Raw genomic sequence first — 144,179 nt, forward strand, 5'->3', positions numbered from 1 at the left:
TGGTGTACTTGGGCTCACTGGTGACTGCCGAAAATGATACCAGCAGAGAAATTCGGAGACGCATAGTGGCTGGATATCGTACATACTTTGAACTCCGCAAGACGCTCCGATCTAATAGAGTTCGCCGCCGTACCAAACTGACAATCTACAAAACGCTCATCAGACTGGTAGTCCTCTACGGACACGAGACCTGGACGATGCTCGTGGAGGACCAACGCGCACTGGGAGTTTTCGAAAAGAAAGTGCTGCGTACCATATATGGTGGGGTGCATATGGCAGACGGTACGTGGAGGAGGCGAATGAACCACGAGTTGCATCAGCTTTTGTGAGAACCATCCATTGTTCACACCGCGAAAACCGGAAGACTGCGGTGGACCGGGCACGTAGCCAGAATGTCGGACAGCAACCCGGTGAAAATGGTTCTCGACAACGATCTGACGGGCACAAGAAGGCGAGGTGCGCAGCGGGCAAGGTGGATCGATCAGGTGGAAGACGACTTTCGGACCCTTCGTAGACTGCGTGGTTGGCGAAGTGTAGCCATGGACCGAGCCGAATGGAGAAGACTTTTATATACCGCACAGGCCACTTCGGCCTTAGTCTGAATAAATAATAATAATAAATACTTCACCGAGTTAACGAAATCTCCTTTCCGCGGTATTGTGGGGATGCAGAGAAAAGGTTCTCTAGTAGCAATCATAACGCTGTACATTTTTGCAATGCAAATATCAAACGCTACGGTCAAACTCTTGAAATGTAATCAATATGTTAACAAGCAAAAAAGTCGAAATAAAAGAGATCGAAAGAAGTATCAGTCATCATCGATATAATTTTCACTTGTTCTTTATTTGAACTTCATTTATATTCAATCTAGGTACATTAACAAATTAAAAAATACTTTGGCAATACAATATTTATGTAGTACAGTATCTACACTTTCCATAGCACAAGCATACAGTCAAAACGTATGGAACAATTTCTATTATAATTAATCTTTACAAAATAAACATAAGTGTGATCTGTGAATCGGCTTTGATCTGGGAAATTCTGTTAGTGGACATAATTGTTTGCTTTTAAAAATCAATTCTTGCATTCTTCCCTTTTTAAAAATTTAAATTGACCAGTGAAATATTAATAATTCGGTTTGTCTATCTTCGCACTTTGATCGTTCTTCCAAGGTTACAGTTAACATGATTTTTGTATGTTTATAAGTGGATTTGTTACAAAATAATTTGCTATATAATTTGCAAAAGATTGCAAATAACATATGTAAAATTAGTAACAAAGTTTGTAAATGCATTACAGTGCATGAATATATGAACAACAACGCGTATTTCAGACAGATTTACAAACTATGGAATATCTCTAATCAAACGATTCACGCACTGGGAAGTATATGGCCTATCTCGTGCCTTCTGCTGGAGTATTTATCCGAAATTGTTGAAAATTTCGGCGTCCATTAGTAAACCTAAAATAGATTAAGAAAATGTTTAAAAAGCTAAGGGAAAGGATATTTACTTATACCTCCTATACAGGCAGTCATGAAGCATACTATGGACCCAGTGATAAATGCTCGGAAGGCCACCGACGTAATGGCTGATCGTTTGTCGGGAACCATCGCACTCAGGGATCCAATCATGATGCCCATCGAACTCGGATTGGCGAACCCACAGATGGCATACGTTGCTATAGCGGCCGATCGAGACGAGATCGCTTTCGCGTCAATGAACTCACCCAACTTCTGATAGGCCACAAACTCGTTGACAATTGTCTTGATGCCGATCAGCTTACCAACGAAGTAGCTTTCGTCCCACGGGACACCCATAACGAATGCTAACGGCCGGAAGATTGTGCCAAAGATGTTCTCCAGCGAAGCGTCCTGTATGCCAACGAGTTCACCCAACCACCCGAGAACGCCGTTGACGAACGCAATGAACGACACAAATGCGATCAGATTCGCGATGATACCCAAGACGAGTGCCGTGGCGGTATTGGCTCCATTCGCAGCAGCATCCAGGATCGAAGAGTCTGGCCTATGTTTGAGATAATGGGAAAGATACGAGTAATTAAGTGAAGGTTCATTGTATTGTTGATGTGCATAATACTTACGATTCCTCCATTTGGATATTATCCGATCGAGTTTTGCTCTCCTCCGTCTCCGGATATATCAACTTAGTGAAACAAAGTGCTGCCGGTGCTGCCATTACGCTGGCCGTGATCAGATGCGCTGGTTCCGCTCCAAAAGAAATATAAGCTGCCAGAACTGTCCCGGAAACGGTGGCAAAACCGGAGGACATCACCGAATGTATCTCCGAGTGGGTCAAATCCTTAATATAAGGCCTAATCAAAAGCGGCGATTCGCTCATACCGAGGAAGATATTTGCCGCGGCGATCACGCTTTCGCAAACTGTCGTTCCCAGAATCGACTGCAGTATCCATCCCAGCTTCAACACTACCCACTGCATCGCTCCCAAATAGTACAGGATCGAGATGAAGAAGCTAAAGAAGTATATCACAGATAGAACCGCAAAGGCAAAGACGCCCTCTGTGCGGACTATAAAATCCCCATAAACGAAGGCAGCACCTTCAGCCGAGTAGTTCAGGAACGTGGCAACCTTGTCGCCGATGCAGCTGAAAATGTTCCTACCCACCTCCCATCGGATGCAGAACAAGCCCAGCAGAAACTGGAACGTCACTCCAAGTACCACGGGTCGGTAGTTTATCCTTGTCGGATGCTTGGAACAGAGGAATGCTATGGCAAACAGCACCACCATTCCGACCAGTGACATCAACCTTTCCGGTTCACCTTCGGTGTCGAAATAACAGAACAAAGCGAACGCAATCAGGACCACGCCAGCGACTATCAGTTTGGCGTACCTACGGGATTACCGACCGGTCAAAAGATGTTTTAATGATTACACAATAGGGCATTACTTACAGACTTTGGAACACTTGTCGGAAAAATCGACTAAGCGGCTGACTGACGGATTGTTTGAAAGGTTTCCGAAGTAGTGGTTTTAACACGAGGAAGTAAATCAGGCCCAAGTAGATGAAGCCGAGAAGGAGCACCAACATTCCATACCCAGTGCACCATTGCATGCCGCATTCCGTAGTGCAGTTTTGGTCTAAAATTAAGAATAAAATTTTATTTAATTTACTCTAATATCTATAATATAATATTGTTATGGTTTTATTGTATTAGTTTTATTGGTTTTATTGTATATACCTATCTCGGCTGAGTCGGTCCGGCGCCCGTTCCACAATCGACCTATACATCACAAACATGAACGACCACATCTCCCAGCCGGTCGTCTACCAGGAGCTCAGCTCGGATCACTACCCGGTGGTGGCGGAAGTGGGCTCCTCGGTCGATCGGCATCAGCAGTCCCGGCGAAACTACCATCGTGTCGACTGGAGCCGGTTCCAAAGGTGTGTGGACGAAAACATCAACTACCAGCGACATCCGACCACACCGGAGGAAATCGACGACCAGTTCCACTCCATCCAAGAGGCGATCTCCCAGGCCCGTGAACAACATGTGCCAACTGCTCGACTGGTATGCAACACCCTAAACATTGATTTGATCCGACTGAGAAATGTCACTCGCAGGCAGTACCAACGTACTGGGCTGCCTGCGCTTAAGGCCCGGTGCAATCACATGACCAAAATTACCCAGGCCAGAATGGTGGACCTCAGAAATAGTGATTTTTTCCAATAAGATCCGCACTCTCCCAGACTGTGCTAAGCCATTCTGGAAGCTAACAAAAATTCTAAAATCTAAGCCTCGATCCATTCCATCTTTGATCCCATTAGACAGCAATGGCTCTAAGGATCGCGTGATAACTCCTGCAGAGAAGGTTTCTGAAATAGGTCGTCACTTCGTCAGCTCACTCAATCTTGGACAGAACATCGTCATTCTACACGAAGCAGCCATTAATGAGCATGCTGGGAACATCCATCTTATTCCCAACGATCTCTCGGAGGAGTTGAAGATCTCAGCTGGCGAATTAACGGCCTATATCAAGTCATCGAAAAACATGAAGGCCCCAGGCTTCAACAGCATCCTGAATCTCGAACTCAAACATATGAGTGCTCCGTCTTTGAGCATCTTTCGCTGATCTTTAATCAGTGTCTGCGGCTCAGCTACTTTCTATTGTCCTGGAAGTCAGCGAAAGTCATCCCCATCCGTAAGCCTTGGAAGGATCCTTCCTCCCTCAAACATTACCGTCCCATCAGTCTTCTCTCAGAATTATCCAAGCTATCCAAATAAGCTATTCATCACCGGTTACTTGAGTCTGCCGAAAATCTCAACATCTTGCTCGAGGAACAGTTTGGTTTCCGACGCGGTCGATCAACCGTTCACCAACTGACCCGAGTTACCAACGTCCTCAGACGGAACAAGTTTGTCTCAAAAACCTCCGCCATGGCCTTACTCGATGTCGAGAAGGCGTTTGACAATGTATGGCATGATGGCCTGGTGTACAAACTACAACGCTACAATCTTCCCAGCCACCTGGTGAAAATCATCAACAATTATCTGTCGACAAGGACATTCCGGGTCTCAATCAGCGGAGCGAGCTCCAATGCGCACAACATCGTCGCAATCTGTTCACCTCCGACATGCCAGAACCTCCACACTGAAAATATTATACACGCTCATACTACTGGTTCCACACGTGAATCTTCACTAGTTGAGTTTCATACTAAATTAACGTGTAATTCCAGTTTCAAATGTCAAAATTCAAAACGATTGATTCATTTGAACCTGAGACGAGACCTGCAAAGAGGAAAAAATGTAACTTCAGCTGCTGCCAGTCAACTGCTGTCACGAACTGTCAGGTGCAACCAGCAGCTTTTTGAGTGAAAGTATTGGTATCCCAAATAAAATATTCCACATCATTTTTGTTTTACCAAGACTTTTTTACTTTAACGAGTATTCCAAGCTTTCCGTTTAGCTTGTTAATAATCAGTAATAAACCTGTGTTTTGTTCCCGGTATAAAAATCCTTATGAAAATGAATTTACTATTTCGTGAATTGGATACACTTTTATTGTGCTCAGAAGGGTCCACCTGGGGCTTAGGTGAAACAGTCAAGTAAACAGTTGAAACTCGATGGTCAACTGTGATGAAAAGAAGAACAAGTGTCAAAACAAGAGAAAAGAAGCAGCGTCTTTGCAGGTCTCGTCTCAGCCTGAGACGAGACCTGCAGCATGATCCAGAGACGTTGTTTATAGATAGAGACCCGCGAAGAGTGAAGCCAAGAGAACCAAACGAACCGTCAAACGCAGTACCAAAAGAGGAAGGTAAACAAACATTACCAATCGGTATTGAATGCAGGATAGGTATTGTAATCAACATTATAGAAATTATGAAAAAGTTTGAAAAGTTAAGTGAATGAAGGTGTTTTCAGAGTTCTCATAGCAAATTCATATATTGTATTTGATCATATTTATTGTTCAATATATGGCAATGGTCCAAAAAAGATAAAATTCATAGTTGGAGCAAACGAAATAACTGCTCACACTGAGAGTCACTTCAAATTTTTATATTGCCAATCGCCCAGGATTGGCAATGAGCCAGTGAAGCCAGAATTTCTTTTATTCTCTCCGCGTGTCTCTATATAATACCATCGTCTCTGCCTCTATCTTGGGGTGGCATCCCGAGTAGCACACATGTTCCAAGAAAGTTGACGCAACTTATATGCGACCAGATTCGGTCACAATCAAGTTGCAGCAACCAAGTTTGCATGAAATGTGTTAATTGGGATTGCGCACCTCGACGAGCAAACCATGCAAACTGTCATACGAAAGAACTGTCGAAAGGAGATGCGCAATGAGGCCCCTGCAACGATGTCGTTGGAGCACCTCGCCGACGCTCTAAGGTCAGATCGACACGTGCACTGGAACCGTCTGGATATAATCCGAAAAATGTACTCATTGTAAATAAACTAGATCACCAGATAACGCAAAGGTGCAACTGAGTTGTCGCCAAAAATGGGTAGTTTATTAAATTTCCGTCCGATGCAAAGAACTTTCTAAATTCTGTTTTATTCAGAGTATTTTGAATATCGTTGGAGTATATAATATTTTATAATAATTTTCTTGAAATTTACCTAAATTTAGTTTTTGAATCTTAAGTTAATTCAACTTTGATGAGCTTTTAGCTTAGACATTTTCTGCCGCTCAGTTCTGATCGGCTTCCATTTATTTTTTGCCTTTCTCGTATACTAAGTATACGTAAAGGCTATAATTTCACTCCAAAACCAAACTTTTGATAGAAGGCTCGGAGACCCATAGTGTTATATACCAATCGACTCAGCTCGACGAATTGAGGTGATGTCTGTTTGTGTGTATGTATGTATGTGTGTGTGTGTGTGTGTATGTGTGTATGTGTACAAATTTTGTAGACACACTTTTTGGAACTTAGCATTACCCGATTTACTCGCAACAAGTCGCATTCAACAAGTCGCATTCCCATTGTTTGCTATTGAAAATTGGCCTGATCGGACATTGCATTTCGGAATTGTTGAAAAATCATTGTTTTTTCCCAAAAGTCCCCCCTTGGAAAAAAAATTTCAAAATCGAAAAAAAATTTTTTTTTTTCAAGAATGGTGGGAATGCATGGTAATTAATGCAAAACCATGAAAAATTATAGAAAATATGCGATCTATCCCCCTAAAGTGCTTTTTTGACCTTTCCTATGTGATTTTTTCAGTACATTTTACGATGCACGAGAAAGGCATCATCGCCGCTAGGTGGATTAACTTGGGTTTTAATTACTCTTTGTGCCTTAGCTTCTACTTAGAGGTGTGCGCCGGTTCGATATTCAGCGGTGGCGGCGTTTGTTAGAATTTTGGTCGGCGGCAGCGGCGTTTTCGGCGTCACGCCGATAATCATTTTAGCCGGGGCACAGTGGGACCAATCCCAAAAAAGACGGTCATAAATGTTAGAAGTGAATAAAATGGTCTAGCATGTCACATATTGTGATTTTTAATTGAATAGATGGTTCCTATTCTCGGCATCAACGATCCGTAAGCTAAAGTACAACTATCGCCGCGAGAGGTGGGGTATCAGTCGTCGCAAGCACGCTATAGTTCTCTAAGACAACGTGCTTGCACCAAGAGGTGTCCATCAAATATCAATGGCTGGCGCCGCCAATGTAGAGGTCTCTTTCTATGAGCCTTTCCACAGGTATTTAATTACCGATTTCAGCCGCCTCACCCCAGTGCCAAGGAAAAAAATATTTTATTGTTGGAAATTGTAAACATATGGAATAGGTTTTGTTTCGTCCCTAACCGAAGTAAAGCTGTTGAGGTGCAAGTTGTTACTTGATATTACGATTCATGTGAAAAACTCATGATATTTGTACAGAGTAAGTTTGGAAAATTAGAAGTAAGGGATAAAATAAAATCCTCTTCCGAAATTATCCATTGCGACTAGACATAACATGACTTGATAGTTTGTCCTACTTTCATTATCAATATCTCAGAGCGCAGAAGCCTGTAAGAACTAGTGATCACGTGGGATTTCCTTAACAACCGTATGCATGAGACAAGAACAAATTGTGCTAGGGGGCGTACACATATTACGTAAGCCCTTTAATTGGGGAGGGTGGCTTCTGACGTTTTCTTACGCAACATGTAAATAAAAAAAAATGTTTGAAAGAAATCTTACATGAGGGGAGTCGAAAACCCCAGAAAAAAAAATGTTCACGTAATAAGTGTACGACCCTTAGACAATTTTAAGCTGATGTCACCCCATTGCATTGGGGCAAATGAGAAGTAGAAAGAGAAGTAAAAACAAATCGTGCGTTGCTGCGCTTATCAAAATTGATTGGCAAGACCGAAAGGACCACCTTCAGTAAAACCGAAATAACTGAGCGGGCGGAGGGTGGTGGAACCTAATTTCTTCAGGATTGGATTCCTGACAAAAAAATGAAGCTTCAGTGTGAATTTCATTGATGGATACAGATGGGTACCCTTTTACAATGAATTTTACAATGAAGACAGCAAGAAGATAATACAATAATAATTTTATACATTATAAAGACCGAGTACTTTCTACACGATCAAAAATAATTTACGAACGTTTGAGCGTTGCTTTATTAGTTTTAGGGATACACTTTGTAATTGTGCCAAATATAATAGGTTTGGGCGATGTATACGTTGTGGCCAACATAATGAACAGTAAGATAAATGTTACAAGATTTAACAGAATTAAAAATCGACAACATGCTCAAGTTGTATTGACTGTAAAGGTAAGATCCACCCGAATAAAATGACTCAAAACTATGTTTAGATCATCGTCAAGTATTCTACTTACAACCCGTGACTCAAGTTATCAATTTGGAACATTTTGAAAAAATGGTTTTTGACCGTCTTTTTGAAGAGTGGTCCTTCTGTGCGGCGGCGGCGTGAATCGACTTGGCGATGTTTTTTATTACGTTTATTTGAGATTATTTTTCGGGATATTTTCAGGACATGGACGGAAGAATCTTTCGAATATCGCTTGAAAAATCTGATGAACTTCTCCAGAAAATTCTTTAAGTTTTTCCAAAATGTTCATTTAGAAATTATTTTTAGATTTTCCACTCAAACTACTAAGTTTCTAGAATTCTTTGGAATTACCTATAAAAGCTCTTTGGAATTCCCAGAGAAAAGCAGGAATAATGTTGGAACTTACATGAGAAAGTGTTCAGAATTTCACGAAAGCATACACACAGAATATTCTTCTTAAGGTGATTATAGAATGAAGCCAGAAATCGGCCATTTTGTAAACCACGTGCTTTTCCAATATTTTTTTCAAGAGCACGAGATGAAAGAACCATAACGCGTATGGGGCTGAAATAATGGAAGATCGTTTGCTTAGTTATGCTGAGCAATCATGATTTGAATTTCGGCACTGTACGAAAACTATTACGCCAGATTTGGGCTTTTGGAAATGAATGTAGATAAACGTATGGTGAATTTGAAATTCACCACGGGCTCCATTCTATAATCACCTTAATTGTAGAAGAATGCGGCTTGTAGAATAACTGTTTAAACGTTAGCTATCTCAGTCTAGAATAATAAGGACGACTAGTTAAGCATGGCCAACTTTAAAACAGGAAATTCTTCGGAATATTCGCGGGAGACTCCAAGGAATTTTCAAGGGAAATTCACAAGAAATTCCGGGAATTTCAACCAAAAGTTCTTAAGAATTTCTGCGGAAGATTGTTCAAAATGTAGATTTTAATAAAAAAAATCCATTGGATTGCAACACAAAATTGCTCGGATTTTTTAAAGAATTTCTTAGAATTTCTACGAGAAGTTATTTGAACAGTAGACGTTCGATAACTGCAAGTAATATAACAGGAAAAAAAGTCATATACAGTCAACTCTCCTCATCTCGATGTTCTATATCTCGATATCTCTCCTTATGTCGATGGTTTCCTCAGTCCCTTCAATCTACATACATTTGGGCTTTTTACATCTCGATAACCTCCCTATCTCGATATCTCTCTATCTCGATGGGTTCTGATCATATTTTGTTCTGGATTCACTCTCCTTATGTCGATATGGTCAGATTTTTGGGCTACTAGACCATCTTTGGACAATAACAAACACATCAACAACAGGAAACGACATTTGTTTTGTTGTCGTTTTTCATAGCAACGAGCTTTTTTGGATCTAGTACCCATTTCAATTTTCCTTCCGTTCCTCGATCTCTCCCTATCTCGATGGTCCCTTCAATATCGAGATGTGGAGAGGCGACTGCCACGGAGAAAAATATGTGGTAGAATCAACCTGATTCTGCTTCAAATCAACAATATTTTTGCATTGATTTATGAATAACAATATTTTTGGTTGATACAACCACAAATAGGGTTGAATCAACCCTACGCGATAGTTGATTCAACTATCGGATATATTTGTTTCAACCATGCTTTTCAGCTGTCACTGTCAAATGTTACATCAGAAGACAACTATTTTTATGGTTGTTTTCACTTTCGAGAATGCTACGAAACTACTTTATCGACACTACGATAACATCAACAAAATAGGAAAATGTGACAGAAGCAGAATCGAACTAGTTACAAGGGGAGTAAGAGTCATCTACCTTACATCTGCTCCATACTTACTTCTTGTAGACAGAATGATTTATGTTGATCAGTTTCTACAGGTTTTTCATATTACGAAATAGTTGCCAGAACAACGATATTACTATTGTTTCAATCATGCGATGCAGGATTGAAACAACAATAATGTTCAATTGAAAGAAGCAATGAATCATCGTTAAAACAACAATGTTGAAGATTGAAACAACAATATGCACGTAGTTTGGTGCAACAATCAAAATAGTTGTTTCAATCTTGCAAGATTCTTCTGCGTGTGTAACTGCAATCTGTTTAACACAGTTTTGCTGAATTTAAAAACGATGTTAAAGTCGATTATAGCTGCATTACGCTGTACAATTTTTCACACTTCTGTTGCTACTGCCGTCGACTCAAAACCGTTTGATGTTTAGAATGCGTTGCAGTTATCGAACGACATTCGCTAACTGAAACGTAAACATTTTGCAGTTATCTAACGACTAGTATTTATATTGTCCATAAGAAATTCTTTGGAAATCCCATTGGCTGATAGCAAAATACGGCCGAATTAGAAATGTGGCCGAAAAAGTCGTTTTGCCTAACAGGTCGTATGACCGAAATCGTCGTTTGGCCGAAAAGGTATTCAGTCCGAAAATGCCGTTTGGCCGAAATGGTCGTTTGACAGAATTGGCCATTTGCCCGAAAATGTCGTTTGGCCCAAATGTCAATTACTGAACGGATACTATGGTTAAAAATGTCCATCCGCAAATGACAAATGGTCAAACGACTTTTTTGGCTGAACGGCATTTTCAGTCAAACGACCTGTTAGGGAAAACAACTGTTTCGGTCAAATTACCAATTCGACCGAATGTTCCTTTCGGCTGTATGTCGCTTTCGGCCAAACTACATTTTCGGTCAAACCATTTTCGACCTGATAATAGTTTCAGATAAACATTCAGTTTGGCTCGGCTTAATGGAGTTTGGTGAGATGAATTTTGATTTAAAGGCCAGTATCAGCTTAAAAAGTAGAGAGGTTACGAAATTCTGTTCAATGGCCTTTTGACAAAAAGGCCATATCGCCAAACGAATGGCCAGTTTTGACCATATTATCCGGACTAAAATCAAAACTCCCTCTGATTTTTTATAAATCTTCCATAAAAATAGGAAACTGCCAATGAAGATAAGCAATAAATAAATACAAATTTTTCCTAACAAATGCAAAATTTCCATAAACTATTGAGAATTTTCCACAAAACAAAATTAAATTAGCACTTCTTTAAAAGCGTTTAATGTTTATTGAAAATTTTATCAATTTTATTGCTTTTTTGTTTTTTTTAATGGAAGTTTTCTTATTTTTTATTGTTCTTTATTGATTTTTTCGTGGAAAGTTTTTATTTTTATGGAAAAAATATTTATTTTGTGGAAATTGATATATTGATAATATTGATTTATTTGAAATTTTGTGTTTTCTCAATGGCGCATTTTGATCTCTTTGTGGGAAATTTTTTGCAATTTTTGCTTTGAAAAGTGCTAATTTATTTGTGTATTGTGGAAAATAATTAAATTTTGCATTGTTTATGGAAATTTTATTTTGCTGATTATCATCCGTTCAGTAATTGACATTTGGCCTTATGGCAAATGAAATTTTAGGCCAAACGGCATTTTCGGTCTAATGACTTCTTCGGACAAACGATCGTGTCGGCCAGACAACCTGTTAGGGCAAATGGCTTTTTCGGTCGTCTGTCGCTCTCGGCCAATGGAATTTCCCAAGAACTTCTTATGGAAAAAACAAAGAATTTTCTGTAGAAATCCAAGAAAATTCCTCTAAAATCGTAAGCGTTTCCCGATGAAAACAAATCTTATCTTTTCTGTGTGCGCGTAAAAGACAGTTGATCAAACGTTAGCAAGCCTTATTAACTGACAAAAGTTGGAATGAAGTACCCTGCGATGTTTTGCGTTGGTGCGTTTGAAACCATATTAAACGTCCATATTAAACCATATCGAACGTAAAACAAGACCGAAAATATTGACGAAGCATTTTCCATCTGCTTTTAAATTTCAAACAATGTTCTTTTTGATTTTAAAGTAGAAAAAACCTGACGCGTTTTAGATGGTTAGCTTCATCGTTTTCTGAAAGGATATCGAATATCCTTTCTTCATCTCAGGACTCAATGAATTTATATTGAGAAAGTCAAAGTTGAAGCATCCCTTCTACCAGTTACAAGCTCCTTCAATTATGAAGGATTTTCTGTGTAAATTTCGAAGAATGCTCAACAGAAACTTAACAGGAACATATTCCGAATATTTTTCTGTAGAAAAACTTCCCGTTAGCTTTTACGGAGAGTTTTTTTTTTAAATTTTAATGCAATTTTCAAGAAAAATCGATGATTTTTCGAAAAAGTTCCATACAATTCAAAACATTCTCTGGAGTTGCAACGTGATGTTGTAGGGATCAATCAGAAATTTCTACGGAAATTCCAATGAATTTTTGAAATTTCCACTGAAAATTCTGCGGACTTCTTTGAATCGGCGTGGAAAAATGTGCAAAAATGTCGGCGGCGGCGGCGGCGTGCCAAAAACTGTCGGCGGCGGCGGGGTGGCGTGGCGGCGCACACCTCTACTTCTACTTAGTTTATCCTGATTGTGTGTCAATTTGTTTAGTTTGGATACGGGCTTGGTGGCCATATGGCTACCGCTTCTACCTCCTACTTTGTATCTTTTCATATATTTCTTATGTTCTTGCAATCGCTAGAGCTGGAAATGGGCTTTCATACCGTTTCCATCTTATATCTCTATACCTACAACCGGACTAGTTTTAGCAGGTAACTGTTAGAATACGAAATGAGCAAAAAAAAAGCTCGTTTCGGCATCCAATTAGAATATAAAGCACTCTTTCATTACTATCGCATTGGCAAACCGTTAACCAAGATGAATCTCTGCTATAAAACCTAACCCCCAGATTCCAATAAAATTCCGCAGGAGCTCGTGGCGAGTGCAGAGGTGCTCTCGGCTTGCAGTGGGCGAGTGACTGCATCATCAATTCCTTCCCATCCCTGATGACCTGAGGACGTGGCCAGCGCTGTTATCGACCATCCAAAATACTCTCGAACTGTGCACATTGAAGTTGTAGAGTAAATCCCATGCCATCATGCTCATGCTCATTGTGTGTGTCAATTTTTTCAGTTTGGATTCTGTCGATAATTTTGCGATCGTGTCTCCTTAATTGAGAGGAACGTGTTTTCCGAGCTGGCGGAACTGGTTCCTGGTACCACTCAAATTCTTCGTATATGACCATCTGGGGGTCTCCAGTAGCCTTGCGAGCAAAGGCGTAGGATTGCCAATCCAGAGATGACGAGTTCGATTTTCGGGTGGGAAACATTCTCGACACCCTGGGCATAGTGTATCCATTGTACTTCCCGAGCAGGAGTGACGACCTCGATAACAGAAATTGGTATGATTTAGCCTTGCATAAGAGGTAAAATACCAAAAAATAATACCAAAAACTTATATGCAGAATACTTAAGGGATACCATGCTTAGGTATTTCAATACCAAACGAATAATAATTGGTTATTCATTTGGTATTGAAATTCAATTTAATAACTGAGTTTGTTATGGCCTAAGTATTGTGCATATTAGTTTTTGGTATTATTCCTTTGGTATTTTACCTCTTATACAGGGCTAGTTCATAACAGAATATGGTATCAATAACAAAATTAAGTTTTATTGAGCCATTTTCTCCTGCTCGGGTTGCCACACAAGGTACATACTCATGCAATGGCGGGCATAGAAAAGCTTTCAACTAATAACTGAGGAAATACTAATTGAATACTAAGTTGCAAAGCAGTTGTTCAAAGCAAGTTCCAGTTGGAATGAAGAGCTATTGGATAAGAAGAAGAAGATGACCATCTGATAACAACAACGAACTATGCAAACATGTGAGTAAATATCCTTATTTCAAGTCAAGTAGCAGCCTCTTCACACGAGTTACATTGACGTGACTGGATATCATGTCTATATTCAACTCAAGTAGATACCAATTGGAATTTAATTTACTGTATCACGTTCTGTAGGAGCAAACATTGCTGATCGTTCACTATCAAAAGCGTGATCTTAGAGCGGCACACGTGTTCACCATGTCCTATTAATCCTCGCAACAGGTTGTTGCAAAACAATTTATTACTATCTATCAATGTTCCGTCAATCAATCCAGCTTATCGGATTAATAAATTAATAGAGGAAATTCAATAAAGCTATTTGAAAATACCATTGTTGAACAAATATAGATGTCTATGCAGAACAAATCGGTTTGGTATCTTATCTTTGATTTGATACCGCCTTCTGAATATACCTTTCCATACATTGCTTCCATAGTGGTGACGAAAGCAACCCCACCCCCATATGTCCCACAGACGGTCTCGTTTCATATAGATTTACCTACGGATAGGACTAACCTTTTTCGAAGTAGTAATCGGTAGCAAAGCCAAAAAATATGACCACTGCGGCATTCAGAGCCACCGCCACTGCTATCCGGATGTGAGTCCGGTGCCGCCTCCACCAGTCTTCCAATTTAACGAGGGTGGTCTGTTTTTGGGGTTTTCCATTCAGCATTGGCGCTATCGGCGCCGCCCCCTGCGTATTCGATGGGGTAGTTTGTGGCTGGAGGTGAGTAAGCGCGAAGCTGTCGCCATTCCCATGCTGAAAAAAAAAACGGCGGGAAGTGCAATTAGATGAGGTGTCACTATTTCCTACTAGTCGGTAGTTCACTTTTATTATGGAGTGCACTCGGTCACAACTAATGATGTGCAATTAGCGTCAGATTTGTTAGGATAGCAAGAATAGCTGACAGAATTGCAGAAGATAATGTCTGGTTAGAAGATAACTAATAAAAAAGTAGAAATTATGCGAAAACTCATTCAAATTAAGCCATGCAGGAATCAGTGAAAAATCAACATAGTCGAAGATTTCTGCAAATTTTAGTCTATTTGCAATCAAACATGTTATGTTTTAAAATCAAATATTTTACTTAATTATATGCGTTATTTATTTATTTAATTCAATTTATTCACTTTTGGTTATCTATAAATGCAGTCTTCATGAAAAAAAAAATTTCTATGTCAACAATTCACCATTTTGATGAATTACATTTATTTTCGAATTTCATGGAATGATTTCTATCTGATTATGAAGCATGTAGAAAGTGACCCACGATTAAATAGTCATTCAGAGCGTTTAACGCATAAGAGTGCGGTCTTTCGTACCTCGGCTGGGTTTACGATTGAGCTTCGCTTACGATGTGATAGCCCGGTGCTGGTCTATTAGGAAAGATAAAGTAAACGAGTGGAATTAGCAACGATAAGATTAGAATTCGGAGTATTTTGGAATGGAGCATGTTTTGTAATACAACGTTATTGGACGATAGATAGGTAAGAGTGGGATGAGTGAGTCGGAAAACGATGAGCATGGGAGTAACATCGATGAATGATGATGGGTGGCTGGTGTTTATGTTTATGTTCACCTTTTGGTACTACCGTACCGGCTTACCGTATCGTGATCGTAGGCTTCATTCTGAATTCCGCTCATTTTGCGTGGGTTAAATTTACCAAATACAAGGGATGGCTGGTTAGGTCAAGCAACGCTGTTATTTGCTAACTGGTCGCACTCATTTCATATCTGGAATAAAATTAAAGAATGGCGAAATATTCAAAATAATGCAACAATTGTATTTGGGAGAAAGCTCCCACTCCTAATAGCCCTTTCCATTATAAAAATAAGACACAAGTACACACGAATTACCATTCAGCTTCAATCGTTCATTGTTTCCCTGAAATTCATAGATCTCGTTGCGGAATGGTGAGAATAAAAACCGAGTGCTTAGCGCATCGCGCGCTAAGTCGCTAGAACCCACAAGCAGAAGCTGTACTTCTAATATTTTTCCTGTGATTTTAGTGGAGACGCATGGTATTCGGATGAGTCTATACCATTTAGTCAGGACATGTACTGCCGTTCTACGCATAAATGTCCCGTGTATATAGGAAATCCCAAATATGTGTAGTCGAACCAAGTTTCGTCGAATGACATTAATGGGCCAAACATAATTGATACGTTTGCGTGCGTCAATTGTGTTTGACCCATTAGTCAAAAGGACATTACGTTGAAGGGACATTTCTGCTGCCGCAAGCATAGCTGTCCCATGTAGATATGTAAACATCAATATCAATATGGTACAATAATGCTTGCGACGCCCGATTTTCACGAATGGACATTTAATTTTTGGATAACAAATAACGTGGAACATTTCATTTAATAAGCCTTAATGTGTTATTATTTGTCCACTCCACCACCCACTTGCAAGTTGCACATAGCATCGATTCATGCATCAAAGTTTTGCGAATTATCATCGGAAAAAGGGGGGACGTCAGTTGTCATACACATATAGTGATCGAGGTACTAACTTCCTGAGGGCTAGCAAGAAGATGAAAGCAGCCATCAAGATTCCGATCAGGAACGGCTCAAGGTCGAGTCTACCGGGTAACATGGTGATTACGAAGAAGGATATCGGTTTTACTGCGTTGAAGTTGAATAATGGTTATAACCGGTCCAGCGATGGGCCCTAAGTACCCCGATTCATCGAGAAAAATACAGTAATGGGCAATCTGATCTGCTTTTAGGCAACTAGCTCCTCTCTTCGGTACGTAGATAATTAACCAAATGGATATCAAACTCATGAGCTACTCTAAACTAATCTGACTCGACTGATCGAACGTGTGTTCAAATGTTTGTACAAAAGCGTCGGTTCTGTCATCCAGCGGCTGAATAAGAAATACTATTCTTCAGAAGATGGCAGATGGCAGCTCCATTCCGGTGGATAGGTACCTCAGGCCAACAACCGACTGTTCCGAAACTTATCAAACCGTTCCACAGTGGCTAATAAATAAGAAAGCGGTAGATGAATGTAAATTCTGCATAGAATTATTTGGCCTACATCAGAACAGGGTTTGCTTAAACGTTCCTTTGATTTCAAATGAAAGTTTAGGCCAATTTGACGTTCTTAAAAGGCTACATTTTCAAAATCCTTCTTTAGGAATTCGTTTTTGGAAAATGATGAGAACAAAATTAACAGCTGCAGATAATCGCCTGATTATTTACAGTGTTGATGATCGCTCTTACAATCTCATGAAAAAATGAATTTTAAACTGAACTACGGGTTCCAAAAATTGGATTGCAAACCATACGTGCAGAAAAATTCATTAAAACTTTCAATAAAAATTGATTTTTATCTTTAAGTTTCTCTTAGACGGAAACTTTTTGTCTCTTTTGGACCAAACCATCGGTTCGTAAACGTATTTATTGAAATACATATGCAGAACATCTGCTATAAATGAGAATGCATCTACTCCAAAAGAAGACGCATTTTTAGATTTGGTCTCTCGTCTGGGGACCTTTCTCTCCCTCTACGGGTTTTCATCAGCAACCAACAACCCCCCTGTAGTATATAAGATCAGGTCTATAAAATATCGAAAAAAGTGATCCACTTCACTGCCTTGTGATATTAGCAATCAGTAAATTTCTTATTATAGTATACTCTTTTGTTGTGTATTTATTTTTAATGTGTAGCGAGCTACCTTGGTTTTAAGACATATTGATTCAATCTACCACAAAATCATTTCGGAATGCTCGTGTCAAAAAAACGAAGTGCGAATCAGTTTGCTGAGTATTGTTGTGACGAACGGACGAGTCTAGAAACCTCATCTGGGTCACGACAATGACGTACACAGAAAGAAATAAAATTGTACCTTTAAAAATTGTGCACTTTTAATCCAAAAAGTTGCAAATTTCCGTAAAAATAAAAGTGAAATAACATAAAAAGAAAGTTATGCATTTCATTCAAAAGTGTTTTTTATCTTTCCTGAGTGTAATTTTAAAAGTTCATCTTTTCAATTTCAAAAACTGTTAAACTATCAAAAACTGTTCATCTGTCAACAAAAGTTCTGAACAAAACAGAGAAGAAGAAGAAGATGGTTTCGAAAGGGCACTATGGTACATCGTGTGGAAAAAAAGTAAAAAATGAAATCAATTGTGTTCTTTATGAATTTCAAAGTCATATTCATTAAAATGAATACATGTACGATATTTGAAAATAAAATTTACATAGTATAATACAATTAGATAATGTAGTACGATGTCACGAATGAATTTGCTGCAGAACCTAATTATACTTTATACACACAAAAAACAAATATGGTGCCATAGAAAGTTTTGCACTTTCCGCTTAAAAAGTGCTTCGTTCCTTTAAAAATAAAAATGAAATTGGTTTTTGTTCAAGTATTTTCTTCATTTAAAAGTTCATTTTCTCTTGTTCTCATTATAAATTTAAAAGTTCTTCCTTTCCCACTAAAAATTGTAGAACTGTCAAGTCTATTAACGATAAACCTTTTGGTAAAAATGAGAGATTTGAAAAATAAATAATTAAGTCCCAAAACGGCATTATGGGCTATCAAGTGGTAAAAAATTACTATATATGTATTTGGGTTATCAAACAAATTATTGAGTTATTTTTATAATTCTTACGTTAGAATAAACACATATAAAAAATAAGTCGAAAATAATAACAAAGCTTATTTTACTTGCATGTATATTTAAAAATATATATATTTTTATCAACATGCTTTGTCCATCATGTTTAGAAAAATTCTCATAGTGTTTTCCGTGGTTGTTTTTTTTCCCACGCATCGCGTAAAACAACAACAAACCAGATTTTTTTTTGCAGCTGCAGGTCTGGTGCTGTGCTTATTTAATTCGTCTTCGTTAAGTGAAAATTCTAATAAATTGTCTCGAAAGTGAGAACTGCAAGGAAGACATATTATTTGGCTTATTCGGTTATTTGAGGTTCTTAGAAATATCCCTGAAACGCCGCCAGTATCCAAAGATGCTCCCATTTACTGCATTGATCATCAGGCAAGGACGACGCTATAATACAGAACGCCGAAAAAACGACCGGGCTCGCGACCGAGCGGGACATGGAATCATGGAATCGGAAGGTAAGTCATACTTCAAAAGTAAGGATAAAAAAGTGTCTATAGATGGAATTAGAACCCCTGTGTACTAATTCCAGCCATCAAAAACAGTGCCCAACTCCGGTGCTTCGAAGACCGCGACCGAAGTTAGGCGCTGCTTTTGCTGTTCGATATCAGAGCATTTATGGAAGGTTTTTGCTTTTTTTTTTACAGATAATATGTAGTTCCGGTACCCATTTGTGTCCGACGAAAACATCATCGTGCATTGTATAAAGAACTACTCTGCGAACCCCGACGAATGCATGGATTTTTCCAGCCGCCTTGGCGAATGAGAGCTTGCACTATTTAATAAAGAAATAATTAAAATAATAAAATTCATAAACTTCATACCGACTTAATTTAATTTCAGAGGAAAAGTTGAAAAAGGTAGGGTGTGGGAAGTTCCTTTTTGGGTAAATCATTATTGAAAATATCCCAGTATATTTTCCACAGGGAAACCTTTTAAATTTGACAGTTGTACAATTTTGTTTTGAGATGTTTAAACTTTTAATTTTAGAATGGTATGCAGCTTTTATGATATGGTTATTTCAAAAGTATGCGTACTTTTATTTTGAGCATAAGCAACTCTCTACGAAAAAGAACCAATGCAACTTTTTATTTTAACCCATGGTTTTTTTAATTCTACTTATGGTTTTTCTTTCTGTGTAGCTGGTAGATTTTGAACCGTTTTTTTGTTGACGGTTGTTTGTTTTTTGTAACGGTAAGCAAAAAAAGGAAAATACAAGAAAACAAAACAAAAACAAAAATGTAAAACAAAAAGCGAAAAAAAAAAATAAATGGAAAATGTCCTAGATAGGCTTCCTGACGGAAGGGCAGAGGAGTAGGCCGGGTGACAAAGAAAAAGAGCAAAAAGAATGAAAATGATTAAAGCTAGCGTCTCCGGTAGGCTCCCTGACGGAAGGGCAGAGGAGTAGGCCGGGTGACAAAAAAAGTGCAAAAGAGATAGCACAAAGAAACAATAACCGAAAAATGCTAGCTTCCCCGATAGGCTCCCTGACGGAAGGGCAGAGGAGTAGGCCGGGTGACAATTAAAAGTGCTAAAAGAGATCGTGCTAAAAAAAAAAAACAAAGAAAAAAATATGGAAAGTTTATAAAAATGCGTCTCCGCTAGGCCACTCGACGGAAAAGCAAAAAAAACAAAGCGAAGACAAGTTGAAAAAAGAATTATATAAAATAGGTGAGGTTTGAATTGAATACGGAAATGAAACATGTTTGATTGAAGCAAAAACAAAACTTTGAATAGATATTTTAAGATTCGATAAAAATAACGGTTTTGGAATTAGGTTTCAAATATTTTGTTTACTGAACTTTCAATTGAAAAAATGTTTCTAGATTTGAAGATGTGTTTCAGAGACCGTATAACCGTTTGGAAAACTGGAAGCAAACTCGAAGGTAACAGGAGATTGGAATTGATTTATTTTTAAATTTGAAGAATGAATATGGGAATCGCAATAAGAATTGGCATTTGGAGATTGGAATGGATTCGTATTGAATTTGGATTGGATTTGGATTAAATTTTGATTGGATTTGGATTTCTATTGGATAAAGTTTGGATAGAGTTTAGATTGGATTGAAATGGCTTCGGATTTGGATTCGATGGTGATAAGGTTTATGTTAAATTTGATAGAATTTTGATGAATTTGGTTTGTTTTGAAATTAGATTGGTTTTGAATTGGGTATGAATTGGGTGAACGTTGAATTTGGATTGGATTTTATTTAATTTGAATTGGATTTGGAATGGATTTGGATTGGACTTCAATTTGGGTTGGATTTGTATTAAACTTGGATTGGATTTGTATTGTATTTGGATTTCAATGGGATTTGGATTGGATTCGTATTGGATTTAGATTGGATTTAGATTGAATTTCAATTGTATTTGGGTAGGATTTGGATTGGATTTGGATTGGATTTCTATTAGATTTGGATTGGATTTGGATTGGATTTGGATTGAATTTGGATTGAATTTGGATTGTATTTGGATTGGATTTGGATTGGGTTTGGATTGAATTTTTATTGGATTGGATTTGGATTAGATTGGATTTGGATTGGATTCCCGCATAATAAAAAACAACATGTTATATGGTCAGAATCATTATTGCGATGTAAGATATAGCTTCACAGTTTTCGTTGCAGTTATCGAATACTTTTCGATCGATTCAACTATAACTGCTCGACATCATCACTAAATGTCAACATATAACATGTTGTCTCAAAAATGTTTTTTATTTCCTGCATTATATGTCAACATTTTATCATACTGTTGAGCGAAAATTTTGCACGCGAAAACAGACGATTTTTTATGGTGACATAACTTAACAACCCATTCAACATATTGTTATTTGCCAAATAACCGTACCACAAACTGTTAAAACTTTATATGAGATTGTTCATTTACAGTTGTCAACAGTAAACGATACTGTTGTCGACCGCACGGGAAAATATCCATTTACAGTTTGTAATTATGCGGGTTGGGATTGGATTGTATTTGGATTTGGATTGGAGTTGGATGGTTTTGGATTGGATTCAAATTGGATTTGGATTGCTCTTGGATTAGATTCGGATTGGATTTTGATTGTATTTGAATTAGATTTAGGTTGAATTTGAATGGGATTTGAATTATATTTGGATTGGATTTTGATTGTATTTAAAATTTGATTTGTATTGGTTGAAATATGGATAAGTTTTGGATTGTATTTGCTTTAGAATTGGATTTGGTGTGGATTGGATTTGGATAGGAATTATATTGGATTTGGATAGAAATTAGATTGGATTAGGATTGAATTTGTCTTGGATTTGGGTTGGATTTGGAATGAATTTGGATTCGATTTGAATTGGATTGGATTGTAATTGAATTAAGGTTAATTTTGGCTTGGATTTGGATTGTGTTTGCATAGGAATTGGATTTCATTTGATTTGTATTGGATTTGCATTAGATATTGATTGAATTTGTTTTGTTTTAAATTGAATGTAAATTGGATTTGTATTGAATTGAATTTGTTTTATTATCTTATTTTCTTTTTCCCTTTTTCCTTATTCCTCTACTCACTCCCCTAACACCCTTCAGGTAAATGATGACATAGGCTGTATGAAAGCGAGGCACAAATCTCCCATCTGTAGGGGAACGTGCCGCTTGAGCCGACTTTCTGATACCAGTTCAGCCAGTTTTGACCAGGGGGGGAGTAAGCCTGTCATCCACGAACAAATCAAGCCTACCTAAGATGCAGAGTGTATGTAATTAAGAGTGGCGACACTGTCAGAATTGGAACAAAACTCATCTGTCATTCCCATACAAAATCGCGTTCCAAACGAGCAGGAGACCTGTCAAATGCGGCACATGTCGCCACTCTTAATTACATACACTCTGCTAAGATGTATTATCCGGGCCTCGCCGCTTGGGAAAGGCGGGCCACCCTGGGCCACCCCGCTTGGCAAGTGTAACATTTTTCGAACTGGAATCTTGTAGGATATTGGTTAACCTACACTACTGCTGACTAACGAAAAAAATGTGGGATTGTTTATTTACATTTGCTTCATACTACATGCAGAGGAGGCGCGATGCACCGCATATTACCCCCCTGGTTTTGACCAGCAAACTGAAGAACAGCTTATCTGCTACTGATTTCCGATGACAGTTATCTAAATTATCATTTAATTGTACAGAAATTTGATTTTTTTAAAGCAGCCGCACACTAATTATTTATATGGAACGTAAGAAAATGACAGACCCCCCTCCCTCCATAAGTGCTTACGTAATTAGTGTACGACCCCTTTGTACGGGTCTGAGACGAGACCTGCAAAGAGGAAAAAATGTAACTTCAGCTGCTGCCAGTCAACTGCTGTCACGAACTGTCAGGTGCAACCAGCAGCTTTTTGAGTGAAAGTATTGGTATCCCAAATAAAATATTCCACATCATTTTTGTTTTACCAAGACTTTTTTACTTTAACGAGTATTCCAAGCTTTCCGTTTAGCTTGTTAATAATCAGTAATAAACCTGTGTTTTGTTCCCGGTATAAAAATCCTTATGAAAATGAATTTACTATTTCGTGAATTGGATACACTTTTATTGTGCTCAGAAGGGTCCACCTGGGGCTTAGGTGAAACAGTCAAGTAAACAGTTGAAACTCGATGGTCAACTGTGATGAAAAGAAGAACAAGTGTCAAAACAAGAGAAAAGAAGCAGCGTCTTTGCAGGTCTCGTCTCAGGTACGGGCAATAGATTGGACCAGGAGTTGTTTTGGGGACGAGGAGCTCAGGACCTGACACGAGACCTGCAAAGACGCTGCTTCTTTTCTCTTGTTTTGACACTTGTTCTTCTTTTCATCACAGTTGACCATCGAGTTTCAACTGTTTACTTCACGCTCGTTCGGCTGAACTCAATTTTGAGTCGCTTTAACTCAAAATAATAAGTTCTTCAGAGACGTCAAACGCTGAGTAACTGAGAATTATTATTTTGAGTTAGTTTGACTCATTCTTTATAAATCGAAGCAGAACTGGAAAATGAGTTCAGAGTGAAAATTTCAAGAAGTCCAACGGTCGCTGATAGAACTTCATGTAAGTTTTAATAACCTATAAAGTCTCAACTAAATTTAATATTATTTTGGCTCTTTTTCGTAGCAGAACTAAAATCAGTAAGCGACAATCCAGAGCTGGATCCAAAGAAACTGAAGTATGTATAACTATTTAGACAAGGTAACCCGCATTTCTTGTTTCCATATGAATAAATTTATTAAGTATTTTGAAGATTGTAGTTTCGGAACTTTGGTGACGCCCTCATACACTACGTCAGTTATCAGCATCAGTGATCGCAATTACGACACCCAGATGCTGTTCAATGCAGATATGAAGGTATAAAGGAGGTTTGGGCAGAGGTCCACGGTTAGAACGATATTTCAGCAGCGCGCAGCAGCCATTTAAGGAACGGTTTTATTATTGTATGTGTATATAATGTTTATGTATTTGAATATATTGTATATTCTAATTTATATTGGATAATAAATGTATCGCTCTGTTTCTGAATTATTTCTTTTTTTGACTGAGCAAGATTGTTTTTCTCGATTTGACAAACTCAAAATCCTATATATATTAGTTTTTGTGAATTTGAGTTGAAGCAACTCAAAATAAAATATCTTCTTCCGTTACTCAAAATTGAGTTCGATGGCCCTAACTCAATTTTGTCTTGAGCCAGTTTTTACGATTTTAAGTTAAACTGACCCAAATTTGAGTTCAGCCGGACGAGCGTGTTGACTGTTTCACCTAAGCCCCAGGTGGACCCTTCTGAGCACAATAAAAGTGTATCCAATTCACGAAATAGTTAATTCATTTTCATAAGGATTTTTATACCGGGAACAAAACACAGGTTTATTACTGATTATTAACAAACTAAACGGAAGGTTTGGAATACTCGTTAAAGTAAAAAAGTCTTGGTAAAACAAAAATGATGTGGAATATTTTATTTGGGATACCAATACTTTCACTCAAAAAGCTGCTGGTTGCACCTGACAGTTCGTGACAGCAGTTGACTGGCAGCAGCTGAAGTTACATATTTTCCTCTTTGCAGGTCTCGTCTCAGCTCAGGACGACTGGCGCAGTGTTAGGAAGACCGAATAGATGAGCGAAGCTTGCATATCAAGAAGGAGTGTTGGTATATGCATCAGGTAGTGTGCGATGGGGCCCTCCTTAGCCGTGCGGTAAGACGCGCGGCTACAAAGCAAGACCATGCTGAGGGTGGCTGGGTTCGATTCCCGGTGCCGGTCTAGGCAATTTTCGGTTTGGAAATTGTCTCGACTTCCCTGGGCATAAAAGTATCATCGTGCTAGCTTCATGATATACGAATGCAAAAATGGTAACCTGGCTTAGAAACCTCGCAGTTAATAACTGTGGAAGTGCTTAATGAACACTAAGCTGCGAGGCGGCTCTGTCCCAGTGTGGGGATGTAATGCCAATAAGAAGAAGAAGTGTGCGACACCTCGCGATAGATGGGAGATGAGCAGGAAGTTGGTAGCTGCTCTTTTGCATATTATGGAATGTTGTTGACGATGTGTTATGCAACGTACACACCAGAAAACGCTTCGGTTGCTGCTTTGTTTGAACATGTGTGAAGTTGTTCGAACAACTATTTGACAGTTGGCGGCTCGGTTGGAAAAAATTAAAACGGTTTGATTTTGGTTTGAGCTACACGGAAGAAATAAACTACCCAATAGTGAGTTTAATTCACCCAACCTCGAACATCCGTACGGGAAGCCAAAATTGAGTAAGTACACACAAAAAAAAATCGTTGGTAAAAATCAAAGAAACGTTGGTAAAATTAAGAAAATTAGTTGGTGATTTTCAGTAGAAAGTTTAGGACTGTTAAATCTACAATTGCAAAAATGTGACTTCGCTAGGAACTTTGACAAGTGCCGACTTTTCAAAATAACATTTTCCTCTCAAAACAAAATGTGTATTTTACTATTCAAAATAACATTTTCCTCTTAAAACTAAATGTGTATAAAACTTCTCAAAATAACATTATCTTCTTAAAGCTAAATGCGTGTAAAATCCATTAGAATTGACAGTCATGCTTTCAAAACAACAAACAATACCTAATTTCCACATGTTTATTTATTTTTCTAAATTATTTTTGTTACATCTTTGTATCTTTACCGATGGCGTGAACGCTCCGTTCGGCAGCGGTCGCATCTGCAGATCCTTCACCAGTGGTGGTGGTGGTACTAGCCGCGCTGATATGGTACTGGATCGGAGCCGCCGCCTTGACCTGTGTTCTCTTTCTCGGTGTCCTAGTGTTCTTGAGCAGCTGGATCAGATTGACTGGGAATACTGTTCGGTCAATTTATTGATCCATATCTCCGTCGGCGGGCTGCGGCTGGAGTTGCTGGGATGCGATTCGTTGTGCATGTTGCCGATATGCATAACATCGCACGGTAGCTTGCGTTTGGCAACATTTTTCCTTTTCTCAGCATCTGGTGTGTTTCGACCAACCGGAAAGTTAAGGGTCCGGACGAAATATTGCCCTCTGCAATACACTGGAGACCTCCTTTTTATCAGTCGGACAACATCGATGCCACATTCCTTTTTTGACCTAAAAACAGTTTTAACTAATTATATACTTATAAATTACGAAATATATTTAAATTACTTACAATGGTGATCTTAAGATTTTCCTTTATCAATTCATTTTGCAACTATCACTGACAGATAGCCGTGGGCTGCCAGATACATTGTTTCTTCTTGTCAGTGCTGCCAAAAATGTGAAATTTTGAAGTTCGTTTGATAATTTTTCAAATTTTATTCTAAAAGTTTTGACTGTGAAAATGAGAATTTTAAATTGAAAAAAAACTTTCGAATCAATCAATTTAGCATTCGATTCAAAAGTTTTAACTTTCAAAAATACCAAATTTTCCATATTGTTGAAATAAAATTAGAAAATGTTAGAAACACAACTTTTTTTCGCTCTGTGTAGGGTCGAAGTAGTTTGCCTTTACTCCCATGTTAAAAAAGTACCCAACGGAAAATTTATTTACCCAAATGTAAGTTTAATTCACTCAATTTCGACCTCAGGTAATAAAACTCAACATTGGCTTCCCGTATTGAACTGGCGTCGTTGGATTGTTTGGCTCTTTTGTTTTTGACAACAAAAGAAAGAGTGGATGAAAGAGAAGAGAAGAAATAACTCAAAAGTAAGTTTAAAAATACTCATTTTTGGGTACTTTTTTTCTTCCGTGTAGGATAGGATGTGATAATTGAATTGCGACTGCCTTGTTGTTTCCTCAGTCGGTTGCTTCGACGAGGTGGTTGGCCAGTGCTTCCGAAATTTTTTTGGTAAAATCCGCCAAATAATGTATGTAAAAAAATGATGTTTTCTCGTTCATTTCTTCCATTATTCGTAATAAAAGATGTTACGTACTATCAAAAAAATGTTTTAACATGGAATAAGATGAGTTTTACAGTGAAATGGGTAAAAAGATGGTTAAAAATGCTTCTAATCGAGTGTTTTAAATAAGCATAACCCTTGAGAATAATGCATACATCATTTGCAGTCTAGCATGAATTCATTTCACCCAAAAAATTAAAATACAAACATTTGAATTTTGTCATAAAATTGAATTTAATTACCCAGCAACACGGCCAAGCTAACAACAAACTGCCCTTTTGAAAATGTGATACCGCCGATCGAAGTAAGTGATTGTCATTTTTACCCAATCAGCAACCGGCACGATTTTGACAGAAAATCGGTACGATTTTTAATGGCTAATTGGCACATCCTATCCTAGGGTTTGAGTAGTCGGGGGCGGAGTCGAGGTTCGCCGAACATGTTTGAGCATTTGTAGTGAAGTTGCACAAACCCTCATATATTTTTTGATGGTTCGCTTCGGTCGTTCGTGTGTGATATTGTTGGTCGAATAAATTGATTGTTCGTGCCGCTGTTGGTAAAACTTGATGGATGTTTGAATAAACAAGAGGTGGATTCAATGTTGGTCAAACTGCTTGACCGTTTGTACGTTCCATTATGGAAAGTGTATTGAATGATAGAAAACGAGAATAAAGCCCCAAACGCAATACAACGGAACGGCGACGGAAACGGAAAATTTGACAGTTAGCCCATATATTTTCTGTCAAATTTGCCGTTTCCGTCGCCGTTCCGTTATATTGCGTTTGGGGCTTAAGAAACATATGTTTCATATCCACGCTCATATGTTCATGTTAACTGCAACTACGGGCCCTGAGTGCGGCTAGCTATCCAGGCGGCAATAGGCCTAATGATCTTCGGGATTTCAAAAATAATATCCCGGATATCGGAAAATCCCGAATTTTCCTAGATCCCGGGATTTCTTGTCCCGGGGTGGAAACTCTAACTGAATACTTTCAAAATCAAAACACAATCTTGACATGAGGCAAATTGTGGCAGACCATACGCACAACAAAGTACAAGTTGTAAGCCAATGTAAAGTGTGTTTAATCAAAAACTAACGAGCCTGGATTAATAACAAAGAGCGCAGTGTCAAAATTGGAACAGCGCGTTTGCCCTCAAATCCTTTGTTCCAATCGGTTCTTAAAGGTAGGAGTATTGCGCCACTTGTATAATGCAGGCACTTTAGTGGTTCCTATGCAGAATAACTATTTTAACCTTTATTTCTGCATTTCTGCTTTCTTCTTGGGAAGGGGCTTCTGAATGTTTTTACCCCGTAACCATAATTTCGTCAGTTTTCAACCGATTTTGGCGATTCCGTTTGCTATGCATGGGCGTAGTGTTGCGCGTCGCGTCACGCTGGGCGTTGAAGTCAGCGTTTTGTACTAAAACGCAACGCAAATGAACGTGACGCATACACTCCCACAATGCAACGTTCGCGTTGTGCGTTTATTTACCAACAATAATGGTTTTAAAATGCATGATTTATTGCTCGTAAGATATTTTCAAATAAAGTGAGAAAATTATTAACGAACTTAGGCTGCCAACCATTCCACCGATTCCTTTAACTTTTAGTTAAAATTTGACAGTTCTATGGTTATTTTCCCATCGTGGTTAAAATTTTACTCCGAAGCCGAAGCTCCGAAGCTTGTGCATGCTAAGAGTTGATCATTTTGACGGGAAAAATTGGAAAATTGTCAAAATGCAACGATTTTCTGAGTTCTGAAGAAAGGCATCAAGCTCGAACTGAAATCGATCTAGAGTGCGACGCTGCAATCAACTAAATGATTGACAGATCGAAAATGACACCCGAGCAAGATAGGACAGGTTCACCTAGTTTATTACAAAATCCTCCAGCAACTTCTTCGGTAATGTCTTCAGAAATTTCACCATTATATCACAAGAAATCCTCCACGAACTCCTTTACAAGTTCTGCAGAGAATTATTCAGATAATTTCGTGTTGTTTCTCATACAAATTTCTGAAAAAGTTGCACTGTGGAATTCCTAAGAATATTAAGTGGAAATTTCGACGAATTGCCAGTAATCATTCCTGAGAATTTCCTGAAAGAACTCCGGTGGAAACTTTAAGATTTCCGCTGATCTCCCATCTCCCCATTTTCGCCGAAAATTCCTCCGGGAATTCTTCCAGGAATTCCACCGGCAGTTCCTCCAAGAGTTCCTCCAGGAGTTCCTCCTAGAATAATTCCGGTAGCTCTATCGGCAGTTCCTATTTCTCCAGAATTGGAATTCATTTAGGCTTCTTCAGGAATTTATGTAGAAATTTCACCAGAAGCTCCTCCGAGAGTTTCTCTGGGTGCTCTTCAGTGAATTCTCCGGGAGGTCCTCTGATGATGATGATGGTCCAGCCACATCCCGAGTAGCACACTTGTCACACATCAGTCAATGTGACTCATATGCGACCAAATTAAGTCACATTGGAGTTGCTGCAACCAAATCGTACTGAACTGTGCTACTAGGGATACCCCTACAAATGTTTCAGCTAGACAAGATTTGTCTATAAGATGAATTCTCCAAGATTTTTTCCGCGAATTCTTCTGGTAGTTTCACTGCCAGTTTCTCAAGAGGGTTCCTTTGAAAATTCTACCGGGAATCTCTTCAGAAATTCTTCCGGAAGTTTCCCCGGGAATTTCTCCGGGAGTTCCAGGAAATCATTCAGGCTTTTTTCATGAAATCATTTAGGCTTTCTTCAGAAATTTGTCTGAAAATTCCTCCCGAAGTTCTTCCGATAGTTTGTCTGGGAGTTCCTCCGGGAGGTCCTTCTTCTAGGAGTTCTTCCTGAAATTCCTCCGGGAGTTCTTACGGGAGCCCCTCCGGCAGTTCCTTCAGGGATTCCTCCGGGAGATCTACCAGCAGTTTCTACGAGAATTCTTCCGGGAGTTTCACCGGCAGAACCTTCGGGTGTTCCTCTGAGGAGGAACTCCCAGAGTAATTTCCGGAGGAACTCCCGGGAGAATTTCTGGAGGAATTCCCGGAGAATCATCAGACGAAATCTCGGGGGAACTGCCGGTGGAGCATCTGGAGGAATTTCTTGAAGAACTACAGAAAGAGGAATTCCTGGATGAACTTCCAAATGACCTTCCGCAAGAATTTCAAGAGAAACTTCTGGTAGAATTCCGGGAGGAACTCCTGGAAGAATTCTTAGAGGACCTCCAAGAGGAATTCCGGAAGGAACTCCCAGAGAAGTTTTCCTATGTACTTCTGGAGGAATTTGTAGATAAATTGCTAAAGAAAGCCTGAATGAATTCCCGAAGGAACTACTAGTGGAACTCCCGGAGGAATTTTCAGAGGAACATTAGGTGAAATACCCGGAGTTGAATTTCTTGAACTTCCGATATCCCATTTCACGTGAAATTCCTGCCAAATATCCTCCAGGAATTCCCTGTGAAGTTCCTGGAGGGATTCCCGGAAGAACTCTAGGAAAAACTCCTGGAGGAGCTCCCGGAGGAACTCCCACAAGCACTTCCGGAGGAATTCCCACAGTCCTGAAATATATCTTGGAGAAGTTCCTAAAGGAATTTCCGGAGAAATATCTGAAGGAATTCCCGGAAAAATACCAGGAGGAATTAATGCAGAAATTCCCAGATGAAATCTTGAAAGTATTCCCAGATGAATTGCTGAAGAAATTACCGGATGAATTCCCGGGGGTTTGTTCTGAAAAAATCCTGGAAGAACTCTTGGAAGATGTCCTGGAGGAACTCTGAAATTAATAGCCAAATGAAATTCTGTAGTATATTCCGAGTGAATTCCGGAAATAATTCTAGGAGAATTCCGCGGATAAATTCCCGGAGAAATTCCTGCAGGAATTCCTGGAGAAGTATCTGAAGGAATTCCAGGAAAAATACTTGCAAGAATTCTCGGAGAAATACTTGAACGAATTCCGGGAGAAATTCTTAAAGAAATTTCTAGAGGAATTTTTGAAGGATATTCTGAGGTAATTGCGAAAAGAATTCCAGAATGAAATCCTAGAGGATTTCGCTATTGAATTTATGGAGGTATTCCCGGAAAATTTCCTGGAAGTTGGCCCTGGAGGAAAAAAAGGCCCTTGTTGCTATGCATTCAGAAATTCGTCCTCTATCTATTCATGCCACATAGAAACGATTTGGATTACCTGGATACCGGCATTCCGGATTAGCTAGACCATGTCTCAAAAATAGATAAGTTGATGCTGTAGGAACCAAATGATGATTTCTTGTATCCTGAGTTACCAGTTTCGTAGAAAACTCGAGGGTTATGACGTCACAAAGTTTCCCATTAAGGCTATTTGTTGACAGTTTACTAACACAAGCAGACATCGACTTCATCCGCACCTTTATTAGACTCATTGACTTCAGATAGCTGAGATCACTACCACACAGATAACAAGCTACCACTTCAACTCAGCAGAGGCTCTGCCGGCAATGACGTTGGCCGCTTGTATGGGGAAATGCCAGAGCTGCCAGTCTTCTTGATAAAGTGGTCTTCGGTTAAAGCCAAACCGACTTGAAGTACATACCAAAATGTCTAGAAAGTCTTTCATTCGTTTCAATAATAGTAAACGCTCCAGTAAACCAGACTGGCAACCTGAGTATTAAAGAACACAGAATATATGAAATAGAATATACATTTTTAGGTTTCTTATTAAATTCAATTTATTTGATATTATGAAATCACGAAGAATAGCAATGAGAAATACGACACATGTTGATGTTTCCAGTTGTTTTTTTTGGTGCAGGAAGATGTAGCCAAACTGTTCCACGACATTGCTGTTTTGAGAACCGCATTCGCTTGAGGGCTAGTTTTTGACTGGCTGGAGATTAATGATTCTTCTGTATAAAGCTCAAACCAAAAGCCGTCGAATTTGGTCTAAAAGTTGTACAGCACAAAATGGGTTGTAACATTGTAAGTATCAGACCAGGGCTAATACCTTAAATATTTGGGAGCAAGTGCATGCGCTTTTCCTTATTTTTAAAGGGAAAAAATAATTCAAAATAATGGATATTAGACGAAGTGGGAGAAAACTATCAAACTATCTTTTAGATAAGGTCATAAGTAGAACAACAATGATTGTCAAATCACTCTGAAGACTAGATTTCCCACAGATAAGGCCAGATGACAAGGATTGAATCCCAGGATTCAATCACCCCTTGTGATTTATAGAAAATCAATGCTTGCCAGGATTAGGATCAAATGCGGGAGTAAGAGTAGTTTCGATCTCATTTTTTAAATCCCAGCATCTTCTAGAGTGGGATTTTTTGAAGACTGGTACTGCCATAAAAAGAAAAGCTGGTTTAACTATTGGTTGAATCCTTCGTGGGATCAGTTTAAGTTCATCGATATCAAAATTTTCTTTATCGATCTGTTGAATCTGTCTTTTCCAATGTATTGTTGGGTCCACATAAATGGTGATACCTGTTTAAACGTTGGAAGATGAAACCTTAAATTGGTAAATTCCTGTAGATCTATAACCAAATTCAACGCAGCCTTTTTAAAATTATTATTGGAATATTGATTAGAACAAGCGAATGCAACTTCTGTATTGTTGATCTGGCGTTATCAAATGTTATCTAGAGATTAAAGGTTGAGAAGCACTTAGATTGACTGGTACACAAACGCAGAGATTAAATCTCTATGATTAATCCCAGAATCAATCTTGCATGCTGAGCTTTATTAAAATTAAGATTTGTAAAAATCCCAAAAATAAGGATGAACTCAATGCATGCTGTTTAAAATCTGAGAGTAGAATGATGCTCTTGAAATACTGCTGTTCATTAATGTAATTCCTGAAAAATATTGGGTGTGTCTTAAATCGTTGTTGTACCTTTCTTCCTTCCATCGCACATAGGAGTAAATAAGCCAATTCTTGGCCAAAACTATTTTTTGCGGTTATTTGGGCCTGATATTCCTAGGACGAAGTAATAATTGCCAATTATGCAGGAAAATGCAATTTTTTGGCTAAATCTATCCACCTAACAGTGTAAACCAGATAAAAATCTCAAAATACATATGTTTTCACATAAAACCTCGCGTTTTATGTAAAATCTCTTGCTTCCGCTACGTGAACGATTCTAAAATGGCTATATTTCACAAAGTAGCAAGAAACCCGTAGTTAAAGCTCTATCCTTAAATGGATTTTCTAACATTTACATAGGAAAAAAACATCTAACTTATTTTAACCCATGCCCAAGATCCCAAAAGAAAAATGGTTGTATAAATTCGCATGCACAAAAGTAAACACTGTTTTCTGCTCGAACACTCTTTTCTCCTTAACTCCCCTATCAGAGAATAATATCAGTTATGGGCGTTTGAAGCCTTACAACAACCTAGAACGTCCTGAACATAGCAAAGTTCGGAAACAGAAAATATTCAGTACATTAGCAGCGATCTGTATTGTTCCAAAATAAAATTATCATTCAAACGTAGCTATAGAGCTACCGCGGTAAACAGTCCACTTTTTTAATATCCCTTGTACGCCCTAGGGTATCCAAACTATGCTTGAGTTCAGGACCTTAGATGTACAGCTGCTAGGAAGTTGATTTCGTTCAAACTTCCTTTATTCACCTTGAAGGTCAATAGACATCGGGAAAGAGCTGTCTTTCTGTATTTGTTGGTCTTCTGAGAGATGTAATGAGTGTGACAGAAAAGGTTACTCTGGCAGCTGTAGAACTCATGTCCTGAAAACAAGGACAGTTTGGTTGATTCAAAATATCCCATAACTATTTTACAATGATAGTTGGTCTTGGTTCATCCAGGTTGGTTGGTTGGTCCAGGAGATGCTGTGAATATAAATAAAATATATGTAACAAAAAAAGTTCCGCAAGTTCTGAACTCAAGAACAGTTTAGATGACCCAGAATATCCCAAAATTACATCACATTGTTTGTTGATCTACAAGGTGATGTAATGAATATAATAATGTATGATTGAATACATATTCAAATTTTTAGTCAAGAAATAAAGCTAGTGCCGTGGTTGTAAATCGCAAGCTCTGAACTAAGGACATTATGGATGACGTAGGATATCTGAACACTTTTACCATATCTGTTGATCTTCTATAAGATGTAAAGGATAAGACTGAATTCATATTCAAACCTTGATAACAAAATTAGGCTAATGTCGTGGCTGTTGAGTCGAAGCGCACAAAATATCATAGCTAGCCATGACGAAACTATTATAATAAGGCACCGTTCATAAATTATGATACTTCAATGAAAACGGGTTCATCCTAAATCTAGGTTGTAACAGATTTCTCTACTATGTAGAATTTATAGATAAGCGATTTCAATATAATATTTTCAAAAAGTTATCAATGCGCCTCATGGGAGACCCATTATTCTATTTATGTCTTGACAAAATGCATGCTAAATAGCATGCTTTTTACATTTTCTTGCTGGATTCATTACATGTGGTAATTTATGAACATATGTTGAAATTTTGTTTTAAAATGATGAAAAATCGCATTTTATTCAAATAGCTCAGAATCTAATTTGCGGATGTTTGCGGACGGGTTTTAACGTGGAATGCTTAGTCCATATCTTGAAGTTACACCCAAGTGATTTATCTTTGCCGGATCTTGCCGTATAGATTAACTTTTCCTCTGAAGAAAAACATAAAAAATAGAAAAAATAGTGGTTTCTAAGTGGTCATCACCTGAAACATGAAATTTGTAATTTGACCATAAACATGAACTAAATGGAGACATACAACTATAATCTACTCATTGTGTACTAATAATAGCTTGTTGATAACATTTATGTTGTGCATAAATCAGATTTTCCAAATACTCTACAAATAAAGTAGATAAAATCCAATTCAATACCTCATTTTTGAGCCCTAATTATATTTTTTTACAAAGTTTTGGGTCACTTCTGAAACAGCCATAGTATGCAGAATGTTTTAAAGTATCTAAAAAAAATATAAGAATGTATAAACGTTGAAAAAAAATTTTGGGTTTTGTCCACGAATTTGTTCTAGTTACTCTTCTGTGCATCGTCGACCTTCACGCTTGTATTGATGGTTGATGTTGACATAGTAGCGTTTTGAAGGCAATTTTCAAATCAAAAGTATGGATGCAATATACATTCATGACATAAGCTTTTTTTTTCAGAAATTTCACTTTTGCATGGTTAATTTCTTACTATTCTTTTAAATCGACATAAATTTTAACTCTGCTTGCTTGTAAAACTCAGTCAAATTTAATAGAATATCGAATGTCAATTCGTTTGTTAAAATTTCCTAGAATTTTACACGTCGTTGACTTTTTCAAACTTTTTGCGGTGTACGACTCACGTTTCTTAAAATGTTTTGCTGCACAATTTTCGGTTGTGTGTTTCCAATGGATCTTTTTCTATGTTCATCACTGACATCTCCAAGATTAACGGGAAAAAAGTTCAGATAAGAATGTAGAGGAAGGAAGTAGATCGTTCAGAAGCTGTTTTATAATCAAACGATGATTATCCGATTTCTGGTTTCCCATGAATCCAGAGCATAGTTCCTTGAATGCACTGTGTGAAATCCGTATTGAGCACGCACTGTCGCCCAGCACACAACCTGCTCACCCGGCAGTTCGAACACCAAAGAAGATGACTCTTTATCGTTCAAAGCAACGCCTGCTTTGATCAGGGATGCCAGATGATTTTTTTAAATGTCTTCACAGTCGAGTAAAAATGTCTTCAAATGTCTTCAATATTAAAATTATGATTATCAGCGTGAAATTTTAAAATCCAGTAAATTTATAAATTTAATCATCTTTTTTTATAGATGTGGAAAGCTTTTTAACATTCAAATTGTTTGAATTTAAGAAAACATGCTTCCATCGAATTTTTTAACTGAATTTCCACGTGGAATACTTCCGAACTTATTTTATTTACCTTGAAATACTTGAACAAACTTCTAAAGGATTTTTTGATGAAACTTTTGGATAAATTCCTAATGGAACTTTTGGAGGAATTTCTGAAGGACCTTCTGGAAGACTCCTGGAGTATTTTTTTCGGAAGAATTCCAAAGGATTTTCTGTAGTAACATCCGGATAAATTTCTGACGGAACTTACAGAGGAACTTCAGGAAATCCTAGATAAACTTAAGAAGAAATTCCTATCCAAACATCAGGATGAGTTCCGGAGGTATTAACTGGAGAAATTCCTAAAAGATTTTCCTGGTGAAATCCTGTATGATATTCCTAAGTGATTACTGAATGAATTTTCTGTGAAATTTCTGAAAAAAAATCTGAAGAAACTTCCGGAGAAAATCCTGGAGGAAGTTCTTAAGAACTGGATGAATACTTAAGAGCATGGAACTTCCTCAGGTATTGCTGCAGAAACTTCCGAATGAAATGCAGGAGGAAATAACAGAGAAATTCCAGAGTATACTTCAAGAGTCATTCTTGGAGAAACTTTCGGCAATATTCTTGGAGAATCTTCCAAAGAAATTTATTGAGGAACGTTCGGAAGAATTCCTGGAAGAACGTCTGGAGAAATTCGTTAAGGAACTACCAGAGGAATTTCTGGAGGAACTTTTGGCTGAACTTCCGAAGGAATTCTTGGATGAAGTTTCGCAGGAATCTCTGGACGAACTTACGGAGAAGAGCCTGGAGGAAATTCTTAAGGAATTCTTGGATGATTTTTCGAAAAAAAACCTTGAAACTTCCGGACAAATTCCTGGAGGAAATTCAGGAGGTATTTAAAAAAAATCCAGAACGATTTTTTTTAAATTCATAGAGGATTCTGTTTTATTTGGAGAATTAAAATTAAAAGTGACAGTTCGAAAAAAAAAATCACCCGGTTATGAGAATGGCTGGTGCTACCCAACAATTCCAATAGGACATCGATGAATTTTTTTTTAGATTTCTGTCAGAAGCAATATTGCTCTGCTAGCAGGGTTATTCGATAATTATTGAAATGTTAGTTTATGAAGCGGGCTTGGTAGTCATATGGCTACTGCTTCTGCCTCATACGCAGGAGGTCGTGGGTTCAATCCCAGGTCCGTTCCATTCTCCTACTTTGTATCTTTCTCTTTATTTCTCATGTTCTAGCAATCGCTAGAACTGGAAATGGACTTCCATACCGTTTCCATTACTATTCCTATATCTTCAACTTGAGTATTCTATCAGTAATCTGCTAGAATTGGAAATGAACTATAGAGCTCGTTTCCTACATCCAATTAGAAATTCCATCAGTTACCTTCTCCTATCTATCACATTGGCAGCTCGTTAACCAAGACGGACCTCTGCCTCTCCAACCTAACCCAGAAATTCCAACAAATTCCGCATGAACTCGTGGCAAGTGCAGAGGTATATTCGGCTTGCAGTGGGCGAGTGATTGCATCATCATTTCCTCCCCTTTCCCTACATTGACTTGCATTCTGACGTGGCAGGCGCCAGTATGACCTAACAAATGAGATCACCAGTACTTGTACATTGAAGATGTGTGCTAGTCCCAAGCAAACATCTGTTGCACTAAATTAATGATTTCGTGTGTGTTACTTCTACGTGAAGTTAAACGATTTACAATGATATGGAAATGCTAATATCATCTTCCAAACTTGGACGTACATGTTCATGATAGCATTAGAGGCGAAAGTATAGAATTGATAGTTCCGTTAGGATACGGCAGGCATGAAGAATGTTTTTATAGAAGTCGATTTGAAAGCGAGCGGAGGGCAATATTTGTGATGGCACATATCGCACGACCTTCCTTCTGCCAAGCTCCCGTATAAAGGGGAACGAAGAATATCAGTGTGGAAGCTGATATATCTCCACTGGCAAAAGGAAGGTGGTTTGACTTGCTCATATGCCATCGCGTGCGGAAGGATTTGCTATCGACGAGTACTGTCTCCAAATTTCTAATATGACATCAGTATTTAGTCGAATAGGATTTTTATTGCACAGTTCTCCGCTCGCTTTCAAATCGACTTCTATAAAAACATTCTTCATGCCTGCCGTATCCTAACGGAATTCTATACTTTCGCCTCTAATGCTATCATGAACATGTACGTCCAAGTTTGGAAGATGATATTAGCATTTCCATATCATTGTAAATCGTTTAACTTCACGTAGAAGTAACACACACGAAATCATTAATTTAGTGTACTACCCTTGGTATGGTGGGGGCATCCATCAACTCAGCTGTTATTGGTCGACGGTACAGCAGCAGTGCCTTTCTCTGCTTTGTTCTCCCCGAGGCAGCCAAGTTGGTTGCGACGAGACGGACGCAATGAGAAAACAGAACTGTGCAATAAAAATCCTATTCGACTAAATACTGATGTCATATTAGGAATTTGGAGACAGTACTCGTCGATAGCAAATCCTTCCGCACGCGATGGCATATGAGCAAGTCAAACCACCTTCCTTTTGCCAGTGAAGATATATCAGCTTACACACTGATATTCTTCCCTCCCCATTTATACGGGAGTTTGGCAGAAGGAAGGTCGTGCGATATGTGCCATCACAAATATTGCCCTCCGCTCGCTTTCAAATCGACTTCTATAAAAACATTCTTCATGCCTGCCGTATCCTAACGGAACTATCAATTCTATACTTTCGCCTCTAATGCTATCATGAACATGTACGTCCAAGTTTGGAAGATGATATTAGCATTTCCATATCATTGTAAACATCTGTTGGTTCCCTGTGCAAGAACAACTGATCTGGTCATAATGGAGTAGCAACTACGAGCAGTCAATCAAGCTCAAGCTCAAGCTCAATTATTGAAATGTTAGTTTAAGTTTAATATCAGTTTAATTCTTCAAATGAGACAGCCCCTTAGAGAAAATCCTTGAAAGTTTAAAGATATTTCTAGAAGAATTACCATAGAAATCCAAGGAAGAATTTAACTACAGTGTGTAACAAGTTTCCTCTGAATTTTCTACTGAGTCTTTAATTAAAATTCCACCGGATTTTTTGTGGATTTTTTTAAATTTCTTTTAAGAGGATTGTAAAAATTTACCGTGGAAATTCTGAGAAATATTCATTCAAGAACAATTTCAATTCCGACAATTTCGACATTCTTAAGGATTTTCCTTAGAAATTAATTGGAGCACTTTTTTTTGTGAAAATTAAAATTTTGGGAATTCAGAAGATTTTCTCGCATGAACTTAGGAAAAAAACTTGATGAAATTAGGAAGAATCCCCCGGTCAAATTTTGGAGGATTTTCTTTATTTCTCCATACAGAAATTCTTATAAATGTCCACGATTGTACTGAATTTTCAATTTCTATTCTCTTTAGTTAAGTTCCTTAAGTTCTTCATAATTTTCATCATAAATCATCCTCATTTTATACACTGTTCTCACTGAAAATTCTTTTAAAAATGCACAGGAAATCAAAAGAGTTTCACGAAATCTGTTCCCATTCGCTATGGGTCTTCTGCAATGGCTCTACATTCCAACTGGAACTTGGCCAGTCGAGAATGTTTCCAACCCGAAAATATCCTAGACCAGATCGAAAAGCGAACTCGCCATCTCCGGATTGGCAATCCTACGCCTTTGCTCGCAAGGCTACTGGAGACCCCCATTCTCTATGGATATTCAGAGGAATGTCATATGGAAATGTCGAATAGATCACATGAATTCAGAAGAAATCTAAAAAAAAATTGGATCTAGCTCAACCGTTGAATAGATTAAATCAAGTGAAAGAAGAATTCAGTCTATCTTTGCCGCTTGCAATAAATTAGATCGGTCATTGCGTTCCGAAGTAATGATCGAATTACCTTTTTAACGACACGTTAAAAACGCCGCCACCGCTGAACCAATTTCTGCCTTCAAGAGTTTCCTCAATAGCACACTACTCAAAGTTAAGTGCCTGTGACGTTTAAAATGCGTTGCAGTAATCAACCGGCTAGTGTAAATCTGTGTAAATGTATTTTTATGTTTGAGATTTTAATCCCGGGACAAAAACTAGTATAACTTTTGTAACATTTCTATGATTTGCATATCAGAGTCGCAGAATTTATAAGTAAGCAATAACATTGAATTTTATATTCGCTGGCTTATTGATTGTCTTCAAATATCTTCAAATAAGTAGATAAGTCTTCAAATATTATGAAAAGTCTTCAAAATGTCTTCACAAAATAAATGTCTTCACAGAGATTCAAATGTCTTCAAATTGAAGACATGTCTTCAAATCTGGCATCTCTGGCTTTGATGCGCGAAGATCAGGGATGTATCGAGGAGTGCATAATTACTATGCATTACGCATGTACGATAGGTTTATCAAGTAGCCTCTCACATCCCTCTACTTCTCCGGAGAAAGTTAAAAATTAAATAAAACAGAAAAAATATTCAAAATCGGTGAAACAACACCAAATCTCGTCTCAAGACAGTGATCTAAGCTGTCACGTTATGCGGGGTGGGGAAAGTAAAATTGACAGCCAGCTAGTAAGTATGTGTACGGTATTCTCCCCCTCTTTGGTTTCCATGGAATTGCTGGAAATCCTTAATACAATCGTTTATGAGGCGCATGGTTTGCTAGATTTTCGGATCGATCCAGTGAGCAAACTTTCTTCCGGAAACGCCCCCGTGCAAATCAAAAACAGAAGCCCTGGCTCGCTCGGGTTTTTCCAACTGTGAGAAACCAGCACCAGTGGCTCCGTACCTTTTGCCGGATCGAATCGTGCAAATCAAAAACAGTAGCCCTGGCTCGCTCGGGTTTTCTCCAACAATGAGAAACCAGCACAAGTGGCTCCGTACCAAATCAAAAACAGTAGCCCTGGCTCGCTCGGAGTTTCTCCAACTGTGAGAAACCAAAATCAGTGGCGCCGTACCTTTTGCCGGATCGAACCAGTGAGCAATCTTGCTCCCGGAAAACTCCCCCGTGCAAACCAAAACAGTAGCCCTGGGTCGCTCGGGTTTTCTCCAACAATGAGAAACCAGCACAAGTGGCTCCGTACCAAATCAAAAACAGTAGTCCTGGATCGCTCGGGTTTTCTCCAACTGCGAGAAACCAGCACCAGTGGCTCCGTATCATTGCGCATCAGTTTTTGAAAACGTAAACCTACCTGTAGTTTTCCTTTGCCTAGTAACTAATTTAACTGCAACGGCACTTGTGTGTGATGGGCGACAGTAACAGCAATATAGCGAGAACAGAGAAAACTTCTAATTTAAAAACTAAAATGTAGGATCGCCATTTGTGAAATCCGTATTGAGCACGCACTGCCGCCCAGCACACAACCTGCTCACCCGGCAGTTCGAACACCAAATAAGATGACTCTTAGGCTTTGGTCCGATTCGCGAATTAGAATAAAATTAAACTCAAAAGTGACAGTTCGGAAATTATGAAATCCCCCGCTCATAAGAATGGCTGGTGCTACCCAGCAAGACCAACAAAACATCTATCAAAAATGATTCAATATCTGTCAAAAGTAATCTTGCTCTGCGAGCAGGGTTATTTGAAAATTTTCATACTGTCACTTTTAAGTTTAATTCGATTTTAATTCACGAATCGGACCAAAGCCTTAGGGTCTGTCTCATTTGGACAATTAAACTGAAATTAAACTTAAAAGTGACACTTCAATAATTATCGAATAACCCTGCTGGAACAGCAAGATTACTTTTGACAGATATAGAATCATTTTGCATCGATGTCGATGTCAGCCATTCTTATGACCGGGTTATTTGCTAATTTTCGAACTGTCACTTTTAAGTTTAATTCTCCAAATGAGACAGACCCTTAATCGTTCAAAGCAACGCCTGCTTTGATGCGTGAAGATCAGGGATGTACCGAGGAGTGCATAATTATTATGCATTACGCATGTACGATACACGGAAGAAAAAAAGTACCCAAAATTGAGTATTTTTAAACTTACTTTTGAGTTATTTTTTCTCTTCTCTTTCATCCACTCTTTCTTTTGTTGTCAAAAACAAAAGAGCCAAACAATCCAACGACGCCAGTTCAATACGGGAAGCCAATTTTGAGTTTTATTACCTGAGGTAATGAGGTAAATAAATTTTCCGTTGGGTACTTTTTTAACATGGGAGTAAAGGCAAACTACTTCGACCCTACTTACTCAATTTTGGCTTCCCGTACGGATGTTCGAGGTTGGGTGAATTAAACTCACTATTGGGTAGTTTATTTCTTCCGTGTAGGTTTATCAAGCAGCCTCTCACACACTGTTTTCCTCGAATTGGTCGCCCTTCATCAGTTTAGTAAAACACATTTGGGTAATATTTGGAGCATTAGTTACCAAATAACAGCTTACGATTTTCATTTGAAGCAGTATTCGTCGTTGTCGTCTAGATTAGGAAAAATTACCGAACATAAAGTCCATTTCGCTCGAGACTTTTTATGGCTCAAATGAGAGATTGTGCACAAATATTGTTACTTCTGAATACTTGGTGTAATAACCAAAAGTAAGCCAGCCGCTAACCGCTAGTTAGTCCCATCAGTATATTGCTTCCATATATAGATCGGACTGTCTTGCGGTTAACGGCAGTATGGGTGAACGACAATTTTATTCACAGCCTATGAAGTCAATTGACATCTTTTGGCTTTGTTTGGGTTGGTATGGTAGTCACTACGCCAATATCAAAGTGGATGCATCCTAAAAGTTCATAAACTTTTGACACAATAACGGCGATTTTAATTCATGACTCTGCGACCACTTATCATATTCTGAACGTTTTCACATCTATCACGAGCTTCCGATATTTTTCGACTCTGATATTACTATCTCCTATGTTTTACTTTTTTTCTGTGAAATTTGTGTCATTTACCGATAAAAGACAATGAAATCTTAATTGAAAAATTTCCCACGGTAATGAAATGTCCATAGTTAATGACAATTATTCCATCGACACAGCTCGATTACTCGTTTTTAGAAAATGATTTATCGTTGAAAATTTGCGTGCAACCTCTTTTCTGCGTTAGAGTCAGCCATTTCAGCAATTGGTCGACAATCAGTTACAATCCTTATTGTTTACGACCGTACGCACGTGGCTAGCCAAGATGATTAGTGATCAATGAAACTTTGAACAATGTTATCTACCAGTGTGGCTTATCATCATTCGTGACAACCCTACGTCAAACGGCACCTCCCAAAGAGCATCATAAATCATCCTTCGACAATCCCGATTTGATAGGCAACTTACGACTCAACGGAACTCATGTGATGCGGAATTATTTGCCCAATATTCATTTTTTGCGAAGAAGAATTCATGATTTCATGTACCAAGAGTTGCTTGCACTATCTTACTTTTACAAATCCATGACATTAATTAACTCGTTACTTGCATACATCGGATTAACTCATTACGTTAATACATCCTATGTTCTAAGCACCTGTACCTGTTTTTACAATCCGGTTCCAAATTGCGTCGGTAGGTGTAACCTTTTCGGAGGGGTTGAGGTCTTCTAGTAATCACATAGATGTTTCAGCCAGGCACTGATTTTTACGAATTAAAAATATTTTTTGACGTTAACAGCTTATACTTTCAGATTAATTAGATTATAATCTATTCTCTTCTTGGGATGCAATTGTATCGTTCACCAAATCTAAAACCGCACTAGCAATTCTCACTTTAACACAATTGCAGTCAAAACATTGATGATTCACCGAGCGAAAACGATTCCAGTGACTTCAACGGTATCGCGCGGGAAATAACCAATGTGTGGAAGCTACTACAATAGTTTGCTATCGGCCTTCTCCACGGTTATTGGCGACGATGATCGGCAATACTCGAGAAACAACTTTCAGAGCGAATAGGCACTACACGGGCAGGCGAGTTGATCACCGTACACCTTGATGTCGCGGTAATGACTGTCACCTACCTGTGTCTGCCAGTCAAAGTTTGGTCGGGTGAGTTTATTGCCAATATTTGTTGTTGTGGTTTGGCTTATGAATGAGTATGTGATACGGCTCGGGCTGTTCGTAAGGGAGCAACCACGAATGCAGCTGTGTTTCGTAGCCCACATATCATTAATAGGTGCTTTTATTATTCCCCCCCTTGCGTATTTATTGAAGCGACATCCTTCGGCTAAAACGCTTCGACAATCTTGGAAGTAGCATTGTGATACAAACGCAGTTAAACGATAACGCGTCTCCTGAATCACTCGTCAATGATACGGGTAGCGACGCAATGGTCTCATACTAATAGCACCGATTAGAATGGGAAAAGGTGTACATACGATTGATTATAATTGGACGCAAGAACACAATCGGTTTGGGAAATTCCTAAAAAATAAACACTTGAGTAGAACAGATGCATAGAAATGGAGTATTCCCAGTTGATTTTTTAAATTTAAATTGAAGTGCAACGCATTAATTGTTTCTATGCCAATGATTACTTATGCGTTCGTATATCATGTGGCTAGCATGAATGCTTTATAGCCACGGAAGTATTAGATGTTGCAGTAATCTTAGGCAGCTTTGAGATCTATGCTGGATTTTAATACACAGATCGTGAGGAAAAAAAACGTTGTAATGGTATCTCTGTATTGCTTAATTCCTATTGATTGAAAAAAAATCTCAAGTCTCGGAAGTTAGAGATGACCGTCCCAGCGCCCGATTTTGTCTGCCTTCGCCTTTGAGGGCACCATACTCAAATAATGTTCAATCAATAAATGAGTTTCCAAAGCATTAGATGTGTAGAGAAATGCAAAAAACCTAGCACCAGTGTCATGAAGTTTTCTTAAAATCCAACAGGCCATACCCTCTTGACTGATGGCTCCTCCAACAACCAATGGTGATGGTGCGCGATTACGATAAGAAACAGAGCCACACTTCGTCAGTTCTACTGGCGTCCGATAAGATGCCATCAACAATGCGTTGAACTTGTACCTTGGAACATAATCGTATAATGTTAGAACCACTTGGCCACTTTGTGATAATAATTGATTGCTGATTAATCGTTATTTAAGAGGCGATTTGTCAATCCTTAAATGAATGGAAAAACTGGATAGTCTAACCCGCGGTAACGGCGTTTTTCTTGTGCATTATAAATATTAAGCACATTAGAATGCTGAAGCATAGTAGTTTATGGAGATAGGTCGCAAAATGAACGTTAAATTACTTATTTTTTGCTTTAGTTGATATATTATTACCGCTTTTTCAGGAATCCGGAGTCTATGACAAAAGATCGAAAGACAAAAGGTTGACGGGGAATCCTGTCCCCATGTTTGAAAATCGGATGGATCAACAGTTATGGCCAAAATACATTTTTTTATGTGCACGAGATCACGAATCAACACCGCTAAATGGATTAATCAGGGCTTTATTTGCATTTAAACAAAAATTATCTATTTCATAAAATTCCATGTGCTTACAATATTCTTTCATCATATACATCTCGAAATAGAAGGTCAGGACAGTAGTGAAGCATTTTGTCAATCGTCAAAAGTTATTTTTATTTTACATCGGGTACTTCAATTTTGATATTCAAAATCGCATTGTGAATACAAAGGTAACTGATAAAGTGATAAGAGCTCATTCGAGTAATCCCGCTGATTGAAGATTCGGCAATGAATCACCTCACTTAGTAAACATTGTCTGCAAAGAAGAAAAATAATAAATTTTTATCTATCAAATCAAGAAATGGATCCTCATCATTTGTAGTTTTGAGATGTCTTTTTGATCCATGACAGCGGTTCTCAACTTTTTCCTTGAGTGGTACCATAGTTGGTTATTTCTCACACTTCCATGTAGAGCTCAAATGATCGTTATGTGGCGAGTTATTTTTTGGATTGACAACTGTATTAATACCGCAAGATGGTTTGTGGGTTTTTGACCCTGCTAAGTTTTTTTTACTGCCCACGCAAACAACTTCTCCTTGCGAAGACCCAATGCTTTCATTTTTCCACAGCTCAAAACCATTCATTTCATTAATTTAGCTTACATCTAAACAGATAATACTTAATCAACAATTTGACGCCACAATACATGGTTTGAGTCCACATCTCTCCATCCTCGGTTGCACCCCACCCCGAGTCGTTCTGCACCTGGTCAGCCCACCTCGCTCGCTGCGCTCCACGCCTTCTTGTACTTGCCGGGTCGGAAGCGAACACCATATTTGAAGGTTTGCTGTTTGACATTCTTGCAATATGCCCTGCCCAGCTTTATGAACCTTCTCAATACTTGATTCGTCGCAGAGTTAGGCGAGCTCGTGGTTAATTCTTCACCGCCACACACCGTCTTCTTGCACACCGCCAAAGATGGTCCTAAGCACCCGTCTCTCCAAAAATCCGAGTGCTTGCAAGTCCTCCTTGAGCATGGTCCAAGTCGTATGTTCGTAAAGGACTGCCGGTCTTATAAACGTTTGGTACATGACACATTTATTGTGGGTGTGAAGCATTTTTGACTGCAGCTTCCTTTGGAGCCCGTAGTAGGTCCGACTTCCACAGATGTCGCAAGTAACACTCCTTTCAAGAGTCCCGGAAGCCTCCTTTCAAGAGGCCCGGAAGCCTCCTTTCAAGAGGCCCGGAAGCCTCCTTTCAAGAGGCCCGGAAGCCTCCTTTCAAGAGGCCCGGAAGCCTCCTTTCAAGAGGCCCGGAAGCCTCCTTTCAAGAGGCCCGGAAGCCTCCTTTCAAGAGGCCCGGAAGCCTCCTTTCAAGAGGCCCGAAGGCCTCCTTTCAAGAGGCCCGGAAGCCTCCTTTCAAGAGGCCTGGAAGCCTCCTTTCAAGAGGCCCAGAAGCCTCCTTTCAAGAGGCCCAGAAGCCTCCTTTCAAGAGGCCCAGAAGCCCCCTTCAAGAGGCCTGAAGCCTCCTTTCAAGAGGCCCAGAAGCCTCCTTTCAAGAGGCCCAAGCCTCCTTTCAAGAGGCCTGGAAGCCTCCTTTCAAGAGGCCCTGAAGCCTCCTTTCAAGAGGCCCTGAAGCCTCCTTTCAAGAGGCCCAAGCCTCCTTTCAAGAGGCCTGAAGCCTCCTTTCAAGAGGCCCGGAAGCCTCCTTTCAAGAGGCCCGGAAGCCTCCTTTCAAGAGGCCCGGAAGCCTCCTTTCCTAGCATAGCATTAGCATAGCATTAGCATAGCATTAGCATAGCATTAGCATAGCATTAGCATAGCATTAGCATAGCATTAGCATAGCATTAGCATAGCATTAGCATAGCATTAGCATAGCATTACCATAGCATTAGCATAGCATTAGCATAGCATTAGCTTCGCACTAGCATCGCATTATAGCATTAGCATAGCATTATGGCACAGCATTAGCATTAGCATAGCATTAGCATGGCATTGGCATAGCATTGGCATAGCATTAGCATAGCATTAGCATAGCATTGGCATGGCATTAGCATAGCATTGGCATGGCATTGGCATAGCATTAGCATAGCATTAGCATAGCATTAGTGCATGGCATTAGTATAGCATTGGCATAGCATTAGCATAGCATTAGCATGGCATTGGCATAGCGTTAGCATAGCATTGGCATAGCATTAGCACTGGCGTTTAGCATGGCATTAGCATAGCATTAGCATACTGGCATAGCATTAGCATAGCATTAGCATAGCATTGGCATAGCATTAGCATAGCATTAGCATAGCATTAGTTAGCATAGCATTAGCATAGCATTAGCATAGCATTAGCATAGCATTAGCATAGCATTAGCATAGCATTAGCATAGCATTAGCATAGCATTAGCATAGCATTAGCATAGCATTAGCATAGCATTAGCATAGCCCTTGTATAGATTTGATGCTCCCTTGTCAGAGCGTGTGACAGGAGGAGTGGCAGGGTGTGTACTCCCAAGGGAGTTTAGTCGGTATTACTTTCACTGGTCGAGTCGAACACTCCAGTACACTTCCGTGTGGTAGCTTGGCAACTACTAAGCACATGTGTAGGGTCGTGCGTAAATGCAATAAACAAGGGAGAATGTGAAAAAAATGCATTCGTGGCGACCAGTGAAGACCGCCAAGACCGAACGCTGTCTGTTCCATAAATCTGGATATGTCCACTCCCCCAAGCACCTCTGCACGGCTGACCTGAACATGTCCGGATTTGCCTCCGTTCTGGAGGAGGCAGTGCTCCTCTTGTTTTAGCCATTACCCCCCGGTAGGACCAATGGGTTTGCTCTTGCACGGTCTGTCTATGATGGTCTTGTTTAGGGCCAGCCTCGCCGCTTTGAATAGCTCGATGCGTTCCTCGCTAAGTTTCACCTTTGGCAATCGCCGTTGGTATGGAAGCATATCTGAAAATAATAAAAATAAAAAAATCCACAAAATGATCAATAAAGAGCAATAACAAAAATAAGAAAATTTCCATAAAAAATACAAGAAAGCAATAAAGCTGATGAAATTTTACATGAACTTTAAACGCTTTTAAAGAAGGGGTCATCTATGAAAAAAAGCACAGTTTGATTGCTTTTTTATATTTTTTTATGGAAATTTTCATTTTTTTTATTGCTCTTTATTGATCATTTTGTGGAAAATTTTAATGTTTTATGGAAAAAATATATTTATTTTGTGGAAATTTTTGTAATTTTTATTGCTAATATTGATTTATTTATGGAAATTTTGTATTTTTTTCGTGGAACATTTTGATTTTTTTATGGAAATTTCTTCTTTTATAATTGCAATTTTTGCTTTTAAAAGTGCTTATTTATTTTTGTTTTGTGGAAAATTCTTAATTGTTTATGGAAATTTTGTTTTATTTGTGGAAATTTTATATTTGTTTATTGCTCATACCCTGATTTCTTTATTGGCAATTTTCTATTTTTTTATGGGAATTTTCTATTTTTTTAGGGGGAGTATTTATTTTAGTCGTATTTATCTTGGTTTATTTCTATAATAGCAATAATAATTTTAATGAACTATTTCAATTCTGCAATAAAATAAAACAATGTCCAGTAAAAGTTTGACACGTTTCGGTTCGATATATTCAAAGTTATCAAACTTTTTCCCTTTGCAGAATAAAGAATTGAGGAAGCTATAATAATAAAACCTCTCTAAAATATAAATATACATACATAAAGGAACTAATATGAAATGTTACTCAGATTCAATTATCTGTCTACAGGATTTGTTTACACATGTCAGTGGTATAAAGATGTGATTCGTTCTCGGATTCACGTGTGTCCAGTTTCCTTTAATGTGCAAATAATACTAAAAACTTATACGCAATATACTTTAGGCCTAGCTTTAGGCATAACATTCTCAGGTATTTTAATACCAAACGAATAATAATTTACTACGCGTTTATTATTTCAATAACAGAGTATGTTATGCATGAAGTATTTTGCATATTAATGTTTTATGTTTTTACTCTGGTATTGTAACGTTTGAATTATTTAGGCTGTGAAGAAATTCACATTTAGTCGATTGTCGTGAAATGATAGAATAACTAACAGATAAAAAGCAAACAACGCCATTCCACATGATCCATTCCATCTGACTAATCGGCAGCTCTGGTACACACCGACTCGGATAAATACCGACATCGACAAAGCATCGCCAACAATATCGAGAACGAAGAACGGTGAAAAATACAAGCTGACGAAGTCCAATGGATGAGACGAGATCATGATGTGATGTTATGGTGAGAGAATCATCAAGTCAAGAGAGAAGACGGCGCAATATGACGTTGCTCATTAGCGCGAGGCGAACGGAGGGAGAGCGACGTGAACTTCTCGCATCGTGAGTCGGGTCATTCGCAGGTAATGGGAGAATAAAAAGTCAGTTATGTCCAGATCGTCAAACACACCGCACCGAATATTCTGGTTCAGCTCTGTGAAGATGACCAGCAGTTATTTTATCACGCGATTTCAATGCTCATCCGAAAAGGTGCGACCCTCTGTGCGCCGGTTTAATGATTTCGCAAGTTCCGGAGGCACCGTGGACGCACGGTTTGCCAGAAAGCCAAAGACCGATCATATATGGAAGATGCTGGAATGGAGGACAGTCGTCGATCAACGGATGCAGGCGCGGCAACCCGGACGAAGCCGGTGATGAATTAAGTGGATGGAAGACAGGGTTTATCGAGGGAAAGTTTTAGATGTTAGATAATAAAGTGTGAAAGACGATTGATTTACTTCTTTTGTGTCTGGGAGAATAAACGCCCCATAATTTTCGTAACAGTATTTTACGAACACCTAGCTAATACCAGTGCACTATGGTCCAAAATACAGATTTACGCGGAAAGATGAATTTTACGCCAAAACTATATTTTTTAGAAAAAACTGTTGTTCTACAAAATTGTTCGAAATAGTAAGGCCATCATTATGGTGCAACCAAAAAATAGGGTGGCCCATCATATATAAAAAAATATTAATTTATTTTTTATTTTTTGGAGTATTGACATGTTCTGTTCAACAAAGTTGTAGCGCAGCTTATTCCAATCAATTTTGCTAAAAAAACTTTTTCTGTAGCTCTTAAGTTGGCTGATTTAGAGCAATTTTACCAAATTGGATCAGGGTGTATCTAAAAAAAACAGTAAAAATACTGTATACTTTTTTTGTTTTGGATTTCTCGAAAAAGTCGTCTTCGAGTGACTTTCAGAGCTAAAAAAATGCAACTTTTATGGGTAAACATGCTCAATATCTTTTGCGGATCAAAAGTTGTAATCGTTTTTCTGTCAAAATTACCTTTTTTCATAGGCTGATGTCTCCGGTTAGGGCAAACCAAAAAATATGTTCACACGGCATTTGGAAGTGCAATTCATATTCTTTATTATGTCAAGAATTGGAGATATGTTATTTTTTTATCTCAAGTTTTACTAATTTACTAAAATCATATTTTTTTTCAAATAAATGGATATAACTCGACAATGGAAAAAGATACAAAAGTCTTCAGAAGGTGACATCCGTGAAAAATAAAAAATGTAATGAGCAGAACATAAATATTGTTTTTTTAGGGACACCCTAATTCTGGTAAGTAAAACTATTCTGAACAAGTGAGCTTAAGAGCTACATAAAAAGTTCATATAGCAAAGTTGATTGGAAAAAGCTGCGCTACAACTTTGTAGAACACTTTATGTCAATATTCCGCAAAATAAAAAAAATAAAATTTCACATTTTTATAAAATGGCCCACCCTATTTTTCGGTAACTCTATAATAAGGGCCTGAGTATCCAGAACAACTTTGTGGAACAATTTTTTTTTTCTTAAAGGTATGCTTTAGGTCGAAAATGCATCTTTTCTCGTAAATCTTGTGCAATACGATGATAATGATAAAACTTATAAAAAGTGTTAAAGCTGTAAATTTTTTAATTTTTCATTTCTCACAAATGTCACCTTCTGAAGACTTTTAGGGCTTTCCAAAACGCGTGTTTTGCTATAAGAATATCGTCTTTATCTTCTTCCATTGTCGAGTTATATCATTTTTTTTGAAAAAACATGATTTTAGTAAAATTTGTAAAACTTGAGATAAAAAAATAACATATCTCCAATTTTTTGACATAATAAGGAATATGAATTTCTCTTTCAAATGCCGTGTAAACATATTTTTTTTATTTGCCCCAACCGGAGATATCAACTTATGAAAAAAATGTAATTTTGAAAGAAAAACGATTATAACTTTTGATCGGTGAAAGATATTGAGCATATTTACCCATCAAAAGTTGCAAAACCTGAAGACGACTTTTTCGAGAAATCTAAAACAAAAAAAAGTAGATTCAAAATACTGTTTTTTAGGTACATCCTAATCCAATTAGGTAAAATTGCTCTAAATCAGCCAACTTAAGAGTTACAGAAAAAGTTTTTTCAGCAAAATTGATTAGAATAAGCTGCGCTACAACTTTGTGGAACAATGTCAATATTCCGAGAAATAAAAAAAATATTTTCGTTTTTTTTATATTTTGGGCCACTTTATTTTTTGGTTGCACCATAATGATGGCCTTACTATTTCGAACAATTTTGTAGAACAACAGTTTTTTCTAAAAAATATAGTTTTGGCATAAAATGCATCTTTCCGCGTAAATCTGTATCCTGGACCATAGTGTAGAGTAAGGTATCAATAACAGAATGAAGTATTATTGAGTTATTTTCACCTGATCGGGAAACAGGACATGGCTCCCCATCGAATGCAATTTGGTTGAGGCATAATTAGTTAAAGACAAATGTCCGTAACTGAGTGACAACTTTTGCGCATAAAAATGCACAGATATCACCTCAGTTAGTCGAACTGAGTCGAAATTTCAACTGATTATTTGATAATCCAAATTTGGTTGAAAAATTAAAATTTATTTTTAGCGTTTTTTAAATCTATGCTCCAGTAATCATTTTGACAACTACTAACTATAGCCCGCATCCAGTGTCTTTTTGAGTCTTTATTATCATAAATTTTGATGATTCATAATAAGATTCTTACTGAGATATACATTGACAGCCAATTTAGATTCTTCGATCAAGATCACAATAATTTTAATGTCACAAAACATGTCTGCACGTCTAATTCCTCCATTATTTATTCAGAATACAAATTGCACTTTGCTCATTCTAGTTCTACTTTCCGTACTCTGCTATCAATCTTTGAGCTACGTTGAGTAGTCCTGCTACATCCAATAATTTGTACACAACGAAGCCCACTAGGAAATACCATCCCACCAGAATCGTCACATGCGCCATACACCGCCTCTTGTATTGCTTCATAGCCTGTTCCAGATTGTCCATCTTTTCCTTCATAATGTACATCCGCAAACCCATAATATTCTGGGCCAGAAAATCTTTCCAGTCAATTTTTCGAATCTCACAGAAAAAGTACTTCCGATCGTCTTCAGTCATGTGGCTAATCACTTTATGCAGCTGATCGTTCCGAAAGTTCCACTCGTTGTTCGTGAAAAATCGCAGCACATCGGAAAACTTGTGAACCTTTCTGTACAACTTGAGCACTCGCGGCTTTTGACTGTTCAGTTTGAGGGCAAAGTCGAACATTATTGCCGGTATTATATGGTAGAAAATCTTCAAGAACTCCGAAATCAAGTAGTATCTGGTCGTGTTGTACGTCGTAATCCACAAACCACCCAGGAAAGGGATTTTGTCCTGCCATTTTAGCTGCTCGTTGCGAACCATCCCCCACGTCAGTGGATGATCGGCAACGGTGCAGTTTACGATGTTGGTTTCCTCGCGGTGATCGGTGGCGTACCACGCGACAGCCAGTGTGGCATTGATGACAATATCCGCCGGGATAATATCCGCTCGGTAGTCGTTGTTGATGTGAAAAATTCGCAGGGTACCAGCGGCTGCTCCCACAACCACTCCGTTGAAACCATAGATGTTGTCCGTCCAACCGGGGATCGGGTCACTGTGGGTGGTAGTAACTGAAAGCAAAATTGTTCAATAAAACTTGAAAAAGGGATGGAATCTTAACGACCCTACCAATTGATGGGCGGATCACCGCAATTGGTATTTTGTCGGTATAGCGACGAACAACCTCCTCAGCCAGTGACTTGGTAAATGCGTACGTGTTAGGCCACTGCTCTATAATTTTCTTTCCCATCACCTCGAAGCTGACCTCATCCTCCTCTTTTTCAACCAATTCAATTAATTTGTAAGGATCAAACTTGGCTGGATAGAATTTTTCCTCAATACTATCACGATTACATTGCGAGAAGGCCGTTGATACGTAGATGAACACTTCGATTGTTTTGGCCTGCTCTGCAATCTTCAGTATCTCACTTGTTCCTCGGATGTTGGTTTCAACCGATTCCTTCAGTGATTCATCGAACCTCACATCTGCGGCGGCGTGAAGGAAGATGTTGGCGTTATTGATGATGTAGGACAAGTCATCGTTGCTAATCGCCAACTGGTGTTTGCTCACGTCTCCGTCGATGATCTTGAGTTTCTGATGGTAAAGATCTGGATCTTCCTGGTATCTCGTGAAAACAGGCTCTGAGCTGAGAATAGTCGTCAATCTCTCCATAGACGTTTTGCCTTTCTTCGACCTGGATAGCAACAATATCTCCGACACGCCACATCTAAAATCAACGTTTGCATGAATGAGGTCCCTATTTTCATGTTCCAAACTCTCACCGTATAAGCTTTTCGATATAAAGCTTCCCTAAGAATCCAGTTCCACCCGTTAGAAAAACCACCTTATCCCGATAAAAATCCTTCATCGGGGACCGATACGCTTCGAACTCTTTTAAATCCATTCTAGCTCGAATGAGTGCTGTTAGGAAGAGCTTCCACTCGACTGACCTGTAGTTTCATTTGCTTACTACTTCAATCGCAAAATAAAATAGCCAACTACCAGGGCATGTCGGCGACGACTGATTTCCATTTTTATGCATGAATTAAAGAAATTTCGGGGTTTGCATTAAAAAACGGCTGATTAAGTCACGTCGTACGTATGTTTTTACTGTTTCTTGGATATGAAACTAGAGTTCGATTCAGATAGCATAACAGAACAAAGTCGACAAGCATAGCTGAATCTTACTAACCGTGGATTATTCTGTGATTTAGAATATGATTAGCCAAAATTCAGTCAGTGCAAAGTACGTAGCTTCGACGTCATATTAGTTTCACTATGCTTTCAAGACCTCGATAACAACGATTATAGTGGTGAAGGGTAGTTCTTCAGTATATACAACCTCTGTCCTCTAGAGCAAAGTTTTCTGCCTGGAAGGGTATGATGGGTAAAACACTATGGGAAAATATCGGAAAAACTTTAGTGGAAATTCGGAATAATCTGTAGTAGTTTTAAAGCAATTCCTGTAGATGTTTAAAAAGAATTAATCAAGAACATAGATTATAAAACATTCTGGGATGAATTTTCTAATATCTCAAGTTGGTTCCTGAACTATTTTCAAAAAATCGTTAAATCTCCTCAATATTTAGGCTTACAGCATACCAGTAAATAGTATATTTTCTTAAGTGAAAATGCCGGCTAAAATCGAAAGAAAATATGAAAAATTGAAATTAGAATTTGTATGGGAATTTTAAAAAGGTAGATCACAACACGCATCGTCGCCTACTGTGCAGGACAACGTCTGCCGGGTCATCTAGTTCATGATCATTATAATACTTAAGCCAGACTTATGATACAAAAAAAATACAAAATTTTCTAAATGATTATCGACGAATGTTTTGCAGAATTGACATGAATTCCAAATTCCGCTGGAAAAAACAACGCCTAGTTCCTAAAATATGCATTAGCTCACATATAAAGCGACCCGCCTAAAAAGCGACCCTAGTGTATTTGGGACAATGGATTTTTTTAGAAATCACTATACAGTAATATTATTGAGAGGAACTGCAGTATCCGGTATATCAGTATATATTCTTTATATATTCTTTATTGAATGAGGACCATGGTTAGTGACGCCTCAAACATCATCAGTTTAAACATAAATTTATGTAAACAAAATCGAAGGTACTTGTTTAACCTATTTAAATTTCGGAATATCCCGGAATAATAATAAGCCGGTTTGCTACGTCTCAAACATCACGATATTGCAAAATAAGATAACAGAAAAGTTTTCCAAAAATTTGAAAAAAAAAAACATTTAGAATTCTCTAGAAACACCCATATCCCGATATATTGGTATTTCTCTGTAATAGATCCGTCGATTCGATAATCATTTCGAAAATTAGGTATTCAGACAAATCATAGTCTGGCATAAGAGTTATTATTATCATGAACTAGATGACCCGGCAGACGTTGTGTTACACAGTAGGCGAGAATGCGTGTTGTGATCTGCCTATACAAAATTCCCATACAAATTCTAATTTAATTTTTCCATATTTTTTTTTTCAATTTTTGTCGTGACTTTTACATAACAAAATATTCTGTAAACCCATCAGAAATTTTGATGAACAAATTTGCTGAAGAAATGAAGAAAATCTATCCTGCTGTTTCTTAGTTATGCGGAATACAGACCAATTCATTTTTATATATAACACGAAAATGAAGAAAAAGATATCCATACGGCACTTACGGCAAGCTATATCACATATATCTTACAACGCTATCATTAGTGCTTGAGATTAGACCTGTGCGCTGGTCATATAATCGGCGGCGGCGGCGTGGTGGTCACTTTTGCCCCGGCGGCGGCGGCGTCACGGCGGCGCGCCATTGGTTTTCATCGGCGGCGTAAACCGGCGTGGGTAAAAAAATCAATGGCTGGAAAAATCAATTTTACCGCGGATTTTTGAAATTATTTGGTATTTTTTGGTATTTAAAAATTTGGTTAAATATGCCAAAAAAGTTATTGGCAATTCCTGAAAGAATTTCTGAAGGCGGGGATTATTCTTGGAACTCCTAATTACTTGGGAAATTTCATTCCTTGAGAATTGAGCAATTCGCACAAATTCGTAGGTGGTACAAACATAGTCTTGTATAAGAGACTAATCACTATCTCTTAGATGGAAGCAAGGCACCCTTCAACAGGTAAGATCTGTTCTAGCCACGTCCTTGCGAACGTTGGGGAAGGGTAAGCATTATTAGTTGGACTTCTTCTTCTTCTTCTTATTGGTATTACATCCCCTTCTGGGATATTGCCGCCTCGCTGCTTAGTGTTCATTTAACGTTTCCACAGTTATTAACTGCGAGCTTCTTGCTTTATAGCCGAGAGTCTTACCGCTAGGCCAAGGAGGGCCCCAAAAACCATCGTTTAGTTTGACACCTACTTAAGAAAGATGCAGAGAACCCTGGTGGCGCAGAAGGTTTTGGAATTGTTAGTGTGCAGTCGTTTTGGAGTTGTTGTAGGAATCGTATTGGTAGAACGTGAAATACAGAAAAAAACTAAGATAGAAATACAAAGTAGGAAAAGGGTCGAGCCTGGAATTGAACCCACGATCTCCTGCTTATAAGACAGAAGCGATAGCCACTAGACCACCACCGAGCTCGTCTTGGTAAAATCCTATGAGAATTTCCGCGGAAACTCATATAGGTATTCTTCCGAAAATCCATTCATGTTCTCTTTGGGAAATTCTTCAGTAAAATCATACAATATTCCTGCTGGAATTCATTAGGAAATTTATTAAAGAACGAAAAAGTTTCCAATGGTATTCGTAAAAGAATTTCCGAAGGAATTACCTAAATGAAGAATTTTCGAAAGGATTCCTAAATGACGTTCTGAGAGAATTCCTGATGTAATGCCCGAAAGAGTTTTTTGATAGCATTTCCGGTGAACTTTTAGAAAAAATTTCCGGAAGACAGATATTTTCAAAAAAAAATCCTAATGGAATTTTCTAATGCATCCCAAATGCAACTTTCTAAGGAATTTTCAAAGAAATTTCCGATTTTTTTAAAGGACTTTTGAATGATTTTCTGAAGAGATTCCCGAAAAAAATCGAAAGTTAAGGAATTCCTGAGGGAAATGAAAGGAATTTTCTGAAGATTACCTGAGAATTTTCCAAGGCAATTACATAAGGTTGTTCTGCAAGAATTATTATGGGAATTTTAGGAAAAAATACCTAGAATCTTGCTAAGGAACCCATAGAGTAATTTCTGAGGAATTTCCTAAGTTATTTCTAAAAAAATCCGTAAGAAATTTCTAAACAAATTTTCAAAGCCTAAAGGAACTTGCGAAGGAATCGTAAATTAATTTCAGAAGGAAATTTTAGTTACTTTTTATTATTATTTTATTTATTCAGACTAAGGCCGAAGTGGCCTGTGCGGTATGTAAGAGTCTTCTCCATTCGGCTCGGTCCATGGCTACACGTCGCCAACCACGCAGTCTACGGAGGGTCCGCAAGTCATCTTCCACCTGATCGATCCACCTTGCCCGCTGCGCACCTCGCCTTCTTGTGCCCGTCGGATCGTTGTCGAGAACCATTTTCACCGGGTTACTGTCCGACATTCTGGCTACGTGCCCGGCCCATCGCAGTCGTCCGATTTTCGCGGTGTGAACGATGGATGGTTCTCCCAACAGCTGATGCAACTCGTGGTTCATTCGCCTCCTCCATGTACCGTCCGCCATCTGCACCCCACCATATATGGTTCTCCACGAGCATCGTCCAGGTCTCGTGTCCGTAGAGGACTACCGGTCTAATGAGCGTTTTGTAGATTGTCAGTTTGGTACGGCGGCGAACTCTATTCGATCGGAGCGTCTTGCGGAGTCCAAAGTACGTACGATTTCCAGCCACTATGCGTCTCCGAATTTCTCTGCTGGTGTCATTTTCGGCTGTCACCAGTGAGCCCAAGTACACAAATTCTTCTACCACCTCGATTTCGTCACCACCGATGCAAACTCGCGGTGGGTGGCTCACATTGTCTTCTCTTGAACCTCTGCCTATCATGTACTTCGTCTTCGACGTGTTGATGACTAGTCCGATCCGCTTAGCTTCCCTCTTCAGTTAATTTTTTATGGAATTCTCAAACGGATTTTCGAAGGATCTTCTAGAGTATTTTCTGTTGATATTTCAAAAGAAATTTGTGAAGGATTGCTTAGGAATTCCAGAAGTTTTACCAAAGGAATTTCCTGAAAAAAATCCTGTTTTAAGTTTTTAAACGATTCCGGAAGATTTGAGATAGTTCTTAGAAAACCTTTTTTGAATTCTTGGAGGAATATCTTGAGAAATTTCAACATTTATTTAATTTCTAGATTCATTTCCTAAAAAAATTTGCGGATTTTCCGAAGAAATCCCTAGAGGGATTTCTGAACGGACTCTTGACGGAATGTGAACAAATTCAAGATTGTCGGAAGTTCCTTCAGAAGAGGCTTTGACAATTCAGATATTCTTTCAGAAACTTGTTCAGGAATTCTTAAGGAATTTGCTAGAAATTCGCCCAAGAACTTTGCAACGAATTACAAAAGAGTTTTCAGAAGAATTTCTGAAATTACTTTTTGAAGAATACCTTAACGAATTTCCCAAGGTTTTCGTATACGAATTTCTGAAGGAATACGTGAAGAAAATTTTGAACTAATTTCTGGGGGAAATACCGAAAGAATTTCTGAAAGACTTTCTGGAATTCTTTTCCGGAGTTTTTGTAGAACTCCTTAAGACAATTTCCGAGGGAATCACCAGACGAATCTTTAAGGAAGTTTGTGGAGGAAATTGCGAATGAATTACTGGAAAAAAGTCCAAAGGAATTCCTGGGAAACCTAGAAATTACTTCAGAAATGCCAGTAGGCACTATTAGGATTTTTTTGTTAATGCCATTGAGAATTCCTCTGGAAATTCCTTCTCAAATTCCTTCAGTAATTTGTTTATGGATCCCTCTTGAAATTCTTCTAGGATTTTTTTTGGGAAGTCTTTCAGAAATACCTTCAAAAAGTCTTTTAGCAGTTCTTTCAGGAATTATTTACGAAAACCTTTCAGGCTATTTTTTTGTTAATACCTTCAAAAGTTAATTTGGAAATTCCTGTACAAAACCCTGTATGATTTTCTTCAAAAAACTCCTCCAAAAATACACTTTGAGAACTCCTCCTTCATTAAATAATCGAAAAATTAATTAATTAATTCAGACTTTCAGCAAGAATTGTAGAAAAAAAAATCAGAGTGAATTACTGAAAGATTTTCGGAAAGAACTCATGAAGGCATTTTCGAAGGAATTCCTGCAGGAAGTTCTGAAAGAATTTCCGGAGATAGTTTTTAAGGGATTGCTGGAAGTAATACTAAAAAAATTCCTTAAGGAAATTTCGAAGGAATTTCTTATTCAATATCTTGAAGAATTTATTTAAGGAATTCATGGAATAATTTCCAAATAAATTTCAAAAGGAGGAATTCCCGAAGGAGTTCTCAAGGAATTTTCCAAAGGTTATGCTTTTAAAAAATGAAGGATTTTGTAAGCAATTTTTGGAGAAACTCTTAAGGAATTTCTGGAGGAATTGCTAAATAAACTTCTTTAAGGATTCTCCGAAGGAATTCTCAACGGAATTTTCGTAGGAATTCCTGCACTCATTTTCGTATGTATTCTTTAAAGAAATCCGAATAAAATTCGTAAAAGTTTTTCTGAAGAAATCGGTAATGGAAATTCTGACGGAATCGTAAGAAATTTCGTAAGGAATTTCCAAAGAAAAATATAAAGAAATTTCCGGAAGAATTCCTGAAGTAATTTTCTAAGGTTTTTAAATGAAACTTTTGGAAGGAATATGTAGAGGAATTTCCAACGAAATTTCTTGATTAATTTCCGAAGCCTCAATTTCTGGAATATTTTCCGAATTGTTCCTAGAGGTTTCACAATAAACTAATAAATAATAAAATAAACTTTCGTCAATAAGTCAACTGTCCTAATAGCGCAAATATAAAAACAAAGAAAGCTGGCCTGGTTGATTTTAATAAATAAAAAAGAAAATATTGTCAAGATAATGAATGTGTTACTAAACTTGATATTCCTGAACTGTAATGATTTGCCTATACCTTCATCAGATCCTATAGGAATGGGAGGGGCGCTTTGAGCATGTGTCCAGGCCCTCACAAAAGCTTGTGTACCACAGCAAACATATTATTTTAGGAGTCTCCTACAAATTTAGGTGCCCAACTGAATGAGGCCCTGACTTAGACGAATTCCAAAACTAGTTAAACAATTTATGTATTATTTTAGTAGAAAAAGCTTCATTCAAACTCTCAATCTAACCAACCAACTTATTCATTAACCAAGATAATACATGTCACTACACCGACTTAGAGACATCATCGCTTGAGGAAGATTTGAAATTGAATTCTGACGAGTTCCACCTCAACTTCATTGACAATAGACGAGTTTAGTACTATTCCAATTAATTCCACCACGTTGTATTGCTTTAGCGATACGTATTTCGATCTCAACTGTTAGGCCATCTTCAGTGTTTCGTACTTGACTCGACTCAAGTTAATTTAATTTTTTATTGCGATTAGTCATCGGCGTGGCAAAATTATGATCAGCGGCGCGCCGACCCAAAATCGCCGGCGGCGGCGTGGCGCGGCGGCGCACAGGTCTACTTGAGATATGCTTTCCATAACATAATTAAAATTCTGCCCCACTTTGCCCCTAAATGTATGCCGTTAATGTCAAAATGATTTTTTTTAAATAAGAAATCGTCATTTACTTCATCAATATTGAAAATAATAAGAAACTGTCTTTAAAAGGTTCATGTTTTTAATCGTGACGGACAACTTTGAAGAACATTTGAAAGATCTAAAAAATATATTGACGAAAGTATCGTGAAAAACACGATTTATGGTTGTCGTAGATAGAACTAAAATTAATAAAGCAAAATTTTTCGTAGCAACTTTTTCTACATGCCCTCGCGGATGAAAATCGGATTCAGTTTTAAGTGATAAATTATTTTACTCATTCAATCCGAATATTGACAGTCCAGAGCCGACCATGAATGTGTATGGCAATGAACTGATTAGTGAAGAATGGTGGACTTCACCAAAAATTTTCGAATATTTTACACTCTGATATCAACTAGGAGCCGATGTTAAGTCGGGATGTACATCTCTTGAAGAAGAAGCTAGAAATTATGTAAAGAATTTATTTATTATTTAGAACGTTATGATGATTATTAGACAACATGGCATTTGCCAGGATATCAACTGCATAAAGGTTACATCAAGGAGGAGTCATCAAAGGAGTCAAGTACGAGACACTAAAGATGACCTTACTGTTGAGGTACAATAAAGTAGTGGAATTAAATGGAATTGTACAAACTCGTCTTATGACAAGCAAATACAATCCACTGAAAGCTTGAAATAATTTTAGTATAAATAATGCTTAAAAAAAACATTTAAAAAAAGATACAAAAATATAAGTATACTTAAAAACATAAAAGCATGATAATATGAAAATTTAAAAATAAATGAAATATAAAAAGTGATATACTTACTTGATAGGCTACAGCTCTTCGATGAACCTACGCCGAATGGAGTATCCTTCACCACTGGACTCGATCCTGGGCCAATCGCTTCCAGTCGCCCTGAACATTGAGCGCCCTCAGGTCCTCTTCAACTGCAAAAAGCCATCGTGTACGCGGCCTTCCACGAAGCCAGCGGCCTCTTCCGGGTTTTCTACTAAATATTATCTTCGCTTGACGTTCTTCCGGCATACGAACAACGTGACCAGCCCATCGTAGTCTGCCGTGTTGAATAAGCTTAATAAAATCCAGCACTTTATACACCTGGTACAATTCGTGATTCATGCGGCGCCGCCAGATACCGCTCTCCCGTTTACCGCCGAGTATTGACCGCAGCACCTTACGCTCAAACACTCCGAAAGCTCTCCGATCAGCCTCCTTTAACGTCCATGTTTCATGGCCGTATAAAGCTACCGGAAGAATCAGAGTAGTATACAGCGCGAGTTTTGTTTTCGTTTGCAGACTACGAGACTTACGCTGGTTACGATGTCCGTAACAAGATACACAAATTCTTCTACCACTTCAAACTTGTCACCACCTAGCACCATTTCGCTACCACCACCACTAATGAACCCACGTTGATTGCCAGCGACCATATACTTCGTTTTGCTGGTATTGATCGTGAGTCCAATCATCGCTGTTTCCCTCTTAAAAGGCACAAAAGCCTCTTCCACGGCACGGCGGTCAATCCCGATAAGCTCTCCCAATCGCTCCCTCGAGCGCTATATTGAACAGTAGATTCGAAAATGCATCACCCTGCTTTAATCCATCTAAGGCAGCGGTTCTCAACCTGGGGTACATGTACCCCTGGGGGTACCTTCGCTGGCTTTAGGGGGTACCTCGGACAAAAATGCGTAATGGCGGACGTATTACAATTCGAATCGAAACTCATTAATACAGTTTCGATAATTGTGATTTTTTTTATTACAAAGCTTTGTCTTATACACAATGTGCAAGGCGATCAGTAAACTAAAGCCAATTGAATCCTCCCTTCCACAACCATCACAATGTATGAAGGGTTGTGGAACAAAAGATCAAACGGACAAAACGTCAAATGAACAAATTAAAAAATAAAATCTTCTATGCAATCTAACTGATCGAAATATCATGATGAAGATTATGTTAAGAATATGCTTTTGAACTAAAATCTAGTCTAAACGACTATTTTCTTCCTTTTACTTCCACTAGTTATTTTTAGGTACCAAACAGATACGTATTTTATCCTCCACTTGAAAACTTCTTCTGTGTTTTGTTATCGAAGTCGATAATAAAACACTGAAGAAGTCCTCAAGTGGAGGATGAAATGCGTATCTGTTTGACACCTAAAAACTATTAGTGGAAGTAAAAGGAATAAAATAGTCGTTTAACCGTGTAACATTTCCCTGCATAATTAATCACTAAAATCTAGGATCTGAAAGATTGGAAGCCTTCGTTTAAGAGGCATGAAAGCTTGTTTTTTAGATAAGCTCGGTTGCTTGGTTGCAAGAGGATTAGAAGCATCCTTCTACGCTTCTTGGAAGTCTTCTTCCAAGCAGCTCAAAGGCCTCCTTTCAAGAGGCTTGGAAGCTTCCTTCCAGAGGTTTGGAAGCGTCCTCTCAAGAGTCTCGGAAGCCTCCTTTAAAGAGGCTCGGAAGCCTCCTTTAAAGAGGCTCAGAAGCCTCCTCTCAAGAGGCTTGGAAGCCTCCTCTCAAGAGGCTTGGAAGCCTCCTCTCAAGAGGCTTGGAAGCCTCCTCTCAAGAGGCTTGGAAGCCTCCTCTCAAGAGGCTTGGAAGCCTCCTCTCAAGAGGCTTGGAAGCCTCCTCTCAAGAGGCTTGGAAGCCTCCTCTCAAGAGGCTTGGAAGCCTCCTCTCAAGAGGCTTGGAAGCCTCCTCTCAAGAGACTCGGAAGTCTCCTTTCAATAGGCTCGGAAGCCTCTTCTCAAGAGGCTCGAAGGCCTGCTCTCAAGAGGCACGGAAGCCTCCTTTCAAGAGGCTCGGAAGCCTCCTTTCAAAAAGGCTCGGAAGCCTTTTTCAAGAGGCCCGGCAGCCAACTTTCAAGAGGATCGCAAGCCTCCTTTTGAAAGGATTGTTAGCCTTCTATCAAAAAGCTCGGAAGGCTCTATTCAAGAGGCTCGGAAGGTTCCTTTCATAAGTCTCGGAAAGCTCCTTTCAAGAGGCTCGGAAGGCTCCTTCCAAGAGGCTCGGAAGGCTACTTCCAAGAGGCTCGTAAGCTTCCTTTTAAGAGGCTAAGAAGCCTACTTTCAACTGGTTAGAAAGCATCGCTTCAAGAAACTTGGAATTCTTCTTTCAAGATGCTTGGAAGTTTTTTTTTTCAAGAGTCTCAGAAGCGTCCTTTCAAGATGCAAAGTAAACCATCTTTTTAAGTTGCTCGAAAGCCGCCATTCAAGAGGATCAGAAGCCTTTCTACAAGAGGCTCAGGAGCCTCTTATCAAGAGACGCGGAAGCCTTTTTCATGTGGGGTACCTCAAATAATGCAAAAGTTCGAAGGGGTATCTTTCAAGAAAAAGGTTGAGAACCGCTGATCTAAGGTAACAATTGACATCGATATTTCATCCGCAACCCTTACACTTGATTTCGATTCGTCCAACATTATACGAATCAGCCGTACCAGTTTCGCCGGAACACCACGTTCAAGCATAATTTGCCATACTTCATTCCGTTTCACTGAATCGTACGCCGCCTTGAAATCAATAAACAGATGATGTGTCTGCAAGTTGTACTCCCGGAATTTATCAAGGATTTGTCTCAGGGTAAACATTTGATCCGTCGTTGACCGGCCCTCACGAAAGCCTGCTTGGTATTCGCCGACGAAGGACTCTTCAAGCGGTCTCAATCTGTTGAACAGAATACGGGACATAATTTTGTACGCCGAATAAGGAGGTTATTCCTCGATAATTGGTCTCCAGTCTGTGTCATTTATTAAAGAGAGGGCAAAAGGGCCGTCCAACCAGCTGGCAGGCATTTCCTCGTCTTCCAATATTTTCGACATAATATGGTGCAGAACTTCATAAAGCTGCTCACTGCCATGTTTGAGAAGTTTAGTCGCGAGCTGGTTCTCCCTGCAGCCTTATTGTTTTTCAGCTTTTAATGGATTTTTCAACCTCATCTAGTGTAGGCGACTCCACAGCTTGTCCATAGTCCCTAATATTTATTCTGTTCACCGATGCACCGTCACTTCCACTATTCAACAATGCCTCGAAGTGTTGCTTCTACCTGGCAGCTACTTCGGTCTTATCTGTCAGCACATTCCTTTCTTGGTCGTTGCACATGATGGGAGATTGCGCTGTCTTTCTCCGCACGCCATTGACAGTCTCATAAAACCTCCGCATATCGTTCTGCTCCATTTTTACCTATTTATTTTATTTATTCAGACTAAGGCCGAAGTGGCCTGTGCGGTATGTAAGAGTCTTCTCCATTCGGCTCGGTCCATGGCAACACGTCGCCAGCCACGCAGTCTACGGAGGGTCCGCAAGTCATCTTCCACCTGATCGATCCACCTTGCCCGCTGCGCACCTCGCCTTCTTGTGCCCGTCGGATCGTTGTCGAGAACCATTTTCACCGGGTTATTGTCCGACATTCTGGCTACATGCCCGGCCCACCGCAGTCGTCCGATTTTCGCGGTGTGAACGATGGATGGTTCTCCCAACAGCTGATGCAACTCGTGGTTCATTCGCCTCCTCCATGTACCGTCCGCCATCTGCACCCCACCATAGATGGTACGCAGCACTTTCCTTTCGAAAACTCCAAGTGCGCGTTGGTCCTCCACGAGCATCGTCCAGGTCTCGTGTCCGTAGAGGACTACCGGTCTAATGAGCGTTTTGTAAATGGTCAGTTTGGTACGGCGGCGAACTCTATTCGATCGAAGCGTCTTGCGGAGTCCAAAGTATGCACGATTTCCAGCCACTATACGCCTCCGAATTTCTCTGCTGGTATCATTTTCGGCAGTCACCAGTGAGCCCAAGTACACAAATTCTTCTACCACCTCGATTTCATCACCACCGATGCCAACTCGCGGTGGGTGGCTCACATTGTCTTCTCTTGAACCTCTTCCTATCATGTACTTCGTCTTCGACGTGTTGATGACTAGTCCGATCCGCTTGGCTTCCCTCTTCAGTCTGATGTAGGCTTCCTCCATCTTCTCAAAGTTACGTGCCATAATATCTATGTCGTCGGCGAAGCCAAATAGCTGGACGGACTTATTGAAAATTGTGCCACTCGTGTTAATCCCTGCTCTTCGTATTACCTTCCAAAGCGATGTTGAATAGCAGACACGAAAGACCATCACCTTGCCGTAACCCTCTGCGGGTTTCGAAGGGACTCGAGAGTGCCCTGAAACTCGAACTGCGCACATCACCCGATCCATCGTCGCTTTGATCAACCGTGTCAGTTTATCCGGAAATCCGTTTTCGTGCATTAGCTGCCATAGCTGGTCCCGATCGATTGTATCATATGCGGCTTTGAAGTCGATGAATAGATGATGTGTGGGCACGTTGTATTCGCGGCACTTCTGCAGTACTTGGCGAATGGCGAACACCTGGTCCGTGGTGGAGCGTTCGCCCATAAAACCCGCCTGGTACTGCCCCACGAACTCCCTTGCAATTGGTGCTAGTCGACGGCATAAAATTTGGGAGAGTACCTTGTAGGCGGCGTTCAGCAATGTGATTGCGCGGTAGTTGCTACAATCCAGCTTATCTCCCTTTTGTAGATGGGACACACGACACCTTCCATCCACTCCTGCGGCAAAACTTCCTCCTCCCAAATCTTGGTAATGACCCAGTGCAGCGATCTAGCCAGTGCCTCACCACCGTGTTTAAATAGCTCTCCTGGTAGTTGGTCAACCCCAGGGGCTTTGTTGTTCTTCAGCCGGCCAATCTCCTCCTGGATTTCCTGGAGATCCGGAGCCGGTAGAATTATGTCCTGCGCGCGTTCCCCCAGGTCCATCACCATACCGCCATCTTCGTCTGCCACATCGCCATTCAGGTGCTCTTCGTAGTGCTGCTGCCACCTTTGGATCACCTCACGCTCGTTCGTAAGAAGGTTCCCGTTTATGTCCTTGCACATATCAGGCTGTGGCACGTGGCCCTTACGTGAACGGTTCAACTTCTCATAGAACTTTCGTGTGTTATTAGTGCGGTACAGTTGCTCCGTCTCTTCACGGTCTCGATCTTCCTGCTGACGCTTTTTCCTCCGGAAAATCGAGTTTTGTCTGTTCCGCACCTGTTTATATCGTGCCTCATTCGCCCTCGTGCGGTGTTGCAGCAATCTCGCCCATGCTGCATTCTTCTCTTCTACTAACTGCTCACATTCGCCGTCATACCAGTCGTTTCTCCGATCCGGGGGCACCGTGCCAAGTGCAGTGGTTGCGGTGCTACCAATGGCGGATCGAATATCTTTCTAACCATCTTCAAGAGGCGCTGCGCCTAGCTGCTCTTCCGTTGGGAGTGCCACTTGCAGCTGCTGCGCGTATTGTTAGGCTAGTCTACCGTCTTGTAGCCGCCCAATATTAAGCCGCGGCGTCCGACTTCGACGCGTTTTGTACACCGTCGAGAGTTTTGAGCGCAGGCATACTGCAACGAGGTAGTGGTCGGATTCAATTTTCGCACTGCGGTAACCTACGCCTCGCTAATCACTTGTTCTTCATATTCTTTCATCTTCCTGCGGTGGGTTCGTTTTTTGGCTGCTCTGGCTTCCTTGTATCGATCTCTATTCGATCGGGTACCCGACACCAACATCCGGCTTCTGGCCACCTTCTTTTAGTCTGTCACTCTCCGTTCTGGGTCGCCTCTGTGGAGTGCCTACCACTTCTCGTGCTGTTGTGCTCACCGCTCCATGGATCGACTCCCATAGATCATTGATGTTGTCGCTAACGTTGATTGCACATATCCGTTCGTCTAGCTTCTGGCGGTACTCAGCCGATACTCCTTCCCCCGCAATCGCTGGATATTGTAACGCATCGTTCGCTGTGTTCTTTCGTTCGATACAGTTGACAACCGTGATCGAATTTTACTGGCAACGAGGTAGTTATCAGAGTCAATGTTCGGACCTCTGAATGTCCGTAAATCGATAACATTCGAGAAATGGCGCCCATCCACCAAAACATGGTCCATCAACCAGATATTGCAAGTTTCACTATTTGGGTGTCTCCAGGTGTGCTTTCGGATATTCTTTCGTGCAAAGTAGGTGCTACTTATGGGCAGCAGGGACTATGTCCAAGAGCTTGACGATCCCTCCCCATGACATCTGTGAGTTGTGGGGCTTGCCTAGGATGTGGTGGGGTTTGACAGTGGGCCCTGTTAAACCTCTATAAAAAGCTGCATGTATCTGCAAGTAGGCCCACCAAAGCGACCGTGTGCCGCTCAAAGCGCACAAGCCCAAGTCCTGGTGTTAGGTGGGACGCTAAACAGCCCTGACACGACGGCCCTCCGACGAGACAGGAGGTTTGCGCAGGCCCAATAAGCCGCCTAGAAAACCAATCATTACGAACAATATAGGAGATAATGCGACTCGATATAATCGGCAAAGACCTAGGCGACGAATACAGGATCACGATTGGAAGCTTGGAACATGGAATTGCAAGTCGCTAGGTTTCGCAGGTTGTGACAGGATGATCTACGATGAATTACATCCCCGCAACTTCGACGTCGTGGCGCTGCAGGAGATTTGCTGGACAGGACAGAAAGTGTGGAAAAGCGGGCATCGAGCGGCTACCTTCTACCAAAGCTGTGGCACCACCAACGAGCTGGGAACCGGCTTCATAGTGCTGGGTAAGATGCGCCAACGCGTGATTGGGTGGCAGCCAATGTGCAAGCTGAGGATTAAAGGCGGTTTCTTCAACTATAGCATCATCAACGTGCACTGCCCACACGAAGGGAGACCCGACGACGAGAAAGAAGCGTTCTACGCACAGCTGGAGCAGACATACGATGGATGCCCACTGCGGGACGTCAAAATCGTCATCGGTGACATGAACGCACAGGTAGGAAGGGAGGAAATGTATAGACCGGTCATCGGACCGGATAGTTTGCACACCGTATCGAATGACAACGGCCAACGATGCATAAACTTCGCAGCCTCCCGCGGAATGGTAGAAGGTGCTTCTTCTTTCCCCGCAAAAATATCCACAAGGCCACATGGAGATCACCTAACCAAGAAACGGAAAACCAAATCGACCACGTTCTAATCGACGGTAAATTCTTCTCCGACATCACGAACGTCCGCACTTACCGCAGTGCGAATATTGAATCCGACCACTACCTCGTTGCAGTATGCCTACGCTCAAAATTCTCGACGGTGTACAACACGCGTCGAAGTCGGACGCCGCGGCTTAACATTGGGCGGCTACAAGACGGTAGACTAGCCCAAGAATACGCCCAGCAGCTGGAAGTGGCACTCCCAACGGAAGAGCAGCTAGGCGCAGCGTCTCTTGAAGATGGCTGGAGAGATATTCGATCCGCCATTGGTAGCACCGCAACCGCTGCACTTGGCACGGTGCCCCCGGATCAGAGAAACGACTGGTATGACGGCGAATGTGAGCAGTTAGTAGAAGAGAAGAATGCAGCATGGGCGAGATTGCTGCAACACCGCACGAGGGCGAACGAGGCACGATATAAACAGGCGCGGAACAGACAAAACTTGATTTTCCGGAGGAAAAAGCGCCAGCAGGAAGATCGAGACCGTGAAGAAACGGAACAACTGTACCGCGCTAATAACACACGAAAGTTCTATGAGAAGTTAAACCGTTCACGTAAGGGCCACGTGCCACAGCCTGATATGTGTAAGGACATAAACGGGAACCTTCTTACGAACGAGCGTGAGGTGATCCAAAGGTGGCGGCAGCACTACGAAGAACACCTGAATGGCGATATGGCAGACGAAGATGGCGGTATGGTGATGGACCTGGGAGAACGCGCGCAGGACATAATTCTACCGGCTCCGGATCTCCAGGAAATCCAGGAGGAGATTGGCCGGCTGAAAACCAACAAAGTCCCTGGGGTTGACCAACTACCAGGAGAGCTATTTAAACACGGTGGTGAGGCACTGGCTAGAGCGCTGCACTGGGTCATTACCAAGATTTGGGAGGAGGAAGTTTTGCCGCAGGAGTGGATGGAAGGTGTCGTGTGTCCCATCTACAAAAAGGGCGATAAGCTGGATTGTAGCAACTACCGCGCAATCACATTGCTGAACGCCGCCTACAAGGTACTCTCCCAAATTTTATGCCGCCGACTAGCACCAACTGCAAGGGAGTTCGTGGGGCAGTACCAGGCGGGTTTTATGGGCGAACGCTCCACCACGGACCAGGTGTTCGCCATTCGCCAAGTACTGCAGAAATGCCGCGAATACAACGTGCCCACACATCATCTATTCATCGACTTCAAAGCCGCATATGATACAATCGATCGGGACCAGCTATGGCAGCTAATGCACGAACACGGTTTTCCGGATAAACTGACACGGTTGATCAAAGCGACGATGGATCGGGTGATGTGCGTAGTTCGAGTTTCAGGGGCATTCTCGAGTCCCTTCGAAACCCGCAGAGGGTTACGGCAAGGTGATGGTCTTTCGTGTTTGCTATTCAACATCGCTTTGGAAGGGTAATACGAAGAGCAGGGATTAACACGAGTGGTACAATTTTCAATAAGTCCGTCCAGCTATTTGGTTTCGCCGACGACATAGATATTATGGCACGTAACTTTGAGAAGATGGAGGAAGCCTACATCAGACTGAAGAGGGAAGCTAAGCGGATCGGACTAGTCATCAACACGTCGAAGACCAAATACATGATAGGAAGAGGTTCAAGAGAAGACAATGTGAGCCACCCACCGCGAGTTTGCATCGGTGGTGACGAAATCGAGGTGGTAGAAGAATTTGTGTACTTGGGCTCACTGGTGACTGCCGAAAATGACACCAGCAGAGAAATTCGGAGACGCATAGTGGCTGGAAATCGTACGTACTTTGGACTCCGCAAGACGCTCCGATCGAATAGAGTTCGCCGCCGTACCAAACTGACAATCTACAAAACGCTAATTAGACCGGTAGTCCTCTACGGACACGAGACATGGACGATGCTCGTGGAGGACCAACGCGCACTTGGAGTTTTCGAAAGGAAAGTGCTGCGTACCATCTATGGTGGGGTGCAGATGGCGGACGGTACGTGGAGGAGGCGAATGAACCACGAGTTGCATCAGCTGTTGGGAGAACCATCCATCGTTCACACCGCGAGAATCGGACGACTGCGATGGGCCGGGCACGTAGCCAGAATATCGGACAGTAACCCGGTGAAAATGGTTCTCGACAACGATCCGACGGGCACAAGAAGGCGAGGTGCGCAGCGAGCAAGGTGGATCGATCAGGTGGAAGATGACTTGCGGACCCTCCGTAGACTGCGTGGTTGGCGACGTGTAGCCATGGACCGAGCCGAATGGAGAAGACTCTTATATACCGCACAGGCCACTTCGGCCTTAGTCTAATAAGGTGCTACCGATGGCCATCCCTCTGGTAGCAGCCAAATTTACTAGCCGTAGGCCGTTGTCATTGGTGAAGGCTCTCGCTACCAATTATGGGACGAAAAAATTCCTCTCTACCGACCTGAGCGTTAGCGTCTCCGATAACAATTTTCACTTCATACGTCAATACATTCATAAAACGTGTCCTTCGCGTCGTCGGATTTATCGTTTGTCTGTGCGTAAACGTTGATTAGGCTGTAATTGATGAGTTTTCCCCGTATCCTCAACACACAGATTCGTTCGCTAATGGGTTTCCACCGCATCACTCGCTTCGTCTGCTTGCCCATCGCTACGAAACCAACTCCATGCTCTGCTTTTCCGCCGCCGCTATGATATATGTTGCAAATGCAGTGTTGGTCATGGGATCCTCGGCTCGGAATTCACGTTCTTCGGATCTAGGCCATCGAACTTCTTGAATAGCGGCTACGTTCACTCAGACCTTCTGCAGTTCACAAGCCAGAAGGCTCACTCGTCCAGGTTCATTTAGGGTTTGACATTCCAGGTACCGAGTTTCCAATCATAGTCCTTATTTCGTTGCCGGGTTGGTTGCCAAAAATAACGTTCTCTTTTTCTTCTATCTCCGTTTTTAGTGGTATTTGAGAGGCTTCAGTAAGCTACCCTACCGGGATCGCGTTACCTACATCGCGCTGGTGGGGCTGCCACCTTAGGTATAGCTGACGCGATACAGCATTTCGTTAATCAGCCGCTGGGTACCAGGCAGACGCTGCTTGAGCCGCACCTCCTGGTGAACAAACGCTCGAGGCGTACCTTCTCACTCTAGCTGATGTCAGAAGGACAACAGTGCCCAGGCTGCACTACCAGCTAAGTACACAACCCTTAGCTGGCGGTCTTTTGTCATCGGACGACCCGTGGAAGCGTGAGATACGAACTTGTGGGGACCAGAGCTCTGTTGGGCGCTCCTTCCTTGATGTCAACCCACCATTTTGCAGCCCTTAGATACTTATCAGATAACTAAAGTTAGAATTTTGTTATTGTAGTTACCTTCAAAAAATTTGGCGTTTGAAAACCCAAGTATCAAAGGGACCGTTCGGAATATGAGGTCTAATTGTACAATCTCTCTTCTACTATTATAATAAAATTTATCATTAGATTTCAAATGTATTTTTCAGAGTAGCCATCGGGAAAGTAAGTGCAGTGCGTGTGTTATTCGTCCCAAGCAGGAGAAAATTTTTTTTTTGGTATTCGGCGGATAATGCGCTTATTGCGCTTTGATCCGGTCGAGACAAGTGCGCTCTTCTATGGCTGGCAAGTAAGTACAGAGTGCTGCACATCGATTCGGTCGCCCAAAATGCGATTCTTCACAGTTTGCATATGCCACCGGGCGTGCATAATTTAATTTGTTTTTCTCATCGCGAGACAGCGAAGGTAATAAGTTGGTGTTTGGAGGATTGCGTGTTAGTAGTACAAAGTAGTCGTACAAAGCGCGATCCTCCTCAGTTTTCATATGCCACCGAGTGTGTTTTTATTCTCGTCGCGAGACAGCAAAAGTAATTAATTAGTGTTTTATCCCATCCCATAGATCGCATCACTTACCGAAGTGAATCCAGATAAATCGTCCTTTGTAACTAAAACGATATCCTATCCCAAGACAATCGTGGAGATGCAGAGGTATACTCGGTCTCTAGTAGCAACGAGAGTCGGACTAACAATCCTTCCCTTCCTGTATGACCGTAAGAACGTGCCCGGCGCCGTTATTGACTTAAAAGAATTGAGCTCCCGAAACGTGTGAGAATGGGTAGCTAATCCCAAGTCCCATTAATTGTGCTCAGATTTAAATTTTTTCATGAAATTTTCAATTTCAGTTATGCCGCAATTTTTACATAAAACCATACACTGTGTATTATGCTCGAACGATCAGCTTTTCGTTTCTACTTGGTGAAATCTTACAAAGAAGCCCAATGATGTGTTCCAGTTTGTAAATTTGGGCATTTGAATTGACGCTTCGTGCCATTGATCAAAAACCAGGATCTCATTAAATACATTAGCGAACATTATATCCTTTTCATTTTGGTACAATACCATTCTATACGGATCGAAAACTCATGTTAAAATTGATTTTAAAGTAGTAGTTTAAAGTAAAGTAGTTAAAGTATACCTGTTCATGACGTTACAACGCATTGAAAAACCTGTTTTTAGAGAACCTCGCGTTGTAACGTCACGAAAAGTTGATGTCGAATAAAACGAACGTTTTTTAGGCTTTTTCCCCACTTAGGGTCATCCATTATCTCCATTTATAGTAAAATAACGACCAGAACAGAGAACCATGTTTAACTGGTGTGAGGGGTGTGAGTTCACATCACCATTATTGACTTTCATGAGTTTGACTTTGAAATAAACATCGCATCAAATATTGAACATCCCTGACTGTGCAAGCGTCGATTCAAACCTGCCTTAAAGTATGCAAATAGCCTGGCATAAATGTAGCACACAACGTGCGACGTATTCCTAACGTCGCGTGAGGGGATTAGGGGCAGAATGAGCACATGTTTGGGGCTATGCGTTAAAGTGGGGCGCAGTTGTAGGTATGGAAAACGCAAACTTCATCCAATCGAGTAAGATCAAGGTTTTTCTGAATCGTTTTGGGACCCCATTCTTTCCTCGCTTATCACCCGTCCTCGCTTTCCGCAACGCTTTTCAAAATTATATGAAGATTAGTATGGAAACATGTGAAACACGTGACTCAATACGTTAGCATATCGTCTGAAAGATGCCGCAAGACTTTGCTCAAGAAGGTCCGTAGCTGGAAGGTCTATAAAAATGTTATTACGCTTCGAAAATTGATTGTTCAATGTTTCTGCTAGCGCTACCGGACAACCTATGGAGGTCAGAGGGCAAAACCCATTTCCTTCTTGTCGACATTTGAAATAATTCCAAATAACTCCCTTTAGCTCCAAAGCCCTATAAGATCAATAATTTTGAAATAACACTCAGTTAAATTATTGGCCTACATAGTTCGGCAGTGCTGGCAGATTTAATTAAACCATTTTTTGCATATGGTTTGAACAATCATACTTCGAAGCGTTATAACTTTTTCCATCCATTCCAGCGTTATAACTTTTTCGGCATCTTTTGGGTTATACTTTAACGCAATATACCACTTGATGAATTGAAACCTCTAGAACAAACTTTTGCATTACTTGAGGTATTATCAATTTCCCACCTTATCGGCCGCGACGATTTGAAATCGTCGCAAAGCAAATCGTCGCCGAAATCGTCGCCAGCAAAAATGGCCATAAGATCTGTCAGATCAACTGTGAACAACATTGTTTGATTTCAATAATCACATTATTTCCCGAAATTTAGTACTATTTTTCATGCATATTTTCATAATTTGGCTTTGAACTACCACAGATTGAAAATAATGATATTGGCGACGATTTTAAAGGTGCTTAAAAAGTGATCGGCGCGTTTTGTTACCAGCGAAACTGACAATACCCCCTCTTGAAAGGAAGCTTCCTAGCCTTTTGAGAGAAAAATAGCTTTTTGAAGTAAGGCTTTTGAGCCTCTTGTAAGGAGTTTCTGAATCTCTTGAAAGTAGGCTTCCGCTGCTCTTGATAAGAGGCTTCCGAGCCTTTTGTAGAGAGGATTTCGAGCCTCTTGAATGGCGGTGTTCGAGCCACTTGAAAGGAGGCTTCCTTTGCATATTGAAAGGACGCTTCTGATCATGTGGAAAGGAGGCTTCCAAGCCTCTTGAAAGAAGAATTCCGAGCTTCTAGAATTGAGGCTTCCAAGGGTCTTGAAAGAAGGCTTCCGATTCAGTTGAAAGTACGCTTCCGAAACCTCTTAAAAGGAGTCTTCCGAGCTTTTTGAAAGAAGGCTTCTGATCCTCTTGAAAGGAGGCTTCTTAGCCTCTTGAAAGAAGCTTCTGAATCTCTTGAAAGTATACTCCGGGATTCCTAAGAATCCTCCGGGATTCCTAAGAATCCTCCGGGATTCCTAAGAATCCTCCGGGATTCCTAAGAATCCTCCGGGATTCCTAAGAATCCTCCGGGATTCCTAAGAATCCTCCGGGATTCCTAAGAATCCTCCGGGATTCCTAAGAATCCTCCGGGATTCCTAAGAATCCTCCGGGATTCCTAAGAATCCTCCGGGATTCCTAAGAATCCTCCGGGATTCCTAAGAATCCTCCGGGATTCCTAAGAATCCTCCGGGATTCCTAAGAATCCTCCGGGATTCCTAAGAATCCTCCGGGATTCCTAAGAATCCTCCGGGATTCCTAAGAATCCTCCGGGATTCCTAAGAATCCTCCGGGATTCCTAAGAATCCTCCGGGATTCCTAAGAATCCTCCGGGATTCCTAAGAATCCTCCGGGATTCCTAAGAATCCTCCGTGGTTCCTAAGAATCCTCCGGGATTCCTAAGAATCCTCCGAGATTCCTAAGAATCCGGGATTCCTAAGAATCCTCCGGGATTCCTAAGAATCCTCCGGGATTCCTAAGAATCCTCCGGGATTCCTAAGAATCCTCCGGGATTCCTAAGAATCCTCCGGGATTCCTAAGAATCCTCCGGGATTCCTAAGAATCCTCCGGGATTCCTAAGAATCCTCCGGGATTCCTAAGAATCCTCCGGGATTCCTAAGAATCCTCCGGGATTCCTAAGAATCCTCCGGGATTCCTAAGAATCCTCCGGGATTCCTAAGAATCCTCCGGGATTCCTAAGAATCCTCCGGGATTCCTAAGAATCCTCCGGGATTCCTTAGAATCCTCCGGGATTCCTTAGAATCCTCCGGGATTCCTTAGAATCCTCCGGGATTCCTTAGAATCCTCCGCGATTCCTTAGAATCCTCCGGGATTCCTTAGAATCCTCCGGGATTCCTTAGAATCCTCCGGGATTCCTTAGAATCCTCCGGGATTCCTTAGAATCCTCCGGGATTCCTTAGAATCCTCCGGGATTCCTTAGAATCCTCCGGGATTCCTTAGAATCCTCCGGGATTCCTTAGAATCCTCCGGGATTCCTTAGAATCCTCCGGGATTCCTTAGAATCCTCCGGGATTCCTTAGAATCCTCCGGGATTTTTGAACGCGGAAATTTTAAAATGAAAATGTCACCAATAACTCATTGTTTCCGGATTTTTACGAATCCACGCAGGTTTCTCCAGAATCCATCCAGAGCCTTATAAATCTATCCACATGCACCCGGATTCCCAAAACGCACAAAGACTCTCAGGAGATTCAATCGTATTTCTAAAAAGCGGATTGTAGTTTCATTAGAACAACCGAATTCACAGAAATTTACCAGAGCCCAAAAAACTCCACAAATTCATAGAAATTTTAAAAATAAATTGATTAGTCGAATTCTCATGCATCACTCCTCCCGAAAGTACCCACGGACGACTCTTAATCGGATTCCCATAAATACCATTTTGTTTAGTTTAAGTTTAAGAATACACTAAAATGTCCATGACCCGGAATCACTGAAATTAAAATAATTCCAAAAAAGTAAAGCACCCGCATAAACAAATCATGCCATATCGTCACCGCAGGACGACTACAACTGAATGAAAATTTTCCACCCCCCTACCAGAAGCAACCAAGTCAAATACGAAGTCATTCGTCAATCGTTTGCCTACATGCGTCGGATTTTATTATCAAGGTATCATCCGATTTGGGCGAAAACAAAATAAAAATGATAGTTAATTACTGATGAAAAGCATTATCTGTAAATAAATTATGGCCGCTTCTAACAGATAAGCCTTACATCAGACAGCGTGGATAGTTTGCAAATTTAACACTTATGCTCTTCAAAGTTAATCACACAAACGTGCGATTTTTTTAAACAATTTACGCCCTGGTTAAAAAATAACCAATTTTTCTATCAGCTGATCCATTGTTTTTTGAACCTCACTTCTGCACGGCATTAGTGGCATACGCGAGGAGAAGTGGATGAACGCTGTCATCAGAGGAAAAGTAGAATCACTGAAATTTAACACGGCAAGGTATAGCCAATGGAATTGAAAATAATTTTAAAAATTACAAACATAGATTTTTTTGAAAATGATTTATTAGGCGGAATTAGAAATTCAATTAAGATTAAAAATAGTACCATCTCCGGAATCATTTCAAGAAAAAACTTCATTGTCATTAACAATCAAATTAATATATGTATAATGTAGACAATAAAAATTCTAACCTCATGCTATAAATTATTTATAAATAAATTTTATTTTGAAATTTTGAAAATTATTTTGAAAACTGCATTCCATACCTCACTGTGAAATTTTTTTCATGATTCTACTTTTTCTTTTGATGACAGAATTCATTCTTCTCTTAGCGTATGCATGGTGTTTACAAACGATCGCACCACGTGCAAGCAACGAACGCCCGAACAGGTAGGGTTGCCAACCAACATTTTGAAGCAAACATCGCGATGAGAATTGCTGTTCGATGATTTTTCTTAATTATTTTAAATTGAAAATTACGGGTAAACTACAAACCATACAATGTTCCACCAAAGGACATTTTGGAAGCAAAGAAGCATAAGAATGTTTTAGAAGAATTTTTTCATAATATCGAATGTATTGATGAAAAATCACTAAATTATAAGAAAAAAGCACGTTATTTTGACACTTTTTCGAAAGTTTGCATAATTACTGTACTTAAAACCACTTTTATCAACATAAGGTCAACGAAGCTAAAAAAGCTTAGACTTTAAGCTTTCGTTCTGTGTGCTGACTGAGATTATACGCTCAATGGTTAATGAGATAGAGGTTGGTAAAGTTGACCAAAAATTAAAACATTGAATTTTGAATAACTCACTTAGCAGTGATTTCCGACCCTATGTTCCATGGGCACTTTTTCATGTTTTGGGGTCCCCAAGCTGCCCCCAAAATATGCACACTCAGGAAACAAACACCCTGTAGAGAGTACTAAACTCGTCTTAGATGGTTGAATAAAATAATGTTTGTTTGCTAAATATTGTCGCCAAAAGTTTTGATTTAAGACAACCGCAATCATTCAAAAGGAAGTATAATATAAAAGAAGAATGAAAATCCATTAATTATGTAACGCAATGATTAGCCATTTGTGTCACACTTTTTTAGAAGCATATCAAAATTGTGTATGGGAAATCACACTTATCTAAATCCCCATTCCTCCTCTAAAGTGTAGTACTTGATGGGTATTTTCTAAAAGTGCATATCAGAACCAAAATCTAGCTTCATTTTTTTTGCATGACATGAGTGGTCTGCCACTGAGGACTTAACAAATAAGAATAAGTGCGTGTTAAATGGCTTTTTATTTGTACCTCAGTATATTTCGAGCACATTTACCGGGAAGTATCCTAATATATTCCACGGCTGTTATTTTAGATTTTACAACTGCAATGCAATTCTTGTTCATGTTTTTCATTACTTTACTTGGACAGAACTGAATTATAAAACATGATATGGACTTTGATGTAAGATTCAAAAGAGCAGGCAAAAATATCAGCAACAAAAAATACACCGAAGTGTTATTTAAATATCAAGATGTGTTATGGATAAAAACAAACTACCCAGTCAACCACAGATCGTATTTCATCGCATATGATGCCACTTAATATCACAATCGTATATTAGGACTGATAAAGAAAGCCAAAATATGATTACTATCGTATAAAATAGCTTAGAATGGAATATTTACGATTGAATTCGAAAAAGTCTTAAATGAATATAAACAATATCAGTGTAATCGGATTAGATCTCAAATGTCGTTTATGTAGACGCGCGTTGTTATGCAAATCGGATATTGATGAGCGTTGCACGTATAAAAGTTCTTCCTTCTGCGTGTTTATCGAAGCCCACTGAACCTTACAGATACAAATAATTTATTTTCACTTCATTCCTTCGATGTGCTTAAAAGCCAATAATCGATGATATTCTATTCCACTACGTATTATCACTTTATATGCGCTAATAATAATTATAATCAGAATCTCAATTAAATTATCCCGGAGGTAAAAACAGCGATATAAAACATGACTGTTGTTGACAGTTCAACATCGTATACATATGAGTGCAGAATCATTTGAAATCCTGCGTAATCGTTGTTATGCATGAAAATTATCGGGAAAATCATATGCAGTTTCCATACAGGGGTTAGACAAAAAGGTTGAGATAGGCAAAAAATTGTCGAAGTTCAAATCAGCATAACTTTGCGTAGAATGATCCGATTTTGATCAAACTGGGACCATCGGACGCGGAAACTCTTCTAGTATACTGGCCCTATGCGAAACCTCTGATTGGCCCTTGGCCACCGGTGGTGTTCCGGGTTTCCGAGGGTATGTTCAAAATGCATTTTTTCTGCTGCATGTCATTTTATATGACGTTTACTGCCATCATGTTTTATGTTTTCCTCAGAAACTAGAACTAATATGCTGACCAATGCTGGCTGCAGATCGAAAATCCGATAGGTATACGCAGAGATATGGCCATTTTCGTGAAAACGGTACGGGATTGGCCATACACCCTGAACAAATGTCACTTTCGCATAACTTCCGGAATCTGTTACAAATTGGCCAAAGAGTCTCACAGTCCTCAAAATATAATTCTAATAAAGATCCTATATTCATCGTCTTGAGAAAACATGAATTTTGACACCCATATATACATGGTTCCAGATGGTGCCAAAACCGGCCCCTCCTGGAAGGCCCATGGAACCTGCTATAAGGGCGGCAGTGGACACTATCATCCTGGAAATGTTTCTGTAATCATCGTCTCGCAAATCCATGATGTCAGATACTCATATTTGCATTATTCCGATCTGTTCTCATTTCATCATGTTCTCGGTATCGTTTTTACGGAAATGGCCGTATCTCTGTGTAGTTTAGATGGATTCTCGATCTACAGCAACCATTGGCCGGCATATTAGTTCTAGTTTTCGGAGAAAGCATAAAACATGATGAAAGTTAACGTCACATAAAATGACAAGCAATGAGGAAAATGCAACTTGAACATACCCTCGGAAAACCCGGAACATTTCCGGTGGCCAAGGACCAATCTCAGGTTTTGCAGAGGGACAGTATACTAGAAGAGTGTCCGCTTCTGATGGTCCTGGTTTTATCAAAATCGGATTATTATACGCAAAGTTATGATTTGAATTTCGACTTATTTTTACCTATCTCAACCTTTTTGTCTAACCCCTGTATATGATTCAACTCATCTTTATACATGCAACAATGAAGTACTCAAATCGTATAAATGTAGTATGTATCGTAATTTATAATATCGAAGCACTTGTCAATACTAAACTTTCAACTACATTATGATTGTCAAAATTGTGTTGCTTTTCAAGAGATGCTAAGTAGCAGTGCGATGGTAGAATATCGGCCTTTAGATCCAGAGGTCGAATGTTCGAAACTGAGCTTGTTACATTCATATTTTTTTCATGTTCACAGTTCACTGGTTCGTATTAATGCTTACTAAAACTCAAGAAAGTCATTGTTCAGTACGTATATGGCCTCCACTTTAGTAGGTATATGGCGATTCTGTGCATTATATACATGATTCATTGTAGGTATATGGTATCATATATCATTTGCAATACATATCAAAATGTTGACTGGGTAATAGCTCGAGATTCCTTGGAATCTGGAATTTGGAATTTTCGCAAAATTGTTCCACCGGGGCCGGATTTCGGATGCCCCAGGACCATGTCAATGTGGGCAGAGTAGGCCATATCAATTCCCGGAGGTCACATTCAAGCTCCTGGTCGCAAAATTATGACATATGATGTGTCGCAAGTCATATTTGGAATTTTCGCAAAGTTGGTCCACCGGGGCCGGATTCCGGATGCCCCAGGACCATGTCAATGTGGCCAGGGTAGGCCATATCAATTCCCTGAGGTCACATTCGAGCTCCTGATCGCAAATTTATGACATATGATGTGTCGCAAGTCATATTTAGAATTTTCTTTCCAATTTGGCCATCCCGGGATAGAGATCCCTTGTAGCCGGTTCCGGAAGGGCGAATAATCCCTAGTCTGGTTAGAAAAAGTTCCATTACGGGCAGAACATGTACGATATACATCTCCGAGTTGACCAATCACAATAGTTGGTAATTTTAACAGCATAGACTAAAGATTCAGTCGTCAATACCCACCAGTAAAAAAAACTACCCCAGTACAATCCGGAATAACTCCGGGACCAAGTGGCCAATCCTAATTTTGAGTCATCTGTCATAATCTAGAAACCTATCCGGATCTTCTGAGAAAAAATTATACAAATCGGTTCAGAAACGCCTGAGATATTCAAATTTTAAGTTAATTTTTACCCCTACCGTCAGACGTATACCGGATAAGGGTTAATCACCTCTTCCAAATACCATTAACTGACAACCTCAAGATTTTTCAGAGCTAATTTGGATAGTGTCGTCTGATATTTTGTGCTTTTATGTACTACATACAAATCAGGCCCATGTCTCATTTTGCAATCTCACGATAGATTTACTTCTAATCGTCGTCTACTCGGGTATTTTAAAATAGAGATTGGAACCATTTTTGCTTAGAATTTGGTTGGAACGAGGGCTTTGGCCAATACATGAAAACGGTAACTGCTTGCACACTTTTTACAGAACCATTTCAATGCTGTAATAATGCAAAAATCTCCGTACGATACTGATTAAATTCTTTGCAACACGAACTCTTCCACACATAATTTTATCTTTACCCCATAATTTTAATTTTCACGAAAAGAGCTATCCGAAAAACCTTTCCCGGAAACTCGAACTTTTCTGAAGACTTCCCTTCTTCAATCAATCGTTGGAGCTAACTACAAGTTATTATTCTTTAGTGCTATATAACCACACGTAGTAACCTGGTTTTTACGCTATGTTATGGGAACAAACATTTCAAAAAACGTTTGTTTGATCGCATAAACTGTCGTATGCATATTTTGACCACTTCAATCAAAGGAATAATAATTAATTCCCCGCGGCCTTAAAATAACTACTAATATTGTTGATTGATATGATGATTCGGGTAAAATTTATAAAAATGCGTTTTCCCGACATCGATGGTGCTGGTTGTTACGTCAACTATGAAATCATGGGCAGTTCTGTCCTTTTAAAAGTAGGCTCCGAGCTTCGTGAAAGTAGGCTTCCGAGCCTCTTGAAAGGTGGCTTCCAAGCCTCTTGAAAGGAGGCTTCCAAGCCTCTTGAAAGGAGGCTTCCGAGCCGCTTGAAAGGTGGCTTCCGAGCCTCTTGAAAGGAGGCTTCCGAGCCTCTTGAAAGGAGGCTTCCGAGCCTCTTGAAAGGAGGCTTCCGAACCTCTTGAAAGGAGGCTTCCGAGCCTCTTGAAAGGAGGCTTCCGAGCCTCTTGAAAGGAGGCTTCCGAACCTCTTGAAAGGAGGCTTCCGAGCCTCTTGAAAGGAGGCTTCCGAGCCTCTTGAAAGGAGGCTTCTGAGCCTCTTGAAAGGAGGCTTCCGAGCCTCTTGAAAGGAGGCTTCTGCGCCTCTTGAAAGGAGGCTTCCGAGCCTCTTGAAAGGAGGCTTCCGAGCCTCTTGAAAGGAGGCCTGAGCCTCCTGAAAGGAGGCTTCTGAGCCTCTTGAAAGAAGTCTTCCGAGCCTCATGAAAGGATCTTGAAAGGAGGCTTCCGAGCCTCTAGAAATTGAGGCTTCCGAGCCTCATGAAAGGATACTTGCGAGCCTCTTGAAAGAAGGCTTCCAAGCCTCTTGAAAGAAGGCTTCCGAGCCTCTTGAAAGGACGCTTCCGAGCCTTCTGAAAGGAGGCTTCCGATCCTCTTGAAAGCATCGATCGAAGATATTTGAGGAAAGGCTTCTGACTCTCTTAAAATTAGGCTTCTGAGCCTCTTGAAAGGAGACTTCCGGACCTCTTGAAAGGGGGCTTCCAAACCTTCCCTAGCAGCACGCGAGTTCCACATGACATACGACAACTGATATGTGACCAGATTTAGTCACTATAAAGTTGCTGCAACCATTTTTTCCTGACATGTGCTGCTCGGGTTTTTCAAGAAGGCTTCTAAACATCTTTAAAGGAGGAATTCGAGCAGGTCTGAAAGGAGGCTTCCGGGCCTTTTGAAAGGTGGCTTCCAGGCCTCTTGAAAGGAGGCTTCCGGGCCTCTTGAAAGGTGGCTTCCGGGCCTCTTGAAAGGAGGCTTCCGGGCCTTTTGAAAGGAGGCTTCCGGGCCTTTTGAAAGGTGGCTTCCAGGCCTCTTGAAAGGAGGCTTCCGGGCCTCTTGAAAGGAGGCTTCCGGGCCTCTTGAAAGGAGGCTTCCGGGCCTTTTGAAAGGAGGCTTCCGATCCTCTTGAAAGCATCGATCGAAGCTATTTGAGGAAAGGCTTCTGACTTTCTTAAAATTAGGCTTCTGGGCCTCTTGAAAGGAGGCTTCCGGACCTCTTGAAAGGGGGCTTCCAAACCTTCGATAGCAGCACGCGAGTTCCACATGACATACGACAACTCATATGTGACCAGATTTAGTCACTATAAAGTTGCTGCAACCATTTTTTCCTGACATGTGCTGCTCGGGTTTTTCAAGAAGGCTTCTGAACATCTTTAAAGGAGGCATTCGAGCAGCTCTGAAGAAGGCTTCCGAGAAATGCAGAAGGATGCTTCTAATCCTCTTGCAACGAAATAGCGAACTTTTCTGAAAAAAACTTCATGCCTCTGAAACGGAGGCTTCGGAACTTTTAGATTGAGGAGGGTGGGGTTCAATAGGCTTTGATTTATTGATCGCCATGCATATTATGTACAAGACAAAGTTATGAAATAAAAAAAAATACACAATTACCAAAATTTTATCATTAAGGTCTGATTGGAATTGTAATACGTCCGCCATTATGCAGTTTTGTCCGAGGTACCCCTTAGGGCCAGCGAAGGTACCCCCAGGGGTACATGTACCCCAGGTTGAGAACCGCTGCTCTAGAAGTAAAAATGCAAAAATATTCGTTCATCCATACTAATTTCCAAACAAACTTCAAACGCGATGCGGAATGCGAGGAAGCAATCCATCGGACCCAAATTTTGCACAGTTGTTAAGTACCCAGAATGGTTAGATCGTGTAACAAACCCCGTTGTGAAATTCCTTCGTATGCTACGAGAGAAGAAAGTTTCTTCTCTTTGGAGGTGCAAATCTGATAGACCATATGTTCTCCTAGGAGTAAGGGTCACGACAGCGTCTGTTCCCCTGATCATCTTCCAATTGCTAGCAAGGGAATCTAAGCCAAACTGTGTTCTCCGAAAGTATAGGGAGTTGGTGTCAGGACCTACAAGCCTGCCTCTTACAAAATCCAAGCAAAGAATAATCGTCGAGAGCAAACGGAGAGAATATCATCGAGAGAATAATCGTCGAAAACCACAGCATTGAAAAGAAACTAGGCAGCGTTGCCGAAAGTTACGCGTCAGAGAGCAACTTAGGATATATGGAAAGCAGGTGACGGAATGATTGGCTTCGATGAGGAGATTCAGGAACAGCTGTTCCATTAGCAAGAAACACGCAAGTTCTAGAGGTTTCGTGATGCTAGCCGTCATATGCATAAAAATGGTGGAGGGACGATCACGTGAGGTGTTCGAAATTTGAGTTCAGCACTTCGAGGAAGTGAATGACGATGGAAGTTTGCTATTCAACAGCTCAAGAACAATAGGAACTTTCGAGCATGCTGTTCAATTTTGCAAATATTGCGCTAGAAGGTGTCATGCGAATAGGGTGACCATATGATTTTTCTCCAAAGGAAGACAATTCACCCAAATTGAGCGAAAAAGGAAAACATTTGGTTGAAAATGGAGGTCATTAAAAACATCGATCGATGATAAGTTTTTTATATGATTAAGAATATTATATTTGTTAAATTTGTGCCCTCTTAAGTCTATTAGAAGAAGTTTTTGTAAATCGATGCAAAAACAACATCTTCTTCTATTTTATTAACATAACAGATTACTTTATTAAGTCCAGATGGAACGTTTTCGACTATCATTATAGTCCACATAAAGCACTTTCTAATTATAAACTACCAGCAACATATTTTTAATGGTGAGATCTTAGCTTCAATAATTTTACAGTTTTTTGCGAACAGATGTTGAATATTATTATGCTCTCATTTTCAGCGATATTCCACAGAACTCTAACAAGAATCATTGTTTACAATTCTGAATAGTTTATTTCAAAAATAGACAACTGACAGAACATTAGGTTCTATAAGGACCAAATACTATACTTTCGCCTCTAATTCTATCATGAACATGTACGTCTAAGTTTGGAAGATACTTAGTTGTCCAGCAATTTACTTTTCTTGAATGCCATTGAGAATCACAATTTAAAGCATGTGAGTTAGAATGATACCGTTAACTGTATGACCACAAAGTTCTCAATTGAACAAATTCTGAACTATTTAGATTTGGACTCTAAACAGTTTAGACTAAACTCAAAAATGTTCAGATTAGTTTTAGGTATTTCTGTCAAGGTAGGGCAAGGTTGCTACTCTTTGCCTCATACATTCAAGAAGCATACAGTGCAATGCATTTAAAAGGCAATTTGATGGGTGTTTACTCGTAGAACATTTTGAGAAGCATACTCCATACTCCATTTTTACTCCTGTATTACTGTAACTCACGCATTTTGTTTTCTATATTTACATTATTTTATTGGAGTTTCTTCTAACGGCGTTGCAGTCTTGGATAATCAAAACGAATGTTTTAGATTTTTCCCGACGATACACCAACATCAGTCGAACCCTCTGCATCATTATTACATTATTTTATTCCAAAAGTAAACGGAAAATATTTCATATTTAAAAACAGAAAATCAAATATGTGCAACGTTTTGTTACAGAATGGACTTCTGTTGTATTATTGTTTGTTAGTCTAGATTTTTTTCAGCAAAAGTTATTCATTCAGCTGTTTTTCCAAAATTTCCAAAAAAGGAGGAAGTTTTAGCGCAAAAGGAGGACATCTGGTTTTTAATGAAAAAGGAGGACACGTTCTTCTTGAGGATACCATATCCCAAGTAACATTTTAAGTTTTATGACGCACCTGAAGATTGTTATTTACACTACAAGAGTGTTATAAAACTAGTATAAAACTAAAATGTTACTAGGGATGGTCACCCTACATGCGAAGAGCCCTTTACTCCCGCGGGAAGACTCGCCTTTAAAGCAGTCTTAAAAGATGGCGCACCTCGCCTTACTTACCGTTGATTCACTGTAGAGGCCCATTTTCACTGGGTTATTGTTTGCCATTCTGAACAATGCAGGTCCACCGTAGTAGTTGGGTTTCGAGTTTTTCCCATCAACTGAAGCAATTCTTGTTTTAAATTTTTTTAAAATTATTTTTGTTAGTCTTAGCAGCCAAAACTTTCTCATGTCCTTTAGAGGTGTTCATGACCTATGGTTATGAGTAAATGATTGAAAAAAATTATAGATTAAACGTTTCTCAATTTGAAAGTATTAGAATTTTTAAAACATGTGTGTTTTAGAAATTATAGTATTTTGAAAACTTGTTTCAAATTCAACTGTCTTCTTCTTTTGTTGAGATTTTTGACCCTGACGTTTCTAAATAAAGCTTCCGTTTACTTGTTGTTACTTCAGATTTCTTATATTAAAAAGGCTATTACGCATTAATCTGTTCAATCCAGACAAGGGTGTATGCATATGTGATATTAATTAAGTACAATGCACAGTTTCTGTTTTTAAATTTTATTTTTGTCATGCTTGAACCTACATAGATAGACACAGCAGCCGGATCGTTTTGAAAAACGCTCATTCAGGAATTAACATTTATACTCGATAGGTGTCACGTCTGGGCTGCCCAGAACAACCATTCCTACTTGGTATGTTACTATCTCTAGAGCCATGTACACCCTAACACTAAGTATTCATCTCTATAGGACTAACATGATTCGAGAAATTGCGCTTACACATCGAATATGTACAAATCAGAAAACCCGCACCCAGGGTTCACAAATGCAGCAGGAAATAAATAAATTACTGTAACTAAGGTGTAACCTAAGAGCTATATTCGTATGAATGCATCAATTTTTATCTTTTCCTCAGCTATATATACAAATCAAGACGGAGTTCTGCTCTGCGTCAAAGACCTTACCAACTAAGAATCATTTAAAGCTCGTACGGTGCGCGTTATATTTATAACCTTAATGAGTTAGTTGTGGAAGCTTAGACTAACTTTTCATAAATAAATGCTATCGTATCCCAATAAGAAAACGGAACTTACAGTTCTGCATACCTAAAGAATACCACATACTACAAGACTTAAAGCTAAAAGAAGAGATATCTAAGCGTGTTCGTTTTTCGACATTGTTCAGATCGCTTTGTGCTATTTCTGCGCATCAATAATCGCTCAAGATTTCCACTTAAGTACATAGAATACACTCAGAATCGATCGACATTTCTCGTATTTTAGCATTTTTGCTGGATCGATCTGTTAATCAGAACGCTTTCTTGTTGAGAAATTACAATGGATGCTATTATAATTTCGCATGAGTACGTGAAGCATAAATCGTTCGAAAAGAGCGTTTACGAAAAAAGATCTGATTCTTATGTTTGTTCCGCTGAAAAGTTATACGAGAAATCACTGGTTCAAAGTTCTTATCGGTACATTAGAATCGTAGAAGCTGCAGAAAAAAAAATTGGATGGAAACGTCAAATCTGGAAAGGAATCATAAGAACCAATATCAAGATTTCTCAGTAATTCGTAGAAGGGAGCTCTTAGAGTTTTGGTTGGAAATATTTCGGAACATTTGCGAATCGAATTCCATGTATATTGGAATAGAATTTCACCGACGGTGAAATTTATTTTGGAAAAGAACTCAAGAAAGTACAGATTGAAGCTCAACAAATTTGGAATGGAATTCTGAAACTGATTTTTTCGAATTCCAGAATTAAATTCTACGAATACATGAATAAGACTCGACGAATTACGGAGTCAGGTTCTGCGAAATCTAGAGCGGAATATGGATTCCCGAATGTAAGTTAAAAATTCCGAAATATATTTATGAATTTCTAATATGGCTTCATCATTCAAACTCTGTAAAATGTGAAGTTGTTTAAGTAATCAATATTTCTAAATAGAGTTTAACAACTGCTTGGAACAAGTTCGACAGACCTATGCATAGAATTCCAAACAGTAACTAGAGACATGACAGCCTCGGGCTGAAAGTCTTTCCAACAAAAATAAAGAAAAATCCAAATTCAAATAATTTTAAGTAATTCCAGATTTGACGTGGCATCCTGTGAGCTATGGCTCAGGACTCTTCATAATAATAAAATAATCAACATAAAGGAACTTAAGGAATTCGCATGAAATTTACAAAATTTACAAGCTATTTGTTACTTAGCGTAATCTAACAGAAATCCTGTACTCATGGAGTTACATTCTACTCAATCACTCATTTCACTGCACCTGATTTCAACTCAACCACAAAAAAAATTAAACTTCAACAAAAAAGAGAACATGAAAATCAAACTCCCTAAAGCTAGTTCCTAATACTACTTGGAGAACCGCACCACCCAACACTACACTGCGTCATGGCATTACACAACTCACGTTTCGCTCCGTCTAAGCTCCGCCTCCACCGCCGCCGAATCAGAGTTTCCGCTCCTCGAGAGATGCCGACACCGAATAGTATTCCTCACTTTCCGCAGACTCTTCGGCATCCAGGGACGACGGCCTCACCAGGTGCGACAGGTGCTGCTGCTGGTGGTTCAGGTGCCGTTTCTTGTGCGGTTTGGTCAACGAGTGGTGCGCGTGAACCGACGGCTGGTGCTGCTTGATCTCGACCGTTTCGTCCATTTCGTACGAGTTACCGAAGGCGGACGTTGACGACGAAGCCGTTGCTCCGGATCCGTTCTCCAGCCGGTAGCGCACGTTGCCTCCGTAGTGAAACTTCTGCTGCTGCTGGTGCTGTGGATGCTGGCGGAATATGTGAGGGCGGTTGTGGTGCGCGCTGAAGAAGTGCGGATGCTGCGAGATCGTCTTGTGCAGCATGACGTCTATGCGTGGGACGCTGTGGAAGAAAATTGGAGAAGGTTAGTACCCGGGGTCGAAAAAGGTGGTTGGGGTCGTGAGATGCTTACTGTGGCACATCGTCCATTTCATCAGAGGACCATGAGAGTGAGTTTCGGAAAAAGTTCCATGGAAGTACGGCTGCTGTTGCTGGAATGAAAATGGGCGGACGAGTGAAAGATTAGTGACGGGCTGGAAGGTGATGCACTGGAAGGTACAATTAATTAAGCACAACAAACGAGCAATAAAACGGTCATTTTTAAACGAGGCAGCTTTTAATAATTAGCGGTGAAGTTTCAAGCGTTTGCGCAAATCGGATCTATCTGCCGAGTGTGGCTTCCAATTGGCGCATACACAAGCAGAGAACTAAATTCGGTTGGTTAGTTCAATAAACAAACAATCATAAAAGAAGATTACGAAAACAATCAGCACACTACACAATGTTACCTACTAGTTGGAGCGTTATTTGGTGCGGTGCTATGCAGATAACGTAAATCACACATCGAGCTGAGCAAATTAAAATGGGAAATTATGAACATGATGTTGGAATTTGCGGCGGTTTTACCTTTGAGGATCCTTCGGACAAAGCTAGACTTGTTTATAGAGCGATTTTTTTTTCTTTGGAAATACATTAGTCAAAAGAAGGAATTTGAATAATTCCATCGAAATATGGAATACAATTTCATTTGAAATGAATTTGCTTGAATTACAGACTTGAATGGATTACAAAATTACGACCATCCAAACATTCCTTGAGCTCAGGACTTGAAATCTACAGCTGCGAGAAAATCAATTTTCAGTACTGAAGGATTCGATGTGCATTCAATTATATCCATTACACCTCCAGGGAGGTCAACGGATATGATAAGATAGTTTTGAGATATTCTGGAAAATCCAAACTGTCCATGAGCTCGGGACATCCGTTCAATTATATCAATTACTCCTCCCAGGAGCTCAACGGATATGGTAAGATAGTTTTGATATATTCTGGGCAATCCAAACTATTCTTGAGGTTGGGACTTGAGATCTATAGCTGCTTGGAAGCTCTTTTTGGTACTTAAAGTTTCAATATGAATTCCATTATATCCATCATACTTCCCGGGAGGTCAACGGACATCGTAAGATAGTTTTGAGATATTTTGGACAGTCCACACTGTCTTTGAGTTCGGGACTTGAGATCTACATCTGCTTAAAAACTCTTTTCGGTACTCAAAACTTCAATATCCATTCAATTATATCAATTACTCCTCCCGGGAGGTCAACGGATATGGTAAGATAGTTTTGAGAAATTCGGCGCAATCCAAACTGTTCCTGAGTTTGGGACATGAGATCTACAGCTGCTTAGAAGCTCTTTCCGGTACTCAAAACTTCAATATCCGTTCAATTATATCCACCACCACACTTCCCGAGATGTCAAAGAATATGGTAAGATAGTTAAGAGATATTCTAGGCAATCCATACTGTCCTTTACTTCGTGAATTGAGATCTACTGCTGCTTAGAAGCTCCTTTTTGTACTCAAAGCTTCAATATGAATTCCATTATATCCATCATACTTCCCAGGAGGTCAACGGACATCGTGAGATAGTTTTGAGATATTGTGGACAGTCCAAACTGTCCTTGAGCTCGGGACTTGAGATCTACATCTGCTTAGAAGCTGTGCCTGTAGATCTCAAATTCTCAACTCAAAGACGGTTTTGATGACCCAGGATATCCCAAGACCATCTAAACATGCCCCTTGATCTTCAGGAATGTATTATGGATATGGTTAAACACATATCCAAGTTTAAAGCGACGAAAAAAGCTAGATTGGTGGCTGTAGATCGCAAGTTCTGAACTCAAGAAATATTTGGATAACACAGAATGTCCCAAAACCAACTTTCCAAGTCTCCTGGCCTTCTGGAATATGTTATGGACATGCTTGAATACATATCCAAGTTTCTAATGACGAGAAAAGCTAGTGTCGTGGCTGTATATCACAAGTTCTGAACTCAAGGACAATTTGGATGACCCGATAGCCATCTGACCATGTCTCTTGATCTTTGGGAATATATCATGGACATGGTTAAATACACATCCATGATTTTAGTACCGCAAACAGCTAGTTTCGTTGCCGTAGATAACAAGTTCTGAACTTAAGGTAAGTTTCGATGACCCAGGATATACCAAAACCATCTGACCATGTCTTTTGATCTTTATATATCATGGATATGATTAATCATGGATATGGTTAAATATCACATCCAAGCTTAGAGTGACGAAAAAAGCTCACATGGTAACTGCAGATCGCAAGTTCCAGACTCACGAATAGTTTGGATGATCTAGTACATCCCAAAAAAAATTTCAACTTGTTTTGTCAGTTCTCAATTTTTAATCACGAAAACTTGGAAAATCCGAAGATTTTTCCTTGGAAAATCCGAAGAATTTTCCTTGGAAAATCCGAAGAATTTTCCTTGGAAAATCCGAAGAATTTTCCTTGGAAAATCCAAAGAATTTTCCTTGGAAAATCCAAAGAATTTTCCTGGGAAAATCCAAAGAATTTTCCTTGGAAAATCCGAAGAATTTTTCTTGTAAATTCCGAAAAATTTTTTTTTTGAAAATCCGAAGAATTTTCTTTGGAAAATCCGAAGAATTTTTCTTGGAAAATCCGAAGAATTTTCCTTGGAAAATCCGAAGAATTTTCCTTGGAAAATTCGAAGAATTTTCCTTGGAAAATCCGAAGAATTTTCCTTGGAAAATCCGAAGAATTTTGCTTGGAAAATCCGAAGAATTTTCCTTGGAAAATCTGAAGATTTTTCCTTGGAAAATCCAAAGAATTTTCCTTGGAAAATTCGGAAAGTTTTCTTTGGAAAATTTGATGAATTTTCCTTGGAAAATCCGAAGAATTTTCCTTGGAAAATCCGAAGAATTTTCCTTGGAAAATCCGAAGAATTTTCCTTGGAAAATCCGAAGAATTTTCCTTGGAAAATCCGAAGAATTTTCCTTGGAAAATCCGAAGAATTTTCCTTTGGAAATCCGAAGAATTTTCCATGGAAAATCCGAAGAAATTTCCTTGGAAAATCCGAGGAGTTTTCCTTGGAAAATCCAAAGAGTTTTCCTTGGAAAATCCGAAGAGTTTTCCTTGGAAAATCCGAAGAGTTTTCCTTGGAAAATCCGAAGAATTTTCCTTGGAAAATCCGAAGAATTTTCCTTGGAAAATCTGAAGAATTTTCCTTGGAAAATCCGAAGAATTTTCCTTGGAAAATCTGAAGAATTTTCCTTGGAATATCCGAAGAATTTTCCTTGGAAAATCCGAAGAATTTTCCTTGGAAAATCCGAAGAATTTTCCTTGGAAAATCCGAAGAATTTTCCTTGGAAAATTTGAACATTTTTCCTTGGAAAATCCGAAGAATTTTCCTTGGAAAATCCGAAGAATTTTCTTTGGAAAATCCGATGAATTTTCCTTGGAAAATCCGAAGAATTTTCCTTGGAAAATCCGAAGAATTTTCCTTGGAAAATCCGAAGAATTTTCCTTGGAAAATCCGAAGAATTTTCCTTGGAAAATCCGAAGAATTTTCCTTGGAAAATCCGAAGAATTTTCCTTGGAAAATCCGAAGAATTTTCCTTGGAAAATCCGAAGAATTTTCCTTGGAAAATCCGAAGAATTTTCCTTGGAAAATCCGAAGAATTTTCCTTGGAAAATCTGAAGATTTTCCTTGGAAAATCCAAAGAATTTTCCTTGGAAAATTCGGAAAATTTTCTTTGGAAAATTCGATGAATTTTCCTTGGAAAATCCGAAGAATTTTCCTTGGAAAATCCGAAGAATTTTCCTTGGAAAATCCGAAGAATTTTCCTTGGAAAATCCGAAGAATTTTCCTTGGAAAATCCGAAGAATTTTCCTTGGAAAATCCGAAGAATTTTCCTTGGAAAATCCGAAGAATTTTCCTTGGAAAATCCGAAGAATTTTCCTTGGAAAATCCGAAGAATTTTCCTTGGAAAATCCGAAGAATTTTCATTGGAAAATCCGAAGAATTTTCCTTGGAAAATCCGAAGAATTTTCCTTGGAAAATCCAAAAAACTTCCTTGGAAAATCCGAAGAATTTTCCTTGGAAAATCTGAAGAATTTTCCTTAGAATATCCAAAGAGTTTTCCTTGTAAAAACCGGAAAATTTTCCTTGGAAAATCCGAAAAATTTTCCTTGGAAAATCCGAAGAATTTTCCTTGGAAAATCTGAAGAACTTTCCTTGGAAAGTCCAAAGAATTTTCCTTGGAAAATCCAAAGAATTTTCCTTGGAAAATCCAAAGAATTTTCCTTGGAAAATCCGAAGAATTTTCCTTGGAAAATCCGAAGAATTTTCCTTGGAAAATCCGAAGAATTCTCCTTGGAAAAGCCGAAGAATTTTCCTTCGAAAATCCGAAGAATTTTCCTTCGGAAATCCGAAGAATTTTCCTTGGAAAATCCGAAGACTTTTCCTTGGAAATTCCGAAAAAATTTCCTAGGAAGATCCGAAGAGTGTTAATTGAAAAATCCGAAGAGCTTTCCTTGGAAAATTCGAAGATCTTTCTTGGAAAATCCGAAGAGTTTTCCTCGAAAAATCGGATGAAGTTTCGTTGCAAAATTCGAAGATTTTTCTTCGGAAAGTCCGAAGAATATACCTTGGAAAATCCGAATAGTTTTCCTTGGAAATTCCGAAGAATTTTCCTTGGAAAATCCGAAGAATTTTCCTTGGAAAATCCGAAGAGTTTTCCTTGGAAAATCCGAAGAGTTTTCCTTGGAAAATCCGAAGAATTTTCCTTGGAAAATCCGAAGAATTTTCCTTGGAAAATCCGAAGAATTTTCCTTGGAAAATCCGAAGAATTTTCCTTGAAAAATCTGAAGAATTTTCCTTTGAAAATCCGGACAATATTAAATACTCATCCTACTTGGTTGACATGATGTGTACAAAAATACATTTGAGAGAGTTAGTTCTGAAAATGTATTGCGAGAGATCGGCTGGTACCTGGTGCTGGGAATTTGGTTTCATCAGTACCCGCTAAGCTGCGGTGGACGACGGAGGTCCTTCGTAGCTTAGTAGGGAAAGCACCTGTCATGCGAACTGGGGTCGTGGGATCAAACCCCACCGAAGGGGCGGTTACCCTCCAATACCTTTTCCGAACTAAATCTATCACATGTTGTACATATGCATAATCAAGTTTCAGACATAGTAATTAATTTCCACTCCGGGTGGCTTAATACCCGGCATATAGGCAATTAACTTTGAATGTACTGATCTCGAGTGGCGATCTCTCTTCGCTTGTGTGGTCGTGTTGGGATCTGACGACCAAACTGGCACAACCTCACACAACCCTACTTCATTGAGCGCCGTTGCTGATGAAGCAAGTGTGTAGGAGCCGGACAATATTAAATACTCATCCTACTTGGTTGACATGATGTGTACAAAAATACATTTGAGAGAGTTAGTTCTGAAAATGTATTGCGAGAGATCGGCTGGTACCTGGTGCTGGGAATTTGGTTTCATCAGTACCCGCTAAGCTGCAGTGGACGACGGAGGTCCTTCGTAGCTTAGTAGGAAAGCACCTGTCATGCGAACTGGGGTCGTGGGATCAAACCCCACCGAAGGGCGGTTACCCTCAATACCTTTTCCGAACTAAATCTATCACATGTTGTACATATGCATAATCAAGTTTCAGACATAGTAATTAATTTCCACTCCGGGTGGCTTAATACCCGGCATATAGGCAATTAACTTTGAATGTACAAATCCGAGGAATTTCCTTTGGAAATTCCGAAGAGTTTCTCTTGGGAATTCCGAAGAATTTTCCTTGGAAATTCCGAAGAATTTCCCTTGGAAAATCCGAAGAATTTCCCTTGGAAAATCCGAAGAGTTTACCTTGGAAATTTCGAAGAATTTCCCTCGGAAAATCCGAAGAATTCTCCGTGGAAAAGCCGAAGAATTTTCCTTGGAAAATCCGAAGAATTTTCTTTGGAAAATCCGAAGAATTTTCTTTGGAAAATCCGAAGAATTTTCCTTGGAAAATCCGAAGAATTTTTTTTTGGAAATTCCGAAGAATTTTCTTAGAAAAATCCGAAGAACGTTATTTGGAAAATCCGAAGAGCTTCCCTTGGCAAATTCGAAAAACTTACCTTGGAAATCCAAAGAGTGTTACTTGGAAAATCCGAAAAAAAATTCTTGGAACATCCGAAGAATTTTCCTTGGAAAATCTGAAGAATTTTATTTTTAAAGAAAATTCAAAGAATTTCCCTACGAATATTAGGAGAAGTTTCCGTGAAAAACCCTGTGGAAAATTCAAAAAATTTCCCATTAGAAATTTCGTTGAATTTTCCCTGGATAATCCGAAGAATTTTCCTTTGAAATTCCTGAAGAATTCGTCGTGGAAAATTTGAATATTTTTTATGGAACATCCAAGGAATTTCGCGTGGAAAGTTCGAAGAAGTTTCATGAAAATCCGAAAAAAAATCAGTGGAAATCCCGAAGAATACATCATTCATCCTTCGGTTAATTGTTGAGTTGAAATTAAAAACATGTTCCAGTTGAAATTTGTTTGATTTTTTGTAGAAATTAAGTCGAATTTGCTATAGATATTTAAAATAATTTATCTTAGAATTTAAAAAATGTTCTTCGTGTTTCGTGTTTGATATTTGACATTGATTAGAGATTATCCGAAACAGTTTCCCTAATTCATTAACTGCATCCAATAACGCTTAAACATCTCACCACAAACAAGCGCCGCGAGGGCAACGAAAAATATCGTACACCGATCCTCCGTTGTTCGCAACTGGGGTCAGCAGTTTCCAAGTGCAGTCAAAACCATCTACCGAAGGAAAAAAAAAACCCTCATTCGGCTTCTCCGGGTGCTCCTGATGATGGCCGAAAACGCATGATTATAATGTGAATGAAAATTCCACACCGGTAGCGTAAACAAAGTCGAAAATATCGTTTCCTGCACCGGCGAGCACAAATTGCGCATGGCGGACGACAATCGAACCGGAAAAGCACGGAACGAAGAGTAAGAAGACATCGATCGTTATGAAACTGCAACGCACAGCAGAGTGCGCCGACGAAGCTACGACAACGACGACGACGACGACGGTTGACGGTACTGTAGATAGGACTATGCCAACGTACTACACCGTACCTGTACGATAGACGTTTGTTGCCGTTTCACAGCGAGACGTTTGGTCTACGGAGCAGGTTGCGAAGAAAATAAAACAAAACTGTGATCGCGAAGAAGGTCACCGTTCCGGTGTCCAAAGCCCATCGAAGTGATCACTTCTCGTTCCAAAACTACGGAATGGTTCGGTAAACATCTCCCTTCGTGGTGTGTCCAAGTTTTTACCGAAATGTACAGAAATACGAATTGAGCTGTCTCATCGGATATTCAACACCCCTCGGCTTTCGTTCGTCTCCTGGCTCGGTAGAAGTTCCAGGTATAGAACGCTTGTTCCATTAGCGAGTGCGATAAACAAACGTGGGAAACGGTGAAGTTTAGGAATGTGTTTACGCGTCGCGCAGTGTCGGTGCCTATTAGCAGCAACTCAAGGCCGATCTCCACGCTATCTGACCCGCGCTGGAGTCTTGACTGCCGTTTCCGCGACACTCGAGTTGCCACCCAGTTCTAGTTTCACCTTATCGTTTGCGGAAGAACCCCCGAACCCGGACGTCCCGGTTCGGTCACGTGGATTACTGAGGAATGTGGGAGAGTTTCGTAACTTAAACCCATTATCTATGCCCGAGCATTTGCTGTACGTATCGTTTGTCGAATAGGGAGGAAGTAAGAGAGTTATAAAAATGGATGAAAAGCACAAAGCTCACACACTTACCGTTTGCTTTACTTGCCTCGGAGCAATCGGTTGCCTGGAAGAACTGAGCCGCTGGTAGCGGGTTGTCATCCTGGTCCTGAACGTCGATAGCAATGCCCAAATTGCGGTACGGTTTGTCCCACAGTTTGACCGCCAGAAGCGTATCCAAGGTGATCCAGCCGCGGAAGTTGCGAGTAATGGTAATGCTACTGCACATACGTTTCTTGCGCTCGGTCAACGTGTTGTCTGTACAGAAATATAAATTTAAATCGAAGCTCTCATTAGATCAAGTTCCACCAAGGGATCCAATTTCCACCCCTGCCTCACTTACTCCTCTTGCGCCAGTACACGGAAACGGTAACACGAATCATTTCCTCGGCGGGGTTCTTGCAGTTGTCGGAGTCGCGACGGTTCCACGATTCGGTCGAATTGTCGGCGCCGTTCATGTACAACCTGAGAAGCAAACGCATTAGATTACGAAATTGCGATCCAAATCAAATTTAACTCAATTGCGAAGCAACGTACCTCAACATAGCCGAGCTAACAGAATTGTACAGCTTGCTGTGAGGAAAACGAAAGAATAGGTTCCATGTGGACTGGTCGTCCCAGAAGCTCTGGTTGGTATGCTTGGGCAGGTCACAGACCGCGGAAAACGCCATTTCGTGGGTTGCTCCGACGTGGCCGAAACTGTCGTTGCGCATCAGGTTGGACTCGATGTTGTGTCGGATGTTGCCTATGATGTGCTTCTCGATGCTGCAAGAAAAAAGAAAACACGAGAAGAGGGGTCGTTAGGCGGATTGTCAAAATATGCATTTCAAGTAGATAAAAGCTGAGTCATCCGTGTCCGACGCTGACGCGATTGGAATCATATGGTGTTCTATCTCCGTAAAGTGGATGAAACACACCCACTCACTGGATGTTTATTTTTGGAAAGGATCATCATCACGCGCTCTATTCACTTTTTGAACATGCTTTCTACTCGCAGCTAGAGTCGAGCCCACGTACAGTTTCGTAGCTGTACAAACAGCTGAGTTAGTCAATTATAAGGGTTAATGTTTCCACTTGTTTTGTTCGGCTAGTAACAGTAACATTGCTAACACCTTCGCAATTTCCATGAATGATCAAGTTCTTCTTGGAAAACAATGAATGGTCGATTCATTTTCCCATCCTAATTACGCCTACGAACCTACGATGATTTGTTCACTATCTCATTCTGCCGCATGTCATCACTCTGTACGTGACAGAATGCTGACAAAATACGACATTCTCAGGTAATTGACGACCGGGTCTCCGTCTTCTTTGCCACAGCTGATCTAATGCGCGCGAGACAGCTTTTCACCGCAACCAGCGGGCGCTCCACGTTTCTGTGTTGGCGGACTAAGACTAGACGACAGCTTGATGAAGGCGGATGAACGATTCCATACTGTGTGGCCCCTCTATAGCGTCACGACGCACGGTGCTGTACATATGTATGCTTATAGAACATGAAAAGCGCGTCCGAAAGTCTGAGAGTGTGGTTCTAATTTGGGTACTTAGTCTGGTTGAATAATGTACTCGTGATGGCACTAAATTTACCCCGAACCGGATCGCGGAGGATTTGCGTAGGTGGGAATGAGGTTCCACATGTCTACAGTATTCTATTCGAATGTTATGAGCAATCGGAAAATGGATTTGCTTGATATCTTTTAAAGAACGTGTAAATTATATTAATGACTTACATATGCTGCCTGTAATTATTTTAAGCGGCTCATACTTCAACTATGTATATCATTTACATCTAATAGAATTTTACCTGCTCGTGTTTAGGCATGGTAAGCAATTGGTATTGTCTCCTTAATTTAGGATTTCATACGTAATATTGCGCATAGACGAAATGCCATGATACTTGTTTTTCTTGATTATTATGTTTCGTAGAAATAATAAAAATTGTCAACGGTGATTCAGTATTTGAAAGATGCGCATTGCGCAAGTTACAGTAGGAGCAGGGAAAAAAGGAGACAAAGCCATTTTAATCCCACATAACATCTATCATCAAGATGATTCGACTAGAGTAGCAATATTTTTATAGTTTTTCTGAAAATCAGAGAGGTTTTTATTGTTTTTCTCATTTCGAGGATGACCAGTGGGTTTCTGTGATGAATAATGAAATCAAAGTGAGACGAGTAAGTGGCATGAGGCAGAAAACAAAACAATGCGTCCGACGAAGCAAATATGTACATGCGTAATCCGATTTTGATAGAATTCCGCATCACCGTATAATAGCTAACAATTTGAAAAAAATCTACAGACTCGAATACGTTTGTTAGGAAAAGTAATGTTCTTCACTAGTCATCTGGAAGCACGCTACGGTCGACATTTCTGCGTCGGTGTGCTGCAAAAGATATTTTAGTTAAAAGATAAACATTGTCGCTGTCGTCGCTGTCTGGAACATCTTAAAGGCTACAGGACCACTCCAAAACCAATCCTTTGGCAGAAGGTTCGGAGAGCCATAGTGTTATATATCAATCGACTCAGCTCGACGAATTGAGGTGATGTATGTATGTGTGTATGTATGTATGTATGTGTGAGTGTGCAAAAAAAAATGTGAGACACACTTTTTTGAAGTTAGCATTATCCGATTTGCTCGTAACAAGTTGCCAAGTATTTATTCACACAGAGGAAAAAAATCCGTGTTAAAAATCACTATTTCGTAGACTACGTTGTTACTTGTTGTTACGATTACTAGAAGATTTAATTTAAATTAATCATGGCGCATGGTGAAATCAAACGGGGTTGTTATCTGTTGAAAATCGGCGGTGCTTATTATCTTAAAATAAACCTCATAGTAATTTCAACTGCAACATTTTTTGCATGCATAGATAAAGTTTTCTTGTCGTCTCGCGTCCACTGTTTAGACACCGTTTCCGCCTTTTCATTTTTGACCAAATTTTATGACCCTGGACTTTTCTCAAAGGGGATTAGTAGAGCTTTCTCTTGACATAGGTGCCGCCCACGACCTGAATTCGAGAACGTTTTGGAAGGTCTTCAGTGTATTAAAATGCAGAAAGATCGGTATAACGTTTCTTGGCAGATATCCAAGGATCTGTTGGGAAGGGTTTTGATTTCTGCCGAAAACATTTTGGAGGCCGTTTGTTGCGTAGGTCCTACCAACCGAACTTCAGAACATTTCGCGCATTCTAGAATGTCAATATGGGGCACGCAGACAAATTTCCAATAAGTTATTTGATTTCTTTGAACTGAGGATGACCTGAGCTTGATTTGAAACAAGCATTGCTCTTCTACTTGATTGTAGATCTGATGGCCTGAACTCAAGAACGTTTTGGATGATCTTCAGTGTATTAAAATGCAGAAAGATCGGTGTAACGTATCTTGGCAGGTATCCAAGGATCTGTTGGGAAGGGTCTTGACAGCTGCCGAAAACATTTTGGAGGCCGTTGTTGCGTAGGTCCTTCAAACACCGAGCCTCACGTCCTGAGCCCCTCCTCGTCAAAACAACTCCTGGACTAATTTCGTTGCTAGCAGGCTTGGCATTTACTCACACAATGAGCTCAATGAGCAATGAGTTCATCAAAAATGAGCATCGAAACATCACGGATATGATCAAAACATTAAAAAAATGCTCTTCGTTGTGGGAAAAATGAGGAGCGGCTCTCTTTGAGAGAAACCATTTGTCTCAATGTGCCTCTTTGCGGAGCATTATTTTTGTTATTCTTTCCAACTGAACGTAAAGAGAAATGAAAGCACACTACTGTCATACCATCGCTACCAGCACAACAGCCTCACACATTCATATTTTATGAGACCAGCATGAGAATAGTGTATCTGTATAGCATCCATGAACGGGTAGAAATGAACACCATTCTATCTTTACATCTTATTTACTGCTTCCAAGCAACAGGCAGCTTGATGTAGGCATTTCTACATTTATCTGGTTAGCAATTACAATTTGAATTGCAAGGAGATTTTTGACAAAATTATCTGATACTAGGCAAACCTATCCAATCTCGCTCTGGTTTTATTTTTATCTGTCAGTCATTTATTTGATTGACGCGTCGCACTCTAGATCGATTTCAGTTCGAGCTTGATGGCTTCTTCATAACTCATAAAACCGATGCATTTAGACAACTTCTCAACTTTCCCGGAAAAATGAACTAATTCCCGATTAGTGAGGAAATCTTGCAAATCGGTCCATCCGTTCGTTGATTATATTGCACCAAGACCTTCTTCAAAATATTGTGTAAACGCGTTTTAAACGGGTGAGACTCGAAATCATCAAAAAGGAAGCCTCATATTAAATCGCATGAAAAGCGACTCCAGTGTATACCGTTTTGACTGAATAATAGATTAGTTCAACTGCTTCAACTTTGATTGAAAATTATTAAGCTCTTTTAAGGGAATGTCTTCAACGTGTAAAAATTATTAAATAGAACAGACCTAAACACGCATTATGACAGTGATCGAACTGTTACCTAAACAAACACGATAAATACAATAACCTACTGGCTACCGTTAGATTAGCCAACTAATTATAAATTTATTCGCCACCAGCAATTCCGTCCTTCGGAAACAACTTTTTCCGCACCTCATTGAGTCAAACCATTTAGTTATCATTGAGAAATGAATATATTTCGGAAATATCCGAAAAAGAGAGAAACACAAAAGTACAAAAGAGAAGAGCAAAAATTCGTGTGTCAAGAGCAGTGAGCATTTTTTTCTTCTCCCGATTCACTCTGACGAGCATTCCATCCCTGGTTGCTCAATGCTCGTACAATTGGATCTCACTCCGAACTTTGTACATGCGCCTGTACAAGTGGTCCAACTCCGCAGCTCGTACGGCGTCTCTCGATGCTCTGCAGATCAACTCATGTTGCGATTCGTAGCTCCTCCTGGACTCCTGCTGAGCAGCAAGCAATCAACCGAACGTTCCGACCTCCTGATGAATTCCACTTACGTGGCCAATCATGACAGCATTGCACCACGCGACTTATGCGGCCGATCCACTGATGACTCCACTGCTGTAACGTCGACGGTCAATCCATCCCACTAAGATGTGGATCCGGAACCGTTTCTGGGCCCATTACCTGTTGGAAAATAAGGTAACCCCTTCACAAAGAACAACAAATACTTGATTTCCCTCTACTCTATACCACGGTAGGCTACTAACTAATTCTTCTGTCATCAGCTGCAGCAGGGCAACTATAACTAACCGGCGCATGCTTCCTACCTATCTTTCGTCCACGCCGAGCTGTCGCACCCGATCTGTTATTCCAACACTCATGACTCAGCTCGAACTTACTTGAAGTTGTTCCAACTTGCTCGAAAATTTTTGACAACAAAGAGCTAAACTGTTATAGGACGAGTTTAGTATTTTCCATTTAATCCCACCACATTTTGCAATCTTTACAGAAACGTATTTCGACCTCAATTGTGAGGCCGTCTCCAATGTCTCGCACTTGACTCGACTTGCGTCACAGTTGAGATCGAAATACGTATCCGCAAATATTACAGAACGTGTTGGAATTAAATGGAAAGTACTAAACTCCTCTTATGCAGTTGACGACATTCCACTAAAAGAACTTAAATAATTTTTCTCAACAAAGAGCTGTCAAGCTACTTCGAGAAGAGAAAATAGGATAACAGTAAAAAAAATTATTTGTTTTTTGTTTCGTGGAATCAGTGCAAGAAAAAACTAACTACGCTTCCTTTGCGGATTTGCGGCTTCTGTTTTGATAATTTTGATTCATTTCACAACAGTTAAAATGTTCATATCCTGAGCTACCTCGAGTTGCTCGAACTTGTTCTGACTACAGCTTCCAGTATGTTTCAAGCGACTCGAAGTAGGATGAAACCGCCTGAATGGACGCCAACACAACCGATATAAAGTTGGTTGAAGTAGCAAAATGGACGCCAAAAATGAGCTCGAAAACGATTGCAATCAACTTCGAGTGTTTTACACTCAGATAGTTGGCATTCTGGTCTCTTCTGGTCACTATTCGGATGGAAATAACTGGGACATTAACTTCCTTTCTGTTGCCGATCTCCGGTTTCATTTGGCCAAAAAAACTATCATTGCATTTCAACTAAAGATACACCGAATATTCGGATCGTTGAACAGCATACCGCAAAATTTGATCGAATATTGCCGTGGGGCCCAAAACCATGCTGAGGATAGCTGGGCTCGATTCCCGGTGCCGGTCTAGGCAATTTTCAGATTGGAAATTGTCTCGACTTCCCTGGGCATAAAAGTATCATCGTGCTAGCCTTATGATATACGAATGCCAACATGGTAACCTGGCTTAGAAACCTCGCAGTTAATAACTGTGGAAGTGCTTGATGAACACTAAGCCGCGAGGCGGCTCTGTCCCAGTGTGGGGATGTAATGCCAATAAGAAGAAGAAGAAGAAGAATGCCAAGGGTGTCATATTAAAAAAATGTTTAAAAAACTATAAAAGGAAAGTGTTTGGTTGCCCCGGCCAAACTTTTGACAGGAAATAGTTATTTAACATATGTCACGCGTGTGTTAAATAAGCACGATCTTGTTGTGTCGCTTACCGATCCAAACATAAGCCTATTTTTGTTATGTTGTAAACCGAAATAAAACGTTAAAAAGGTTAGTGTATTACGTATTTACGTATTTACGTATTTCACGAAATTAAGGACACTTATCACAAAATCTAATATTAATACTATTAATAGTACTCGCGTTTTCAAGGGGACACCACTCAATACGGAAGCAACGCACAACTGTCACTCTTATTTTTTCAGTTTTGCTGCGTCGCAGCATGCGTGAAATATTAAAAATGACAGTTCTGCGTTACTACTTCCATATTGAGTGGTGTGCCCTCGAAAACGAGAGTACTATTAAATTTGGATTCCGTGATAAGTGTCCGTGCAAACGACAGGCAGCAGTGGAAATCACTCAAATAATCAATGCCAGCGTTAACAGTTGGATTTTATTTTTGATTTTCCAAATGGTTACTAATTTCCGTTGTCGGTGTGTAACCCAATTCCGCCGAATGAGCTATCCGTTGGTGTGCTGTTTTATCGAGCGTGCTACTCCGTAAGTTGCCCGACGAGGAAAATAGGCAGTCATGGCCTGCTATTCACTAGTTAATGTTGGCAACCGAACAGTTATACGAATGATATTTGCATAACTGTCATCAATGGACGCTGGAAATGGATTACCCATTTTTTAATATATCTCACCCTTAGAACTTGGAAAAAAATAATATATCTCACCCTCGCATTCCCCTTCCCATTGACCTTGGGATTTTCATAAACAACTATTTACATGGTTGGATTACGACTGTGAATTTTGTAGTTTGATTTTCGGATTGGCTATCAGTCATGAATAATAGCGTTGACAATTTTATTTCATCTCCGACGTTTCGATCCAGGGATGGGATCTTCTTCAGCCCTGAAGAAGATCCCATCCTTGGATCGAAACGTCGGCGATGAAATAAAATTGTCAACGCTATTATTCATGACTGATAGCCAATCCGAAAATCGAACAACTATTATAATTCATTTTTTTAAATTACAGCCAAGTCTAATTTTACAATCCAATATCCGTACTCAATTCCCATTTTTAAATACATCCTAACTCAAATTTGAATCGTTGCGTTCTGCTGGTCTACCGCATTAACGTTTCTGTTACACGAACAATCCGCCCATCTTCTACACAACCTTTACCATCACAAGCTGCAACAATCCGATACTCTTCAAGAGCACCTTCGACAACACAAGCAGAAAACCGATGAGAAAACAAATAATTTATTCCGATAACAAATAACTCGAACCCGATAAGAACAACAAATCGAAGGTACCAGATTGCTTAGACATTACAAGTGAAAACCGATGAGAAAACGAATCATTTGCTTCGGCGCTACTCCAGAGTTCTTTCGACATCTTAGCTCGATTAAGTCAAACCGATGAGAAAACAATTCACTTATCACGTCAAAAGCCAAAACTGATGGGCCAGTCATTCAATCCGGCGCCCAAAGTCCCAATCACGCCCAAAGGACACTTACAAAACAATAATTTCCAACCAGGAACAACCTGGTAGGATCGCCAAATGTGTGGCCCAATTCCGCCGAACGAGCTATCCGTTGGTGTTATCGCAACTCCGTTCGTTGCCCGACGAGGAAAAAAGGCAAAGTCATGGCCTGCTATTTACTAGTCAATGTTGGCAACTGAACAGTTATACGAATGATATTTGCATACCTGTCATCAATGCACGCTGGAAGTGGATTACCCATTTTCTAATATATCTCACACTCACAGTCGGCACCCAGATGAATAAGTCACAACGACCAATAAAATTATTTGAAATCTTGATGAAATATGTATCTATACACCAAATTCTTGTTTTACACGGGGGCGTAATGGCGATAAATTGGGACCCCATAGTCCGATTCGGCAAAATTTCAATAGGAAACAATGGGACTAATTGGAAAGCAATCATAAATAAAAGCTTTATTTTCACGCAGAACGGAAATTAGTGCTCGGGACATCCTGGCTACGATCTGGCGATGGGCTAAACAATAAGATGCCAGTAGCCTGCAGGCCATGGTTTGAAAGGAATCACAAGCAAGGTGGTTTGTATTGCAACAAAGCGCGTCTGAAAAACCAAGTGCTGGAAAATGGATTGTGGTTTGGAAAATCTCAAAGCGCGTCTGGAAGATCGCGAGAAAATGCCCAAGTAACATTTTTAGTTTTATAACGCTCTTGAATACCATTATTTATTCTACAAGAGTACCGTCAACTGGGGGGAAGATGATCATTTTTAAGACAAAACATGCAATAACAATGTGTGTTTACATTTTAAATTGAGCAAATATTTTCAAAACATGTACAGCTATACGTTGCAATAATCAACAACTTTAGTTTTCTGAAATGCATTCGCATTTATTAAAATAAATTAAATTATCACACATTTTTTGAGTAATCTGGTTTGGGGTGAAGTTACACTAGGTTACTTGTATGAATGTTGAATTTACTACGTAAAGAAGTCTACGAAGTCAATATTTGAAACGAAAATTGCGTCATTTATGACTATCTCTCTCTTTCTTCCACAAAATACATTTTCATGATTATAATCGAAAAACTCGGATTTCTACCTAGCGATAACATTACTTGAACGGAGAATATTGTTGACTACCGTTTCATAAAAAAAATTGGCACTTTTGACTGACATATCAAATGATCATCTTCACCTCAATGATCATCTTCCCCCCAGTTGACGGTACCTTATAACCATTATAAAACCAAAATGTTACTGGAGTGGTTTATGATTGACGTCTGGGAGTCTGCCGAAAAAAAAGTGTTGAGTTCTAGAAAATCTCAGGGTTTTTTGAACGCTTTTTTTTTGCGTGTAAGCAACTTAGCATTTTGTTCATTGAAGCTCGGTTAAAAAGTTAAGAAATAAGCACAGTCAAAGTCGGTAAATGAAGCTAAGTGTAGCTAATGTAGCATAAGGCTATTAATATGTTGAAATGGAAATCCTACCAGATATGGTCAATATCTCTTGAGACAACGAAGAAATTCGAATGCGGATGCTTTAGTGACATTGTGAGTATTTTTTTTTTTGAAACTCCTGATCAGATATGGCAAAAGTCCCGAAAGAAAGTTGTTTTAAATTTGGAACAGTCACATTTTGTCCAGTCAATTGGTCATCCTAACAAAAGTATTACGTAGGGTAAGGTTCTGACGTTTAATGATAAAGCGACTATTTGAACGATGGAAACAGTCGTGATATTTAAATCAGAAGTGGACATACACAATAAGAAAACTCTTCATTACTCAACATCCAAAATTTACCAAATTCAAATAATCATAAAAACATGAATCACACAATCCACGCAACCAATGGAGACCGCCTTCTAGGAATGCAACCAGCCGGCAACGAAAACCATCTCAACCCGTCCCGCCGTTTGGTCTCGTTCCGTCAGATTTCTCACATATCCACATTCCTCGGCGAACCCCGCCGACAGAGACACTTGTCCTCCTCCGCCGCGTACCTGCCACGCCGTATAGCATTCTGTTCCACTTGCTAGCCGCCGCCGGCCGGATTCAAATTCGACACATCAGCAGACAACTCCGCACACGTCAATTCCATTCATGATGCTGCTCCCAGACAGTGGCTAGACGACTACGCGGTAAATCCAGCGTAGACTGACTCGTCGGCCGGCCGCAGCCTCCCCCTTTTACTGCGTTAGGGCACCTTGCGAAGAACGGCGAAAGAATAAAATCAACAACACCCCGTTTGCTATAAATACGTCCAGTTGGCCTATGGACAACCTTCCGCTGTTGAGGGCGATGGCGGAACGTCGGTAGTGGAGGCTGCAACTGCGACGCAGGCTGGTAGTTCTGCACGTTCCGACTATAGGCAAACTATCGTCTGGGGCTGTTGAGTACGTCGTTGCTCTAACCTGCAGTGGCGGTTTACAGCACAGGGTTGTATCCGCAGGGCGCAGGGCGGTACCGATGGGAGCAAAGCACTTCAATGCAACTAACGACGCTGAACGAGCTCGGAAACTATTCATCAACTAACGATGTCAAGTAGGGTAGTCTCTTATTAGAATTACATTTATGCCCACGGAAGCATGTCGAGAAGTGTGAAAACTGCCTACGTAAGTAGTCTCGTCTGTCATCGTCTGGCCGACGACGGTGCCGTCGTCGGCAACATTGATCAGATTAGTGCGACCCAGCGACGATAGTTTTCAAAGAACGAATCCAGACTGTTTGATGCTCTCACATCGCACTAAATTGCACTTGAAAGCATCGAGCGCCGCCGAGTGAGCCGAATTCATCCCGTAATAAATCTTGTGGACTGTTTCTGTCTCGTCGTTCGTGATCCACTTCTTCCCTAAACACTCGAGCGACCTTGACATTAGAACTGCATTTCAACGAGCCGAAACCACTCGATTCATCAGACAGAATGCAGAGCAGCGACGACGGCGGACGGAAGGAAGAACGCTGATTACGACTTGCTGCGAAGCTCCCGCTCAGAACCAAAACAGAAGAAAACATAACATGGGGCCTCAAACATAGGGTCGAAAATGTGTGGCGGACGGGAGGTTCGGCAATGCAGCCACTGGGAGAAGCCCGCTAAGTATGTTAATAAGAATCACGCTGTCTAGCCATCGTCTGGTTAGCTCCACATCCCGCGTGCGTCTCTTGACCGCACTTCTCTCATGCAGCGCACTCGTATGCTGCCTGTTTTGAATGTAGTATACAGGTAGGCACCGAATGTTGCGACTTTCAGATATGAGATGTTTATCAATGTTATTTTCTTGTGTAACTGTTGTTGTAACAGTTTACTGTTCTATTACTGCCAGGAATGATTTTGAAGCATAAACATTTTAAAGCTAGATCTCTGTAATGTTGTACAAAGAACACTCATATCAAATTCAAGATCAAATTTGTCTTTTAAAAATTTCTGACAATTTAGTGGGGTTTTGGTCACCGTGAATTTTTATATTTTTTTGTTTGTAGTGGAAATAGCAGAACAAATCTGCCTATGCTGCCATTTCTCCTATCTGAATATCGTTTTTAAAAATCTAAAAATTATCCAAATTAAATTTAATGTGATGGTGCTAAATCTTGTAAAATTTAGTCAAAAGTGTTTACGAATTCTGCAGAATTGGAAGATCTGGTCTTCAAAAAAAAAATAAACCACTGGAAAAATCTTACTACTAACCCATCTTAATATGTTGTGCTATTTTATATGGGTCATTCCATATGAAGTGACCGAGAAAAAATGCAAACGTGCAATCGACTTTCTTAGAATTGAATGAAATTTTGACCAATTGTTTATGTATGGGTCATACCCCAAAAACCAAAATTTCGTGGTGATTGGACCTCCCCACGATTAATAAGACCATCCCCCTTTTCGGACAAATGTATGAAACTCATCATATTGTTTTGTACATATCTCTGGAACTGTGAGGTCTATAATGAATCTAAGGTAACCATTCAAAAGAAGATTTTTCAAGGAATTTATAAAAAAATAATTTGTTGATGTGCAGTGTTGCCAAATAAACAATTTTTATGTTTGTGTGTGAAAAATGCATTTTTTACCCAATGAGTATATTTTTATTCATGAAATAACCTCACCATCGTGTTCTTTGACCATTTTTACATTGGAAACGCTTAAAACCCCGAGGTACTATGTTCCGATTTTGAGATACAGGATTTTGAAAATGAAAAGTCCTTTTTTTACTGTGAACATTGTAGTTTTTTTTATTGATTTCCGAACATACACACATATACGCATTGACACATACATAACACACATACACAGCTCGATTGGCTGCTTCCCCACTTACAGCATCGCGTTTGAAATTTATATGGAGATTAGTATGGAAAAATATATTTTTTGCATTTTTGCTCCTAGCGGCTTTATTTTATCGTTAATTCAATCATCTGACTCAATACTGAGACTGTCAAACAACTGTCCTTACTATGTCTGAAACTCGATTATGCATATGTACAACATGTGATAGATTTAGTTCGGAAAAGGTATTGGAGGGTAATCGCCCTTTCGGTGGGCTTTGATCCCACTGTCCTTGTTAGACGGAAAACCCATTTCTCTTTCCGGAATTTTCCATTAAAAATTAATCTGAATAACTACAATTTGTTCCTCAGCACTAAAAGATTACACTTTTTGAAATAACACTCAGTTGAATTATTGGTACACGTAGTTTGGTAGTTCTAGTAGAATAAACAATTTTGGTCGTCGTTCCAGCAAGGCTCCTTCTTCTTCAAAGATTTTCGGCATCCTTAGGGTTAACTATTAAAAATTAAAACAATATGGTTCACCTGGTTTACGAAAATCTGAATTCTCTAGGAGTAAAAAATGCAAAAAATATAGCGAAAGTATATTGGCTGTTAAACAGCAAATATTATCCATTTATTTTCAAAATACAGCAAATAAAATCATTATCTCAAAGAAGACAATTTTTATGATGTTTGTTATTGGTCCACTATTTTCATACTTTGATAATATACACACACAGTTAACAATTTTTGATTACATGGTGAGTGAGAGAGAGCTCATGGCTATCGTCAAATCACATTTGCGTGCTGTGAAGTGTGGGTTTGATAAAGTAGTAGTAAGATAAAAACTTTTCGTGGATAATTCTGCTCTAGTGGTCTAGTATTGACATTAAGGTCTTCTTCTCCCTTTTATATAGCTACAAAATACGTTTAAAAATTGCATCCAACGTTTTTCGCCATTTTCAACCCTCTTACCTCCCACCTGTCACAAATAGTCATAAATCACTAACCCTCTCGTTCTGTACGTACAAGTACCATTTACATAATGATTTGCCTTTTCATACATTATTTTTCCATAATAACATAGTGAATGTCTACTTCCTTATGAGCTAATTTATTTTTACCTTTCTCGTACACTAAGTGTACCGAAAGGCTTTATGTTCGCTCCAAAAACATTCTTTTTATAGAAGGCGGAAGACCCATAGTGTTGTATACCAATCGACTCAGCTCAACGAATTGAGGTGATGTCTGTGCGTGTATGTGTACATATGTTTGTGTGTGTGCATAAAAAAGTCTCATCCACTATTTAGGGGCTTGCTTATTAACCGATTTGTTCGCACCATGTTGCATTTTACGGGAAATCCTGTCCCATTGTTTCCTATTAAAATTTTACTGGTTGGGATTATGGGCTCGAAAGTTATGGTCAAAATACTATTTCCATAATTAACGAGAAAGGCACCATTACCGCTAGGTTAATTAATCAGGGTTTTTTAGATAACCATATCGTTTCTTTTGTCGTAATTGCCTCTCGTATGTCTTTCCTTTGTTGTTTTTTTAAAAAATGTTTGTTTCACGGTGATTTCTATGGCCCGTAACAGTAATGCACAAGAACTTCATCAATGTTTTCATCATCGTCATAAATTTAGTATTATTCGTTTCCTCCTTCCCTTCTGTGATACTGTATTTCCTAATCCAAATTGAAACACGAGTTCTTGGTTCACTTAATCTAACGTTAATTTGTAAGAATAAAATAGTATAAAGATTTCGGCTCCGTAACGCTCAACGGCATATGAGCCGAGAGCTTTCGAAATTAATAAATGTTCTATAAAATTAAAAAAAAAATATTTCCATAGCAGGTGAAATAATATAGTATCTATGTAAGTAATAGTTAATAGTACGCTCTACAACAATACAGAAAAGCTGTTCCTTCCAAAGTGACTACGTTGCCAAGTACATTATTTTCTATTCAAAGGCTCAAGTTACATGATTTACAATTTATTTGAAGAAAACAATATCTTCGAATTCTTGGCAATTCCATAAAAGGTAAAGGTTCGGTATGCATAACAAAATCTTATGGGATTGATAAGTTCCAAATAAATCATATAATATTCAGAACTCCATAACTCGAGAACGGCTCATAGTACCTTGGGGTTTCGAGTGTTTCTTATACAAAATTTCCTGGAGAACACGATGCTGGTGTTATTTTTCAAATAAAAATATACTCATTGGGAGAAAAATACGATTTTATACTTAAAACGCAAAAACAATAGAGTTGGCAACACTTCTACTCAAAATCGATATTTTTCTCAAAAAGTTTGAAGAATTCTCTTCAAAATGCATAAAAAGAAGTTATTTGTAGCTTAAAAACTGTCCAAGATATGAGTTGTTCAAAAATATGGTTTTTACAAATCGTCGAAAACGGGGGGTGCTCCCATTTGCCGAGGGGTTGTCCAATCATCAAATAAATTTGGATTTTTACATATAATCGATAGATAAACAAATCCACGAAATTTGATTAAAATCTGTGAAAGTCGATTACAAGTGGTTCGGTCACTTGGTATGGAATGACCCATATCCATTTGAAATCAATTTGGATAGCGAAACTATGGCAATTTGCCAATACCTACTACTGGACGGATGACTTTATCGGGCAGTCGATTGTTGCATATTGACTCACACACCACACGCGCGGCTGCAGGTCTCTCGCGCTCGTTGTTGTTGTTGACTGGGGCCGTGTCTGGCTGGTCCGAGCGCGATTTCCATCCGCTCAGAACCGTTTTGGCGGCTTCAAATTGAAAATAAATCACACATCCTCGGGGAGCGTCGACGATGGACGGACGGAGGGACGCCTCAGACGATAACAGTATTGTAGGCAGCAAAAACAGTAACCCGGTTATTGGCGTGGGGCCTGCCGCGGAGGGACCAAGATCAACGGGCGACGCGACGCAAAGCTGCCGGCTGTTATGCAACTTGTGATTCGCGCCGGTATATCTGCTTAAGGAATTCAGCCGGCTTCTGATGCCAGGAAGACAACTGCTTCAAAACAGGCTGGAGCAGCAGACACAGATTGAGTGATTTAAATTCGCAGACACGGTAATATGTGCAGTATGCATGCACTTCTCCGCCTGATGACGAATGGAAGGATAAAGATATGATGATGATGCAATAGGATCGGGTGGGAACTGGCGGATTAAGCCGTTGGCGTTGCCTTGACAGTCAATTTGTGAGATTCCTTCTTCCGTTGTTTATTGTAGCTGTTCATTTGCAAAATACGTAAGGATATTGTTGGTAAGGCAAATTGCGCTTTTATTGATCATTCAATTTTTTTACTGTTCTTGGCTAATCACTTCTACTTGTCCTAAATATTTGAGGACTTTTCACATTTTCATCGTTTAGATATTATGGAACCAAATGATGAATTTATAATGTAATTCAAAATCACTATAAGGCCGACACAAATATTTATAAAAATATATGTCTCCCCCTCTTCAGTTTTTTCTTGAAAATTGACGATTTGAGTGGACAACAAAAATTTTCCTGTGAATTTTGAGGATTTTTCTTGAGGAACTTTCTTTAACGAATCCAAAGAGTTTTTTTTTCATTTTAATAAATACTTTAATAATACTAGGACATAATTTTTATTTAATATTTGTAACAGCCTAATATAAAGCAATAAAAAAATTAAACTAGCCAGAACTTTGCTGAAGATCTTCCGGTACGATCTGGTTTTCAACGGGTTTATAATTTATAATAGATTCAAATTGACACAGGCAATTCATTTTGAAAAAAGGCGAGACAACCACAGCTGGAAACGACATGAAATTGGTATATTTGAATTCAGTACGGCGACATTAGTTTGTTTATTATATACACATTCAAGAACGGCTGTGCTTGGAAGCTTGGGTTGGAAGCAAAGATGAACTGTTACTGAATAAAATTGTATGGATTTAAAATAAGATCAAAATTGCATAAAAGAGCTAACATCTACAAGAGCTTGAATAAATTGCAAATTGCTCTTAATATCTATATATCTTTACATGGTGGTAATACTTCCATCTTTCCATACTCTTCCAGAATTTTGTTGCTTTTCTTTAGCCAATTCTTTTTAACCGTTGTGCATTATCATAATCAGCAAACGAATCATCATATGGTGATCATCAAATTGAGAAAAACTAAAAGCTTTTGGATTTTTTTTGCGATTAGCTTTCAATCTTAGCAATTAGGAAAAACCGCCAAATGTTGAGCAGATAATTTTTTGCCTATTGTTGAACTCCCATAAGAAATGCACATACACAAAAATGCATGCACATTTGGCGAATTGCCCTACAAAACTTTCCACAAAATAAACATTTTTTCCCACAAAAAAAAAATAAAAGCTCTCTACGACAAAATTGACAAAGAGCAAAAAAAAAAAATGAAAATTTCCATAAAGAAATATACAAAAGTAATAAAATTGATAAAATTTACCATGGACTTTAAACGCTTTTAAAGAAGGGAAAAATGTACTTTAATTATTCTTTTTAACCGTTGTTCATCACCATAATCAGCAAATGAATCAGCGCATGGTGATCATCAAATCGAGAAAAACTAAAAGCTTCTGGTTTTTCTTTCGATTAGCTTTGCAGACTGATGTGAACATTTTCAACCAATCTGGCCAATATTTTTAATTTCTAAGGACATGGTTTAAATTTGAAAACGTTTTTACGGATTATTTTCAACTCATTATGTGACCCATTACTCGTGTCCATTGGAGCTTGAAAATATAGATTTCAATTTGAAATAAAATAACGGGTGGCAGCTAAAAAATTGGAATGACTTCAATACTTTTTTTTTCTGAATAATAATGCTTTCACACAAATATGACTTTTTGTGAATCAATGCTTAGAATTGTCACACACACACGTTCACTCCAACATTATTCATTACATGTCGTAGAAACAAAAAATACTGCGGCGTGCATTGTAAATTTTGCAAACAAAAAAAGTTCATGGGAAAAGTACACCTTCGAACATTCTAAGCGTGAATATGTTTCGAAAACTGTCACAGCATAAATTGGTCTACTCAGCTCCATTGTATACAAAGGTGATTGTAACGCCAAAGATACGAAGCAACTCATAAGCAGGAGCAGAAGCAGGATTACAAAAATCGATGTGGTAGAAACGTACAGCGGTCATGTATATCATGTATATTATACCAGCAAGACTAAGCTTCGCCGTACGGCGAACCGCGGACCATATGCCAATATTCATTAGTCTAAGTTTGAAGACTAAGGACAACTCTTTGTATAACATATATCAGATTGAACTGTACTTCTTTGTATTTTTTTTATCCTGAGCCATTCTTTTCATTCCAAGTTTTTAGTTGCCATCCGTTATAGCCTATTCAGATTGGGCTATTTATGACTTTGTTAAGTGAGAGGGTATCCAATTATTACGAGCTGTTCAGACTGCAGCAAGATAATATATCTTGACGTTTCCATGTTTCCTCATTTGCACGCTAATACAGGGTTGAATTCAAGGAGATTTTCAAAATTTAATTTGCGAAATCAAGCAATCGAACATTTTTTTCTGAACAAAGTTTCTACGAAAAAAAAATATAAAAAAAATATGAAAAGGGATTTTCGAAGAATATTTGAAGCTCTCATTAAGGATAATGAGCGAAGCTACATTCATTAGTTGGGTGCGCCGTTATTCGGGGAATCAGACTATTCCTCAATTTATTTTTAAGTTTAAAAAGTATTTTGATTCTATACTATGATCGAACGGAGATTTGATAGAAAAATTTAGATACTTTTGAGAATTCTCACAAATAAATAAAAAAAGGACGATTGGACCAATTTTCAAGAAATATTATCGAACTAAAATGTATTTCCACCAGTATCTCCATGTATGAAGGGCAACTCAGCAATTTATTTTTTTTTCAAAAATGGAAACTGAACCATTGCGTTCTACTTGACAACCAATGATACAGCTTCTAAAAAAATCGAATCGTGTGAATGTGATATAATTTAAACTGGATTTTGGATGAATTAATGCATTACCAATCCATGTTTTATCTAAGGTTATTCTACTTTATATATAAATCCCATTCAAATCGTACAGTTGTCCCACGTGAAAAATGTTGAAATCCAAAGTATATTAAGCCATTCAAGGAGCAGAATTGAAACAATTTATGAAATCATGTTTATACATCAAATATATTCGTTTTACGGGTTAGGGACAAAAGGTCGAAAGACAAAAGGTCGAAAGGACAAAAGGTCGAAAGGACAAAAGGTCGAAAGACAAAACGTCGAAAGACAAAAGGTCGAAGGGACAAAAGGTCGAAAAGGACAAAAGGTCGAAAGGGACAAAAGGTCGAAAGGACAAAACGTCGAACGGGACAAAAGGTCGAAAGGACAAAACGTCGAACGGGACAAAAGGTCGAAAGAAAAAAATGTCAATAAGATCAAAAAGACGAAAGGGACAAAAGGTCGAAATAGACAAGAAACTGAAACGGAAAGAATCAATCTCGCAACAGAGTTGGCCTACACAGTTGGCAAAAAATCTGCTCTTTTATTTTTCACTATTTTTAACAATTAGATAAAATTCATTCAGTGAGTACAACTAATAGATGGATGTTTGAGTTTTCTAAATGTCACTTCGATGTCACGCGTCTGCATGGCTGAGGCGTGCACTATTTTGACCGATCAAAGTAACATTTAGAAAACCTAGACATCAATCTATTGTTTGCACTCATTGAATGAATTATATTTAATTATTAAAAATGGTGAAAAATAAAAGAGCAATATTTTTGCAAACTGTATAGGACAACTCTGTCTTGTGCAATACAGGTTTTATTTCAACGATCTTTTTTATCTCTAACAGAACTATCTAGATATTCTTAATATTGTTTCATAGTCATTACTCCTTCTTTGAAAATGGCTCATTCTTCAACTTTGATTAATGTGATGAGTGTGTAATTTCTGCTTGAATTTAAATGCATTTCACAAATTCCTTTGGAATACACAAAACTTGTTATCAGCTTGTTCTTGATCGACCTTTTGTCCTTTTCGACCTTTTGTACCTTTCGGCCTTTTGTCCTTTTCGACCTTTTGTCCCTTTCGAACTTTTGTCCTTTCGACCTTTTGTCCTTTCGACCTTTTGTCCTTTCGACCTTCTGTCCCTTTCGACGTTTTGTCCTTTCGACCTTTTGTCTTTCGACCTTTTGTCATAGATTCTCGTTTTACAACCATTCCTACGTTTAAAATTGTCTTCCGCATTGGCCCTTGAACTTTGAAAATTTATTCGATTTGTTCTATTAAATCTAGGTTTAAGGTCACTCCTGACGGAATCCAATATTAAAAGTGCTCGCGTTTTCGGGGGCACACCACTCGATACGGAAGCAACGCACAACTGTCATTCTTATTATTTCACGCATGCTGCGACGCAGCAAAGCTAAATTAACAAAAATGACAGTTGTGCGCCGCCTCTGAATCGAGTGGTGTGCCCCCGAAAACGCGAGCACTTTTAATCTTGGATTCCGTCAGGAGTGACCTTAAGTTAAATACTTCATGTTAATTCTAGAGAGCATCTGTTTTTTAAACAATTCATGTTGAATAAGTGGAGAATAAATAATTATCATCATTATTTTTCATCATATAAAATGCTTTCCACAAAACCATCACAATCCGAGTTATTCTTCAGCGCTCAGAAGATTTCCATCTAACATGCATTCGACCCTGGTGCGACAGAAAGAGCATGACTGTCAACTACGAAACGAAATGAAAACAGAGAGAATTTTCTCTCTGGTAAAGAGAGCGTGACGCTTGTCAGTTTTGTTTTGTTGAATTTCTCCCTGCATTCCAGTTAGAAGGGAAGCTCTCTCGTAATAATTGTTCGTAATAAATTCTTTTTAGAGGGTATCTTTTGACAGCGCAAAATGTATGGAATATTACGTAAATAATGACATCATAAAGCGTATTTACCCTGAAACGCCAATTATTATGTCATTAATGGCGTAATCTGAATAGGCTATTAGATGATAAAGATATTAAAAAAAACTTTTATTTTGCTGTCGATGCGTTACTTATTACATCATTTTTGGATGACAGGATTTCAAGCGGAGTTTTCTTTTTTGTGCAAATGTACAAATACACAAGAATAATTGGAAACGATTTGATGTAGAACTCTGAAGGAAGCTTTGGAAGAACTTCACAAGGTAAATTTGATGTGATCTACTGAGGAATCCATAGAAAGCTTCCACATGATTTTTTTTTCAAAAGAATACCTGAACGAATTTTTTCAGCATATAATTTTGAATGAGATTTGGGTGAGAGGTAGATGTATTTTTCAAAAATATATCTGAAAATTATGGTGAAACTTTTAAACAAGTTCATGGAACAATACAAAATGATAAGAAAATTATTTTCAGCTTTTATTGGAATGTTTTTGCTTGCCATAAGATGAGTTTGTACAATTTAATTCAATTCCACAATTTGATTGTATTAGCGGGCCCTGTAGTCATATGGCTACTGCTTCTGCCTCATCCGCGGGAGGTCGTGGGTTCAATCCCAGGTCCGTTCCATTCTCCTACTTTGTATCTTTCTCTATATTTCTCATGTTTTAGCAATCGCTAGAACTGGAAATGGACTTCCATACCGCCTCAATTACTATTCCTATACTTTCAATTTGAGTATTCTAACAGTAATCTGCTGGAATTGGAAATGAACTATACTGCCGCTAACCGCAAGTCAGACTTATCTGTATATGGACGACATATCCAGATAAGTCTGACTTGCGGTTAGCGGCAGTATAGAGCTCGTTTCCTACATCCAATTAGAAATTCCATCAGTTGCCTTCTCCTATCTATCACATTGGCAGCTCGTTAACCAAGACGGACCTCTGCCTCTCGAACCTAATCCAAAAATTCTAACAAATTCCGCATGAACTCGTGGCAAGTGCAGAGGTATATTCGGCTTGCAGTGGGCGAGTGACTGCATAATCATTTCCTCCCCCTTCCCTACATTGACTTGCATTCTGACGTGGCAGGCGCCAGTATGACCTAACAAATGAGATCACCAGTACTTGTACATTGAAGATGTGTGCTAGTCCGGGGCAAACATCTGTTGGTTCCCTGTGCAAGAACAGCTGATCTGGTCATAATGGAGTAGCAACTACGAGCAGTCAATCAAGCTCAAGCTCAAGCTTTAATTCAATTCCACAATTTGATTGTATCTTTGACAGATACGTATTTCGTCCTCAACATAAAAGGCCATCTTCAGTGTCTAGTACTTGATTCGATAGTCGAGTCTTATGACAAGTAATATAAAATGAATAATCGAAAGAGGTCCTAAGACTATTTTATGGATAAAGAGCAGTTTTTTTTTCGATAGAAAAGGCATTCTATATTTTTTAATTTTCATACAAATATCAGTGAAACAATTTTGAAGGGAACCTTCCGAGCAACGTCCAGGCATTCTTGATAGAATTTTTTGATAAATAAAAAATATATTCTCAGAAGAATTGTCGAAAGTGTAAATTTTAGCGAATTTTCAAAGAATACCTTGTACATAAATTAGTCGCAGGATAATTATTAATATAATTATATAATTAACGCAGGTTAAACAGGGATTGACAAAAATAGACATATTTATGGGAAAAAAATTCAAAACTCAATTGAAAATCAAGTCGTGTTCGGCCGTTGCAGTCTTGCAGCAAAAACAAGTTTACTTCTGCATCCGACGGTTTTGGCAGCATAGTGAAAAGAATAGAAGCTTAGGCTTTATAGCAAAAATGGTACCCACGATACAGTGCAGCGCAAAATAACTGTAACCTATGTACCGAAGTGGGCGCCATTTTTCTATTAAATGGTCTGTATTAGTGTGTAACGGCTCCACTCCACTACCCCGAATGTCATTACCCCGAAAGCCACTACCCCGAAAAGGAACAGTACCCCGAAAACCATCACCCCGAATGGGACACTACCCCGAAAACATTTAGAATCTGTAGTATTCTATTATTATGTTTAACACCAAGATATCGATGAACCGCAACATTTTTTTAACCAACAGTTTGATTTTTCTTCTAATAAGCTTTAACTGTCATTCCTGTCATTATGACCTGGAAAAGTACTATTCTACGAAATAGTGTAAGAGATCATTTTTTTTCCAACAGAACGCGTTTTCCCGGTATAAGGCGAACCGAGGAGATGATGCCTCCTCTAAATGAACGAGTTGGCCCGGTATAAGGCACGCAGAGGAAAAAATGCCTTGTTTAAGTAAACGCTTCTGCCCGGTATAAGGCAGTCAGAGGAAATGATGCCTTCTTGAAATGTACGCGTTTGCCCGGTATAAGGCAGACAGAGAAGATGATACCTCCTTAATATGAACGTGCTTATATCGCGATAAGGCACACAGAGGAAATACTGCCTTATTTAAAGTAACGCACATGCCCGATAGAAAGCAAACCGAGATGATGCCTTCTTTAAGTCAACACGGCAAACAAGATCTCCTTTTCTCTCTCACTCTCATACACACACCCCCTTACTCACTCACTTCCTCTGTCTCACTAATTATTACTCACTCACCACTTTCATTCATTCACCCACTCTTACTCACTTAACCACACTTACTCATCCACTTCTACTCACTCATTTACTCTCTAACATTCGCTCTCTCTTTCTCGCTCACTCTTACTCACTCACTCTTACTCGCTCGCTCACTCACTCGCGCATTCAATCTTACTTACTCACTTAATGACTCACTCACTTTTATTCACCCATTTACCCACTCGCCGATTCTGAGATTTAGAACACGATTCATCCAGAATTCGTTGCTTCTACTACAGCGACCAAGGAACAGCTTCTACCTTGTTGCCCTAGTAGCCATGCTGACGTGGACCGCAATTGCCTCCAACTTTCTGCATTGTGCATGAAAACGTGCTGCATTATTTCCCCCTGCCCTTCAAGACTCTTGAAGAGTGCCATACGATGTGGAACGGAGTCTTGCGGTGTAAGAATACTTAATTTTTTGATGAACATTATAGAACATCGAGTTACGGAGAGTTCACTGTATTATTACTTATTACAAAAACATGTTTTAAAATCGTTGATTAACAAAAGCCACCATGTCCACGGACAATCGTTTGAATCTGAAAATTTGATTCAAAATAATGTGCATACAATACATCTATGTTATTATGTTATTTGACGGTGAAAGGTAATGAACTGAATTGAATTGAATTATGAATACGAATTCATATTTTATTGCTTGCTCTACCACTCCGGATAAAACAAAAAATGTTAACGTAATTTATACTGTGGTGAGATTCACAGTTTAAAAAGTCTGGAGATGCAAAACGAAAAACATTCATTATTTAAATTGAATTGAAATAGGTCAGTTATATTCAGTAAATTTTTTCATAACATATTATAATATTTGATATTATTTTTTAACATAGTGGAATGTGTAGCAAACAATATTTTGGTTAAATTCTAGTTGCTTGTAAACGCGTGATTTATTTTTTCTCAAGTATTCAGTTGTATTTTGTGACGATAGTTTGAAAATCACCAACCAGTTAGGAACAACAGAATTATATCAAAATTATACCAGTATGTGTTACAAATAACAATATCAGCAAAAATTTTGTTAGAAATTCTCTGAAGAAAAGAAAATTCCATTATCGTCATAACAAGATTATAACGAATTGTGATATAATTAATACGAATAGCAATACTTGTAACACAACCAGTGATAACTTTGTTTTTTCAATAACATAATTTGTAATATGTAGTTTCAATTTTTTCATAACTTTTCATAAAACACATCGATTTAATATATTCAGTAACGTTTTTGTTAAAACTGGAAGGAATTTTGTTACAATATTTGTTATTTTAACTACTAATGGTACATGTTTGCAACACGCTCTGTTGCAAAAAAAATGATACAACAAAATAACAAGTTTTGATATAAATCTGTTACCATCTACTAGTCGGGTAGTTGACCCGGAATAGTCGGCGAGAATGCGCGTTGTGAAATAATTCAAACATAGCAAAGTTACCATTTCTTCTTCTTCTTCTTATTGTATTACATCCCCAAACTGGGACTGAGTTTCTGAGATTGGAAAGGTTAATGAATTCGTATTTTTCTATCTTTATAGATTCCAGTCCAGCCTTCACCTTTTACCCAAGGAAAAATTATGATGGGGCGTCGTTGGATGGATCACCAACTTACTCGAGTTAGACGGAAAAGTCCATGCCAAGAAAAGCCTAAAATAGATATATAGAGAACAAATTATTCGAACCTTTTTTTTGCGACAAAAACAGTCAAAAAGTAAATTGGCCGAACATTGCGTTTGGCCGAACAAGACGTTTGGCCGAAGAAGTCATACATAAGAACAAGTCATTTGATCGAACGCGTTTGTTTTATCGAACGAGTCGAAAGAATCATTTGGCCGAACGAAAAAGTCGTTTGAACCAAAGATCGCTCATTATCACTTTTTACATCTTACTACCCATGATTCATTTTTCCCTTCTTGCTTCACGCAGTGGGATGGAAAATGTGATAAATGAGAAGTACAACAATTTTTATGATTTGTGCTTAACGTAATGAGAAGTAAGAGGTAATAAGTGCGATGTGGGAAGTTAAAATGAGAATTCACATTTCACTGCGTACGTTTCACTCCTCAGTGCTTATTTTACGTCTTATGTCTCCAAGTAAGAGTTGTGAAGTTGAGAATGACAAGTAAGAAGTGATTACTGAGAGGTGAACATTTTCCAAGAATAGGGGAGTTGATGCTATAACTCGTTATTGGCTCATGGAAGCATATTTTGCCAAATGCCAAATATTTTCTATGTTACTGTGTTTTGTCAGTTGTTCATGTTCCTCATCTCAATATTTCTATGATTCAATGATTGATCTCGTTTAGCTTTTTAAAAGGACCTAAGTAACATTTTTTATGATTTAATTTGAGTACTGCAATGTAATCAAAAGCTTTCATATTGGTCTTTTGGTTGCAATATTCAAATTAAATTAATGTTGGTATCTAAAAGCAGATAAGTCGTTCTAGAAATTTGTTTTTGATATGATTTTTTTTGATAAACTCTGAGAGTTATTTACAGCCGATTATTTTTTTCACACACTCAGTGTAAAAAAGTTGTCAGGTTGATCCAGACCAGTGCACAATGGAGAAAAGGGTAGTCATTAATCGAAAAAACTGACTATCTCCAATTTGGCTAATTTATATAGCATATGAATGTATGTGTTCTAGATAAAAGAGCCGGAAAATGTTGAGGCGTTATGTTTATTCAGTCAAAAGATATGGGCTGGCGAAGTGAAAGAAGCTCATTAAAATAAAAAAAAAAATCATTTCTAACTTTGGTTTGTATGTTCTAAAGTCAATTTTTCTCCAAATATAAGGTTTTTATATACCATTTAATAGCTTGAAACCTCAGCTTCGCGATGGTTTTGCTTACAAAGCCTAATATAAGAAAGTTATAACTATTAAAACTATCATTATATTAGTTCCTCGCTGTAAAATGGTCTCCAAATATCCTCATTTGTAAATGGGGGAATGAAATATAAACCTAGTACTACATTATTGTGAGTGATTCGCTTGAGTATATTTGCGCTTTCACGAGAACGCAACAATCAAACTTTTCTTGAAAATTGTGGTTTTTATTCTCTTTACCTCGTAATGATTAGAAAATAAACAACATTATTACTAGAAATCTGTTTTTTTTAAATATGTTATGTATGCTGCATTAAAAACGAACAAAAAAAAAATGCGCGTCAAAAAAACTTTGCCTGTAATTTTTATTAAAGGGTTAAAGATGACCCTTAAAGGGTTGAAAAAGAGTTCCTTTTTGTTCCTTCACATAATATATGTTGCTAAGAAACAGTTTTCATTGAAAACATATTTTTAGTCACCTATTTGTGTGAGAATTCCCTATAGTGCAGTGGTAGGGGCAATGTCAAACGACCGTCTTCGCCAAAACCTATATGGAAACACCTGCGCAGGTTTTATTTACGGGGTTGGTATTCATTTATCTCGTGGTTAACCTAAACTTTCGCGCCGTTTAAAATATTTTCTGAATTTTCTTCGATATTCTGGGAAAATATTCGTTTCGAGACAATTTCCAATCCATAAATTACGTAGGCCGGCACCGGGAATTGAACCCAGCCAACCACCGCATGGTCTTGCTTTATAGCCGCGCTACTTATCGCTAGGCTAAGGAGGGCGCCTTATTTTTACGTCATCAATAAAACTTTTCTAATATCGTGGTTGGATTACGACTGTGAATTTTGTAGTTCGATTTTCGGAATGGCTATCAGTCATGAATAATAGTGTTGACAATTTTATTTCATCGCCGACGTTTCGATCCAGGGATGGAGTCTTCTTCAGGGCTCGATGGCAGTTAATTTGACTGCCATCGAGCCCTGAAGAAGTTCCCATCCCTGGATCGAAACGTCGGCGATAAAATAAAATTGTCAACGCTATTATTCATGACTGATAGCCAATCCGAAAAACGAACTTTTCTAATATCTGTGTGCCATTTTCCCTTGCTTTGTGTCGTTAAATGTGCCAAAAAGATCCATATATAATGAAAAAGGATCAGTAAATAACATCGGTTCCAAAAAATGCCACCAAAAAGCCAAAAAAATGTTTCAGCAGTGTCCGAAAAATATATTTTCAAGATCCATAACTACGCTAATATTTAGCAACTAATAGAAAAATATGTTCCTTTACACATGGTCAAGAAAAACAATAACATTCCTGTTATTTTCCCATGAACGGATTATGACAAATGATTCATTAATCTTTGAAAAATAACCCATAAATAATATATTTTGATCCAGAAAAAATCAAATTTGTGCATTTTTTTTAACGTGGTGGTGATTCCTCATTTCAGTAATATGATCCATAATTTTGTTCAGATGATTCATAATTTTGGATCGCTTGGAAAGAAGGCCTATAAAACTATATTGATTGATCCACAGTTTTCAAATCTATGGATCCTATGGCCAAATTTATGGATCAAATAATCAAAACTATGAATCATATGACCAAAATTGTGACTCATATTACTGAAATTATTGATCATCATGATGATAAAAGTTGCGCAAATTTGAAGCTTTATGGATCAAAATATAGTTTGTTTATGGATCATTTGTCATTCGTTTATGCGGAAATAACAGGAATGATATTGTTTTTCTTGATCGTGTCTAACGGAACATATTTTTCACTTATTTGCTTAATTTGAGCGTCTTACGAAACAATGAGGTGTTATTTATGGATCGTTTTTATTTTTGTTCTGGATCTCTCTTTATTTTATACATGCAAAAGTATGTTTTGCCGTGTAAAATCTCTACTGTGTACCTTTCATACAATCGACAAAAAATCAAAATGGCATGATTTTGACCTCTCCATAAAAAAGACTCCCTTAACCTCTGTAAAAAGGATTTCTGATATAAAAGTTAGAAATTCTGTCAAGTTAGAAATTCAAAGATATAATATAAGGGGGTAAGAAGCAGAGGGGTGTAAGTGATGTTTGTCAAAATTGAGTTGACTATAGCAAAAAAATCTATGGTTCTAGAGCATTGCAGCAATATGCTGATATAGTTTGTACGATGTTTATGATAAATGTGAAAGTTCTCAGAAAATTAGTAATTTTTTGAACCTCCAAAGTTTTTGTCCCTTACACCCCTTTGCGTTAGAACCCCTCACATAAAACATGTTATGTAAAAATGTGAAAAACTGTTATGTAAAAATGAGAAAAAATGTAATACGGAAAAATAATATGACAAAATAAACGTGGTAACATTTTATGAGGCTTTTCTAAAAAAGAGACATAAACATAATTTCAAACGAATATGACAATTTTTCAAAAATTAAGGATAAATTACAAAATATTATTGTAAAAAATACAATTTGTTTCTCCCGGATGTGACAACAATATCGCTTCCGCCAACCATTTTTGAGCCGGCGCACCGCTGTGAACGCCTTCTTTTGAGAATTACAGAAACTGCGCTGAGAGTAAAATCATATGTGATTCAAATTGCTTGGGCAGAATGATTTTGAATCTTGTAAAGCATTTCGTTAAATAAAAACCGTTTTAGATTTTTTTTTTAAAAGTTCATTTCTATTGTAGATTTGAACCACGAGTAGATCTGTGACTCAAAAGCTTCGCAATTGTACATGATTACTAAGTAAGTCCTTCATTGTCAATTCTGGAACAATCATCCCTGTCAAAATTTGGAGGAATTCTTTGAGAAGTTCAAACGAATTTCTCAGGAAAACTCAAAAGAAATCCCCGCAGAAATTTTGGAGAATTTATTGACATTCAGAAGTGTTTCCAGAAATCAATCGTAAAAAATATAGGAATTTTTCATTTAAACTCAGACACTTCAGATTTTTTTCTAGACAGTTCATCAGAATTTAGCCTTAGAAATCAGAAGAATTTCCGTGCTAAATGAGACGATTTTTTTAAATATTTTTTTTAGTAATATATGGACATTTACGTTAATTTATTCAATGATTGTTTTATTCGATTGACCGACGGCTAATCATCCTCAAATTATCAAAACTAATACAAGGCTCGAGTGTGTTGAAATCATGTGATACATCCATTAACTAAGGATTATATTTACTCTCAAATTTCCAATCTTGAAAAACAAACGCCAGAGAAAACGCGTGCCTCGCCTCTTTGCTTAATTTGTGCCGCCGGCCGGGTGCAGCTACCTTGAAGTTGCGCATCTTTTCATATGTGTCCTCCAATATTTTTTTTCTCGCGCGTATAAATTTTCTTGTGCACATCGCATCCTAGCAGCCAACGACCTGATCTCGCATCTTCCGACGTCGCCACACTACTGTTTTCCTCTCGATGATGGTGAAATCATGCTGATGACTGGCATAATTCAACCTGTCATCGGTAGGCCACCAATTAATAATACTCCAAATTTATCACACTGCACAACTAACAGTCGTGTTTCGTCCCAAGCGGAGGAAAAAATTAGAATAGAAATATATTTTACTAAATTTTTCGTTTGATTCTCAATGATTGATGATTTCAAGTTTTTTATTTGTAATGCCGCTTTTTAATGACTTTGATGGTCATTGAAGAAGAAACCGTGAGTATTGTCAAACTTATTCAAGTCAACTTCGAACCTATATTTTCGAAAATTATTGCTCTCGTTTTGTCTAGTCTTGAATGCTGATACATATTTTAAATTGTTATTTGTTTATCTATGCAAATATTTGAATATCAACTTGTTAAGGAATCCAACTATTTTCAACCTTTTTGTAAAATATTTCAACAATTTTCACTAAAATCATTAATTTTAGACTATTTATGAATCGTTAGATAGTCTTCATCATCTACTATCAAGAACTTATATTTTCAAAGTCAATTTCCTATTTTATAGTGCATAACTTATTGAACCCCAATAGTTTAACTTATGGCTTCAACATAAAATTTGTAATACATATTGATAATCGAATTAAAAAGTATAAATTTGCACGGTGTTCACTTTTGAATGCATCTTGCAGAAATTCGACACGAGCGCAGTGTATCTAAAAATACCGAAACACTTCGTCGATTTTACCTCGCACCTAGGCACCGTTCCCTCATTTAACACACCTAAAGGGAAAATCCGCCCCAGCCCCCCTCTTAAGCAATCGATTTGGTACTTACTTTTTCCGGTTCTGCACGTGGCTCGAGATGTTCGACTCGCCGCCACTTTGCTTAACGGCCATCGGTGCCCCGGCGCGTTGCATGTTTTTCTGGGCGGCCGCCGCACGCAGCAGTTGCTGCTGCAGCTTGACCGCCGTTATGTTGATCTGATTGCGGACCAGGTCGACCCGCTCGCTTTCGGTCAGATTGTCGAAATCGAGCACCTTGGACTCGGGGAGCACCAGCTCCTCCATGGTCACTTCGGATGCGTACGGGGCACCCCGCACCGGGCCGTAGTTCCAAAAGCACGTTATCACAAACAGTAGCAGGAACATCATTTTCGCGGATTGCTCTGCTGATCAGATATAGATTGCTGCGTATAGTCTTTCACTTTATTAACAGATGTTTGTTACACTTGTCACCACTAATTATCTTCTATCACACCCAAAGTCACGATATAAAAATCTTTCAAAAATCACCAATCTTCAGACCTCCTTAGAAATCTCGGAAAATACTTTTCCAGTTAGACTGTGAGTAAGACTGTGAGCTCTCGCTGCTGGCTACTGGACACTTGCGTTGTCAAGCGCTAGGTACGAAGTGATTTCTGACCAAGGAGGTATTATATTTATACGGGACTCCGACACAGCCCACCAACACATCGATTCCGATTCCGAGACATAGGTAGTACGTAGAACCGCTCTTGCCGAGGCGCAATCAACCGGCAGCACCTTCAGTAGTGGCGCGCTCATGAATATTGTAAGGAAGGTAGGTTCCTGGCGTGGAAATATAATATGGAAAGTGCGATTTCCGCGGGAGAGAGCGAGGGAGCTGTTCATTTCTCAGAAGAGGGCAGACGAATTTCCATTACCGTCGGCGGGACTGCTTATGGTTGCTTTCTAAAGTTCAGTTTAGTTTTTATACACTTAATATCGTCTCAATTTTTTCAAACTATTTAATATTTTATAGCAATGCTTAAACTGGCCGATATAGAAAAAATGGAAGCAATAAATGGATGTAAAATTCATATGAATGAATAGAGAATAATAAAAAATCTACAAATTTTAAAATTGCAGTAAAATATTCCTCAATTTTAAAAACTAAAATAGAAACAAGTAATTGCAACATTTGCCACAAGTTGCTTCAAGCCTGTTAAAACAAATTTCATATAAAATTCAATAAATTTAAAGAAAAAACTAAATAAGCTAATTTTTCTTTTTTTTTCGATTGTATTGTATCGAGTGAAGAACTGAAGCAAGTTTAACCTTTCTAGTGCATTTGGGGTCCATTTCGACCCAAGCTCACCCAAAACAACGCTGTAACTTTGTAACGCAATGAAATTAAAATCTGAAAAATTCTGAATTTTCCTAACTTTCGGAAACAAAGATTTCCTGAGAAAATCAGCACAGGGCGACATCTAGGAGAGGCGTCACAAAAAAGTGACACATTGTGCATTGGGGTCCATTAGGACCCAAGATTTCATCACGATCACATAAACTCAAATGTCAACCGATTTTTGATCTTTAGGCACCAAACGAAAGCTGTAGGTTCCTAGAATAAGCCCAGGGGGGATTCATCCAAATTGATCTCTCTAGTCCCCGGGGAACCTGTACTTTAGAGGTTTTGTTTGAGCTTCTCAATTTGGCAACTAATTTTCAAGTTTCATGTAATGAAACATAAAATTGCTTGCAAATATGTGCTCTGATGATCCCAATTGTATTTGTTATCTTGTATAAGTCATTTTTTGGCAATTTTATCCCTTAAGCGGTCATCGGAAAGCCCTCTGGAAGATCCGGAACATCCGTAAAAGTGGCCAATTCCAAAACTTCATCACAGAGCTTTGAGATTGTTCCGTAATAATCTATCTTGGCTAATTATGGATGCAATCAATATTGAATATTTTCTGTGACCTCCAAATTTCACATAAATAGTCCTTAGAAAGATCCGAAACATCCGTAACATGGCCAGTTCCAAAAGATCATCCCAGAGCTTCGTGATTTTTTCGTAATCATTTATTCTGGCAAATTGTGATTTGATTGCAGTGAAAGTCTCCAAATGTCATAGAAACGGTCTTCCGGAAGATCCGTAAAATTGCCAGTTTCAAAAATTCATCCCAGAGCTTGCTATTCTGGCAAATTGTGTGTGCAATCAATAGTGAAAGTCTTCTGTGACCTCCAAATGCTTAAGAAAGAGATCCGAAACATCCGTAAAAGTGTCCAATTTCAAAAGTTTATCTCAAAGCATCGCGATTTTTTCGTAACCACCCATCCTGGAAAATTGTGTATGCAATCATTAATTAAAGTCTTCTATGACCCCCTAATGTACCCGACATTGTACTCCGGAAGATCCGGAACATCCGTAAAAGTGGCCAATTCCTAAATGAATTCACGGAGGAACTTCCTTTAGAACTTCTGGAAGAATTCCCGGAGGAACTACCGGAAGAACTTTCGGAGGAGTTCCCAGAGCAATTTGCGAAAGAATACTCGGAGGTATGCCTTTAGGAACTTTCCCATGAATTACTTGATGAACTTCCCAAAGCATTACCAGAAGAACTCCTGGACTAACTTCCGGAGGAGCGTCTGGAGAAGCTTCGAAGAAATTCAAGGAGGAAAAGTGCCACGCTGCCGTCGCTGGCTGATAATGATCAATTACGCTAACTTTTGGAACACTTTTACGGGTGTTCCGGATTTTACGAAGGACTTTTTATCATTGATAAGAAAATTATTGTGAGCTTTTAGTGGAATGTCTTTACTTGTCATAAGACGAGTTTGTACAATTCCATTTAATTCCAATTCCACCACCACCATTGTACCTTTGTCTCGTACTTGACTCGACTTTTATTATTATCATTGCATATCGCGGAGAATTTTCATTATTGATTGCATACCTAATTCATTCATATGAATGAAAGCATACAAGCTTTGCTTGTGGAATGAACTTTTAAATTTCACCATTTTCACTGATATTCCTGACCGAGGAGGACCGTTAAGTGGACATCCAGACGTCACAGAAAATTCCCACAATTAACTGCACTTCCCCGCTATGGATGGTTTCAAAATAAAATGTGAAGCTCTGACATAAACTTCTGGAATTAATCATTTTAACGGATGTCCCAAATTTCCTGGAGAACCGTTTTGAAATTATGGCGATGAAAGAGGACTTTCACTGTCGATTGCAGACGTAACATGCCATTATCAATGTTTTCTAAAAAATCGATTGTGATTAACTTTTGGTAGGTCACAGAGGACTTTCATTATTGACTCCACTCATAATTCACCGTTATGAATGCTTTTAAAAATGCGCAGCTTTAGGATGATTTTTAGGATTAACCTATTTACAGATGTTTCAACTGCTGGTGACGTCCCTACGTCTGTCTGGGCAGTGGACTAGCTCACCTAACTTGCTCACCTCTTATTCTCAGGGTCAACGCTTAATGGGGTCGAAGGGACACACTGGCAACCATGAAGCGGACAGAGGAAGACCTTTAAGGACCAACGGACAGTCAGGCACTTTATGAACGAATAAGAAAAGCTTAGGATACAATTTACTTTTTTTTTATTGAAAGCTCACGTTAGTGTAAGAAGGTTAGTTTCAGTTCATTTGAATAGGGTTAGTAAAGGTTAGTATAGCTGATGCGGCTGATTGGTGGGCTGAAACCCCTGGTAGCATACTTGATTTACGCCACATGACTGAGGTACGAAATCTTGTCCGTACATACTTTCGATGGCCCGAGAATTTTTGGGACTTATAGCGAATACACCAAACACTGACGTCGCTTTGGCCGCTGTAAGTGCTCTTCAGTTGTCAGTACGTAACCGGCGAAAGGAACTGGTCGACTTCTCGGCCCAGTGGGGCTTAAAATCTTTCGGGGAAGGCTTGGGTCGACACCGGGTCTGAGCTATGAAGGGTTGGGGTGTGTGGCTTCGTGGATCCACCTTTCGGGGTTTTCGATCGAGGAGGGACACATGTCGCTGAAATCCACGTGGGTGTGGGTTCGGTGGTTTCGGACACTTTGCTTCCAGGATCCACTGTTCCGGGCCGAGCGAGGATGGGTTTGGCACTTGCTGCAGGAATTCCTTCGATGGTGCTTGATAGGTTGGACACGATGATACTTCCCCTTCGGATGGATAGGATTGTCCGATGGGTTTGCTTCTCGGCGACGGTGCCGGGGGGAAGGATAAATCTTCTTAAGTTCGATCGGTGGGATTGGTATTTCCGGACCTCCTGGAGATGGATTCGGCAGGCCTGAAGCCGGACCGGACTCGGCAGGCCAGATGCTGTGTTGGGTTCGGTTTTAAAACTGTACCGGCACGTGGTTTTCCAGTTCGCCAGAGATGGCCGTCCAAAAACGCCGAATTTCACCGACTTCCAGGCGCAAGAAACACTTGGCCAACCTTTCCGGGAACTTCGTCGATCTTCTTGTCGAATTAAATACTCGCACTTCACCGAAACTGTCACGGCCAAGGAAAAAGACGATCCAAAAAATCACCAATCAAGTTTTTTTCTCCCATCGTTGAAGCACGTCTGATGTCGTTCTGAACTCTTCTCCCCTTGTTCCACTCAGCCCGTATTTCTACACGGAAGAAATAAACTACCCAATAGTGAGTTCAATTAACCCAACTTCGAACATCCGTAAGGGAAGCCAAAATTGAGTAAATGGGGTCGAAGTAGTTTGCCTTTACTTCCATGTTAAAAAGTACCCAACGCAAAATTTATTTACCCAACTGGAGGTTTAATTTACTCAATTTTGAGTTCAGGCAATAAACTCAAAGTTGGCTTCCCGTATTGAACTGTCGTTGTTGGATTGATAGGGTTACGGCAGGCATTTTCGTCTTTTCGTCATAGTCTCGAAAACCAATAAAAGAGACATTTTTTTGCCGTCTTGACAATTCTGAAGGGGTTTCTATTTTGGGTTAATTTAACTTATTGTTCATAAAAGCGAGTGGCTGAATAAATGGTCCATTGTTATCGTGGATGGTAACAATGTTCGGATTTCCTGAGGACCGTATTGTGGTAACTTCGGGTCAAAGAAGACTAAAAAGAAGGATAAAACAAAACTAGTGAAAGAAGAAAGGGAATGTGAAGGGGGAGATATATTACAAACTAAGAAATCACTTTCAGTGTTCATTGATGCCAAATACGAAAATATCTTCCGTCTAACGGATCTGTGGTCTTCATTGATCAGTTAATAGCAGGCCATGACTTTGTCTCTTTCTTCATCGGGCAACCAAGAAGGTTGCACGCTTCACGACAGCAAGCAGGCGAACAGACCAACGGATGGTTCATTTGGCAGAATCTGGCCTCACACTTGTAACAAGTGGTGTGTTTGTCATGTCGAGATGTGTGAGATTTTCGCCTTTTGCAATCCGTGTAATAAATATTAACAAAACAAATTTGAATATGCGCTAAGCATCACAACCACCCACCGGAAAGGATGCAGCCACACCACACATAGTTTCGCTATTCACCACCAGTTGCAGAATCACTGGACTTCCATTAGGGGGTGGCGTAGAAGGTGCCATGATAAGCGAAAGGCTTGGAGGGGAAATTTGCTTGGTCGAGGGTTCTGAAAGGATATGCGCCATTGCTTGGAATCATTTCCAAAGCGATATCTAAACACGACAGACGTCTGAACAAACAACCAGTTTTAATAAACATCAAGTAGAAGCAAGTGAAGTGAAGCCTTGTGAGACAGTAGAAGCTGTGAAGCTGAAGAAGCCATCCAGGACCCCTATTTTCTTTGTGAAATTAACGTCGGCGCTGTCCGTGATTGTTCCGGTTGAACTAGTCCAGAGAACGTGTAGTGACCAGTTGCCCGACGATACATACCAAGATCCTCAAGCTGCCCCGAAAGCGGTCCGAACGTCTAATAAAGACCAGCCCCGGCATCACGTCCCCCAATTGTCCGTGGGCGCCGCCATTTTATTCGGAGCTTCACGACGCCGTCAATTTCGTCCGCGAATAGCTCGGCGGAGGAGGACAGGCGGCTGAACATCGTCGTGGAGTCGGAAGCAGTACGGAGGATATCAGATAACGAACGGAGGAAAAACGGCCTAGAGTGTCAGCGGACCGGTGAAGGGTCCCCGCCACAGGAGAAGAGGAGTGAGAAGGTGAAGAAGGTAGGAGATAGCCGAATAAGAAAGTGGAAGAGAAGGTACCTGTGTGCTGAATGAAGTTGGTGAAGTTGCTAACGGTTTATTCGAGTGTTTTTTTGGTTGCAAGAGAATCAAACGCGTATGCCGACCCTGAGGTTATGAAGAGTGGAGTCTCATGTGTGCCGAAGTGAGGACTGCTCCATTAGTTACACACTTGTCACACAAGATATGTACATACAAGCTCATGCAATGGCGGGCTTAGAGAAGCTTTCAATTACTAACTGAGAAAATGCTAATTGAACACTAAATTGAAAAGCTGGTCACGTCCCCGTTGGAATGTAGACCCATAGAAGAACAAGGAGACGGAGAACAAGAAGAAGAAAAGAAGAATAGACAATAATGCTGTCTTGGACACCTGTATATTTACTGGTGTTCATGGTCTATACATGGAAGTCTGGAAAAGTATTTCTCCTTCGATAGGTGTCGCAGATATGGATATCCCTATCCTTCAAAGGTAGAATTTCCTGCTTTCCTACTCAAGGATACATGATTCCTCTGTCGAAAGAAGGTCGATTGAACAAAAGATCGAAAGGTACAAAAAGTCGAAAAGGATAAAACGTCGGAAAGGACAACAGCTCCTATGGGACAATAGGACGAAACTAAATAAAATGTCGAATTAAACAAAAGGTCGAAAAGGACAAAAAATTAAAGGAAGAGAACGAAGCAAGCAGTAAGAATTTAGGAAGGAAAAGGAAGGAGGAAAACTAAAGAAAAAAGAAAGAAGAAGGAAAAAGCACGAAAAAAATTTAGAAGGAAGAAGGAAGTAAAATAAAGGAAAAAGAGATAAGGAAGAAGGAAACAAGAAGAAGGAAAAAAAGAAGAAGGAAAAAGGAAGAAGGAAAAAGGAAAAAAGGAAGAAAGAAGAAGGAAGGCGGATAAAGGAATAAGGAAGAAGGAAGAAGAAAATGTGCGATCGGTGAGGAAATAAATTAGTGCTAGATTAGACGTGTTCATATTAGAACGCAGAATAGTCGCGGGATTGTAGAGAACTACCGGTCTAATGAGCGTTTTGTAGATAGTCAGTTTGGTACGGCGACGAACCCTATTCGATCGGAGCGTCTAGCGGAGACCAAAGTTCATTCGTTTTCCTTCCACGATGCATCTCTGAATTTCTCTGCTGGTATCGTTGTTGGAGGTCACCAGTGAGCTCAAGTACACAGGTTCTTCAGTCAGTTCGGATTCGCTTTGCTTCCCTCTTCAGTCTGATGTAGACCCCTTCCATCTTCTCAAAGTTAAGTGCCATAATATACCACCTGTCCTTCGTACTACTCCCTCCAAAGCGATGTTGAATAGGAGATACGATCACCTTGCCGTAACCCTCTACGCTTTTTGAAGGGACTCGAGAATGCCCCTGAAACTCGAAGCATACTGGGGCCCATATTGTACAGAATTATTATTTCCGACTTACCTGATTTACCATCCGGGTGTCAAACATCCTTATTTGCAGATGACACGGGCCTTTCCGCCAAAGGGCGAAGCCTTCGTGTCACTTGTAGTAGATTGCAAAAAAGTTTGGATATTTTTTCCACTTACTTGCAAAAATGGAACATTTCCGCGAATGCTTCCAAAACTCTGCTTATAATTTTTCCACATAAGCCGAGAGCTTCTAATTTGAAACCTTCTAGCAGGCATATTGTCACTATGAATGGTGTTCCAATTAATTGGTTTAGCGAAGCTAAACGTTTAGGACTTCTGCTTGAGCAAGAGCTTGAGCATTATGACCGCACAATTCGTAGTTGATACTCCGTGATTGACTGAACTTGCGAAATTGTACAGAGAACACAATGAATGGGGCTTGGGGTTAGCCGCCCATTCTTAATGTACACGTTTCGGGAGCTCAAATATTTAAAGTCAATGACGGCGCCGGCAGGGGCCCTCCAGGTGCTGGTCTAGGCAATTTTCGGCTTGTAAATTCTCTCAACTTCCCTGGGCATAAAAGTATCATCGTGTTAGCCCCATGATATACTAATGAAAAAATGGTAGCTTGGCTTAGAAACCTCGCAGTTATTGACTGTGGAAGTGCTTAATGAACACTAAGCTGCGAGGCGGCTCTATCCCAGTATGGGGATGTAATGCCAAGAAGAAGAAGAAGAAGACGAAGAAGACGAAGAAGAAGAAAAAGAAGAAGAAGAACGGCGCCGGCCACGTCCTTACGGTCATATAGGAAGGGAAGGATTGTTAGTCCGACTCTCGTTGCTACTAGAGACCGAGTATACCTCTGCATCTCCACGATTGTCTTGGGATAGGATATCGTTTTAGTTTCAAAGGATAATTTATCTGGATTCACTTCGGTAAGCGATGCGATCTATGGGATGGGAAATAACACTAATACGGTAAAAGGTAAGGTAAAACATGCACGCCCTGTGGCATATGAAAACCGAGGAGATTCGCGTTTTGGATGACCGAACGGAAGCGCACCACTCTGTACTCACTTGTTCGATGGCCATAGCAAACTATTAAAGATCGCGCTTGTTTCGACCGATGCAAGGGCAATACATGCGCATGAGCCGTCGAACATAAGATAGATATTTTATATCTTTCCCGACGACTAAAACACGCACTGCAATTATTTGTTCGATGGCAACTGCAAACTATTCAAACTACTGAAGATCGCGCTTCTACTGGAAAAAACCCGATTGGACGAGAGACAAACTTTCACTTTCTGATTTATTTACTCACCCGCGCAAAGCAAAACAAAATCACGGCGACCGGCCAATCGTTCTGCTTTCCGCACAAAGCAAAACCAAATTCCGACTACCGGCCGATCCGCTTACTGGAGAAACACGGCTGGACAAGAGAAAAACTTCCAAGCCAAATGTAACAAATATATTAAGTGTCTATATACAGAAAATCAAAACTTTGTTTTAAGCACAATTTTTTGATTTACAAACAAATTTTTAGAACAACCATGTTGTATGCTGTGCCAATATGGACTAGTTGTTGCAATATATAGAAGGCACTTCAGAGGATTCAAAATAACATTTTGAAAATGATTCTGAACTTGATTCCTTGGTATAGTACCAATGAACTTCATAGAATTTCTAATATTGACACATCGCAACAAATGTCCAATAAAATAATTTCCAAATTTAAACAAAAATCGTTGCAATTTTCTATTGCAAAGATTAGCTCTTTGTACCCTTAGTATAAATTAGGTTTATTTTAGTTTAAGTTTGAAACATTGTAGTTCTTAGATGATTCAATTCAACCAGAAAAAAATACAAAAATCCATGTTAATCCACCTAGCGGCGATGATGCCTTTCTCGTGCGTAGTTAAATGTGTGTGCGTCTCGCACTTGACTCGACTTGAAGAAAATGATCGCAACTTACACTATTTATACTTTATACTTCGACCACGACGTCGAAGTTTTTTTTATCCTTGTTCAGCCCTAGGCTGGCTCGTCTTCGAGGTGATGTTGCGGGAAAGTAATTCATCGTAGATTCTCCTGTCGCAACCTTCGAATCCTAGCGACTTGCAGTTCCATGTTCCAAGTTTCTAACCGTGATCCATTATTAGTCGCCTGTGTCTTTGCCGATTATATCGAGTCGTATTATCTTTTATTTTGTTCGTGATTTATGGTTTTACAGGCGTTTTATTGGGCAATCCTCTTGTCTCGTCGGAGGACCGTCGTGTCAGGTCTGTTTAGTGTCCAACCTAATGCCATGACTTGGGCTTGTGCGCTTTGAGCGCACACGGTCGCTTTGGCGGAGCCTGCCTGCGGATACATGCAACTTTTTATAAAAGTTTAACAGAGCCCACTGTTAAACTCCAACACATCCTATGTAGGCACCACAACTCGCAGATGGTCTGGGGAAGGATCGTCAAGCCCTTGTACATAGTCCCTGCTGCCCCTGTTCAAGATTGCTTAAGATACTTCGATCGAATAGAGTTCGTCGCCGTACAAAACGTACTTGGAGTAATGGAAATAAAAGTGCAGCCATCGATGGTGGGGTGCGGAAGGAAGACGGTATATGCAGGAGGCGGACGAATGATGAATTGCAGCAGCTGCCGAGGGAACCATCAATCGTTCACACCACGAAAATCGAATGACTGCGAAATGATGGATGGATCTATTTTCGAAATGTAACACACGCCTTACAGTTGAATCAAAAGTATAAGATTGCTAATGTCGTTCCTGTTCGCGTGACTAACATCTAGGTTACTTTGACCTGGCAGCCAAAGTATCGGTACTACAAGTGTCAAACCGAAGTTGGCGATGAAACCAAACATGCACTACAATATGATGCATAAATTATGACCAATTGAAGCTTGTTGAAGCATAATTTGGCAAAATAATTTAAATGACTACAACGCCACTAGCGTTCTAGTACTTATGCTTCTACTCGTCTTACATTTTGAAAATAGGTTCATCACTTATTATCTATAGCAAATATTCTTCGGAAAGTCAATTGATATCCATTATTGATTGTTAATTGACTTTGGTGAATATTTGCTTCCATACTCAAAATACTAGGTTTAGAGCAGTCTTACGATAAACAAAATTGTAGAAAAAAGCTGCAGACTCACAATTCATGAAGTTTTAAACGGGTTTAAATTTTATCTTGTTACTAGTTGACACAGCAGCAGACGTTGTCCTGCATAGTAGGCGAGAATGCACGCTCTGAACTATCAATGCAAAATATAGCCATACGAAACTTAGTTTTAAATTTTCACGATTTAGTCAACTTTATCCGCAAGTTTCGTGTGAGAAAATATCATATAAACCCGTCGGAAACTGAAACAAACATATTTGCTGAAGGCATGAAGAAAATCCATTCAGCCGTTTTCTAGTTATGCGGATACGAACACAGACCATTTCATTTTTGCCTTTCGCGTATACTAAGTATGTATACGTAAAGGCTATAGGATCACTCCAAAACCGAACTTTTGATAGAATGCTCGGAGACTCATAGTGTTATATATCAATCGACTCTGCTCGACGAATTTAGCATTTTTTTTATAGAGGCATGAAGGCAAATCTGCATACAGACACCTGAAATTATCACTCAGGGAGTGGGGTTGGCGCGGAAGGCAGAAGGCCAGCCTGCCGGACCCACTAAACCCACCCAGCAACAGAAGGGTACTTGAGTTACCCTCTCTACTAATACCCTGGTTTCCCCAGGAACTGCCTCCCAGCATTACTTCTGGGGGATAGGCAGTACTTAATGTACTCGCTCATTCACGCTCACACAGGCACTCATCCCGTATGAGTCTTACTTGGATGCTCTCCCTAATACACCCTGACACTCCTCTGATGCACCATATGAGTCTTACTTGGATGCTCACCACTGACATACCATGTGAGACTAACTTGGATGCTCATCCTACCACCTGATTCACGCTCCAGCACACATAGCTGATGTCTGTATGTGTGTATATATGTATGTGTGTGTACAAAAAATTTAGTCCAATCGGCCATTGCGTTCCGGAATTATTAAAAAAAAACATTGTTTTTTCCTATTTTTCCCTTGGAAAAAGAGATTTCAAAATTTGGATTTTTTTAAACTGCTGCAATGCATTCAAATGAACGCAAATAAATGTGAATTGATGGAAATAACTGAATCTATCTTTCTAAAGTGCAATTTTGCTTTTCTTGTTACTCTTATGTGTTTCTTGGTTTATAATACACGAGAAAGGCACCATCACCGCTAGGTGGATTATTCTTGGTTTTGTTATATAGATAGAAGAAGATGTTGATCGATTATTATCAAATCTACGGATAACTTGTTTTACTTGTTACAAGTCAAATAGTCTGACTATAGCATAAACCATATTCATAAACACAAGCACGCTCCAACTTTATTGCAGTGCTTCAAAAAACTATTCTAGTCAACATTCGCAGCCATACGGTTTCGCTACTGACAATACGACTCAGCTGCGAAGAGAGCAACATTCATTCGTGCTCAGTTCTCTCTTTCTCGTGCTTGGACATATCGGATCGCCCAATCACCGCCTTCTTGCTCCGATCATCCCGGGGGGTTTCCTCGTAGATTTCCCTGAGCCGAAAGAAGCACGTGACAGCATAAACCAACCGTCGCATCGCCGCGTTGTCGTCGTCGTCGTTGTCGTGGTTGGCGTTACAATGTTGTGCCAGAGTGGTTGGTTATGCATTTATGGTGCACCAATCACGCTCTCGCTGCCGAGTGGCAGATCCAGTGCAGCATAGGCCGCGGTGAGGTGCTAACGGCTGTGAGATGTGATGCTTTCAAACCCGTTCAATTTGTTCACACGCAGCTGTCTCAGGCTGACTCGCAGACTCGCGCGCAATTTCGATTAGCATAATTGAAGACCACTCCACAAAATAGCCAAATTGTAGTGAACGACGGTTGGTTCTAGCGTAGTCTAGACTCCAGAAAATTAAGTAATCTACGACCGGCTAGACAACTCGCTACCGACAGTCGCACTCTAAGCTAGAACGATAACAGGAAACAGCGAATATTTCATCGTTAGACTGACCAATTGGGTGCAATTCCTGGCGTAGCGGGGTGCTGACCGGTGGTAAGTCCACCAATTCGTCCGACAATTTCGTCTAGACTTCGCCATTTGTGCTTGTGTTATACGAAATAAGAATATTGCTATAAACGATATTCCAAAAATTCTTACTAAATAAAACAACGCATATTTTCGAGCATTTTAGCGCGGATAATATTTTCCATAATGACAATAATGTCCTCAAATTTAATTCTTCTTTCTGAACACATGCTCCACTCTGACTTGAGTCGACTAATATTAGTGCGACGTTCTCACGACCAAAATAAACTTTTCGAATCTAAGAAGTTCAAACTGGTCGCCATTGTGTCTAAGCAGGAAGCGCTACTTAACGCACAATTTGGGTCCAATTTTCGACACGCACTTGCGTGTCTCTCCAGTCTCGTATACATTCCGAACGCGTATAAGAATGCAAAATTTGATTCCATCAATTGAGCCAGAACCGGCTACATATATTTGTGGAAGTATTCGCGTTTTCCTTGATGATGCATTCAATTTCATTAGTCGAAGCAAATGGTAATCAATTTAACCTGACAGTGTCGATCTACGAAATAAATTTGTTTTCGACAGCATCTCAATTGGCTGCACGCAGTGAATTCCTTTTCCGAGCAACATTGTTGCCTGTCGAGTGTCGTCTAGCCAATCAATTGCGCTCAGCCACCGTCAAAATATTATACTGACTCAGCGTAGCTGGAACTAGTCTGGTTCTGATTATATGAAGCTAGTTCGTCTAGTTTCTGTCGTTTCTATCTTTCATATCGTCTATGCTAGACAAACTTCCACCGGCCGGTGCTGATCGGTGATCATCGAGGGAGTTGCACGTTATTCGGATGATTGTTGCAGACGATGCTGCTGCGCACGTTGAACCGCAAATTCACCAAGACTCAGGCGCGACACAGACGTTGAGATTTTTGTTCAAGGTCTAGTGTCTGCATTGTGAATCTACATCTAGACTGTCTAGCTATGTATGTTTTTTGTGTTCCTTTTTTCTCAATTTTTGAAGCATGTTCTTCATAGCTAAATTGCTGCCGACGCCCGATTCATTGGATCAAGTGTGAAAAAGTAGTCGTGCATATTTTTCTATTAAGAATTTCTTGCAGAGAACTGTCCTATCGTTGAAGATTCAGGATGACTCTCTCCTTGCACTTATTTGTTCATAATTAATTGTATGTCAATTGTTAGATTCATAAGTCAAAAAATTTAAAACAAATTCAATTTTTTTTAATGGAATTTAGTTTAGATGAGCATTTCATGATTTGCTTGCGTAAGTCTTACAGGAATAAATTCCGCCGCATCGAAATGAAGTTCATTACAATAAACTGAAAATTATTTTAGTTCGAGGGACCGAAAAATTTGTGGTTGAGTCAAGGCTAAGGAGTATAATATTACAGTAAGACGGGAAGAAGATGGGCGGGCCCTCCTTAGCCGTGCGGTAAGACGCGCGGCTACAAAGCAAGACCATGCTGAGGGTGGCTGGGTTCGATTCCCGGTGCCGGTCTTAGACAATTTTCGGATTGGAAATTGTCTCGACTTTCCTGGGCATAAAAGTATCATCGTGTTAGCCTCATGATATACTAATGCAAAAATGGTAACTTGGCTTCGAAACCTCGCAGTTAATACGTGTGGAAGTGCTCAATGAACACTAAGCTGCGAGGCGGCTCTGTCCCAGTGTGGGGATGTAATGCCAATAAGAAGAAGAAGAAGAAGAAGACGGGAAGAACATTTAAGGTACTTTATTTCAGACGAACATTTACATTGTTGATAGTTGAGCGATGTGCGATTATGATAGAAGTAATATAAATCATGCGACCCAGGAGTTTTTTGAACTAAAAAAATAATTTTAGAGGCTCAGTGACTTTGGAGAAGAGTTTTAGTTAGTCAATCTCCATATTTTGAAAAAAAAATAGTTTTATGATTAATATGAGATGAAAATTCTTTTTCCTCAAATTGTGGAGGTACATCATTGGTGTTCTCGAGGAAGTCGTAGAAAAAGTTGCTTCGAAAATTTTTAAATTTTTAAATCAAGTAAGAATGAAAATGATTGCACCTGATGACGGCCTCGCCACATCGCAGGATAACTTTTGTCCCAGATTTTTCGAAACCCCTACCTTAATCAGATCGACTTATGTATGACAATAATTCTGATAAAGAATCTTGATTTATTTATTATTATTATTATTATTAATTATTTATTATTATTAAAAGCTTAAAATCTCAATCTAACACAGATTGTATATTATTTAGAGAATTAGCTTAAGGATCATGGCTGAGAATGATTTTTTTTAACCAAAAAAAAGCATTGATAAAAGAATGGCAAATGATCAATTCCATTCACTATTAGAGTAAGTGTGGTCCTACAATTTCTAACCAAATAAGGTTCAGCAAAAGCAGGGGTAGAAGGCGGAGCACTGAGTCCCTACCTCGACATGTGCGACATCTAGATTTGGTTCTAAAATGTAAACAACAGTGTTAATTCTCTTTGGCGAGGCATTATTTATGCACACTAGTGTTTTCAATATTTTATCAGAATCAAACACTCAATCATGCAGCAATATAACGATGTGGTATGCTTGAGATACCTGCTTGAGTAACTAACCGAATATAAATATGTTCCTATTATCGATTTCGCCCTAATACCGGTTCTAAGCTTCGATGCAGACTACACGAGCTTTGTTCGTCAGTAACAGACGTACGGGGCCCTTGACTTAAAGAGCTCACATGTTACAAGAACAAGATTTTAGAGGTTTTAGACTAACTTCATTCTACGTAGAGCAATCCCAGCTACCATCGGCATCGAAAAACAGATCCAGCGTTGGTATCGATGGTGGTAGTCGGCATGGTTGATTTCCCCACCGCTAGACGCCTAGCGGGATAGTTGCTGACAGAGAGTTTAACCTCAACTTAGGCAACTGTTGCGGTTTTGCTGTGAACCGTCGTATGGCCATTATCAGCAGCACTCAAGAGAAGTTTCCTAAAATTTTAATAAACCATATTCAGTTATATCCCGATTCTATCACCCCCCTGGTGAACGTTTTGGTGATTAAACAGGGAAGGTTGAACTGTACCGAGCGGTTAGTAACTGAAAATAGTCATCACTATTTGAAATAAAACACACGAACAATTCACTTTCGACTTGATAATTTCAAGTCCAAAATACGACTCTCCTCGTTATGTACAAAAAACGCTATTTATAACTAATGGTATTGTTTACAATTTGTCTCTCGTGTCCAACAATGTTGCATACTCGAATGAAGAATGTTGCATGCTATCTACAATAACTCTCATGCGACATTCTGTTATCTCCGAGAGCATTCATACTCTCTAAATACACAATTTTATGTTAATAGACCAGTGATATGCCTTACTTGGGTAATTTTAGCTTATATTTATATAAAAAAAAACAGAAACACCGTTTTCGACCAAAGGTCGCACAGACTGAACACTTAACATCTAGCATGAGACAACGGACAGGACATTTACACAACACCCAGTGGACCAGTGGAGAATTTTTCGCTTTACGAAAAAAAAAATTCCTTGACCGGGGCGGGAATCGAACCCACACTCCATAGCACATGCGTCTAGAAGATTGAAGTCGCTAGCCGCACGGCCACGAAGCCCCCAAACCGTTATATTTATTCAACAGCGGTAGCTATTTGCTAAACAGAACCGTCGTGTTCGGAGGAGACGGCTTCATCCGAACCAGCCGTTTCCAGCTGCTGCTCGATCCGCGGCAGCTCGGAAGCATTACTTTTTCCCGCGAAATACATCACAATTTTTATAGTCATCACTCAGGGAGTGGCGTTGACGGAACGCCGGACCCACTAAATCCACACAAGCAACGGAAGGTTACTTGAGTTACCCTCTCTATTAATACTCTGGTTCCCCTTAGGAACTGCCTCCCAGTATTACTTCTGGGGGCTAGGTATTACTTAATAACTAAAATAAAAACTCCCCCTACAAAATTGGAAAAATCCCATAAAAAAAATTCCCATAAAGAAATCAGGGTATGAGCAATAAATAAATATAGAAAGTCCACAAATAATACTGAATTTCCATAAACAATTAAGAATTTTCCACGAAACAAAAATAAATAAGCACTTTTAAAAGCAGAAATTGCAATTATAAAAGCAGAATTTTCCATAAAAAATTAAAATGTTCTCCAAAAAAACAAAATTTCCATAAATAAATCAATATTAGCAATAAAAAATTACAAAATTTTCCACAAAATAAATAAATTTTTTTTTTCATAAAAAAATAAATTATTTCTACAAAATGATCAATAAAGAGCAATAAAAAAAGTAAAAAAATTCCATAAAGAAATATAAAAAAGCAATCAAACTGTGCTTTTTTTCATAGATGACCCCTTCTTTTAAAGCGATTAAAGTTTATGTAAGATTTCATCAGCTTTCTTGTATTTTTTTATGCAAATTTTCTTATTTTTTATTGCTCTTTATTGATTATTTTGTGGAAAATTTTCAATTTTTTATGGAAAAAAAATTTTTTTTGTGGGAAGTTTTGTAATTGTTTATTGCTAATATTGATTTATTTATGGAAATTTTGATTTTTTTTCGTGGAACATTTTCATTTCTTTATGGAAAATTCTTCTTTTATATTTGCTATTTTGTTTTAAAAGTGATTATTTATTTTTGTTTTGTGGAAAATTCCT

At 39.4% G+C, this 144,179-nt stretch overlaps 3 protein-coding genes and 1 long non-coding RNA gene across 5 annotated transcripts; 1 reads left to right on the top strand and 3 right to left on the bottom strand.

Annotated features, from left to right (window-relative positions):
• Window positions 1-824: 824 nt before the first annotated feature.
• On the bottom strand, window positions 825-43,801 carry LOC134209287 (uncharacterized transporter YutK). Of its 2 annotated transcripts, XM_062685283.1 has the most exons (8): window positions 43,324-43,801; window positions 15,612-15,740; window positions 15,329-15,382; window positions 14,522-14,765; window positions 2,936-3,122; window positions 2,107-2,874; window positions 1,522-2,030; window positions 825-1,465 (listed from the first exon to the last, which is right to left on the bottom strand). In XM_062685283.1, exons 2-8 carry the CDS (start codon window positions 15,648-15,650, stop codon window positions 1,425-1,427), a joined length of 1,842 nt encoding a protein of 613 aa, XP_062541267.1. In that variant the 5' UTR covers window positions 15,651-15,740; window positions 43,324-43,801; the 3' UTR covers window positions 825-1,424. The 2 variants fall into 2 exon arrangements, with proteins under 2 accessions (XP_062541267.1, XP_062541268.1); XM_062685284.1 differs by lacking the exon at window positions 15,329-15,382.
• Window positions 18,809-19,471, top strand: LOC134209289 (uncharacterized). Its single transcript, XR_009978744.1, has 2 exons — window positions 18,809-19,108; window positions 19,298-19,471. It is a non-coding gene; the product is annotated as an uncharacterized LOC134209289 (long non-coding RNA).
• An 8,407-nt stretch (window positions 43,802-52,208) lies between the features above and the next one.
• LOC134214576 (fatty acyl-CoA reductase wat-like) lies at window positions 52,209-54,119 on the bottom strand. The gene is made up of 3 exons (XM_062693919.1): window positions 53,929-54,119; window positions 53,275-53,873; window positions 52,209-53,216 (listed from the first exon to the last, which is right to left on the bottom strand). Exons 1-3 carry the CDS (start codon window positions 54,048-54,050, stop codon window positions 52,402-52,404), a joined length of 1,536 nt encoding a protein of 511 aa, XP_062549903.1. The 5' UTR covers window positions 54,051-54,119; the 3' UTR covers window positions 52,209-52,401.
• A 34,305-nt stretch (window positions 54,120-88,424) lies between these two features.
• Window positions 88,425-127,573, bottom strand: LOC134214578 (protein anachronism). Its single transcript, XM_062693920.1, has 6 exons — window positions 126,893-127,573; window positions 97,472-97,699; window positions 97,278-97,399; window positions 96,968-97,192; window positions 89,219-89,297; window positions 88,425-89,148 (listed from the first exon to the last, which is right to left on the bottom strand). The coding sequence occupies exons 1-6, from the start codon at window positions 127,207-127,209 to the stop codon at window positions 88,728-88,730; spliced, it is 1,392 nt and encodes a 463-aa protein (XP_062549904.1). The 5' UTR covers window positions 127,210-127,573; the 3' UTR covers window positions 88,425-88,727.
• Between the last annotated feature and the right edge of the window lie 16,606 nt (window positions 127,574-144,179).

The sequence above is a fragment of the Armigeres subalbatus genome, chromosome 2, assembly GCF_024139115.2.
Source record: "Armigeres subalbatus isolate Guangzhou_Male chromosome 2, GZ_Asu_2, whole genome shotgun sequence".
Lineage (NCBI taxonomy): Eukaryota > Metazoa > Arthropoda > Insecta > Diptera > Culicidae > Armigeres > Armigeres subalbatus.

Coding starts and splice junctions, on each gene's coding strand:
- LOC134214576 (XM_062693919.1), bottom strand. CDS start 54,050: ATGGATTTAAAAGAGTTCGAAGCGTATCGGTCCCCGATGAAGGATTTT. Junction 53,874..53,928: donor TATATCGAAAAGCTTATACG/GTGAGAGTTTGG, acceptor CGTTGATTTTAG/ATGTGGCGTGTCGGAGATAT. Junction 53,217..53,274: donor GGTGATCCGCCCATCAATTG/GTAGGGTCGTTA, acceptor TTTTGCTTTCAG/TTACTACCACCCACAGTGAC.
- LOC134214578 (XM_062693920.1), bottom strand. CDS start 127,209: ATGATGTTCCTGCTACTGTTTGTGATAACGTGCTTTTGGAACTACGGC. Junction 97,400..97,471: donor GTTAGCTCGGCTATGTTGAG/GTACGTTGCTTC, acceptor TTTGCTTCTCAG/GTTGTACATGAACGGCGCCG. Junction 97,193..97,277: donor CGTGTACTGGCGCAAGAGGA/GTAAGTGAGGCA, acceptor ATTTCTGTACAG/ACAACACGTTGACCGAGCGC.
- LOC134209287 (XM_062685283.1), bottom strand. CDS start 15,650: ATGAGCGGAATTCAGAATGAAGCCTACGATCACGATACG. Junction 15,383..15,611: donor AAGCCTACGATCACGATACG/GTAAGCCGGTAC, acceptor CTTTCCTAATAG/ACCAGCACCGGGCTATCACA. Junction 2,031..2,106: donor AATATCCAAATGGAGGAATC/GTAAGTATTATG, acceptor TCTCAAACATAG/GCCAGACTCTTCGATCCTGG.